Source organism: Coturnix japonica, unplaced genomic scaffold (genome assembly GCF_054131305.1).
Source record: "Coturnix japonica strain WE unplaced genomic scaffold, WE-NBRP24 Scf041, whole genome shotgun sequence".
Classification (NCBI taxonomy): domain Eukaryota; kingdom Metazoa; phylum Chordata; class Aves; order Galliformes; family Phasianidae; genus Coturnix; species Coturnix japonica.
Genome location: NW_028188944.1, coordinates 2,976,253 through 3,119,237, shown reverse-complemented (window position 1 = coordinate 3,119,237; position 142,985 = coordinate 2,976,253). Strand labels below are relative to the sequence as shown.

Sequence of the window (142,985 nt, the reverse complement as noted above, 5' to 3'; positions counted from 1 at the left end):
AGCACAGTCCCTATGGTCATCCCATCCCTCTGGGTAGTCTTTACTATCAGCTCGGACTCCTAATTTTCAGATTTCTTCGAATGAAGACAATGACAGATCTTTATCTGTGTGTCTTTTTGATATTGCTCCACTCTACACTGAAGATCAGCCAAATACAGCTCAATTATGAAGACCTCAAAATCAGGAAACCATAGAAAATTCAGAGCAGAAAACCATTTTTTGACTCTACCCAATGGCAATGATATAGCCCTTAATATGGTGAATAAATACTTGGCCTATATTGCATTTTGTAGCTCGGTTTTTTGCATAAAGAATGGTTTTCTACTCTCAGCAACCCCTGATTCTTCAGAGAACTGGCTGAGGTAATCTCCTCTTAATACCTAACACATATAGAAGAAAGTGTTTAAAGCCCACCTTACCATTTGTGTCAACAAATAGAGTTAGCATCAGAAAGATATCAAGTGTAATTAGTTAAGCATACACACTTCAGTTAAGGTGATTCAGTTAATCACCTTGCTAAGTCGGATCGATTAATGGCTTCATCTGAAGAAAAAAAGAGAAAGTGGTTTACATCCTGACTCAGGCTTATTCAGCACAGCATGAAGATACAGTTAGAACTGATTGTAACGTCTCTGCTCATTACATTTGGGTGATCGAGTTTCACCTCTGGAGGTACTCACATACAAACGTGTGCTTGATTCTCCTGTGTAAGGAAAGAGGAAGTTCTATGCAGACAGTTCTTATTTCTTTTAATCAATTCTGTATTCTGCACATGTTCTTATGAAGCTAAAATGAAGGCAGCTAAGTACCGTGTTTGCAAGACATGAACAAACCTATTCAACACCTTGTCTCTAAGCTAACAAGCAGCGTTTGATGAGCACATCAGTATTTCATGCCCTTCATTCCATCCAGACAGAACCTGCCTGAGGAGCAAGCTGATGGCTGTCAGCTACAGGCAGACCTAGCTTAGTACTGCATTTCTTAGAGCAACTACTGTTGCTTTCAGTCGCTGAATATACCAAGGCCAATTGCTATGCCAGGCACATTTATGGCATCAGTGAACAAATAATGCGTTAAAAATTGTAATAGACAGGAGACATCTATTCTTTTAAAACTAGGTGACCAAAGAAGAACAGTCCCTCTAGAGTCAAGCTGTTAAGAACTAATAGCATCAATCAATATCACATAGATAGATTACTTCCCAGACCTAAGACCATCTTGTGACCATTTGGTGCTCCTAATTAAGCCCTCTTGATGGCTTTTTTGTCTGAGCCATGTGACATTTTCTGATAGGAGTTACTGCTAGTGTTCCCTTAACCCTACACCAAAGTAGGAGGTATCCATTCTCAGGGAATCATGCAGGCTTCCTCTGTATTTGATGCTCACAGACAGCCCCAGAACTTTTTAAATCTTAGCTTAGCTCTCATCCAATAATGTTCATCAAACAGTGCAACTTGTCCTTTGGGGATGCCTTTGTTCTGCATCAACCAGTTCCAACGAAGTCTTCTTGGCTTGTTTTAGATCAGGTTTTCAACAGATAAAGCCAGGGTCTTTGAATTACAAAGTGAAATTGCAGAATGCATGATTCTCAACCAAACAGAACAGGAGGTGGGATACAGGGTGAATACCTGAGCCAACACCACCTGCAAGCAATCCTTCAATATCTTAGGATTCTCTAGCCATCCCAAATCCAGTGTTGTGCTTGATCTATCATCTCTGCTGAGTTTTTAGCTAGCTGATGGTGAGCATCACGGTGGTGATGGGTGAGCAGTCGGACTAGAGGGTCTTAATCAACCTTAAGGATCCTGTGATCAGAGGAACGTGAATGTGCTGTTAAAGATCACAAGCGCTGTACTGCAGCATGAGCATACACAGCGAAAGGCTTTCAGTAGAGCTTCAGTTCATAAATGAGGACTGGGTTATGGAAAAGAGGCTCAAGATACAAACCAGAAAACAGATCTTAACGCCAGGTTCTGTGAATGCAACCAGCTGAATTTCACAGATATTGAATTTCAATGACAATTTCTTGTGTTATTTTACCCTCCAGCTCCACCCTGAACAGGAACATGTCAGTGACAAGCATTACTCCTCCAGGCTTGACCTGACAGTGCTTGACTTGTACTATGAGCTAATGCCAGGAAGAGCAGGAAAAGAGTTTCATCCACGTGCCTTCTCCTTCCTTAGTAAAACCAGTGTGAAACTGCAGCCACGTCAGGCTGAAGGAGACGTCTCAGATGTCCTGCCTGGATGCAGGAGGTCACGTGTCAGAGGATGTCTGGCACGTCAAGTCTCATGGCAGTGCAGTGCATGACAAACTGCAACAACACTTTCCTGTGGGCTCCTTTGGGCACGAGGCCCAGCGGGTGACACACCTCTGGCTGCAGCTCTTCAGAGCCTCCCAGCAGCCACGTGATGCCCATGGGAGAGACACAGCTGACCCGCATAGCAGATGATTTACCAGCTAGCTCTGGTTTACAGGAAGAGAAGATACAATTGGCGATGCTGAATGGTGAAATACTGCGAGTGTGTGGCATGGGTATAAGATTGGTGAGCCTGAGGATGTTCAAAGTCAGGCTGGACAGGGCTCAGAGCACCTGATGGAGCTGCGGTGCCCCTGTTCATTGCGGGGGAGTCCAACTAGCTGACCATTAAGGGTCTCTTCCCTATCTATGAGATACACGAAAGCTGATTCTGCAGTAACCAAGCTACCAACAGCAGTTATTTGTCTTACAGCTTGCCAACACAGGTTTTAAAATAACAGCATTGATTACTCTTTTGATAGTCACATTACAGTGCAAAGCACATGGAAAAGTCCATCAGCTAATTCAATTAATTCTGGGGGCAGACCTGCCAGTATGAAATATTATGCTAACATGACTGAGAGAAGAAAAGCAAAATTAAGACTAGCTGACAAGCCTTGGCAGGAAGTTCTGCTCTCCATCAATTTAGTCCCATTATTCAATTCTGTTGGGAGCTGTCTCCATGTCTCTCTGGAGTTTGTTCTTTGAGAAGAAGCAATTAAGTAAGCTCTCCAATGCCAAAGTGCATACACTACTCTAGGGCTTTGTTGTTTCTCCATGGATGAACAAGGGTAACAAGCCAACAGAATATGATGAAGAGCCTCATGCATACTCAGTGTAAAAAAGAAAAAGGCAATTGTTGCTGGGAAGAAGGTTCATTTGCATTTGTGTCATCTGCAGAGGGTACTGCAGAAATGGAAAGTCTTCCACTGGAGCAAACAAAGGGCTCTCATTTATTGCAATCAAGGCCCAGCGTGTGGATCTCAGAGATCAGACCTACACCCTGCAGCAAAACAGAGACCTGCGTGGGAAAGTTCAGTTTCTCTCTACATCTGCGCAAGAAAAAGTCCACCATGGAATGACAGCTAAGTAAACATCCCTGTGACTCTTCACAGGTCTCTTCTACATTTGGGATCACTGCTACAAAAAGAGCTGTTTACATCATCTCTCGTGGCCACCCTGAGAGAAGAGCAGGAAGGCTGGGATGCTCTTTTTCCTATCTTTCCCTTGATTTCCTCTATATCTTAGGGACGAATCACAGGACAGAACACAGAAATCAAATGGCTCTACAAAGCAGATTGGCCAGTTCAAGTCAAAACAGCCACTGAAAACACCCCAGATGCTGCCTGACAACTGCTGGACTGTGGGGGAGTCAGGTGAATGCAGTCTGCTGGCCCTGGGCAGGAAGAGGACAGCCCAGACTATCACATACCTTTCAGTGAAAGCTGATAGAGCATTTTATCCCCCTCACAGATGCACTGACAACTTGCAGCATCATCCATTGAGACGCTGTGAATTTTCAGGTTGTGTTTCTTCCCCACAATGTGCAGTTCCTATTTTTCACTGGCCTTGAGCTCCTTCCCATCCTTCATCCACTCCACAGTAGTGCCTGTGTCTGAAAGCTCAGCCTGCAGTTTGGCTTCCTCACGCAGCCGAGCACAGATCTTTTCTACATCTTTGCTCTTCTTGGTAAATCTCACTGCAGCACCTGTCAGGAGCAAAGGCCTCCTTATTTCAATTGATATCAGGCTAACATGGTCAATGTTTGCTGCAAGATCTCTCAAAAAGTATCACCTACTGATTAAGAATGCTCTAAACATGCTTCTGCAGAGGTTTCCACCCAGTGACAAACAGGTCCTCCCATAATGAATCTTTATTTGTTCTATTTTGTCATGCAAAGCTGACTGATAGAGATATTATTGGAATGATTGCTCCCCTACTTCTAAACTATTCCAGTGCAATCAGAAAGGCTGTCTGAACCAGGAGCTGAAAGTACTGCTCTATGGTGATGCAGTGGTAAACCTGCTGACTGAATGCACTGGCCAAGAGCTGTGAACTGCAGACATTCATCAGCGGGCATGAAGCAATCTGGTTCAGATACCAAGCAGCTGGGTAGATTGGCTTACCCTACACTCAGTGCTATCATGTTTAGGTCATTACCAGGACTCACGTCAGTCCATGGGATGCAATTTCAGGTATTTGGTACAGTCAGTGTATGCCTGCAGCCCCAGTTCTAATCATCAGATCACAGCAACTATGCCTTGACGGTAAGAGGAAAGGAGAAGGATCAAAGCAAATACCTCTCACTCTCATCTTGCTGCTGACATCAACATTTTTGGCAACAAATTTCACTTCTGCTCCATCATCCTTCTTGGCGACCTTCTTTATGATTAGGCTGTGAGTAGTTTGGGTTCTCTTGATGATGCAGGTCTCTCTTTCCTGTAAGACTTTACTACTGAGGTACCAAGTGCCGCAACACATTGTTGTAAGGTCAATAGTAAACATGGCATCCCCTCCTGGTACAGCTTCACCAGTTGTTAGGGGGGATTTCACAGCCAGGACTGGGTCTGAGGAAGAACATGAATGTCTTAATCCTCTTTAGATGCAAGTCTGGTATCTCATTTAGAGATGGAAGATTAAATCATAAGTACATTTCTACTTCTCCCTTTGCATGAGTGCTGGAAGAAGCACTTCTGTGCTTAAGATCTGTTACAGAAAGTTCTGCCTCTTGCACATGTGAGATGTCAAAAGATAAGGATATTCATGTCTCTGTCACAGAAACATAACTCATATCACTTTAGTGGTAGCTGGAGGTTGACAGGAGATAGGAGAACTAGGAATAAAGGAAAGCCTTTGGTGTGTTAATGCACTGCTATCCTTAAAGTCAAAGGAAACATCTTGAGGGAACCAACACAGCTGCTCAGCACACACTGACCCATTTCCATTGGGGTTTTTGTGCTTACCAAGGTGCACGCTCCCTGGGAATTCCAGAGACGGGCTCTGTCCATGCGCATTGACTGCAGACACTCGGAACTGATCATCAGCCTCTTCAGACAGATTGCTCACCGTGAACTCTGGGACGGGGACATGAGACTCGTGGCACCTCACCCAGGTGAAGCCAGTTAGTTTCTTGCATTCCATGACGTAGCCATTGATTGGAATGGGGTGGTTCATCTTCGGAGGGGACCATGCCAGCGTCACTGAGGTTTCTGTTTTATTTTTCACCACGGGGTCAGTTGGAGCTGGGTGGGAGGTTTTCTGGGAGCTGAATAGAAAGAAATTTCAGAAATATTAGCAGAAGGTCATGTAGGCTGGAAAAGACCTTAAACATCAGCAGACTCAACTTTCAGCATGACCTACTGAGTCCCACCATTAACTACTATGGTACCTGAGGACATACATGACAAGCTTATTCTTGCAGGTATTTGCATAGTGAATATATTCACCCTCTGGTTGCTTTGGAACATTTTAGAGGTTAAAATCCCATCAGACTTTTTCACTATGTGCAGCCACTAATACAGGCAGGAGGCTGGGAATTACCTGATAAGCTCTAGTTACAGACTACTGAAACAGTCAAGGATTGATTTCATTTAATTTTGGCCATCAGAAAGTTTGGTGTCTGGTTTCAGTCACCCATCTAGACTCCAATTATAATCATATGGAGAACAGCGCATTTAGGAGAACTCATCTCAATAAACCTGAATGAAATCACAGAATCATAAGATCACGGGAGGGCTTGGGTTGGAAGAAACCTTCAAGATCATTCAGTTCTAAGCACCCTGCCATGGGCTGGCTGCCCACTAACCAGCTCAGGCTGCCCATCACCCATCCAACCTCGCCTTCAACACCAAGGACAGGCACCCACAGCTTCTCTGGGCAGCCTGAAATGGAAGCAATGAGCCACATGTTGAAGATACTCAAATATTCATGACTGTACAGAGAGCCAAATACTCCATACATATTGCCTGCCTGGTCAATGGTATTAAAATGCCAACAACAGACTCATCCAGCTGATTGAAAATGGTGTGAACATGGCGTACAGGATTCTTCCAGCAGCTAGTTAGATCTGCAAAGAGTAAAAATAGGAAATCTCAATGCGATACAATTTTCCCTCATAACATAAAGAGACACATAACTGCTTTGGGGTGCACTATTACCAGCCTGTCAGTTGCTGTTGGTCAATGCTAGATGCCAAAGGTCCCGCTAACACAGCATGAAGCCGAAAGCTAGACGCTGGAATCAGATCTCCTGACCTTACCATCAGAAACTGAGATGTCATATTTTGCTCAGAGGTGCCTGCTTGTAGGAGGGACAGCTTCCGAGCTTTTTCTGCTCCAGGAACTAGCTCGAGCTTCAGGATTTAAACAGCAGTCAGAAATTAAACTGAGCTTTGTCACCTCCATCAAATAGAAGGAGTGGTTGGGTGGTACAGCTTTCCAAATCACTTAGAAACTGTCACAACAAGCAGATGCCTACCTTTTCTTTTTTAACTTGTTAATACATAGAGCTTAATAGCATCAGAATGCCCCAAGCACTTCAGATAACACGACAGCTGTAAACCCTTCTTTAAGGATTCCTTTGTTTAACCACTGAGTAACTGTAATTCAGTGGTGCTGGTGGGAGAAGGGAAGTCCTAATCTTCCCAGATGGTGAATAGAGTTGATGTTCACATGCAGACTGGTGCTGAAGCAGAGCCAGAAACCACTCATTTGGGAAACACAGCACCAAGAAAATAACAGGAATAGCTTCATAAAATCAGGCAGCTTCACCCAAATTTGATGTCAGGTCCATTATTCTTCCTATTTTCAGGAAGAAATGTTTTCCCTTATTCTTGTAGTTTTATTTTCTTTTCCTTTCCAGCAAGCAGCTTTGTAGCTTACAAATTGTTTTCTAATCACCTCCTGGTGTGGACAAATCACACGGGTTTGACTCCATGTTTTACATAGTTAGCATTTTATATTTGTTCCAGTATGGAACTGTACAGTCATAGAATGGCCTGGGTTGAAAAGGATCTCAAAGATCACAGAATCACACAGAATCACAGAATCCTTCTGCAAAAGAAAACACAAAAGCTACAGGGACTTGGAACTACTTTGTATATCGAGATCAGAAGGAACTGAGAAGAAGGCAGCCCGGAGGACATGGCAGACATCGATGATCGGCTGGCATGGATCAGCGAGGATGAGTTTGGGCACAGCAGAGCTGGCAAGGGATGCTGGGGTGGCTGCAGCAAGACAAGAGCTCCTCCAGCCTGAAGATATCCATCACCAGAAGAAAAAGGACAGGGTGAAAGTAAGGAAGATGTGCAGACGAGAAGAGCAGAAAGGGAGATGAGGAGGAAACTTGGTGGGGTGGCAATTCTGGGGGAGAAATTGTACTCTTATAATGTTACACTCTGAAATTCAGTGTTGCAATTTGGAGGAAGGAATTATTGGGGTGGGAATCTGGGGGGCCGTTGTAATACCAGAAGAATTTTACAGAGCAGCAGCCATGCATCAAGAGAAGGGCTTCACAGAGCAGCATCTGTGGAGGGAGAAACAGCATGAGAACCAAGGACACCTCTAGGAAAAGAATGAGTAGCTCGCGGTTTTCAAGGGGGGTCTTTGACCAGGGGTTGTTATTGCGGTAACTTTCCTCCAATTGGTGTCTGTGGTTTTTAAACGCCCTCATCTGTCTGCTATAAAAGCATGGCTTTTCGGGCAGTCGATGGACGCAGCCATATTTAACCATATTGCTGTCTGGCTGTTTGTCCTAGCACGCTGACCTTTTGTCTTCAGGTTCTCCAACTACTGTCTCAGGAACCAGTGTTATTAGGCATTATCCAGGTTATCGTGTGCTTCTACTATGTTAATAGATTGGATGTGAATCCAATGGGGTCTGATGTTACAAATGGCGCTGGAATCTGCGGCAATAATCATTGAATGTATTAGTAATGCTCGGTTATGATGCTATTACCTCTCTTATATCCAACTAATTTGGACTTTTCAAATATGACCACGCATCACTTGAGAGGAAGGTGCATGCTCATAGAACTGAATGGGAGAGTTGATTTCATTTTCCAAGCAGGTGTTCCACTTGTGCTCTATATCACGCACTGGCCACGCGTATATGGAGTACAACTGGAAGAAATCCCTCAGACCCTGAATGCAGGAGAGAATGTGTGGTGGGTGAGAGAGGAAAGGTGCACTTTGAAGCAGGGGACGCCCTGCTGGCACTGCCTGTCGCATCCACCACCAACACGGTTTGCTCTTTATCCTGCTCCACAGCTGCTGCTCTGTCAAGTCCTTCTCTTGATCCATGGCTGCTGCCATTCTTCTTGGATTACAACAGGGGGCTGGGAGGTTTTTGGCAGAGGGAGGGAAGTCGACTGGGGGTGGGAGTTTTAGGGGGTGGGATCAGAACGGATTGTTAGGGTGGGAAATGGTTGGGAATACTGTCATTTCTTGACTGTTTGCTATGTTCAATTATTAAATGTCTTTGCCATATTTCTGCCTGCCTGCGGCTGTTCCTTCAGTTACAAAGCCCAGCTCCCCAGGCCCCCGGGCCCACCTTCAGGGCAATGTGAAAGGGCAGCAGAAAGGGCAGTGTCCCAGATCTGCCACCACCATTGGACCCATCCCTCCCCTCCTCAGTCAGTTCTGAGTGGGAATGGAGGGATGAGAAAGGGGGATGGACGGGAATTCTGGGAGAGCTGAGTGGCTCAGCCTGGAGTGGAGGAGGCTCACTGCCATCCCAGACACAGCCATCAGTCCCCAGGTGCAGAGAGGACTGAGCCAGGCTGCACCCTGCAGCACCCAGCAGCAGGATCCGAGTCTGAGGCCTGCCTAGGTCGTGTGGCTGCGCTGCAGGCTGAGCTATGGAGAAAGCCCCACTTGAAAATTTCTTCGCTCCCTGAATGTTCCCCCCTTTCTCCATCTTGCTCTGCTCCATCCCCAGCCGCAGCCCGGCGTCCCCGACATGTTGCTGTGCTTGCCGAGCTGGACTTGGCCCTTGACCTGTACAGGCCCCTGTCCCCACCTGTCGGATATCCACCTTGCCTTCTCACCCCTCTCTCTAGATCCAGTTCATGCCCCATCTATCTCACCTCCATGTCCCACCTACGTCCTCTCTACGTCTTTTGGTCTCCCCCAAACCACCCTCACGGTGCCTTACCTCCTGGCAGGCTCAGGGAAGGAGCACCCGGTGCCCTGAGCCCACAGGCCCAGCCCTGCACAGCACTGCACACAGCACTGTCATGGCGGCGCCCGGTGCTGCCGCACAGCATCCTGGGAGTGGTAGTTCCTGCGGGGCCTGCAGCTCCCAGCAGGCCCTGCAGCTCCCAGCAGGCCCGGGCGAGGGCAGAGGGGAGCAGTGCTGTCAGCCGGGAGCTCGCCCAGAGAGCCCGATGTTCGGAGCACTTCACACCAGGAACTTTGGACTCGGCTGCTTCTGTCCACAACGTCCCTGAGCTGCTCAGGAAGCACAACTGTCTCACCCTCTGAGAGCTGGGCTGTGCAAAGGAGGCTGCAGTTGCAGGCTCAGCTCTGCCCTGTTCCAGAAATGCACTTCCTTACAACTGGAGCACTGTCACGCTTGCTTCTTGCTTCAACGGAGCAATCGCCCACCGCTTTGCACACCTCTGTGCTCGTGCAAATGGCCACCACCCCATCCCTGCACACACACACACACACACACACACACACGTACCACCCCATCCCTGCACACACACACACACACACACACACACACACACACACACACACGTGCCACCCCATCCCTGCACACACACATACACACACACACACACATACCACCTCGTCCTTGCACACCCTCCCACATGCATGCACAAATCTCTGCAGTGCATGGACACACCCGTGCACACCCACGTGTGCAACCCCAGCACTGTCCACAGCTCCGTGCACGCTCATTTGTGCATGAAGACGTGCACAGCGTTGGTCACAGCCATGTGCATACACACAAGTGTGCAAGAAACACAGCACACCTGCAAACACCTTTTTGCACACCTTTATACGACCTGAGCATTACAAAACATCCCCATTTACAGGAGGGTTTTAAATAGCACAATTCAGGAACTACAACTGCACAAATTCCTGCATGCCCTGCAATAACTTTGGGAATGGACAAGGTTCTACCACCTGTGCAATGCCATAGAAATAACAACCATCCACCTGTAAACCTCCATCCTCTCCCCTGCTGCACAAAGGGAAGCTCAACAGCAGTGCACAAATGTCCCAGCAATGTCTGAGCACTGCTCTGTGCATCCCAACCTGCTCATCCCATCCACTCCTGGCTGGGCAGCAGGATTGGGGTGGCACATTGCAATGGGCACAGAGGAACATGGAAGCCCCACACATGTGAGGAAGGGGCTGGCTGTGCTCCACACTCACGTTATCAGACGTGATTTGCCCTTCTGTGGGGAGCCTCTGCTCTTTCCCAGCTCATCCTCCAGCGTCTGGGACTCCAGGATCTCATTCAGGCTGTTGTTGGCTGCGGGGCAGCTCCATGAAGAGCCGCCCCTCCACCAACCGGCACACAACAGCCGCTCCCGCACACTGCGGCTCAGCCAATCGGAGCCGGCGGAGCTGCCGCTGCCCGATGGGACCCCCCCCCTACATATTGACCCCCCAGACGAGGAAGAGGAGGAGGAGAGCGACGAGGAGCTGCCGCAGGAGCTGACGTTGGGGCGGGGGGGCAACGCGGGGGGGGGGGGGGGCAGTGGGGGGTGGGGAAGGGGGTGGGGCAGCATTACCCCCGGACCCCGTGGACCCCCCCCCCAGCCAAAGTGCTGCTCTCCGACCCCCGCGGGCTCTTTGTGCAGCCGCTGCCCTCCAGGTAAAGACCACGCCCCAATTTGTGACCCCCCCCCCCCTATATTGCGCTTTGCCCACCCCCTCCCCCAACCCCGCAACGCCCCCCTCCCCACATCGCCCCCCTCCCCCCCACGGGTGGGGTTATGTGGGGGGGGGGGGGGTTGTCGACGATGTGCCGTAAGCCGCGCCGGGGTCGTGTGCCAAACCCCCCCCCCCTTCCATCAAGATGAATGGGGCGCTGAGGGGGGGGGGGGCTCAGCCGTGAGGATAAAGGGGGGGGTTAATGGGGGGGGGGGCGGCGCTTTAGGGAACGCAACTGATCTAAGCCCCCCCCCACATTAACACCCCATTGTGTGTGGGGGGGGTGGGGGTGGGGCACCCAATAACCCCCCCCCCCATTGCCAAACAGCCCCAACCCCCCCCCTCAAAGCCGCTGCCTTACGCTGTGCCCCCCCCGCATGAAGGGCCCCCCCCATCGATACAGCCCCCCCAATCCCATCTATAGTTGAGAGCTGTGCTTTTTATAACCCCCCCCTTATAAAGCCCCCCCCCCCCCAAAGTTGTGCACGTTGTGCTGCCCCCCATGAGCCCCTGACCCCCCCCCTTAAAAGATGGGGTTGGGGGGGGGTGGTCTCGGACTCCCCCTCCTTTAAACGATAGGGTTGGGGGGGGGGGATTGTCAGTGCCCCACCACACCAAAATGGACACCCCCCTTTTAAAGGATGAGGTGGGGATGTGGGGGGTGGGGGTGAAGGTGGTCTCGGCCCCCCCCCCCATTAAAACGGACCCCCCACCCCTTTAAAGGATGGGTGGGGGTCGGTTACAGGCCCCCGCCCGGCACTGTGTGTGTATGTGCCCCTCCCCCTTCATCCCCCACCCCGTGGCACAGTGTGCTGGGAAAGGATCTCTGTGTGGAGATTGCTTCTACTAAAGGTAGTTCTATAAGACTGTTATATAGAGCTGTGCAGGGCCTGTAAAGGGAGTTGAGGGGGACTCTAGGGGGCATATGGGGCTGTGGTGGGCCATAGGAGGACTAGGGGCTCTAGGGGGCTCAGAGGGTGTGTAGGGGTTGTGGATCAGGTTGGATCTTAGGAAGATGTTTTTCCCCCAGAGGGTGGTGACGCACTGGAACAGGTTGCCCAAGGAGGCTGTGGATGCCCCATCCCTGCAGGCATTCAAGGCCAGGCTGGATGTGGCTCTGGGCATCCTGGTCTGGTGGTTGGCGTCCCTGCACATAGCAGGGGGTTAGAACTGGATGATCTATGGGATCCTTTTCAACCCAGGCCATTCTATGACTGTACAGTTCCATAGTGGAACAAATATAATATGCTAACTATGTAAAACATGGAGTCAGACCTGTGTGATTTGTCCACACCAGGAGGTGATTAGAAAACAATTTGTAAGCTACAAAGCTGCTTGCTGGAAAGGAAAAGAAAATAAAACTACAAGAAAAAGGGAAATCAATTCTTCCTGAAAATAGGAAGAATAATGGACCTGACATGAAATTTGAGTGAAGCTCCTGATTTTATGAAGCTATTCCCATTGTTTTCTTGGTGCTGTGTTTCCCAAATGAGTGGTTTCTGGCTGTGCTGCAGCACCAGTCTGCATGTGAACGTCAACTCTATTCTCCATCTGGGAAGATTAGGACTTCCCTTCTCCCACCAGCACCACCGAATTACAGTTACTCAGTGGTTAAACAAAGGAATCCTTGAAGAAGGGTTTACAGCTGTCCTGTTATCTGAAGTGCTTGGGGCATTCTGATGCTATTAAGCTCTATGTATTAACAAGTTAAAAAAGAAAAGGTAGGCATCTGCTTGTTGTGACAGTTTCTAAGTGATTTGGAAAGCTGTACCACCCAACCACTCCTTCTATTTGATGGAGGTGACAAAGCTCAGTTTAATTTCTGACTGCTGTTTAAATCCTGAAGCTCGAGCTGGTTCCTGGAGCAGAAGAAGCTCGGAAGCTGTCCCTCCTACAAGCAGGCACCTCTGAGCAAAATATGACATCTCAATTTCTGATGGTAAGGTCAGGAGATCTGATTCCAGCGTCTAGCTTTCAGCTTCATGCTGTGTTAGTGGGACCTTTGGCATCTAGCATTGACCAACAGCAACTGACAGGCTGGTAACAGTGCACCCCAAAGCAGTTATGTGTCTCTTTATGTTATGAGGGAAAATTGTATCGCATTGAGATTTCCTATTTTTACTCTTTGCAGATCTAACTAGCTGCTGGAAGAATCCTGTACGCCATGTTCACACCATTTTCTATGAGCTGGATGAGTCTGTTGTTGGCATTTTAATACCATTGACCAGGCAGGCAATATGTATGGAGTATTTGGCTCTCTGTACAGTCATGAATATTTGAGTATCTTCAACATGTGGCTCATTGCTTCCATTTCAGGCTGCCCAGAGAAGCTGTGGGTGCCTGTCCTTGGTGTTGAAGGCGAGGTTGGATGGGTGATGGGCAGCCTGAGCTGGTTAGTGGGCAGCCAGCCCATGGCAGGGTGCTTAGAACTGAATGATCTTGAAGGTTTCTTCCAACCCAAGCCCTCCCATGATCCTATGATTCTGTGATTTCATTCAGGTTTATTAAGATGAGATGAGTTCTCCTGAATGTGCTGTTCTCCATATGATTATAATTGGAGTCTAGATGGGTGACTGAAACCAGACACCAAACTTTCTGATGGCCAAAATTAAATGAAATCAATCCTTGACTGTGTCAGTAGTCTGTAACTAGAGCTTATCAGGTAATTTCCAGCCTCCTGCCTGTATTAGTGGCTGCACATAGTGAAAAAGTCCGATGGGATTTTAACCTCTAAAATGTTCCAAAGCAACCAGAGGGTGAATATATTCACTATGCAAATACCTGCAAGAATAAGCTTGTCATGTATGTCCTCAGGTACCACAGTAGTTAATGGTGGGACTCAGTAGGTCATGCTGAAAGTTGAGTCTGCTGATGTTTAAGGTCTTTTCCAGCCTACATGACCTTCTGCTAATATTTCTGTATTTCTTTCTGATCAGCTCCCAGAAAACCTCCCACCCAGCCCCCAACTGACCCCGTGGTGAAAAATAAAACAGAAACCTCAGTGACGCTGGCATGGTCCCCTCCGAAGATGCACCGCCCCATTCCAATTGATGGCTACATTGTGGAAGGCAATAAACCAACTGGCTTCACCTGGGTGAGGTGCCATGAGTCTCATGTCCCCATCCCAGAGTTCAAGGTGAGCAATCTGTCTGAAGAGGCTGATGATCAGTTCCGAGTGTCTGCAGTCAATGCGCATGGACAGAGCCCGTCTCTGGAATTCCCAGGGAGCGTGCACCTTGGTAAGCACAAAAACCCCAATGGAAATGGGTCAGTGTGTGCTGAGCAGCTGTGTTGGTTCCCTCAAGATGTTTCTTTTGACTTTAAGGATAGCAGTGCATTAACACACCAAAGGCTTTCCTTTATTCCTAGTTCTCCTATCTCCTGTCAACCTCCAGCTACCACTAAAGTGATATGAGTTATGTTTCTGTGACAGAGACATGAATATCCTTATCTTTTGACATCTCACACGTGCAAGAGGCAGAACTTTCTGTAACAGATCTTAAGCACAGAAGTGCTTCTTCCAGCACTCATGCAAAGGGAAAAGTAGAAATGTCCCTATGATTTAATCTTCCATCTCTAAATGAGATACCAGACTTGCATCTAAAGAGGATTAAGACATTCATGTTCTTCCTCAGACCCAGTCCTGGCTGTGAAATCCCCCCTAACAACTGGTGAAGCTGTACCAGGAGGGGATGCCATGTTTACTATTGACCTTACAACAACGTGTTGCGGCACTTGGTACCTCAATAGTAAAATCTTACAGGAAAGCGAGACCTGGATCATCAAGAGAACCCAAACTACTCACAGCCTAATCATAAAGAACGTCACCAAGAACGATGATGGAGCATGTGCTTTTACATCCAGGAATGAATTACTGCAACAAACAATAGGCAAGGAGTAACTTGTGCAGCTCTTGTAGTCATCTGGTGTCGGCAGGGTTACAGTGCAAGAGCACACCAGGCATGCAAGGAGTGAGAAAAGGGGAGGTGTTTGAAGAGATCTGGTTACAAAATTTGAATGACACAATTAGGTGGAAAATGCCACTAATCAGACTCATAAATGGCCTGGGTTACAAAGGCCCACAGTGCTCATCCAGTTCCAACCCCCTTCTTCCTATGTGCAGGGTTGCCAAGCAGCAGCCCAGGCTGCCCAGAACCACATCCAGCCTGGCCTTGAATGCCTGCAGGGATGGAGCATCCACAGTCTCCTTGGGCAACCTGTTCTAGAGGGCCGTTCCCTTCCGATTTACTGGAAATGTAGAGAGACATGAGAAGAAAAAAAGATAAGGGAGGAGGTTCAGCAGTGCATGCAGGTGTTCTAAATCTCATGTCCAAATCTGCTATCAGACTGCAAAATGTTTAGCTTTGTGATATGATGTGATATGATATGATATGATGTGAAATGATATGCTTATCATTTCCCAAGGCAAAATAGAGGGGAAAGTATTTTCCTGTCTTAATGAGGCATCACGATGCTCCCTGTGAAGGGCAAGTATAGTGAAAACGGGGAAGTGGAGATAGCTCTGCAGCAGACTACAGCAAAACGGTGTGACTGATGTGATGTCCCTGCAGAGAAAGAAGACCTGTTTACAAACAAGGGCAAGGTACAAAAGGAGGTGAAGGCTGTACTGACTCAAAATGCCACGCTGAGCTGCGAGGTGGCCCAGGAGAAGACGGAGGTGAAGTGGTGCAAGGAGGGGAAACTGATCACCTTGAGCAAGAAGTTCAAGGCTGAGTCAGAGGGCAAACAGCGTCGGCTGGTGGTGAGCCAGGTGGAGAAGAATGATGCAGGGGAGTACAGCTGCGAGGCTGCTGGCCAGAAACTCACCTTCAAGATTCATGTAACTGGTAGGAAACACATTTTGGTTGATATTCTTTGATTATTCCATAGTCTGGCTGTGGAAACGTCTGTGTGAACATGTCCTCTTGATTCTGCCATGAAACTGTTTTGGAGAGGATGAAAAGAAATGCTTAGAAACGTGCAGCTAAAATGAATATTTGTTTTTAACAGTGTTTCATCCAGCTCTTCCCCTACGACTACTTTTATAATGAGCTGTCCATAGATGTCCAACTGTGATTTGTACAATGTGCAACACTGCTCTACCAGTTGATATTTCAACAGTAGTAGTTACAGATCTCTACTGTGGCTGCACTGAGAAGGTTTGGTTGTCGGTGTCCTAAGAACTTTTAGTCAGAGGCATTGCACTTGCCTTTGGTTTGTTGAATCCCATGTTGACGACCATTCGTTCCATGTTCTGTAAATGTAATGATCAGTCATGAATCCATTGATACCTTTCTAATTGTACGTTTCTCATTAGTCTGAGGGTTTAGAACAGAGGCAGATCTCTCACTCCAGCTGCAGTAGAGATTGCTCTGGTGTCAGTATATTTTGCACATAATCCAGTAAATTTTAACTTAGACTCCAGATAGCCATGGGCACATCAGCTGCATTCTGAGTGACCATTAGTGAGCTGGCTGATGACGAGGGTTTGTCTTCTGTTTTATTTGTAGCTGCACTCTGCTGGTTTTTGCTCGTAAGTCAGCTTGTTCTCTGTTAACTTTACAGTTCTTGTCTTGTATTCTGAGCTGATCAGGACAGGGAATCTGTTTTCTCCTCTTCTTTCTTATGGCAGTGAACACATTGGAGCTTAATCCTGGTCAAGGTTTGGCATTTGATCAGTTATGTGGAGGAGCAACTGTACTGGGAGTCTACTGCCTTTCTGCTCACACAGACCTGGTGTCCTTGCAGGGCATAGCTTGCGTTTTGTTCCCTTGTAAAGGTTGCAGTCTTTGCTCTCTCCATCTTGGGGCATTCTGCTCCTTCAGTTCCTGGTGTGCAATATATCTCTGCTCCTGTAGTAGACAGTTTTGCTGCTGCCTGCGGTGTAGACTCTAAACTATCAGCTTTTACTGTTCCCACACCACATGGATGTGATTCTGGGGCCTTTGGATCTGTTCCGTGAGTTGTTTAGCTCATGCTTTTGGCTCAGGAAACTGGCAGTTTCAGCAAAGAGTGGATTACAGAAAGGGTAGATTTGGGAGGTATCTGTCAGAGAAAATGAAATATGAACGATAACAGAAAGACTATGGCAACAGCTGGAATCAACCAAGTTAATCCTCAGCAGCCAAAGCCAGTCCACGTCTTATTGCAGAGGTGTAGGGAGAAAACACAGCAATGTAGTGCTTTTACACTGGAATTTTGCTAGCTGAGGGCTATTATTAGCTGTTTGCCTCAGAAACCAAAGGTTTTCTGTTCTCTTTCAGACCGGATGAGCTCATGGCTGCACAGGGTAATGTAATACCTCCTCCTCTGCCATACGTGGTGAGTGCTTGCCTAGCTACCGTTGCTGTATTTCTCATGTATTTCTCACTGTAACATGACATGCAAGTCCAGCCCTCACTGCAGAATGATGTGGTGTGAAAGTCAGGAGGGATTATGAGTACTCTTGGAGTGGTTGGCTCTTTCACCACAGAAATCCTCATCTTACTAGCTTCTCCCAAAGTGCAATGGCTTTCTGAGTCTTAATTTCTCCTCTTACCATTGCACTCAGAAAGCTTTTCAGGGTTCCTCTACCCCTAGGTTCCACTGGTAGCACAGAACAATCCCATTTTAAGGACCTCTTGAATGTTCGGCACTCAGTGTTGAGCATTACGGGATGCAGATTAGACCTTCTCGCTTAAAAGAAACAAGTGCTGCACACCTTGGAAACCTATAGAAAACTAGAGTAAAAAGGGCTGATTCTGCCATCTCATTATCTCAGTATTTGTGGTGCACACTGAAATCCTTATTTGAAGTGGGCCAAAGCTCCATTGCATTTGTGAGAAGTTTTGCATCACCTGGTTGGTCTAGGCCATGTTTGTTGTCTTGCTAATAAGCAACCCTTCTGATCTTCATCAAATCATTGCGTTTGGAAAAGACCACAAAGATCCCCACATCCAGCCTCACCCCATCCCACCATGCACACTGCCCACGTCCCTCAGTGCCACATCTCCATGGTTATTGAACACTCCCAGGGATGGTGACCCCACCACCTCCCTGCAAAGCTGTGCCACCAAATCACCATTCCTCTTCAGAAGAAGTTTTTCTTAACATCCAACTTGAACCTCCCCTGAAAATCATCAGTCAAAACAGGGGCTGTTTAAAGATGGGCGGAGAGAATGATGCTTTTGCAGTCAACACAAGCAGGGAGATCAAATGTAGAGTGTATCAACTGCATTCTTGCATTGGCTTGCTGCCCTGCTCCCTCACCTTCAGTGGACTGCAGTGCTGGTGGTAGAGCTGTGGTGTGAATCCTGGGATTGCACGTACTGCAACGGTCAGCAGCACAGGAACTTGAGCTGAACTTACCCTCCTGGGCAGCTGCTGCCACTCAGAATTCAGACAGCATGCAGAGGAGAAAGTCATGAAGGAAGGGAAAGGGATGGCAGCAGAAGGCTTCACAGAGTGACAGCGGGGAGGAAGGAGATAGGGGACAGGTCCTGGAAGGGTTTGCCATGACTGCCGGGGAGCAGGAGCCTTCCCGGTCACCTGAGCTGGGTATGCCTGAAGATGCTTGCATGAATGATCTGAATGAGTGGTCTTCCATGTCTGCACTGCAAATAAAAGGCAATGTAAATCCCCCTCACACCTGCTAGTCCTGCATTCATGCTTGGAGCCTCTGTCTTGGTATCACCATAAGGACCCTGGGATCTTTCCTGGGATCCAAACAAGCATAGGAAGCTTATTCAAAATTGCTCTGCTGTTAGAAGCTGGCTAGCACTAGAGAAGTCCATGATGTAAGTGCGTAGGAAATATTCTGCACTTCTACAGCCTTTTGTAGGGCAAACCATGGAATAGAAATGGAAGCCCATTTATTTAGGGTTTATCTGTTCTCCCACGCCTCAAATAGGAACTAGCATGAACGCTCTCAGCAACCAGTTGTTGGTAAAAGGAGAATCAGATAAAACAGTCACTAAAGTAATCAATAAAAGATTCAACTTATCAATCGATCCCACTTAGCAAAGTGATTAACTGAATCACCTTAACTGAAGTGTGTATGCCTAACTAATTACACTTGATATCTTTCTGATGCTAACTCAATTTGTTGACACAAAGGGTAAGGTGGGCTTTAAACACTTTCTTCTATATGTGTTAGGTATTAAGAGGAGATTACCTCAGCCAGTTCTCTGAAGAATCAGGGGTTGCTGAGAGTACAAAACGATGCTTTATGCATAAAACCGAGCTACAAAATCTAATGTAGGCCAAGTATTCACAATATTAAGGGCTATATCATTACCATAGGGTAGAGTCAAAAGATGGTTTTCTGCTCTTAAATTTCTATGGTTTCCTGATTTTGAGGTCTTCAGTTCATAATTGAGCTGTTTTTGGCTGATCTCTGGTGTAGAGTGGAGCAATATCAAAAAGACACACAGATGAAGATCTGTCATGGTCTTCATTAGAAGAAATCTGAAAATTAGGAGTCCGAGCTGATAGTAAAGACTACCCAGAGGGATGGGATGACCATTGGGACTGTGCTGAGGATGCATTATAATGTGTGATAAACACTGTAAAGCAGTGTTGCTCCAGGAAATTGTCCAATACAACATAGAAGCAACTTTTAATGTCTTCCAGTCACAAGTTGTTCATATCTAATGTATATTTTACCCAATGTTTTCCAGTTCCAGAAGCAGAGGATGCCTTTATCAACAAGCAGAAGGTGCAGAAGGAGGTGAAGGCTGCACCAACAGAAAATGCCACGCTGAGCTGCGAGGTGGCCCAGGAGAAGACGGAGGTGAAGTGGTACGAGGAGGGGAAACTGATCACCTCGAGCAAGAAGTTCAAGGCTGAGTCAGAGGGCAAACAGCGTCGGCTGGTGGTGAGCCAGGTGGAGAAGAAAGATGCAGGGGAGTACAGCTGCGAGGCTGCTGGCCTGAAACTCACCTTCAAGATTCATGTCACAGGTGAGACAGGTGTTGTCTGAAATACAGCAGAGAACAGTAGAGTAAAATCTAGTTTCTATTATACAGTGATCCAGTTGCAGTAGTCTGTGCTGAAGTCTTTTCGCTATACTTGATTGTCTGGGTTTGTAGAAAGTATTTGGTTTTAGTATGACACAAAGACCTGCTTCAGTCTGTCTGTAGAATAATAATTACTGATATATGTACAATGGAAGCAATATTCAAGATATTATTCAAATCTCTCCTGTGCCTGAGATCCCAAACTGTAATTCTTGTTCACCGAAATATTTGACTAAGAGAAGTATGTGCAGTGAGGCTGGAGTGCATGTTCTACGTGCAGCCTTTCATGGCAGGAGAAGCAGGAACTTCTCCTAGTAGTACACTGCCTTTTTACTATGCCTTTATGTTGGAGGCTGCATCTGGATAGGTGAGTCTGCTACTCACAGTAAGAGACCTGGTAGAGCTGACTATTCCCAGAGCTCAAGGTAAGATAGATATCTGCAAATCACACACAAAGAACAAAGGACTGCGTTGGTGAGCATATTTCCTTTGTGCCTTTGACAGTCACATTGTGGCAATGGTAGAGGCCATGAGGAGTCTGTTCAGGAAGCCAGGAGTACTGTTCTGGGTCATGAAAAGGCAGCCAGTGGTTTGACTATCACATGTTTATGTGTTTTGATGTTTCAAAGTGGGTCTTAAGTAAAAGGAACTCAGGTTTTGGTTGCCTGCAGGACAGATGTTCTTTTGGGTTCAATATGTTTGCATAGTGACTTGCAACCATGGGATGGTGTTCAAGGACCCTCTTGGTTCCTTCAGTTCCTAGGTTCTTTCTTGCCTAGATTTGACACTTTGTTTCAACAGAAGAGCTGATATTCTCTAGTGAAGGCTATTAGTTTGGGCACAAGTGGTAACCTAAACCTGTTCCAAGCTGTACATACAAACCTGCAAGTTGGTCTCATTTCAGTCCCTCAGTCAATACTTTTTCTTTTCTTCCCTCAGAGCCAAAACCTGTGTTTATAAACCAGGAGCAGGTGCAGAAAGAGGTGAGTGCTGCCCTGGCAGCAAGTGCCTCCCTCAGCTATGAAGTAGCACAGGATCCAACTGGAGTAAAATGGTACAAGGATGGAAGACTGCTTCCCTCCTCCTGAAAGTTCAAACTGGAATGTGTAAGCAAAATACGGCGTCTGGTTGTGGAGCAGCTGGAGAAGAAAGATGCTGGAGAATACATCTGCGAGGCTGCTGGCCAGAAGATGACCTTCAAGTTGGAAACAACTGGTGAGCATTCGCTTTGGGAGCACTAAGCAGCTGTTTATGTGGCTGAGAGGAAGACTGGCTGTCTTCTACCCTCTGGGCATGGAACAGCCACAATTCCCCCTGAGGGAATATTTGAATATATGAATTCCTTTGGCTATGTTAGAGCTCATAATGAGGTAAGCTGATGTTCTTTAAATGCTCGGAGGCTAGCAATGTGGGGAAGTGGACTGCTATTTGCTGTTGACCTTTAGGCTAAGAAGCCTGATTTTAGAGGACCGTGGACTTCCCCTTTCCCTTCCCCTCTCATCCCCTTCTCCCTGGACTGATCCCGCATGGTTTGAGAATGATTTCAGAGCAAGGTAAATGAGGAATCGCCGTGTGAAAACCTGTTGTTTACTGCTCTATAAAAGACACTTAGTCAAAAGACAAGTGTGTGTTCCAAGCTTGAGATTGCAGGAGATCCTAGAAACAACTCAGCTGCTCAAACCTGTAGTCTGGCTGAATATTTTATTGTCAGTTTTGGTCAGGAGGAGATGCTTGAGTAAGACAAATAAAAGGTCATGGGTAAGTTGGTCCTTCTTGTGATATACTTCTAGGCTTTCATCAGGGAAAAGCTTAATTAGTCCAAATAATTATTGCAGAAACCACACCAAGAACATGAGAGTGAAATTTCAAATTTCTTGATGTGATGGTAAACTTTACCTGGTTCTGCCATTCCCCAAATGTTTGTTTCATTATAACAAGAAGAACTTTGCAAAAGTAATTTTTTTTTTCAGTCTTGTGTGCAACACAAAAAGAGGTAAATTCTAGGAGGCCACCTGAAATGTTTTTTCCATCTGGAAAGATCCATTTAGGAGCACACACGGACCTGGTTATGAACAAGTTTTCTTCTTTGCAAAGGCTGTTGCTTAATTAGCAGATACTGTACCTGGGAGAGGAAGAGGGAAGTAACTTGTTTTGGAAGTCCTGATGCTATTCAAGCATTCAAGGCCAGGCTGGATGGGGCTTTGTGCAATCTGGTTAGAGGGAAGCATCCCTGCCTACAGCAGAGGGGGGTTGGATCTGGATGATCTCAAAGGTCCCTTCCAACCTAAACCTTTCTCTGATTCCTTTTGTGATTCTATTTCTCAGCTGCTGGTGTGAGATCTCCAACCTGTCCCCGTTGTCTTTCAGTGTGGCAGATGAAGCTGGTGAAAGATCTGCAGCCCCTGGAATTCCCTGAGAAGGGAACTGTCACCTTTTCGGTGGAGGTGTCCCATGAGGATGTGGAAGGGACTTGGCAGAAGGACGGCGTGCGGCTGAAGCCTGCACCAAATATCACGATGGGTGCCCAGGGGAAGAAACATTCCTTGACACTTTCTTCTGTGACCCTTGAAGATGCAGGACTCATTTCCTTTAAAGCAGAAGGCATCAATTCATCGGGGAGGCTCACTGTGACAGGTATTGGTTGGTGCAAGGTGTCATTATCTGCTCCTGTCCCAGATTAATGGAACAGCAGAACCAGCTTTCCTTCCAGATGCAAAGAATGTTTTGCACTGGGCCATTGCCACCAGAGTATCCCTCAGATATCAAGAGGATTGTTGGAACGTTATTGTCCCAAACAAGTAATGATAATTTGCTCAAAACAATAGGTTTTTTTGTTGTTAATGACAAGTTCTAGTAAGCATGGAGAGTAGGCCCTGCCTTTCATTATTCCTTATGCCAGATGCTCCTAGAGACCTCGTTCCCAACTAAATCCACATCCTTCTTTCTCCTTCTCAGAACTGCCTGTGAAATTCAGCAAACCATTGGCAGACATTAGCGTCACTCAGAAGGACAAGGTCACATTTGAGTGTGAGCTGTGCAGGCCCAAGGTGGACGTCAAGTGGTTCAAGGTATGGCATGTAATGGTATTTTCCTTTCTGACTTCTCTGGAAATGAATGAGAGCCTTTAATTTCACTTCCAAGGGATGCGAGTCTGAGCTTTTGCTTGATAGCTTTTGCACTGCTCTCTTTTCTTTATGCTCTTTTACTTGCCCAGATCAGCACTCTTTGTTATTATGTCCTGAGTTCATTTATCAAGTTGAAATGGAAGTTTGTTTTTGGTTTCTTGTGAACTCCTGAGGTCTTACTTCACAAAATATTGTTGGTTGGAGTACAGTCTTGAGCTTCAACTCTAACACAGAAATTCTCAGCCAGGATTTTGTAGCCTTGTTATGAACTGGGTTTTAGGGTGAAATCTGAGTTTTCTTTGCACCTGACAGTGTGAGAATTTGCTCTGGCACCTCCCCGGTGCTCAGCTGTTCCTTCCCTTACTTGGGGATAATGTCATTCATTCAAGGTGATGTCCAAAACGGCTTGTTAACAGTCCTCTGCAGTGCTTTAAGCTGTCATAGGTCAGCCAGAATTTATGCAAGTTCTATAGCCATTCCTACATGTTGAAAACACTGCACTGTGCTTAAGCTTCAGCATATGTTCCAGTAAGCACAGTTCCATTAATTCTAGGGAAGTGGGTGAATTAAGCATAGATCTGAAGGCTCCCTTTGCTCAGTGCAGAGATGGAAGGACTCATGGAGATCTGACTTGATATTTTCCCTTCTAGGATGGGAAGGAGCTCCATCAAAGTAAAAGAAGTGGGCATTACTCCCCAGGGAAATAAGAGAAGTCTCATTATTCACAGGCGGTGAACTCTCATTTTCTCTCTCAGTCTGCAACCAGGTTGGGTTGCTGTTTCAGTACTGGCTGTTTTATGCAGGAACTCTGCTCCTGTGGTTAATCCAAAGTGTATCCAGGCCTTTCAGAAGGAAAGGGAAATAGCAGCACAGAAATATGGTCTGATTCTGACACAAATAAGTGCAGACCTGGAGAGTTAAAAGGGATTGTGTGATGTTCAAGGGATTTTGAAGCAAAGATGTCCCCTAGGTAAGATTTGTGGCTGACATTCCCCGTACACTGTGGGCACACAAGCTAAGGAGAGACTAGTGATGAGCATGCAGAGAAGCCAATGATTCAGACAGGTTTGTGGTGACACGACATTGTAGAGTTCTGTCTATTTCTCCTTGGCATAGTTTGGAAAATGAAGATGAGGATATTGGTGGTAACCAATATGGTTTCCTCAAGGTCAAGCCATGCCTGACAAACTTGGTGGCCTTTCATGATGGAGTAACAGCATCAGTGGATAATGGGAGAGCAACTGACATCATCTACTTGGACCTGTGCAGAGCATTTGATCCCGTCCTGCATGACATCCTGGTCACCAAACTGGAGAAAAATGGTTTTGATGGATGGACCAGTTGCAGGATAGGGAACTGTCTGGATGGTCACACTCAGAGAGCTGCAGTCAATAGCTCAGTGTCCAGGTGGAGGGTGGTGTTGGGACCAGTGTTATTTAACATTTTTGTAGGCAACATGGACAGTGGAATCAAATGCACCCTCAGCAAGTTTGCAGATGACACCAAGCTGAGCGGTGCTGTTGATGTGCTAGAGGGAAGGGATGCTACCCAGAGGGACCTGGACAGGCTGGAGAGGTGGGCCCTTGGCAGCCTCATGAACTTGAGTGTGGCCAAGTACAAGGCCCTGCACCTGGGTCAGGGCAATCCCAAGCACAGGCACGGGCTTAGAGGAGAATGGTTTGAGAGAAGCCTTGACCCTGAGGAGAAGAGTTGGTGTGGAGGGAGGTGTCCCTGCCTATAGCAGGGGGACTGGAACTAAATGACCTTAAAGATTCAGTCAGTTCTATTGTTTTTCTACCCTTACTTTTGCTTGAAAGGTTTTAGAATAAATGAGATTCTGGTGCATTGACTGTGTTAAAAAGAGAAATGACTCAGGAATGGATGATGGTTTAGAATAAAACATAATCCTACTTATTTTCTATGCAAATATGTGTAAGGAAAAGATGCTGCACTCAGTTCTGGAAATACCCTGACAAATATATCTCTACTGTTTCACAGCTGGAGATATCAAGATTGTTAAACCACTGGAAGATGTGGAAGTGAATGAATATGGGAGTGCATCTTTTGTCTGAGATTTCACACGATGAGGTTCAGACCCAGTGGTACAAAGATGACAACAAGCTGAAGGCTGATGACAACATCAGATTGCGGCAAGATGGTAGGGTGTAAGAGGGGGATCTTTCTCCTGAGTTGGGGGTGGGTTGGAGATTAAGCATATAAGACATCTGAAATGAAGTGAAGAGGGTTCAGAAGGGAGTTCCCCTTTTGTTTTGGGACCGAGGTTAGGGTGGAACAAGTGACATGGTGGGATGCTTAGTGTGGGAAGTGTGATGCTATCCCACCATCCCACACTGCTGGGAGCAGGTAGGAAATCAGTGCAGTTATTTCCAAAGTGGGGGTGAACAGGGCAGTCAGTTCACCTCTCCAAAGAGGTTTTGTCTGACAGTGAGTGTGATCCTTCTGTATCAGGTACTTTGAAGGTGACGACGGCCACATTTGGTCAGTCCTTGTAGAAGCCATGTTTAGATTACACTTTGGTGGGGATGTGGACGTGGGGGAACGGGTGGTTTCATTGACATGAGAGAACAGGCAGTGATGCTGTGAAACCAGATGGATGATGCTCAGCCTGGCCATGTGCCTCAGAGCTCTTTGCTCAAGGAAGCCAAGTGAAGGTGTGGGTTTGCTCTCAAGAGCACAGTTTGGTAGGGATGAGCTGGCGGTTGGACTAGATGACCTTAGTGGTCTTTTCCAGCCTTAGTGACTCTGTGGTTCTCTGCTTCAGGAAAGAGCTACTCGCTGACTTACACACGTGTCCAAGTCAAGGATGCAGCAGAAATAAAATCTGTAGCAGAAAAGGCAGAAGCTCGTGAATCTTGTGCCCATCTTACAGTTAAAGGTAATTATGCTTCTGATGACGATTTTGATTAAATTATCTTATGTTATAAACGAGCTAACATCCTTTGCTTTAATGTCAAGGAAGTTAAACACCACCAGGACCTTTCACAGAAATAAAAACTCCTACCTACCTACCTTTCTGCCCACAAAATATCCAGCTTCTCTTTTGGAATTTACTTTTGCTAAGTAAGACAGATTATTTTCTTAGGAGGTTGATTTTCTACGTTTAGACTTCAGATTTGTGTTTGAACGTTGAGGGATAAAAAACATAGCTTGACTTTTTCTTCATTTTCTCTTGCTGTTTGAAAAGAACACAGGGTTTTTGTTTTTTTTTTTAATATATACAATGTTAGGGTATATATATGATGTTAAGTGTGATAAAGAAAAGGGAGACATTTGAGTTAGCACACTACTCAAGAGTTCAGTCCCCAGCTTTGCCACTGTTACCATTATAAGGGCAAGAACTTCCTGGAAAATGAATTTCTCCTAAGTAGAGTCATTACATTTGAGCTACAGAGACCTTTACTAGGTGAAAACTTGTTGTTCAGAGCTAAGTTGCTGTATTTAACCAAAGTTATTGTCAATGTCCGTGTTTCATTGAACCTCTTTTCCATTTCGTAATGCGAGGAGTTTGATATCGGGATGGGAAGGTCATGCTTTGATTTGGATGTTGGACTGGGAATCAGAAGATCTGGGCTCTCTACAGGTTGTCAGTCTTATTGTCTGACTTCTTAACAACATTCCTTTCTTTATATTATTTTTTAATGAGTTTTTAAGGCATTTTGAGCTGATAGGTGTAGTGTTCATGTGACTTAACAATATTCCTTTCTTTCTATTATTTTAAATAATGTTTTAAGGCATTTTTGAGCTGATAGGTGTAGTGTTTATGTGCAGTAATGCTGATGTGAGTAAGTAGGGTGATAATGTAAGGGTTTTTTACATTCCTTCTACATCTCTGCTTTCTCTTGTTCCATCCTTCTTAAAGAGCAATCCATTAATCTAGTGAAGGAGCTGTGTGATGAGGATGTGACTGAGCCTGAAAAAGCCAAGTTTGAATGCGAGATATCCATTCCATCTGTGAAACCTCCCAAGTGGTATCTACGTGGGGAAGTCTTACAGGCTGGCAGAAACTTGATTATGCAGCAAGAACGCACCATCCACCAGCTTGCCATAGCGAAAACCACCACTGATATGACAAGCATCATTCAGTTCTCACTTGGCAAATCAAAATCCACAGCCAATCTGCTTGTCAGAGGTAACATATCCAGGCTTGGTTTACATCATGAAGATGAAGAATTAATTAACGTACAGTCTTCCTTCACTGGGGTCTTTGAAATATTTTGTGTGTGTCTGGAGGGTCTGCTCCATTTCCAGTTCAAAGTCGTTGGACACTAAATGAGACAGCTGCATCTCCGTAAAAGATCTGTTTGAATAGCTGTGATGTGCTTACTATTCAGATCTACAGAGCTGAGGTTTTGTCCTTGGCTATACCAAAGATGTCAAATCAGGTGAAATTAATTCTGTTTCTGAACTAGACAAGTTTAAGTTTGGTAGCACCTAAATTTGATGCAGTTTGTCATTGATTTCACCTGAAAGAAACTTGCAGGCTTTTCATCTGCTGTTGTCCCCAGCGTAAGAGTCTCCATTCACATCCTGAAGTATTTGTAATATTTTCAACTCACTCTTATTTGAATAAAAGCCTCAACAAATGGGAGCAATTTAATTAGCACAGAACAAGAGCTGGACCTTGCATTTGGTAGATAATATACAGTATTACTTTGTTGAAATGTAGTCAATGGCATTCCCTATAGACAATCGTTTGTTTTATCTTTGGAGTGGTTCAAAAAACCATTGTGAACATGACATTAATTGGAATTGAATACATGCAAGAGACTTTCCTCTTCTTCCAATTGTCCTCATCCTTTCTTCTCTTCCACCCCTGCTTTGCAGATTACCATCTACAAATCACCAGGAAGTTGGAGGACAAGACAGCTTTGGAACATCATTCTGTCATCCTGTCCTGTGACTTCAGGCCTTCTCCAAAGGTTGTGAAATGGTTCAAGGGCCACACACCCATCGAGCCCTCTGAGAAGTACAAGATCAAGAGGGATAAGCATTCAGCAGAGCTCAAGATTCTGAAGCTGAAGCCCGATGATGCTGATGTGTACAAGTGCAAGGCAGGAATTGCAGAGACTGAGGCCACGCTGACAGCTGAAGGTATGAGCAGGGAGGGTGGCCTCTTCCATGTCCTATTTCACCTCAGATTTCTCTTCTTGAGGTTGACTTCTGCCGTTCTCTCCTGCTAACGTTATAAATGTATAATCTTCACTGAGAAGATTACACAAAGATCATCTAGTCCAACCATTCCAACACATCCCAGTATGATTTATAGTAACAGTGGTAACAGTTCACCTTGTTTCCCCACAGCTCGCAATGTAGAAGTAACGAAGCACCTGCAGGATGTGGAAATTGAAGAAGAGAGCTCTGCTGTCTTCTCCTGCGAGCTGTCCCATAATGACGAGGACGTGGAATGGTTCCTGAATAGCAACCTCCTTTACACCAACACTTACAATAACATCAAGAACATTGGCAATTGCTGCACACTGACAATGAAGCAGGTTAAGCCTGAGGATGCTGGCACAGTGACAGTGAAGTCAGACAAGGTGTCAGAAAGCGCACCTGAAGGTGATAGGTGGGTCTGATCACACCCCTCCTGGATGTAAGAGATGCTAAGGAGCTCCAGTTCATTCCATTGTGCAGCAATCCTGCTTCTAAAGCTGACCTCTCTGGGGTAACAAGTCATCAGAGGCTTTCTTCCAGTGGAAGGTTCCATTGCAGCAGATATCAACGAAGGAGGATGGTTTTGGTGTCCTGCCAAAGCATTCCATTGCTTTTTATCATCATTTTATTTAGCACAAGGAGAGTTACAAGAGCAGTTTCTTTTACTTCTTCAGTAACATGCAGTGTCAATGCTGTTGTCTCCAAGGATTTATGACTGCCGGGAGAGATCATTCAGTGTGTGTTTTGCCTCTGGGATGACTAATGACCAGGCTGTGAGCAACCTGATCTAGCTGTGAATGCCCCTTTTTATTGCAGGGGAGCTGGGCTAGATGGCCTTTAAGGGTCTCTTCCAATTCTAAGGGTACTGTGATTCTAATCTGCTCTCCCCAGCAATTAAGCTCTTTTACTCTATGCGCTCGGAGTTTGAAGGATTTCCTCTTTCTCCTTTCTTTTGCATTTGGTGGAAGTTTTTTCCCCAGTATAAACATCTGATGTGTGAAATAGAAAATAGATAAAAGGAGTCAATAAAACAGGAAAATCAAAAGTGTTCAGCAGCTTATCCTCTTAATCCTGTGGCCTGCTGTATGAGCTCTGCTCCATGTGAGGGCAATGCCAGCTCTCCAGCTTTAGAAGAGCTGCATCCCAATTACTTCATATGATATCAGTCCCACCCACCGGCAATGCAGGCTGTCCCTCCTGTTCCCTGTATTCTCCTATTGATTAGTTCAGAATTCCATAAAGTGCATTCAGTCAACACACATGAAACCGCTTTAGGTTCTATATTGGTGTCGTCAGTGCTGGTAAAGATTTATTGATCCCTCTTTAAAAATCTGAAAGCAACTGGAAATGTCTCAACTTCTGTATCACATTGTTCTGTTTTGCCCTTTTAATTGCAGAGAAGCCTGCTGTCTTCATGAAGTCCTTGGATGATGTTTTTGGTGAGGAGCGGGGTGTGATTAAATTGGAATGCGAAGTCTCTAAAGAGAAGGTCAAACCAGTGTGGAAGAAGGACGGTGTTCTGCTCACTTCTGGCAACAAGTATGAGCTGGTACAGTCTGGGAAGACCCTATGTCCCCTTATCCATGACCTCGAGAAGTCAGATGCAGGTTTCTATACCTGTGATATTGGCACTGATGTTGCCAAATCAAAGGTCGGCATTCAGGGTAAGTACTGTGGAAAGTAAAGGAGTGCTGAAAGCACATTCAGTGTGGTCACTATGTCTTCCCCCACGAGCCTTAATAGTTTCTACAATAGAAGTGTATTACTGCAATTTAGCACAGTGATGTCTGGAAAATTCCCATTGCTTTTGATGTAAATGTATCTCATTTTGCCATGAAAATCACCAAACACATCAAGAATGTCCTGGAAATATTTCCTTTCTAAACATCCCTAAAATGGAGAAATGGTTTGAACACCAGTAGCGGTAGGATGGTAACAAATGAGCTAATAGAAACATTTAATTTCTTGTCATAGGCAAAACCCTTTTTCTCATGCAGCATCCTAGAGTTGTCCTCTCAGTTAGGTTGTTCCCTCTGTAGCTCATTGAATCTTCATTGTGCTCCATGGACTGAGCTGCTCTAATTGTAGTTCTTCCAGAGCAAAGACAAGAGATTCACGTCTCTTTTTTTTTATAGCTTTCTGGTAATTCTGAGTGGAGAATGTCTTAGAGAATACATCAGTAAGGAATGCAGCCATGTTCTGCAAATCCTGAGTTAAAACACCAGTACTGCTACTCACGTCAGTCACAAATGCCTTTTCTCCATATAAACCTCATACTAACCTATCTCTTACCTTCCAGAGCTGAATAGTGGCATTACCAAACGGCTGAAAAACACTGAAATCCAGGAGGGAGAAGATTGTACTTTTGAATGCATTCCGTCCCATGAAAGCATTGATGAGTTCAACTGGACACTGACTGGAAGCAGAATGGAAAGTGGTGGGCGATTTAAAGCTTCTAACGTGAATAGGAAATATACTCTCATTATCAAAAGTGTGACTCCTACTGACGCTGGGGAAGTCGTTTTTTACTGCCTGTGGTCTAACCTCCAAAGCCTCTCTGTCTGTGAAAGGTAATGAGATGGGAGAGATTCTGGGGTCTGATTCCTTCAACTGTCTTCTGATAAGATTGTCGTGAGAGCTAACTCATAATATGGTTAAAGTGAATAGCAACCTTCTACTTGAACCTCGAAGCACTGAGAATTTCTCTTAAAAATAAGTAAAAGGAGGAAACATTTTACACAAATGTGAGAACTACCCAAAGCACTGGGGTAGTGCTGGAAATGGGCATCTCACTACAGCTTGTTCCATTAACAGTAAATCAGGAATGATCTGTTGAGGGAACTGTGGGAGGAAATATCCTCTAAGTATAAGCTGAAGGGATGGCCTTCACATAATCTAGCTGTACAACAAATTCCTATCTAGAACATGTGCATCTGAGAGCATCATCCGAGGCTCCCAGTGTGATGAGTGGAGAGAAGAAAGAGGCAGTTTTCAGACATGGTTCATCATCCTCAATTGGGTAGATTTAAGAGAGAATAAATGCTGCCTGGAATTCTATTGTCTGTACTTTGCAGATTACTGCTGGCTGTAGGATGGCGTTTGTTGCAAGTGCCTCTCTAACTTATCTCCAGCATGTAGATGCGTGTATTTTGAGAGAGGCATCCTACCCTAAGTGTATGTTACTCCAAAAGCAATGTTTTCTTCCAGGAAAACCTACTGAGGTTTCAAAACAGCTGGAGGATAAGACAGCAGCAGCAGGGCAGGACATCAGCCTGAGCTGTGAGCTGTCAAAACCGGATTTGAACATCAGGTGGTACAAGGATGGCAAAGCAATCAGAAAAAGCCAGAAGTACGACTTGCAGCAGGAGGGAACTGGGGCCATTCTGATCATCCATGACTCTACCGCCAAGGACAGTGGGGAGTACCCCTGTGAGACAGAGGACTCCATAACAAAAGCCAGGGTCACTGTGCAAGGTGAGTTGAAAAGCACACTGGGGATGGCATGTAGAGAAGTCGAGGTAAATATCTGCAGCCTGTGGGTGATGTTTTTCTCTTCTGTTTCCTTGAGCAGGATCAATTATTAGTTTTCAGAAAATATGATGGATTAAAATCTTTTCCTTAAAATAATCTGGAAACTGAATGATTCTCCAGTGTGATGTGGATCTGGGCAGCCTGGTCTGGTGGTTGGTGACCCCTTGGAGGGGGTTTGAACTAGATGATCTTTGAGGTCCTTTCCTACTCAGGCCACTCTATGATTCTGTGATCATTCTATGATTCTATGATCTTGGGTGTTAGTGAGCCAAGAAAAGATGGCAATCTGAATTAGTCTCTATTGAATATGTGTAATCAAAACTATATGCAGTTTATCAGATGAGATCCTACCAGCGCATGTATAATGGTATTGAACTTTCCAGATATCTACTGGAATTATCAAACCTATGTAAATGGGTGGAGTCTGTGGTCTTCTTAGACTCTTTGCATCTCTATGTGATATTCTGAAATGAGGGCAAAGGAGATTCAGGACACCTCTGTATGCTTGGGACTTGTTGGAGTAACAAATCCCTTTGTCCTACACCCTCATCCTTTTTTTTTTCCTTCCAGAAAAACCTAATTACTTTATCAAGGAACTTTCAGATGTGAAAATCGAAGAAAGTGGAAGTGCACTTTTTACATGTCAGAGCGAGAAAGCCGCATCCTTCGTCATATGGAGGAAAGGCATTGCTGAGCTCAGGCCTGGCAGGAAATACAAGAGGGCACAGAAAGGACGAGACCTGCAGCTGTGCATAAAAAATCTGGAGAAAAGTGACAGTGACGTGTACACCTGTGACATTGGTGATGCCCAGTCCAGAGCCAAGCTGGTTGTACAAGGTATGTGTGAGAGCCATATGACTGCGCATCCTGTTTCTCCACTACCAAGACATTATCCTGGTAGAATTTGTACATTTATGGCAGGTCTTTGGGGCTGCAGCTGTCTGGCCTGAATAGCGGTTCACAAGCCATGCACAGAACGAGCTGCACGGAAAGGGAAAGAACTACCGACTAGAGCAGTGCCATTGAGAACTTTATGTATCATTTAAAAACCAAAAATGCTGATGTACGGTGAGGCTGGTGACCCAGAAATCAGTGTGAACTTTCTATCTCTGACCTTTCTGAGTTAAAAATAGTCCTCCAGAGTTCTAGGCAAAAATTCCCTTATGCTGCATTCTGGGTAGTTGTCACGGTTTAAACAAAAATCTACCTGTGTCCGTGACAGGGGGGCCACAGGCAAGCGAGGTGCTAGAAGGAGCTGAACCTCTGTCCCAACTACTTCAGAAGCAGCCCAAACCCTTTCGTACATGGCTAAGATCTCCTTCTCAGTTGGAGTGTAGCACTCCTCAGACCCTTTATATGCTCGACTCCAAAGTCCCAGGGGTTGGCCTTGGGTTTCTCCTAAAGCTCTTTGCCACAAACTCCAAGTGGGACCTTTCTCTCCAGCAGCAGTGTAGAGGATGTTCTTCACATCCTGTCCCGTCCGTACTGGCCCCAAGGCCACGGCACGGGCCATCTCTTGTTTTCTTTGCTCAAAAACCTGCTGCTGCTCAGGACCCCATGAGAAATTATTCTTCTTCCATGTTACCTGATAGAGGGGGTTCACTACGTGGCTGTAGTTTGGGACATGCATTCTCCAAAAGCCCACTACTCCCAGAAAAGATTGGGTCTCTGTCTTGTTGATGGGAGGAGACATAGCAGTGATTTTTTCAATCACATCTGCTGGGATGTGTCGATGCCCATCTTGCCATTTTACACCTAAGAACTGGATTTCCTGGGCAGACCCCTTCACCTTGCTGCGCTTAATGGCAAAACCAGCTTGCAAAAGAATTAGGATTATCTGTTTTCTTTTCTTGAAAATCTCTGCTGCTGTATGGCCCCACACGACAATATCAACAATATACTGCAAGTGTTCGGGAGCAGTAAAATTATTCATGCTTTATATGATGTTATGATGTGGAATACTGATAGCAAATTAAAAAATTATTAAACCATGACACCCTGGTATTTTTCTTTTTTTTTTTCTTAAATATTTTCCTTTTTTTTTTCTTAAATATTTTCCTTTTTACTATTTAAATGTTATGGGCACACCTTATAGAAACACAAGGCTGTTTACAAAGAAGTGCATGCTGTGTTGCTGTATGATGAGCAAGATACATCTATTCTTCATCTAGCAGGAGTAGTTGCTGAGCCTTAAGAACAGTTTCAGAAAGCTTTGGGAATCTGGGCGTTTTCCTTGTTTCTGCAACCCAAAATGAAAATTTGAGCTGTATACAGAGAAAAGGGGAGTCCGAACTTGTACGTTAAATTTGAAGGAGATAAATCTGGGGTAATATTTTAAAAAAAAAAAAAAAAAAAAAAAGGGAGTGTGGTCATCAAATACTATAAAATATATTAGCTGTTACTAGAATGCCACTTATCTTCCCCCCATACGAATCACTGTCATGTTGTATGTGAATTTGTGAGGTGGGTTTTGAAGCTGAAATTAAAAACTTCTTGTATGGCTGTCTTCATAGTGGCTATCCAGACTATTTGTAGAAATAACAGCTATTATGTAGTCAGCTATTCACCAGTTTTAACTGATTATAAATTACGTTTCAGCGTGGAGAACATAGCATAGTGCCTGACACCTGTGTTGATCCTGAGGGCATTCTTGATTCTGTGCATTATGATGTCATGGATATTAAAGAGCAAGCTGAGGCAGCACATAGTTCCATTGTATCCCTGGAGGACCTGAAGGAAGATATTGGCTGGTTTGAAAAGCAGCTGGAGAAAACTAACTTTGAACTGATGGAGACCAAAGAAGAGCTAACAGAGAAAAACACCAAACTACTTAAAACTGAAGAAGAGCTGATGCAGAAGAACAAAGGTGAGTTATGCGATGTGAAAGGTAGAAGACAGAAATAGTTCATTAATCTAAAAGAGAAATAACCAGTTTGAGTAGGAATTAGAGGAGATGTTCTACCTTTGGAACCATAGCCTGTAGATAAGTGATAGTTTGTTCCTTGTGTATATTCAGGTTCAGCAATTCCACGGTTTTTGGTTATTTCTTTTCTTTTTTTCCCCCTCTCCTTTAAACTGCAACTAGCAGCTTTACGCTTTCGTAAGTATGGGGTTAAATGTCTATATCTTGATTTTTACTTTTATATTGTAATCTCTACTCTTCTTTATGTCTTGTTGATGCAATGTTTTCGTTCCAAGAAATATAGAAAACTTTTGAATCAATCCCAATAAGTGAAGACCACATGCAAATTAATTAATCTGTTCAAAAGCTACCTAAACATTAGAATATCTGGAAAAATTGATTACTTAATAAACTATCTATTGGCTACTTATGTAACACAACCTTTTCTGTGTGTTACAGACTTTGAAATGCAGGTGATTAAATTGGATGAGTCTGTCGAGCAACTTAAAGAAGCAACTGAGGTAACTTTATCAAGAAGATGTTGTGTAAAATTGTTTTAATACCAACTTGTGGTAGCTTAAAATGCTATTCCAGTAGGCTCCATTAATAGATTTCTTACCGAGCTTAGCTTAACTGAATTTGCCTTTAATGCATTGTGTAATTCAGCTACTTAACACTACATTAGAAACTGATGACAGAATTTTTTTTATTTTTTATTTCCAAGAAAATGAATGCACAAAATGAAAGGATTCGAGAGCTAATGGACATCGTGGTGCAGAAAGATGACATTATTACAGAGCTACAAGACTTAAAATCTCATTTAGAAGAAAAAGTAAAAGATTATGTGAGTTTTACACATCTCCGTATCCTTATACAAAAAAAGAAAAACACTAATTCTATGCTTGTAATCAACACATTTTTGGAAAACTGATTTTCTGTATGTAGCTGGTACTCGCTTGAAATTGTAAACAATTCAAATTTATCTGAAGGTAGTTGTTGTTAACACAAACAACAAAAATATCGGTGTGTTCCACTAACTCCTGCCTCACACTCCTACATCAGAGGAAGAGCAACAGTAAAAGTATGTTGAGTAGAGTTGGAAGTACGAGTAGGAATGGTCAGGATATCTCCACGTTCTATGCAGTCCATAAAACTTTATCCTGACTAATGTACCGCGAGCTACTGAATATGTGAAGACTAGCTTGATTAAGTATGTGTGCATACCACTTCTGGTGGTTTTTGTTCATTTTTTGATGTTTGGTAACCTGAAGTAGCTCTGAAAACATTTATAGTTAATTCTGTCACTCAGATCTCTAACATTGTAAGCTTAGCAACTTGACCCTTCTTAGTCTTTGACTGTCTGCATCACTGCAACTTAGTATTTCCATGGTATTAAAGCTGACTGTGATGAGTAGTCATGTCCTCACCTATTACTTCTTCCAAGAACAAGGCTCCAACTCTATCTGTGAGATTGTGTGGCCTGAACACTTCTGAGGCTTTTCTTTTCATAAGTTACTAAAGATGAATAATCAGTCCTTGGCAGTGCCAGCATGGCTTTACAATCATCATCTTGTAAGTAAAAAAGCTTAACTTGTGGTCAAGGACACAATCTAAAATATGCGTGACAGAGCTGACTAAGCTTTAAGGTTGGATTATATCTGTCACGATGAAAGTGATTTTAGCAGCTTAGCAGAAGTGTGATGTGATGAACTTGTATGAGAGCTGACCATTTGCTCTTTGACCATGTAAACTCCTGGTAAACTCTTGATTGTGTGCAAGTCTTTTACTTTGTAACCTGCTAGGCTCTTGCTTTCCCTTGTATACTCTACCGAGTATTGCACTTGTCATTATCTGAAGGTGTACTTGTTCTGTCTGCTATTGAGATTTGTAACTGATGTCTATAGAGTCACTGGGTAAATATTTTAGCTGTATGGTTTTGTGTAAATATTTGCCCACAGAAGATTACTGAGACTTAAGTGCTCCTTTTGTTAAGCTTCAATGTAACTGATCTTATATCAATACAGGAAAAGACTACCTACCATTTAACTACCATTAAAGCAGAACCGGCAGAAGAGAACACTAATAAAGGAACTGAAAGCAGCCAATTTTCAGTGCTTTCAGTTAAAGCACTGAAACAAGAGAAAACTGAGTTGGAAGTGGGAAGAAAGCGCAGTACTGACGAGGATAAGCCTACTGTGGAAGAGCCACCTCCAAAGAAAGGTACAGTTTCTTCCATCGTTGAACAGGATGTCTTCCAAAACAATAAATTGCTTCCTATTCCGGATAGGAAGCAGAAGGCTGTGAAGCACGTACCTTATGGTATAAGGAGAAAAGCCACTGTGTTAAACTGTAAATAGAAGTAACTGTTATGTAAATATCCCTTTTTCAGAAGGTCCTATGCTGTTCGTTTTTGAATGCTTAGGAATAAAAGTTTTTTGCACTATTTTTTTCCTCTTTGCTGCTTTTTCCTCATCTGTTGATGCACTTGCAGATTTGGTAATAGTTTTAAAGCAGTTTCTTTAGGATTGTTTCAACTGCTGTTGCTGATCTTCTGAGTAGCGTCAGCTGTTCAAGTGCTTTTTTTCTTTGTTTGTTTTGGTTTCCCTGAAGCAACTATCAAAATTGTTGACAACCTGCTAATTGCTCGCTCATGGGCAATATTTGAGCAAAATGGTTTGGATAAGCTCTGATGCATTTAACTTCACTTCTGGGCACAGCTGAGCATCAGTGTTCCTAGAATTACGGAAGGAATATACAATGTAGAAGGGAAAATCTAAAACTTAGCTGTAGTCCCTTCCTTTCTTGTATTCCTCTTGCATAATATGTGCAAGGGAGAAAGTCAAGGCCTTCTTTGGATGAGATGCTGTTCTTGGATGATTTGTCCCTGCTGCCTTTATTTGGCATAAATATTGAATCCTAATGTGACCACTGAATGGCATCACATATAAGCATCTTACCAGAGACTGAGGGAGGGATGTGGACTCCTCCATACTCCAAATAGTAGTGGGTTTGTTCTAATCATATGACCAAAGCTCTCATTTAATAATTAATGACAGCAATGCTCCACATAGGAATTAAAATGGGTAGCTGATAGTCACAATGTCAGCATGAAGTTTTCTGTTAAGAAGTACTGAGTATTCAATCATGTTAAAATTTTCTTCTATTTGTGAGTATTAATAGCGTCCAATTTCAAAAACCGCTTAATATATATTCTTTAGCTATTTTAAATATACACAGTAGAACAATGAGCACAGGTATGTTGTGCTGGTTCTTTTGTAGAATTAGTTATATATGTAGCACGAGCAAAAGTGTTTTAGGAGATGCTAGGTTATCTCAGCTTCAAGTTCAGGGTATTTACACCATTCTCTGAGCTTTTAGGTCTTGTTTCCTATGCTCTGTAATAATGCTTTTTCCCTACTTCCTGTGTAAGGAGCTTCTAGACTGAACATTACACATCTTCTCCCTAGTCTTATTTATCTTGCTTTAGTGCTTGCTTGTTGTTTTCAGCATAAAGTGTTTAGATTACTTATAAATCATATTCCCCTCACTAGTGTTGCTGGGAGCAGCAGTCAAAACCCAAAACCTGGTTTGGAGTGGAATATGCCACTGCTGTTTCTTCAGTATGACTTTTAAATCAGTTGAGGGCTGTATATAAAACTCCTTAGATGAGTTAAGAGGCTGTTTCCATGCAGTACATGTGAATCTGTATGTAATGCAGGCTGCACGTGGGCGCTATAAAATTCTGCATTTCTGTAGTTGTAGTAATAAAAGGACTGTACAAGAATCACCATGGAATATATTGTTGTGGTGACCCAATCCCTAGTAAGTCTTGACTTATATTTATTTCTTTTAATACTTAACGTATGCATATTATGGAATGGATGTAACCGGATTCTTAAGCAGTGATGAAATACAACAGAAGTCGCTTTTGATAGAAAGAAAATGCATGTGATTTTAGCTAATTGCTCACCAGTTAAAGAAAAAAACAGCCCCAAGCTAATGGAATATTTATGGAAACTTGAATCTGCAAATTTGTACAACTTTATGAGTGAACTTTATATGCAAAAGAGTAAGTGTGGACAGAAGTAGGAATCCTCATATTTTGTTTAGAGATCAACTGAATAAGAGAGACAGATATCAACACTTAAGTGATCAACTTGTCCAGGGTTTTATCTTTCTTTTGAAAGTAAGAGGACTGTGAGTTGGAATGAAATTTCTTAGAGAACTGTTTATCTACCATTTAGATGTAGATGGAGTGATTCCTGGCTGCCTTATAGGGATTGCTGAAGCACGGAAGATAGAAAGAATATAGCTGTGAATTATCTATCTCGTTCCCATGTTTCTTAAATCTAATAAGATTTTCTACTGGTGTGGAGTGGAAGGTTTGAGTAGTGCCATGGTAAAAGTGTTCTTCCAGACTGAAAACCTTTTGCTGTTAATTCTGTATAGAAATCTGAGGCACCTGATTACGTGTCCAGAGGACTTTAATTCCTTCACTAGTATCAAATACTATGTGATGTGAGGGTATGGCTTATTACGACAGTTTTTCACTTAGAAGTTGCTACTTGGTGTTGTGAACTGCTATGTAATAATGATTTTAATCAATCTGAGCTACATTCCTTTTCCCTTTTTTTTTTTTTGTTTGTTTGTTTGTTTGTTTTACAGTAGTTGTAAATGAGAGAAAGAAAAAGAACACTGTAGAGCAAAAGACAATTGAACACATGAAACAAAAGTGCTCCACGTACCGAAAGAAAGTACTAGCACTGAGGGAAAGAACTGAAATCTTGGAACGTCATTTAGCTGTGCTTGAAGAACAATGCAGAAGAGAAAAATATAAAAAAGAAGATTTCAGTAAGCAGGTAACAAGCCTGCGTATTGAGCTTTCTTTTTCTGAAGAAACAGCTGATGTCCTCCGTGAACAAATTCTGCAGGGTCAAGCTGACTATCGGGAAATTGCTTCTGAACTGGATGAACAGAAATCTATAAATATGACACTAGAAGACAAAAATGCCCAACTAACTAACAACATAGAAGTTGCCAAAGAATATATAATTGATAAAGTGTCACAAGTAAAAGAAATGCGGACCAAATTAAATGAATTATACAAATGTCACTTAGAGTTTCACGCCATCGGTACAGACTTTGTCAGTGTAAAGGATTCCTCAGACTCTGAAAAAGATGAGCCAGGGACATCTCAAATTAGTTCTGCATGCATTCAGTCACAGACTTCTTCCATCTCAGATCTTGTGCAGGACTTCTCCTTTTCCTATAGTTTTGAAAGGATTTGGGAAGTATGCAGAAGTATTGTTGATGTTTCCTCACAAAAAAGTCAGCACATCAAAGCACTGCTTCAAGACAATGAAAACCTAAAGGCGCGACTGAATAATGCTGAAAATCATAATCGTCAACTTGTAATGAAGCTATGTGAGATTACAACTCACACTAGTCAGGAAGATGATCTTGTGAATCAGTTACATGAGCAAATAGAAAAGAAAACTCAGGACTTTGAAGAAAAGACTGCAGAAGATCAGAGAGTGATTGCACAATTTCAGGAGGAAGTTGCCAACTGTGAGGTAAAAATAAAAGAGCTTGAGTATCTCCTGGAGGCTTTCAAGACAATGGAAGACAATGTGTCAAAACTCAATGAATTACTTAAAGAAAAAGAATCTATTATTGTTAATCTAGAGACACTTACAGCAACTCTGCAGGAGAAGTCTGCAAATGCAGACAAAAAAATTGATGAGTTAAGTAGCAAAGAAGCAAATCTGATTCAAGAAGTTCTGCAGCTGAAAAACAGCTTGGAGCAGATGAAACATTCTCTTCGGGAAAAGGAAAAGAGTGAAATGGAGAAAGTGCAACGTATAGAATCGTAAGTAACCACTGAGTTAACTTAGAGCCCTTCGAGAATGAACTAGAGTTAAAAATAGTTAATGGGAACATCCCTTCGACTTAATGCATCTGCATGCTTATCAATGGCCAAACTACTACTTTAGGGTGCTTTGGTATGCTACTTGAGTTCCAAGGGAAAACAGGAGTGTGCAAGGAAATAAAGAATAATATTGGGATTTCTGGTGGTTTTGTTGTACATCCCTCAGAATAGCATCTGAATAATTTATTGCTTCAGCATCTGATTATGAGAAGCAAGCTGAAATTCAAAAGTAATTGTTTAAATCTTGTCACTGGTCTAGATAGATTTAAGAGTCTATTTACAAATAGAAACCAACAGGCAGGGCATGGATTAAGCTGTAATTGCTGTTTCCATGAGATGTGTAACAGTAATGTTCTTTGTGTCTTTATTTTTAACATAAGGCTAGAAAATATTCTTTCTGAGAGTTCTGCCCTTGTACTGAATTTGAAAAAAGTTTTGCAGAGGAAAGAAGAAGAGTATGCAGATCTAAAAGACAAACATTCTGATGCCGAGAAACAAATTCAGCAAGTACAAAGTGAGGTTTGTAGTCAACTGAGATATTTTTTTCTGTAAGATTATGCTTGGCTTTCTGCTGTTAAAACTTCTCAAACTTTAACTATGAAGCTGGAAATTTCACACTAGTGTGGCTAGCAGCAAATCTTAGGTAAAGTTGCCATTGAAGCTCTAGAGGGGACCAGAAGTTAAAACATGCTTTCACATAGATAATGAACAGAGGAAAGTAAAGTTGGTTGGTAGTCTGGAATAAGGTTTGTGAAGAGAATAGCTAATCTGCCTCTGGAGGGGACTTGTTATTATCTCTACGTTACTGGTGACTTGCCATTGGTATCCGTGGTAACTCCAAAGCCTAAAACCTAAGTCTTGTGAAAAAACGCTGATAACTGGGAAGAAGAATGCTATTTACTTGAAGAGAAATAGACTAATTTCCAGAGGCTCTTTAATATAAGCATGTATATTTTTTTTCTTCAATTTCAGCTTCAGTGATGTTAATAGTTAAAATTTAATTATTAAACAAGAAGATATCTTAAAACCCATTTTGCAGGATCTTAGTCTGAAAGTTTATTGGGTGTGCTTGGGGTGGAAAATTGAAGCTTAAAAATGAGTTCATGTCTTCCTTGGTAACCTTGCACTTGCTGTCGTTTTCCTACTCAGCACTTGTTTGTGAATTCCTCTTTATTTAACAAAGAAGTATTTGGCCAGGTTGGATTACAGAAGTCTTTTAATGAACTGTGAGCTGTGCTTACATTACAGGTGTCCACGATGCGTTCTGTGGAGGAATCCCTCAGGAACAGGATGGATGAACTTGAAAGGATTAATAACCAGTTTAAGGATGAGCTGGATTATAAAGACTATACTATCCAACAACTTAAACGGGTATTTTACTTGCTCTTAATTTTTATTAAATTAATGATGCAGGTTTTCCAAGCAACAGGAAAAAGGTGAAAAAAAAAAATTGGAGCAAAATGAAAGTGGCCAACTGAAATTAGTGGTAGACCATGAAAGATATTCAAATAATTAGTCACTACAGAGCACTGGCAGATTGTTTTCAATACAATAGTCTGCATAGTAAATACATATGTAATACATGCATATAACCTGATCTTGTTGAGTGACATCACGATATGTTAATTGAAATGTCTTACCATAAACTCTTTTTATCAGCTTGAGTCTTTATTTATGCTATATGAAAAACTTATTAATTCTAGGCTGTCTTAAAGATTCTGCTTGTTTCTACTGTGTATGCTTTTCTTTCAACATGAAATATAGGAGCTGGAGGAAAAGGACCATAATATTCAGAAGTGGCGTGAGGAGAGAGATCAGTTAGTAGAAGCTTTGAAAGAACAGCTCAAAACTTTGGCTTCTAATGCCATACAAAAAGAGACAGAAATAGCAGAACTGAGTCAATCTGCCTTAAAGGATTCAAGCAAGGTCAGCTCTCCTTTCCTCCTACCTGATTAGCTACCCATAAATTCTGTAAGACTCCTGTACCTGCTCTTTGTATTCTGGGTGTGCTTCTGTTCTTGAACACTGTCGTATTGACATCATGTGCAACTAACCAAAAAAAGCACCAGCTTTTATTTTTGTTCTTCAGAAACAGAATTTCTGTTAATTACTAAAATTTCAATTTTTTCAGTAGTTCAGATAAGCAGATGTCAGTTTGATGCTTATGATCCTACAGTCAGACTGGACATCTGTAGCTTTTTCTGATAATTCACAGCATTTCCGGATCCCAAGCTAGGCTCAATACTCAGACAGTAGTTCTGTCTCAGGTTTCTTACTTTCTTTGCTTTCTCTGAGGTAGTATCTACAATGGCATGAAAAAACAGAAGGGGACGTGGAGAGAGATTAAGGGAAGCATCAAAAAGCAGAGGGGGGATGATCTCTGGAAGTTGCATTTCTTATTTCAACATCCAGCTTTTAATCAGGATAGCCAATCTAACCCGTAGCATAGAATTTCAGAAGCTAAACAGAAGACTAAATGAGTTGTGCTCTTTTGAGAATGTTTGGATTCACTTTCTCTGAGAAGAAAGATGTTCTCATAGCAAAACTTCCCCTACAACTGCCGACTTTCTCACAGTACCGAGGATTTGGGAACAAATAAAAGCTCGGGTTATTATATCTTAAGAGAGATGAAGGCTGAAGCACATAAGTAAAATAGAAGAATCAAAATATATTGTATTACAACTTCCCAGGCAATTCTGTGACTACTGCACTTGTAACAGTGACCGTACAAATCCGTGAAATGTTACTGTTCTTGAATAGTTAAGTGTTCTAGCCTGCAATTCTAAAACTGATGCTACTAAGTAATTGCAATACTGCTTGTGTGTGTTAATTCCTTTTGCCAATCCCACAACTCAGCAGTTTTTACTGTTTATTAGGATAATGCAACTGTGATAGAAGAGTTAAGAAAAGAACTGGCTGACAAAGATGACTTTATAAAGGAATTAAAACAACGCATTAACCACAGTAGCCCTCAGTGTTTGCCAGAAATACCTTTACTTGAAGAAAGACAAAGTAGAAGGAATGACTCTGTCAATGAAAAGGTATGATTATATTTGTAGAAAGTCAGTACTTAACATCTTGTTAACCCCTTTTTGTTATTGTTTTCCTAGGAGATACTGGAGCTAGAATCATTTTTCTTAGCATATAGTCCTTTAACTACATATTCAGTGATGAGTACTTGTTGGTTCTTTTTGTCTTCCACTCAAACATGAGCTCTCATCTTCTCAAAAATATTTTATTTACTAGAACACCATCTCTCTGTGTACATTATGGAACTTTTCCATGCAGTTTTCCATGTATTCGTATGTGGATGCTGAAGATTAGGCAGAGGTTTAGCCTTTGGTGTTCTAACATAGCAGCTGTGAGCGTGCAGAGTATGGGGGGAATGGATGACAAAACGACCAGCGTTACAGATTTTGTCCCTAAATAATGTCTCGCTTTCTCTCTTTTGGAGGCAGAATACTGCCTGAGACTGTTAGTGAGACCCAGTAGGGTGTATCTGAAGATCACACAATGAATAGATGTTACTACCTTCCCACACTTGTGCTGTGTTTCAGCTTACGTGTTCATGTGGCGTCTGAGCTTGAGGTTTTACACTGTAACTTTAGAAAACTCGAGATATTTTGGAGGTCTAATGCATAGCCTAATCTGTACTCCTTTTAAATATTTACAGCCTAGGAAACAACAAAGCAAAACTCAAACTGGAGAAAGTATTCCATTAAGATGCAAAGCTGAAGACAATTATTTGTCACGTCGATGTACTAGGAGCCTCACTTCATTAAATGAATCTGAGGTTAGTATGAAACTTCAGATCTGAAAATGTTGTGATTGTATTGCTTTTGATAAGGAATGAGTAGGAAAAGATCTCATGTTCTCTAAACGATTCCCAAGTTTTAATTTATTTATCCCTTTCAAGGTGATCAGATCACCTGTTTTTATAGCCTTTGATAGGAATAAAAGCTGTTGAAACAATCGTGTGATGAATTTTTGTCAGGTGCTGTTGAAAACTCTCCTCATGTTAATGCTTATGAAGTGGCTCATGATTAGATAAGTTACTTGGAAAAAATTCATGGAGCCACTGAAACGGGCACAGCAAATTGAACTTATTTTCTTCCTCTGCAGGATTTCTGGATATTGTTTTGTTAGCAGATGATGTTAATCATTCCTATATAAGTTTTTAATTGCTAACTTTCATAAAATAGCAGTTACATATATTTTAAAAACAAAGTATTTATTAACCAACTTAATTCTTAGAAATACAGTGGGTGGTGATACTCCATTCAGATTCTTAGCAGAGCCTGATAAAGTGGCTCTGACTACTTTTTGTCTTTCTACAATCTTTGGTAAGTTTTTGAGAGGAAGAAGACTCCCCTCAGGGGGTTGGAACAGTGTAAGTAGTAAAAGCTGCTAGTCTGTGTTTGGGACACTGGAGTTTGCTAGTTACTAGCAGCAGTAGAAGCAGCCATCTACCATTTTCTGATGTCCCCAGCAGCCTGTCTTCCATGTGTTCAACCAGCATCTGAACTCATTTTTTACATGCTAGCTGAATTCCTGCCATAGAGAAGGAGGAGTCCAGGTGATCTCAGTTCTGACTTTGTTGTTCCTGTTGAGAAAAACAGGATTGGGTGGATTGTGGACAGTAAGTGCTGCTGGGGAAATGCATACTGACATTTCCCTGTCACTTAGCTGTGCATTTGCTGCCATTTGACCATGAGCAGGTACATGATAGCCTTCAGCTTAAGTACGGTGTCATTGCTTGAATGTCTGTATTCTCTCCAGGGAAAAGATAGCAATGGAGTTCTTTAATGACTTGTACTGGGCTTGCACCTTGCCAGCTGGACCTTACTTATGTAAATAACATCTCTAGTGTAGAAGAGGAAGGGCAAATTCCCTAAGATTAAGCTGGAAGTTAATCGAACACTTGAATCAAATGCTTCTGTTCCTGCCCAGTTCTGACGCAGCAGAGTTGAGATGAAGAAAATCGTGTCAGTTCTACCACCATTCTCTATTAAAAAAAAGTGTAGTTGTCTGTGCCCTTGAGAAAAAATGACTTGTAAAGTATCAGGCTCAGTTTAACATGGAGAACTTTTTTTGTGATCATAGATTGGAAATAATTTTAAATGTAACAAGTTCTAGGAAAGAAGGGTAAAACTCTGCTGTAACTGAAATAGACTCCTTCTGTTACAAGTGTTCTTACAGCAGGAAAATCGAATGCTTACATATCCTTTTCCAGATGCTTTATAGCTTTTTAATCTCATGGCTACCTTAACACTTGCACTTAAAATTCTTCTGTGCTATCAGGAGCATTTGGAAACTGTCCTCGACTCTTCTGGAGTGTCCGCAGAAAATGGCAAAACTAGTCGGTTCCCAAAACCGGAGCTGGAAATCCCACTGACACCTCTGCAACCTGATAAGATGGAGATAAAGCAGCACGGCAGCATGATACCTTTAGGAGTGAAAATGCCTAAGGCAAAAAAGAAAAGAAGTGATGACATGGATGAGGTATGACCTAGACCCAACAGAAAACAAAATATCTGATGCCTTTTTACCATTCTCATTTAAGCATTAAAAAAATGCTATTTCTACCTCAGTAAAATAGTTGAAGAATTTAATCAATGAACTGCTTTAATGAACAAAACTAACAGCCAAGCTCAGTGATAATGGTTTAAGAGAAGGGAATTTCTCTTAACTCCATTGTGTATTTTCTTTGAAACCTGTAGACATAAATCAGCTTTTTAGACATCATGAGATGTCTAATACTGATATCTTAATGTCCTGTTTTTATAATTGAATGCTTATTTATTATTTGACTTACAGTGGAATAGTTACCACTAGCAGATACTTCCCTACTATTAGCAAAAGTGTTTAAAGTGTTCACTTTTGTGACATCAGTTGTTCTTTCCAAAAGAATCATGGCTGAAACTTGTCTTATTTTCCCAGGATTTTGTGAAAAGTGAGAACACGAAAAATACAAAATCTGTCATGGCTTTTAATTCACCCTCTGCAAGTGACGAGAAAATGGTTGGTTTTTGTTCTAGTTTTGAAGCTAGCTTGGGACGTCCTGTAATTGTGTGGTCACACGAAAGAAGCAGTGTCTTATCCTTATGTGTATACCTGAATGGGAATCTTACATGCTTATGAGCTCTTCCTATTAAATTCCATAAGCTAACCAAAGGGCAAGTCAGTCTGTCCCCAGAGCGTGTAATGGCTGTACTGTGTAATGATTTGGAGGGAAGGATATTGCACAATGAATAGTTGGGAAGAGAAGCTTTAGTGGATTATCGTGTGCTTTTGTAAGTGAAGCCCTTGTATTAAACTAAGGTTCATATCATTAATATGCATGGCAGTTATTAAAAACAGATGTTCACGTGTGATAGCAGTATCCTTGGCATGGTCAGAGTATGAGTAGTAGATTTTTCCCATCTGTTGTCTTCTGTTTTGTATGTTTGTTTATTTTATGTAATTAGAACAGCTTATGTAAGAAACAACTCCACAGCTTGGGAGCTACTTTTAAAGAAACTACTGCCTTATTAAGAAACTTTAAGAAACGTATGCCTTGAAATAGCTGAGATTTTGACAACTCCCTAAAGGGTGTAAAATTGTCTACATTACTTGCCGTTGTGGTATCATCAGCATAATGAACAGAGGTGTCAGTAGTAAAGCTCAAAATGTCAACTTAAAATAACGTTGAACTAAAATGAAGTTTAAACAATGCTCTTGTTTCACATGTTCACATCTCTGTTGAACAGAAATCCGGAAAAGACTACTTCCTGAGAAAGTGAGTACATGCTTCAAGACTGACTAAAAAGAAGGATGAAACACTGCAAAAAGTTGGAGATTTTATTCAAAGCTCTCCTTCTATTATACACTCTAAAGGTTGGTGTAGAATAAGTTTTATTCCATGTTTTCTAGACATTGTAGAATGGCTTGTTTCTGCTGTAGGCTATTAATGTATGTGTTCTTAGAGAACTTGTCTGCCATGTTAAGTTGTCTTGTCCTTTGATTTATGAAGTAAATGCATTTATTCATCTCTTCAGAGATTCATTATTACATTTGTGAAAACCTACAAGTATACAGAGAAAATTGGTTCTGTCTTGTGCTTCTGTCAGCACGAAAGTTAGGCCTGTTGTTTAACTCCTGCTGAAGTTTCTGACTTCCAGCGACTTCTGAGCCATGATTGTCTTTCATACTCCATTTTAATGCGTGCTTTAAGTTGCCGTAACTGAAGCTATAAACAGTTTCAGCTATAGAAGCAATAAAGAACCTCGATGAACAAATACAATTTCTGAGTATTTTCACTTAAATTTTACGTGTCATTTATAAACCAAGTTTGTTACGAAGCTTTTTTTGCATTCAGTGATTTAAAGACTCACAAAACCAGTAAGTTGATTGGTTTATGTATCAAAACAAATTTCTTCTAGCCAAGAAGCTGATGTCAGCAGTAAGTTCTCCTAAATCAAACGAACCTGAAAGTCTCGAAGAAGGAGAGACCAAGCCAAAACGATCCACAAGGGAGCTGTATTCCACTGTCGTTTCTGGCCCTCTAGATATACCTGCTTCTTCGGTAAGCGATTATACTGTAGTCTTGGCTTAAAAGAAACTACTAAGGAGTCCAAACAGACTGGAGGTTTCATCTATTTGCAGGAGGAAGTTGAAAGTACTGAGGTATTTCTTTATTCTACCAAGTCATTCTTGTTGGTCTTCCTGCTGTTCTGTTTTATTTTGTCCTCAAAGATCTCTGTGTTTGGCTGGCTTACAGTTTACTAAGTAGGTGATGTAGCAATCACAGAGATGTCTTCTAATTTGGAATCATAGATAATTTCAGTGTGTTGGAGTGGGATTATTCTACTACACGCTTTTTTAGAGCACAACTTAGACAGCTTTTTAGGTATGCTTAAACTATGATCTCCTGTCTAAGCCAACTTGCAAAGGATCTGATGTGCCAGTTTCATGACTCTGTCGGCAGCTATTGTGCTAAGAACATTCTTGCTCTGTTGGAACTGCATCTTTTAATTATATTAGAGTCCTTTTTCTGTTCAGCATAGTGATCATTTGCCCATACTGTAATATCCCTCAGAATTTTTTGATGATTTGACGAATGATAGGGGCAGAAACCAAAATGTTATTTTTTTTGTTAGAGGATGAAGAAGATGAGACAATTTCTTTTCTCACTGTAGTTCTGAGAACATGGAACTGAACCAAGAACTGAAATTCTGGGCAAGTCATAGCTACAGGGATTGAGGCTAAAAATGTTTTCTGAAAGCTTCATGTTTCACAAAACAAGTATTATAATACTCTCTTGAAAGCAAGTATTTCAAAATGAAAGCTGCCTTCAGGCTTTCCTCAGATGTGTGTGCTTTTTTAAGATAAACAGGATTTTGTACATTCTCCATATTTGTTCCTTGTGATTAAGCTGCATTAAAATGATCTCGGTATCCCATAGTTTTCTGAATAAAATATAATAAGCAAATGCCATTCTGAAATCCATTTAGGGGAAGAAATATGTTTGCGTGGGTCAAGAAGAGCTTGTCAGTCTTGTGTGAAAAGATGAGTAACTTTTGAAATGTTTTCTTCAGGAATCTGAGGAACAAAAGAAGGAAAGTGATCATCTGATCATCAAGCGACGGCTGAGATCCAGAACAGCTAAAAAACCTTGAAGAAGCATGTTTGTTCCCCTTTCTCAGGACATACTTTTATCGTATTATTAAAACTGGTTGTTAATAAACAGTAACAGTTACTCCGTTGTGTTCTTAAATTTGTATATAGGTGTTTGTTGCAGAACGGCGGGAGAAAAGCAGACGACCACACCTGTCATTGACATATGATCAGCAAATCTCATTTATTCCTTGGCTGCGTGTACCTTTATAATACGGATAATTAGCTCATACATATTGCAACGTATCTCTGTTTCGTTCGATTTGTTGGCCTCAATTATATTATATTGTGTTATCTTGTATTTCGATATCATATTTAGTAAAGTAAATTTTTCCTCCTTAGATTGCCGCTGTTTTATCCCATTCCCCTTTTCCCCCTCCTTTCCGGGCCCCGGGGTGGGGGGGGCCCAGGTGGTGGCTTCTCCTGTCATGGGCATAGGTAAATCTAAGTAACCCGTGACACCATCCAAAGCCAATCTTCCCTCTTTCTGCCTGAAACTGTTTCCCCTCCTCCTATCCCAAGTGACCCTGCTAACAGCTTTAGAAAGCCTTCATGCAGCATGAAAACATGTCTGTGAGCAAACAAGCAGAGAGAGCAGCAAGGATTGCTGTTGCACTGTGTCACGCCGCTCACTGCCCTCTCCTCCCTTACAGGTTTCAAATGGAATTGGTCCCCAAACTGCCGCCCCTGATACACCGCAAGTCCTCCGGGAGCTTCTCTGGGGCACGGAAGCCAAAAAAAGATGAGACTTTGCCACCTCTTTCCAAGGGCAGGAAAGGTAAAGTGGCTTCCAGCTCCTTTCCACGGCACAGGCAACCAACTGGAGGTGGGCAGTCTCTTGCTGACCATCATCCCAGGGCTCTCACTTGTTTCAAACCTTCCTGCCGGCTCAGCATGGCTTCTTCCCCTTAGATAATGTTTGGCCTGTCCAAAAGGGAAGTGCTGGGTGTGACGTACCCCCATCCCTGGCTATGGCAGGAGGATGTGGGGATCTCAGGCCCTGCCCTCCCCCAGTGGAAGGGCAGGGACCCCAAAAGTCATTCTGCTGCCTTCTTGTCACCAGCCAGGTCCTCTTTCCCATAGCCAATGTCCCTCCTGCAGCCCCAAAACAGAGCTGAGCTGCAGAAAGGAGGAGTGGGGACAGAGATGGTTTCAGGGCTGGCTCTGGGAACAGGCCTGAGTGCTGCTAGTGAGCGAGCCAAAGGCTTGATGGCGAATCTCCTCTTCCTTCCCAACTGCAGTGAGATTTGACATGACTCCAACCTACACCAGAAGCCTGAGCACTGCAAGTGTTGACAGCGGGCAGTTGTGAAGGAGACGGAGCTCTCTGCAGAGGGAGAGCATTGCCTACAGATGAGGCTGGAGGCTGTGGGCTGGGATGTGCATGGGGGTGACCCAACGAGAGCCCATTCCCTAACGCCAAAGGGTCGCTGCTTGTTTGTGGCTGCCCGAGAGAGGGATGGGGAGGCCAGGAGCCCCCCAGTTCACAGGGCTGGTCCCTCTCCATGTCTCCAGAGAGCCATGGGACAGCCCATCAGCTGTCTGTGGGGAAGGCTGCATTACAGCCCAGGCTCCTGGCTCAGTCTGGCGGGATGCGGCCCCAAAGCCATCAGCCACTCAGGCAGACCCCTCCCGCTCTGTCCTTTCAGTCTTCTGCCACGCATCGGGGCTGTGCTTGAAGCCCCACGCCCCTTCCCCTTCAACCCAATTTGGTTCCAAAGAGAACCCCCCGCCCCCCCCCATTAAACTGGGGTCTTAGAGTGCCCCCACTGACTCCAAATACCTCCCCCAACCCACCCTATAGACCCCAAACCCACCCCACTGCACCCTAATCCCACCCCACAGCCCCCAAACACCCCCCCAAGCCCACCTTAAAACCCCCAAAGGCCACCCCATAACCCCCAGATACCCCCCAAACCCACCCTATGGACCCCAAATCCACCCCTCAGCCCCCAAATACACCCAAAACCCACCCTATGGACGCCAAATCCACCCCTTAGCCCCAAAATACCCCCTTAAACCATGCTGGGGCCTTGGGGGCGGCTGTTGGCGGCCCTCAGCCCACAAACCTCTTCCGCTCCCTCTGCCGTTCCCCCCCCTCCGCCCCACGCCACCAGGTCAGGCCTCTCCGGTCTCCACTCCCCCTTCCCCCCATTATCCCCAATGGGTCCGTGCCGTAACCCGCTCCCCCAGAGGGAACGCGTGCTCTGCGGAAATGAGTCAGACAGAGCCAGAGGAAGGCGATCCCGGGAAGGGGGGGGGGGGTTTTCCTCAGAGGGGTGGGGACGTGTCAGCTGTGTCTCCACGGAGGGCTGTGAGTCCCCCCCCTACAGGTGGAGCTGCTGCTGCTGCTGCTCGTGTACCCCCGTGGGCGCCCCCCCCCCCCCACCCAAAACGAAGGGGGGCTGCGGGGATACCTGAGAGTATTGGCTCGGGCGCCCGGCCCCCCCCGGCCCAAAGCGTGCAGCCGCTACCTGCGGCGTTTGGCCGCCCAGAGCCTGGGGGGGTTACGGGAGGGCTTTGGCACGATGGGGAGCCCCGGAGGGGGGTTACGGCTTTGCATCCGTTTGGAGCCCGACGACGCGACCCCCCCTCATCGCCTCCACATCCTGCCGGTGCTGCTGCAGGTGGGGGGGGGGGCTCAGGGCTGATCGGTGCGGTTGGAGTCGGGGGGAGCAGAATTAAGGCTCACCCTGCGCCCCTCCCGCTTTTCCCCCCCCACACTCCTCCTGGTCAATGCCCTATTCAGCTCCTAAGGCCCCGGGCGATGGGGGGTGTCTCCAACTCCTCTTTGCCCCCCCTTCCTTTACCCGTAGCGGCTCAATTGCGACCCTCCCCCCCCCCTGGGACGCCTCCAGGTGACACCGCATGTTCGACACCATGTGGGAAACGCTGGGGGTGGGACCCGAAAGCCAGTTGGTGTGAGAAGGGGCTCGGCCCCCCGCCGTCATCACCCCCTTTGTGTTGGATGAAGGGGACGGAGATGGGGGGTGGGTGGCGGCCGCCTCGTTGCCCCCCCCCGCGGTCTGGCCATAGGAAATAATTCATCTCGATGGTTTTCTTATGGATTCATTTGCTTCCTCGAGGTTGTCCTGACATTCGGCAATTTCCTTCAGTAGCGTTTCGAGCCTTTTCACTTCTGCATCCTTCTGCTGTAGAAATATCACATTCCAAACAGGACAAACCAGATCATTTTAGAAACAATTACAAGCCAAGTTGCATTTTGGTGTTAAAAACAGCCATAGACTCATAGAATAGCCTTGGTTGAAAAGGACCACAGTGTGCAGGGTCTCCAACCAGCAGACAAGGCTGCCCAGAGCCACATCCAGCCTGGCCTGAAATGCCTCCAGGGATGGAGCATCCACAACCTCCCTGGGCAACCTGTTCCAGTGTGTCACCACCCTCTGTGTGAAAAACATCAACCTAATATCCAACCTAAACATCCCCGTATCACTTTAAAACCATTCCCCTTGTCCTATCACTATCCACCCTTGTAAACAGCCATTCCACTGCCTGTTTATATGCTCCTTTCAAATACTAGAAGGCCACAGTGAGGTTTCCCTGGAGCCTTCTCTTTTCCAAGCACAACAAGCCCAGTTCCCTCAACCTGTCCTCACAGGAAAGGTGCTCCAGCCCTCTGATCATCTTAGTGGCCCCCCTTAGCATTATTTGCATTTCTCTTTTGCCTTCCTGCAAGCACACCTGCTTCAGGGCACATTTCATCCCACTGTTAGGCCTTGTAAGAAGCACTATGGCAAGTCCATATGCAGAAAACATTGGCATTCCATTCACTAACAGAGAAACTATTCTGCCCTTGCTCCTGACTCTTGTCCCTGCCTCCTCCTGCACTGGGCAGTGTTTGTGGGCAATGAAAGAAATACCCACATTCTGGAAAATACAGACAAAAAAGAAACAGGCAGAAAAGCGGCACTAATACTTTGTCACTGGTGGGAATCTCCACAGAAAGTGCTGTGCTAAAGGTGTGAGGTTAAGGGATCATCACTATCAAGATAAAAGTCATAGCATGGAAGATTTAGCGATGGCATGCTGACTAGAAGGAAAAAACAACACTTACCTTGGAGCTTGTTCATTTTCCCTCCTATCATCGGATATCTTCTCATCATCTACGTAGCTCTGAGGTTGGCCAAAGCCTGTTGCCATGAGCTTTGCTAAACGCAACAGTGCTGTGGCTCAGAGATTTATACCAGCACATAGCATAGGAGAACTCCATAACCCAAGTGTCATGGGAAGAAGAAAGGGGAACTGTTACAATTAATTACGTTCACTAAATTGGTAATTGTAGGCTTCTTGTCACACACTACTGCCTACAGCAAAACAGTACAGATGTTGACAACTGTGATTTTTGCATACGAGCAACCACTCAAGGCTGAGCACACTCTCCTGTCTCTTTGCCATGCCTAGAAAGACCCAGAAGAGCTCAGTGTTCTCTTGCTGTTAGTTTACATCCTCCAAGCACTTCCAAAGGCACGCTGCTCTGTAGAAAAAGCTGAGCTGCCCAGAAAGTTTGTGCAGGAAGAAGGCAGCAGTGTCAGTGCACGTCATCCTGGGGGATCTGAAAGCATTTGTGAAGAGAACAGGGAAAGAAGAGGGAAGAGAGCAAAACCAACAGGCGCTAGCACTGCTGCCCACAGGGGGCGGGGCTTGAGGCAGGGCCTGTGCCAGAGGGGGGCCTGGCACAGTTAGGGCCAGCTCAGGGCCCAGAGCAGAGGGGGAGCAGGCAGAGGCAGGGCCTTGGGGCCCAGGATGGAGGAGGACCAGGCACAGCTGGGGCCAGCTCAGGGCCCAGAGCAGAGGGGGACCAGGCACAGCTGAGGCCACTGCAGGGCCCAGGTGAGAGGGGAACCCAGCACAGTCGGGGCTGCTTTGGGGCCTGGGCCGGAAGGGGGCCCGGCACAGCCAGGGCCTATCCCCCTTTTTTGCACATATGAAATGCTCCCAGCTGTGCTGCACAGCAGAACATCTTTCAATGGAGATGAAAGCCTGTGAAATGAAAGAATCCTTTCTTATTTCTTTCACATTTGTGTTTGTTGACTGCAGTTCCAACCAGGTGGACTCGCAGTGTCTTGCAAGTGACACCTGGAAGCAGGTACAGACTGGAGACACAGCATCCTCAATGTCCAGGTGAGTAACAGCAGCCAAGGAGGCCTTTGGGCTCTGCAGGGTCCAAGTGTGGAGCATTACACACAGGAACAGCTGAGTATAAAGACAGTGGCAGAGCTGCAGAGCTTGCCATAGTAGGGAGGCACAGTGGCTCAGCTCATTTCCCACAGTAACACAGGAAATAAGAGCCATGAGGGAAATGCAGATGCCTTCTGCCCCCATCAGAGGGGAAAAATGAGCTGCACTTCCACAGAGACATTCCTCTCACAGCCACTCACACCTCAGGTGTGGAGGGACGAGCTGGGGCTGCTGGTGGCAGCTGTGGAACACTGCCATCTGTGGTGCTCCATCCTACCTTGGAGGTGGGCATGTAGAGCTGAGGACCTTTGTCACTGCACAAATGACTGCAAGCAGAGATGTAGCAGAGGGAACATAAAGCATTTAATAACTTATCATACAAAGCAATGAGTAATATAAATGACAGTATTTCCAACCAAATATCCGCCATCCTCACAGTCATGCCTGATCTCTACAGTCCCACCCAAACAATTTCCCAGCCCCCTCCAATTCCTCCTCACTATCCCACCCCTGAATTTCCCTCCCCCAATTCCCACACAGTAATTGCCCACACTAATTACCAGCATGCAGGGCATAGAGAACACCTGTTCCTTGTGTGCAGACACGTGAAATAAAGAAGTGGCAGGGAACTGGGGGTCTGTAGCAGGCTGTGGAGGCTCTGCGTAGAACGTAACCCCAGACCACAACCCCATCAGCTGCTGGGGCAGCAGCATCCCTGTCATTGGGGGATGTTGCCAGTGGTGGACAGGGACACAGGGAGAAGCCACACCTTGGTGTAGCTCTGATCTGCTCATGTCCAGTCCAATCCTCTATAGCACTTTCCATCTTCTGTCCTTTGTTCTTAACTGTATCCTTCCTTCTCTTCTGCTCTTTTTCTTTCTTTTAGGTGTCTTACCTGTATCTGCTTTTCCCCTCTTCTGTTCTTTTACTGCTCTGGTCAGCATCCAGTGTCTACACCACAACTCTAGGTTTTGGGATGGAGAAAGGTACACAGGGCATAGATTTGTACAAGAAAAGCTCTCTTGCTATGCCCAACAGGTGACAAAAAGGAACCCTCAGGACCACAAAGGCAGCTTGTTTCTCCAAAAAAAAATAAACTTAATTCTTTTCTTTATAAGAAGAATTAGAATCTTACAGAGGAGATGAAAATCATCTTCACTATGCTTTTAGACTGTGCATAGACTAGACCAAGATGTGTGGTGTTGCTTTGATACCTTATGGGGAGCACCGGTATCAGTGGATGAAGCTAACATTGTCTCAGAAGCACAATAATGGAGTACTTTTGTTTATAGTTGGCCTGAATGCAGTACAGGAGTGTGTTGCAGTAGTACTTGTTCTGAAATTCTAGGCTCTGACAAAGAAGTTTAGCAGGGTCCAAAGCACTTGTGAAAACAGTAAAATATTATTACTTCCTGTGTTAACAAATGAGTCTGTTACAATAGGATGATGAAAATAATGCTGCCTTAATGTGCTAATCATCAAACAGAGGATCTAGTCAGATTTCTAACTTCCAGCTCTTTAATTTTAGAGGTCTAGTTTGGAGCCTAGGGGACGCATACAAGTTTGCCTGCGTATTAAACCCTTTACGGCACGGGAGAGAGCAAATGGATCGCAGGTAAGGCATTTATTTAATCATAAACAAAAAAACAACCCTTAAAGTATATATGTTTTCTTTCCTGTAAGATGACCTTTTAAAACTTTTTTCATGCCTGCATTACTTGTGCTTCCTTGTAATAGGGATGTGTTTCACTTGAGGATTCAACAAGCATTATACTGAAGTCCCCTAAGAGCTCATTGGGAAGAATGAGCGATAAAACTTTAGGACAGACAACACAGAAGTTCACCTTTTCACAGGTAAATTAATTGTCTTTAAATGATTTTAAGTTATTTGTGGAAAAAGTTGCTTGTCTTCTGTTACTTCATATAAAGTAAACAAGTTTTTCTTAACTGTCTTTAGAATTATCAACGTGTATCTGACTCCTTACAGTACCTAAATATTGCTTAAACAAAATAAAGAGATTAACCAGCTTCTTGGTAACATTCAGGTGTTTGGACCTGAAGCAACTCAAGAAGAATTCTTTGAAGGTACTGTGAAGCAACCAGTGAAAGAGTTCTTAGAAGGATGTAATCGCCTTGTTTTTACGTATGGCGTTACAAATGCTGGGAAAACTTACACATTCCAAGGTATGAGCAGAAATGCTTTTTCCTTGAATTAATTTCTTAAAGTGAGAACTAGTTCTAGAAGAGAGAGATGTTATGCCTTCTTACCTAGTTACTCAACAGGCCTTGTACGTTGCCTTCTTTTGAATATTAGTAGCCTTGAAAAGTCGTCTTCTTCCATAACAAATATTACTAAATTTACAAGTGTGTAAGACAGTCTACACTACAATAACTTTGGTTTTTGTTCCTACTATAAATGCGTGCATCTTAAATGCTGTTCTTTATTTGAAGGCAAAGTATGTCTGAGTTTGTTTGATTTATTGTAGGCAGAAATTAAACATTCTGAAACATTTGATCAAGGTATTTCAATCTTTTTTCAAATTTCTGATTTTAGTAATAACAGCAGCATAGAAGATTGTGTTCCCTGAGCTTTAGTAGTACAGAAATAATACATCAATGTCCTTTCTGGCTGGGAGCAGTTGTTTTTTATGTTTAATATTGTCATAACAAATGAAACGATTGGGTTCACAGGAAACAAATTCCCCTTATTTCTGTTATTTAGTGTTCTGTTACTATGTATTTCCAATAGTTTTATATGCGTGGAGCTGAAGACTTTCCCACAGTAATACCTTTTTAGGACTTAAATGTTAAGAATCAACAGGGTAGTATGTTCAAAAATTATCTTTCTATGCACCTTCCATACAGCACTATAGAAATTCTTCTGCGTATTGTCCTCTCTTGTGTTCATGACTGACTTTAAAACACTGAAGCTTGCTTGGTATTTAGTGACAGTGGAAAAACTAAGGCGTGAAGTAGGCAAGATGTGGAGGTAGTTGTGTGCTCCAAGAAAAGGCAATGGGAAAGGAGCTGAGTTACTTTAACAGTTTTATGAGACTTGTAGATATTTCTAAATAGGGTTTGTGGGACGAACGGAATGTTGTAGCAGAGACATCACTCTGGTTGTTATTTCAGTGCTGTTTCAGAGCGGGAAGTGAGCCTGGTAAACAGATGAAAATCTGCACGTCTGTTAAATGTGGGAGTTTGCTGTGGGTTATTTTTTCTTCTTAAGGCTAAGCTTATGCAGAATATTCTGGCTGTTTTAAAGTGATGCCCTGAATTGTCTAAGGAATGGGATGTGAGCTGTTGCTTAAAGCCAGTATTTTTCAGGGAACAGTCTAGTAACACTGCAAACATTGCTTCAGACTGTAACTGGCCTCTAAATTCTTTGTGTATACTTTGAGATTAGAATCAGTTATCTTTGTCTTCATTTATGTTTATATGTTGCTTACAATAGTAACCTGGCCCTTCTTTTGTGTATTGCTTACAGGGACAGAAGATGATGTTGGTATTTTGCCAAGGACGATGGATATGTTGTTTAAAACTGTTGGAGGAAGGCTATACACAAAAATGGATCTGAAACCTATTTGGTGGAGAGATTACATAAAACTGACTAATGACAAAGTGAGAGAAGAAATTGCTCTTAAAAATTCATTGCTTCGTCTGACAAAAGAGGTAGGAAGCTACTTTATAAAGAAATGATGAGTACATGCATCTTGTGATAGTTCAGTGTTATCCTTTCCATTCTGTAATGAAAGAGGGTTCTGTATTTACACACAGTTTTCTATTTGTCTTTCTGTTCCTGCTGAAAAAGAATGAAGCATCTTATTAGTGGTGTGCTACACCGCACTGGGGTATTTTAGTTGTGGAGTACGTTAACTTGATCTTACTGATGAGTTGGTTAAGTGTGCACTTCACAGTGTGAAAGGCAGGTGGCAGTAAAATTCCTTCTGAATTATTTCAAGAGCACAGCTGAGTATGAAGTCTGGCTCCAATGATCTTTAAGTATTTCGGGGAAAAATGACACGTGTCTTCTACATGAACCAAAGATGTGTAAAACTGTTCTAGGTTTAGTGAGTATGTGGAAAGAAAATGCAGTGGACAGCTATATGCTGATCTCATCCTACTCCATTAGAGAGTGAAGATGCGATCGTGCGATATAGGTGCCTCCTCTAGTTTCAAGAACCGTGTTCCTAGGTAAAATACTTGACCTTATAAGCTAAGTAGGTACAAGCTTTGCTGACTATACAAAGCCAGATCTGGGTGAGTGTCATGTAGATGAAAACTTCTATGTTAAAAGTTTTACTTCTAAGCATACTGTATCTGGTAGGTGAGATTACTCCTCTTCAGTAGATGAGAATTTCTTTCTACTTTTGTGCTCTATAAAAAAGCAACACAACCTGAAGCCTGGGAACTGAGTATACATCTATGAACATCATGAGATCTACATGTTGGGAGCTATTCTGTATTTTCTATGACCAAACTACTTAAAAATATTATATTTACAAAATTTAGTCTTAACTTCATTTGTGTAACACTTTGATAGCCTGAGTTAAGAAATAATAAGCTGCTTATCTACATTAAGTGATCGAGTATTCTACCTTAACTTCCTTTTCTGAGAGTTGACCTAATAAGCCATAGGATATGGAAGTCCTGAATTAAGAAAATCCCAATAAGAAAAATATTTCAGGAGTCCAAGATTCATGAAGGGTAAAATGCAGATTATAAATGGGCTATTGAAAATCATCTTATTAAATAACTCCTTTTCCTGTTGGGGATTCTCTCCCTATTTGGTCTTTTTCTTTCTGAATCAGGAAGCTGAAGTGCATCAGATCTTATAGTAAAGGAATTGTCAGAAATGAGTAGTAAGGTGAAACCAGTCAAAACGTGTAGCCAGGATTTTTGTGTTGGCACCTTGGAACTATACTGTATTGTTTTGTGGTAGAGCAATACAGCTGCTTTTAAAAAAAAAAATAAAAAAAAAATAAAAGCAACCAGTGGTGTATTGGTGCTGTACATCAATAATAAATCCTAAAGTCTCTGTTTTCTTTCGTAGGTAGACCATCACAACAGCACTAATGACAAATCCCCAGCTGATTCTAAGGGTATGTTTTATATTAAACAGTAGCAATTAGAAAAGCTTCTGTAAGGTCAACGACTGGCTTTTTTTGGCTAATGCTGATAATAAAAGGATTATTTAGCTTTTATTTGTAACAGAACGGAATAATGGGCAGGACATCTGGGCAGAAAACAGAAGGAATAAAATGGCTGGAGACTACTGGGACATCTATCATAACCTGGTTTTATGAGGTGAAAGTAAAACAAAGAAAAAGAGTATGATTTGTGATAAGATCCCTAGTGGTTTTCCGACAGGCCTTTAGGGCACTTAAGAACTCACTAAATAATTTTTTCCCTAAAAAGTCAGAACGAAGTGTCCTTACTAGTTCAGTTCTCTATATTGTAGAGACTGAAGAGTTCTGAATATTTCTAACCCAACTATAGATGTTAGATTGGGTTTTGGAAGTGAAAAAGCAAGCTTTATAGCAGGCGTGTCTTTGCAAATGTGTAGGACAATCGTCTTGACTTCCAGATACTTGGTGTTTGTATGAGAGGTGGGGATTCTCTGTGTTTATGTTCTGGGAAAAGTTTTAAGCTGTAAGCTTAACTATTACTTATTTTTAAATGCAGCTAGTTTTACTGTCTCTACATTGACTTGTAATATTTTCTACTTTGCAGGTGCAGAAAATCTCTCAGAAGGATCAGACCAACTTAGCAGATTATCTATAGATGATTTTGTGAAGTTCTCTGGGTTTCATTTTTTGAGATTTACAATGAATGTTTTTATGATTTACTGGCTCCTTTATCAAATGACAGAAAAAAAAGGACACTTTGCCTTGCTCAAGACATCAAGGGATATTCTTACGTGAAAGGTAACTAGAATACTTTGCAAACTGCCAAGCTTGTCATGGAATAGTGTAACAATGTTTCTTCTGAGATAGAAAACTCTTAAATGTGTTCAGTGTAGCTCTAGAAGTGTCTGCTTGAAGGCAACAAGCTACATGTATGTATCTGCATCTTCAACAGTATTCTCCTTATTCCTGTACTTTGCCCATAAAGCCTGTGTGAACTCCACTGCCTTCATCATCCTTGAAAATGAGAGCCATACAGTCATTATAATGCAGACAAAATCCAGATAACCCATCCCCAATAAAAACTACAAGCTAAAACAAAAAACTTCTCAGATTGACTTCTGCACCAGTGAATACAAACTTTGGGCTTCTGTAGTTTAAGAACTTAGCTTTTGTACTTTCAGTACTAAGGCGGCTTGCTTAATTTGGATGGAGCATTCTTTAGTATACTGGTAGGATAAACTGTTGTGCTATACTATACCTTGCCCTTTTCTGTGGGAGGAAGAATCTTAGTCTTATCTGCCATCAGCTTGTCGTATGTTTGAGGCAGAGTTAATGAAGTATTTTATTGTCTTAACTAAATGTTCTTAGTTTGTATACCTTATTTCTTGTTCACTTTCTCTTTTGCTAACGAAGCTTGCAAAAATCACTTTTCCTTCTTTTGGAAGGTTTGCAGTGGGTTCAGATTTCTGATTCTAAAGAAGCTTTCAGACTTTTTAAACTGGGACGGAAACACCAGAGTTTTGCAAGCACAAAGCTAAATACTTGCTCCAGCTGAAGGTGGGAACTTTCACTAACATTGGGTGTAACATAGTGTGGGGAAGAGGGATGAATGAAAATATTGTTTATGGCTTTTTTTCGGGGAAGAGGCTTTAAAAAGGCTTGATATCTAGTGTTCCATGTGATATTTTGTGACAGTTTGTGATTCTAGTGCTTTAAACTAGAAGGATTAGTCCTTCAAGCAGATAAGTGCATACAAAAGCTAAGTGTTTTATCAAAAACTCTCAACAAAACAACTAAGCCTTCTTCCATGTAAGTAATGGTGGTTCATGAGGGGGAAGAAAAGCAAAATAAACTAAGAAAGAATGTGTCTTTAAAAGGTTTAATGCATCTAGTAGAATTATTGTTAATTGAATTGTTCTGGAATAAATCCAGCAGTGTTTTGAACAGATGTTATAGATTTTAGAAAATGTGTGTATTTCTGGCTATTGACCTTGCTTCATTTCTCCTTTTAGCCACAGTATATTTACAATTAAGGTACTAAGAATCGGAGACCTTGAAATGCCACGAGTGACACGAGTCAATGAGTAAGTTCAGAGCAGAGTTCCCTTCTTCTTTTAGGATGAAATTGTCAGTTACTTTCAGTATTGATGTATTGATATTAGGCTACGGACACTAGGTTCCCTGATACAGCCTCCTGTATGAGTGGTGGTTCCCCATTTCCTGTCATTATGCAGTACTAAACCATCAAGTTGTAATGCTGTTCTATATCTTGTGCCCACTGTTCCACACAGTGTTCCTTTATCCTTCTCACTCAACTTCTGAACTAATGTAAATCCTCAGAAGGAAGAATATGGCAGAAAAATGGAAGCTGTGTTGGAAAAGAGTTTGGCAGGAAGTAGTGTGCAACTTCACTAGGAAAGCAACATTAAAAAGCATGAAAGGGTTCAAGAAATTGTTCCTCTAGGAGGAGTGGTTGTGTTGGAAATGATAAATAATCAATGTACATTCAAAGGCAAGAAAACTTAATTTTCCTTATCTGCCTTCAGATTATCACTGTGTGATCTTGCTGGTTCAGAAAGGAATACCAAGACGTGCAATGAAGGTGACAGACTGAAAGAGAGTGGAAATATCAATGCATCTCTCCTAACTCTAAGCAAGTGCATTAGTGCACTCAAGATCAGTCAGCAGTCAAAGTAAGTCCTTGTACAAACTGTAAACTAGTTGTAGATTTCAGATATCATGTACAATGTTTAAACTATTGTTTAAAATGCAGAGTACGAAACTATGTTATGAGTGAAAACTATCTGTAGGCTTCTGCAGATGTGTGAAGACTTAATGATCTAAGAAAGTGATCTATAAACTTGCCTTCTTTTTGTTGTTGTTTTTTGTTTGTTTGTTTGTTTGTTTTTTCAAATAAAACCATTCCAGTTCTAAATTTCTGAATGTGTTTTCATAGACTTAAGCAAATTAGCGTTGTGGTTTTTTTTTTTTTTTTTCTGGCCTTGCCTTCTCAAACAAGTCCTGGGGCAGATTATAAAATTTGTTTTCACTATTTTCACTTTAAATGTGTGAAATGTTAGACCTTTTCCTCCTTTGTTAGTTAGTTGCATTTATCATTTAGTTCTGCTGTAACAGTTTTCCTCAGGGATGTTGCTGTGCTTCATCCTAGCCAAGAGACATGGTCAGAATATATATATATATATATATATATATAATTTGGGAAAAAAAAAAAATTATATATAGATATATATAATTACATCTATACATATATATATATATAATTACATATATACATATATATATATAGTTTTCCAAACCTTGATGCAACTTCATCATTCTTTCTGATCTAGCTAACCAAATTCAGAGAGAAGAAAGCCTGCTTGCTACTTCTGTCTGAGGTTGTGCTCTAAATGAGTGCAGACAGAGCTTTCTGTATTTTAAACAATGTAGTATTTATTTACAGTCACAGCTGGATATAATTGCAGAATTCTCTGCTGATTCTCATTTGAAGGTGTCTTTCTGTCCCAAAGATTAGGTGAGCTCTGTGTTCATGAAATGCCACACTGTACCTGGTAGCCTATTCAAATTCTGTTATGCTTAAAAGTAGATGAAAATAGGCCTTGCTACTGGATTAGTCTCTTATCTGTCTGTCCTTTCTAGGGAAGAAGGATTCCTTAAAATTAGCTGCTGCTTAAAGTGCTTTGATTTATTCAGAACTGTTTTATTTGTTGGTCCTGATCACTTGAAATTTTAACAATATGGGGGAAATGTAGTGATGACTTTGATAGTAATTTTCTTTAAAATAAGAACTCATTTACCACTCCTGCACTAAAGCTACTTATGGGTCACGTGTGTTGTGACAGGAGCGTAGCTATGTGAAGCTTTTAGCTCTGTTTGCAGAATTCAGTAGCTGTAAAGAGTCCAGCAGGTAACCTCACTAGAGAACAGTGTGTTTAGTCACGCTTTAGGAGTTCTCTCCTAATTTTCTGTACATCACCAGCTGTTTGATTCAGTGGCTTAACCTTGGTTTAGGAAACACCAGAGATGTTGTGATAAGTATATGCTTCTTTATTTCCAAAGTATTTACTATCGTCCTTTCCTAGAGACAATATACTGAGAGAGTGGTTATCTCTGATTCTGTTGGGTACTGTTTTCTTAGAAGTAGATAGGTCAGTTTGCCAGATGTGGTAAGGGAAAGAGAAAGGTGAGAGAGAATTTAAGCTAACGTGAGGCTGTATGACCTATCTTAGGCTGGATGTTGAATGTACTTTTTGTTTTAAATGTTCTCGTGGGTTGTCTAAGAAGATAATGGCTGCATAGTAGCTGGAACAATCATACAACCTGTCTGCAAACTAGCAAAAAGATTAAATTCAAAACAACCCACAACTCAAAATGATTTAAAGACTAGTGCAGTTATTTATGTGTTGTCTTCCACTTGGATAGCTCTCACATTGAAATGAAGCTGTTAACTTCTGCTAATAGGATTTGTTGTGGTTTTTGCCTTCAAAGGGTGCAGCAGCACATACCGTTTCGTGAAAGTAAGTTAACACACTTTCTTCAGGGATTCTTCAGTGGAAAAGGGAAGATACACATGTTAGCAAACATCAGCCAGTGTGCTTCAACCTATGAAGAAACACTCAATGTGCTAAGATTCTCAGCTATTGCACTAAAAGTGAGTATGTTGTAGTTTATTTTGTTGATCAGTACTTATGATTTGTATTTAAAGAAAAAATTCTGTTCTTCTAAGAATATGAATCTATTTGTGTAGTATCTGTAGTGAATCTGGGTGTTTGTCTCCATACAGCAGTCAGGTTTTTTAATTTAGTGTTTTAGTTGAGCTTAATTTTCCTACAGAGTTTTCTAAAAATCTCTACTGGGGTCTTTGTGTTTCTTTGGGGTGTGAGGGCAGAAGCATCTTCTGAGAATCTCATTCCTAAAAAGTATTCAACCTAACAAGAAGCAACTTGTTACATCTGGAGGAGATTTTATGCTATTTACTTAATTTTTCTCTCTTCTCAAAATATGATCCCATGTAGGAAAGCAAATCCAGCTACCCCATATGTTGCTGCTGTTGTAATTTTGAATATTGTCCAGTTCAAGTGTTGACAAAAGAAGTGGAGCAGTAAAGAGTTTGAAAAGCTGTGTTATGGCCATCAGATGCTTCAGTGGGAAAGTGGGGGTTAAGCGGAATGGGTAGGAGTGAGTGCTATGATATAACACTGAAGAAGTTAAGCTGTCATATCAGTGCTACAGTCTTGATGGAAAACTTTGAAGTGCTGAGAGTTTGTGTTTGAAGCACAATTGATGGATGTGTGCCCTTGGATTGTGGCCTTACCTGAAAGAGGTTAAGTGTGAAAGTAGAGGGAGCAGCCTATGAGGGTGATGTGGCGCTGCAAGACAAAGAACTGAAAAGATGATGATCAGTTGCATTGAATGCAACTGGAAACGCAAAACATAAAAAAAGCAGAAATCTATGGCTGCATGAAGTGGCAGTTCTTGTACATTGTTTGCCTAGTGAAACTCTTGAGGTTAAAAGCAGGATTGGAGTCTGCAATAACTCCTTTGTACTTTCTTGAAAACTGGTTTAAGTAGTGACCAAACATCAAATACTATAAAATATATTAGCTGTTACTAGAATGCCACTTATCTTCCCCCCATATGAATCACTGTCATGTTGTATGTGAATTTGTGAGGTGGGTTTTGAAGCTGAAATTAAAAACTTCTTGTATGGCTGTCTTCATAGTGGCTATCCAGACTATCTGTAGAAATAACAGCTATTATGTAGTCAGCTATTCACCAGTTTTAACTGATTATAAATTACGTTTCAGCATGGAGAACATAGCATAGTGCCTGACACCTGTGTTGATCCTGAGGGCATTCTTGATTCTGTGCATTATGATGTCATGGATATTAAAGAGCAAGCTGAGGCAGCACATAGTTCCATTGTATCCCTGGAGGACCCGAAGGAAGATACTGGCTGGTTTGAAAAGCAGCTGGAGAAAACTAACTTTGAACTGATGGAGACCAAAGAAGAGCTAACAGAGAAAAACACCAAACTACTTAAAACTGAAGAAGAGCTGATGCAGAAGAACAAAGGTGAGTTATGCGATGTGAAAGGCAGAAGACAGAAATAGTTCATTAATCTAAAAGAGAAATAACCAGTTTGAGTAGGAATTAGAGGAGATGTTCTACCTTTGGAACCATAGCCTGTAGATAAGTGATAGTTTGTTCCTTGTGTATATTCAGGTTCAGCAATTCCACGGTTTTTGGTTATTTCTTTTCTTTCCCCCCCCCCCCCCCTCTCCTTTAAACTGCAACTAGCAGCTTTACGCTTTCGTAAGTATGGGGTTAAATGTCTATATCTTGATTTTTACTTTTATATTGTAATCTCCACTCTTCTTTATGTCTTGTTGATGCAATGTTTTCGTTCCAAGAAATATAGAAAACTTTTGAATCACTCCCAATAAGTGAAGACCACATGCAAATTAATTAATCTGTTCAAAAGCTACCTAAACGTTAGAATATCTGGAAAAATTGATTACTTAATAAACTATCTATTGGCTACTTATGTAATACAACCTTTTCTGTGTGTTACAGACTTTGAAATGCAGATGATTAAATTGGATGAGTCTGTTGAGCAACTTAAAGAAGCAACTGAGGTAACTTTATCAAGAAGATGTTGTGTAAAATTGTTTTAATACCAACTTGTGGTAGCTTAAAATGCTATTCCAGTAGGCTCCATTAATAGATTTCTTACCGAGCTTAGCTTAACTGAATTTGCCTTTAATGCATTGTGTAATTCAGCTACTTAACACTACATTATAAACTGATGACTGATTTTTTTTTATTTTTTATTTCCAAGAAAATGAATGCACAAAATGAAAGGATTCGAGAGCTAATGGACATTGTGGTGCAGAAAGATGACATTATTACAGAGCTACAAGACTTAAAATCTCATTCAGAAGAAAAAGTAAAAGATTATGTGAGTTTTACACATCTCCGTATCCTTATACAACAAAAGAAAAACACTAATTCTATGCTTGTAATCAACACATTTTTGGAAAACTGATTTTCTGTATGTAGCTGGTACTCGCTTGAAATTGTAAACAATTCAAATTTATCTGAAGGTAGTTGTTGTTAACACAAACAACAAAAATACCAGTGTGTTCCACTAACTCCTGCCTCACACTCCTACATCAGAGGAAGAGCAACAGTAAAAGTATGTTGAGTAGAGTTTGAAGTACGAGTAGGAATGGTCAGGATATCTCCACGTTCTATGCAGTCCATAAAACTTTATCCTGACTAATGTACTGCGAGCTACTGAATATGTGAAGACTAGCTTGATTAAGTATGTGTGCATACCACTTCTGGTGGTTTTTGTTCATTTTTTGATGTTTGGTAGCCTGAAGTAGCTCTGAAAACATTTATAGTTAATTCTGTCACTCAGATCTCTAACCTTGTAAGCTTAGCAACTTGACCCTTCTTAGTCTTTGACTGTCTGCATCACTGCAACTTAGTATTTCCATGGTATTAAAGCTGACTGTGATGAGTAGTCATGTCCTCACCTATTACTTCTTCCAAGAACAAGGCTCCAACTCTATCTGTGAGATTGTGTGGCCTGAACACTTCTGAGGCTTTTCTTTTCATAAGTTACTAAAGATGAATAATCAGTCCTTGGCAGTGCCAGCATGGCTTAACAATTGTCATCTTGTAAGTAAGGAAGCTTCACTTGTGGTCAAGGACACTGTCACGGTTTGAACTAAAAATCCACCTGCGTCCGTGACAGGGGGCCGTAGGCCCCGGAGGGGCCCTAGGCCGGAAGGAAAAAGTTAATTAGGAAAAGAAAACAGCGGCAACGATCTAAGGAGGCACACTTATTTACTAAATACTATATCGAAATACAGGATAACACAATATAATACAATATAATTGAAAATTGAGCTAACGAATCAAGCGAAATAGGAGAGAGAATGAGTCCCGTAACCGAGAGGCCTACTGTAAATCTAGGCGAACGGCTGAAGGCTCCCACACACTCCCCTGAACGCCAGAACTCGAAAGACGTCAGTCTGTTCTGCGACAGAGTTAATATAGAGTCCAGGTCCCGTGACCCATCGTGTTGTTCCCTGGGAGATGTAGTCTTCTTCTGTAAGTTGCAGATTCAGTAAAATTATTCATGCTTTAAATGATGTTATGATGTGGAATACTGATAGCAAAAATCACAAAATTATTAAACCATGACATTCCACCCCTTATTCTACATCATTACATTATGTTTATACATACATACACACTCATATGTATAATTGTGAATAATCAGCAACCTTATTTTTCTCAACAATTTATATTTATTCCTTACAAATCCCTAAGTTGAGAACAAAACTCTATAACCTAACCTACTATTTATTAATTTTGAGAAAATGGCAAAACTGCCAGAAAAAGGAAAACATGTCAGCGGTAGAGGGGAAAGGCAGCGCTAGTAGGGCGTCCCCCACATCAAGGTGCACTCATCCTTTCCCAGCCACCACAGCAGATTCCCTGTTGACTTATACTTCTTTCCATGTGTGCTCTACACATGCATGGCCAGTGCAGGATATAGAGTCCAGATGGAAAACTTGCTTACAGAATGCCTAATTAAGGTATATAGAGAAAAAGTGTTTCCTTAACATTAATCCACTCTATCTTAAGTCCTATACCTAATTGAACTATTCTGTATCTAATTGAAATATTTTTCTGAGACTCTACCTATATATTTACAGGAAAATCATTGGCTGCACTCCCCCAACATCAAATTCCCTTGTGGTACACATTGAACATTCCCATTTTTGTCCATCACCCACCACGTGCACCCAGGTCCCATCTGGGTCGCCATTTTTTTTTTTTTTTTTTTTTTTTTTTTTTTTTTTTTTTTCACCTACAGAAGAGGTATCACGTGCTAAAGAGGCACCACCATACAATGAGCTACCAGAAAACGAAAAGAAATTTGCCCTATTCACAGACGGATCATGTCGTATTGTAGGGAAGCATCGCAGATGGAAAGCTGCTGTATGGAGCCCCACACGACAAGTTGCAGAGGCCACTGAAGGTAAAGGAGAATCAAGTCAATTCGCAGAGGTAAAGGCTGTTCAGCTAGCTTTAGATGTGGCTGAACGGGAGAGGTGGCCAATGCTTCATCTTTATACTGATTCATGGATAGTGGCAAATGCCTTATGGGGGTGGTTGCAACAGTGGGAGGATGATAATTGGCAACGAAAGGGTAAACCTGTTTGGGCTGCTGAACTGTGGAAAGACATTGCTGCCCGAATAAGGAACATTGTTGTAAAGGTGCGCCATGTAGATGCTCATGTGCCTAAAAGTAAGGCTACTGAAGAACATAAAAATAACCATCAGGTTGATCGAGCTGCCAAAATTGAGGTGGCTCAAATAGACTTGGACTGGCAGAACAAGGGTGAATTATTCCTAGCTCGGTGGGCCCATGAGACTTCAGGTCATCAAGGAAGGGATGCAACATATAAGTGGGCCAGAGACCGAGGGGTGGACTTAACTATGGACGCTATTGCTCAGGTTATTCATGATTGTGAAACATGCGCCATAATTAAACAAGCCAAGAGGATGAAACCTCTTTGGGGGGAAGGGCGATGGCAAAAGTATAAATATGGAGAGGCATGGCAGGTTGATTATATCACCTTGCCACGATCTCGCAATGGTAAGCGTTATGTACTCACCATGGTGGAGGCAACCACTGGGTGGCTCGAAACATACGCAGTACCCCATGCTACCGCCCGAAACACCATATTAGGGTTGGAAAAGCAAATCCTGTGGCGGCATGGCACTCCAGAAAGAATTGAATCAGATAATGGGACCCATTTTAAAAATTCCCTTGTAACCACTTGGGCCAAAAATCATGGCATCGAGTGGATTTACCATATTCCCTATCATGCACCAGCTTCTGGTAAGATTGAACGATTCAATGGGTTGTTGAAAACTATGTTGAAAGCAATGGGTGGCGGAACGTATAAAATTGGGAGAACCATTTAGCAGAAGCCACCTGGTTGGTCAACACTCGAGGATCTAGTAATCGCAATGGTCCTAACCAATCCAGCTCCCTACGTACCGTGGAGGGAGATAAGGTTCCTGTAGTACACATAAAGAGCGTGTTGGGAAAGACGGTTTGGGTCCTTCCAGCGTCTGGAAAGGGCAAACCTCTCCGGGGTACTGTCTTTGAGAAATTCTCGTAAAGAAAAAGGAGCTTTTGGCTCCTCTTCTGACTCTGACCCTGACCCTGATGCTTGTGTTATTTCCTCCAGGTAACCCTCCTTCTTTTTCCTCTCTCCTAACTTTCTCTGCTCCTCTAACTTCTTCTGCTCCTCTATCATCTTCTGCTCCTCTATCATCTTCTGCTCCTCTATCATCTTCTTATACCCCTCTAACATCCTCTGCTCCTCCAACTTCTTCTGGTCTTCTGACTCCCCCTGCTCCCCTGAGTCTCCTGAGTCCTGCTCTCCTAACTCCCTCTGCTCTTCTAACTCCTTCTGCATTTTCTCTAACTGAGTTGAAACTTGTTTTGTCTTTCGCCCTCTTACAGGGGCAACCAACATTGTATCTGGTGTCCCAGATGGTTGGTCCAATTGGACTACCTGTGCCCCCGGTGGCTGGTCAGATTGGACTACATGTGCCCCCAATGGCTGGCCAAATTGGACTACATGTGCCCCTGGTAGTTGGTTAAATACATTCAACTCACCCTGGAGGGCACATAGCTGGTCTCGGAGAGTGTTCCGCTCAAACTGGACAGCACCAAGCTCAGTCTGGAGGCTGTTGTAGTTGGACTGGAGAGTGTTGTACCCGAGCCGGAGGACGTTATGCTCAGCCTGGAGGGCAGTGTGCTCAGTCTGAAGAGTGTTGAGCTTGGTCTGGAGGGCATTGTGCTCGGTCTGAAGAGCGTTATGCTCGGACTGGAGGGCATTATGCTCGGACTGAAGAGTGTTGTGCTCGGTCCGGAGGGCATTGTGCTCAGTCTGAAGAGCGTTATGCTCGGACAGGAGGGCATTATGCACAGACTGAAGAGTGTTGTGCTCGGACTGGAGGGTGTCGCAGTTGGATTGGAAGGCATCATGCTTGGCCTGGAGGGTGCCGCACTCAGACTGGACGGCGTCATACTTGGACTGGAGAGTGTTGTGCTCGGTCTGGAGGGCATTGTGCTCGGTCCGGAGGGCATCGCGCTCAATCTGGAGAGTGTTATACTCAGACCGGAGGGCGCTGTGCTCGGACTGGAGAGTGTCGTGCTCGGACCGGAGGGCGCTGTGCTCGGACTGGAGAGTGTCGTGCTCGGACCGGAGGGCGCTGTGCTCGGACTGGAGAGTGTCGTGCTCGGACCGGAGGGCATCGCGCTCAGTCTGGAGAGTGTCATGCTCGGACCGGAGGGCGCCGTGCTCGGACTGGAGAGTGTCGTGCTCGGACCGGAGGGCGCTGTGCTCAGACTGGAGAGTGTCGTGCTCGGACCGGAGGGCGCCGTGCTCGGACTGGAGAGTGTTGAGTTGGGATTGCAGGGAGCTTTTCTCATCCCAAAGTTTTTCTGCGTCAGCTCTAAGATTCTCTTTCTCGTACCAGATTGAGTCTCGTTGGTACAGGAGATCTTTTCTCTCAGCTTCAAAAACTTTTTCTCTCTCTACCTTCTCATCCCAAAGTTTTTCTGCGTCAGCTCTAAGACTCTCTTTCTCGTACCAGATTGAGTCTCGTTGGTACAGGAGATCTTTTCTCTCAGCTTCAAAAGCTTTTTCTCTCTCTACCTTCTCAGTCCAAAGTTTTTCTGCCTCAGCTCTAAGACTCTCCTTCTCGGCCCTGAGACTCTCTCTCTCAGCTTCAAAAACTTCCCTCTCAGGAATGGTATTGACTAAGGCCCGATAAGCATTAGCTAGGCCCAAAATCATTTGTGCCTCCTGAGATCTGCCTGAGCCACAACATTCCTGCCTCAAATATGCAATCAAACTCTCAGGATTCTTCAAGTGTTCAGGAGTGAAGCTCCATAACACTGAAGATGTCTGTCCTTTGAGAATCTCTTCAATTCCCTGCCACTCAGTATTCTCTGGTTCTAGGGAAGACTTCCTCCGGATGTTATAAATCCAGATACTGAGTGAGATTATTACAATAATCAACAGTAAGATCAGGGAGATTAAGAGTGTGGCCCACTGATCATTCAAAAACTGCATAAAGGATTCATAGAAAGAAAGAGGAGCACGCTTAAAAATCACCATTTCTGTATAATTAGTTGCATTAGTTGCTCCCTCTGGAGCTGTATACAGATACGAAGTGAGCATTGCTAACCATGCTTTCAATCCATTATACAATTGTATAGCTCCATAAGAAAAAGTGGCTAGCTTAAACATGGCCCAATATGTTCGGAGCGTCTCAAAAAAGGAACCAATGGCACACAGTCCCTGGTAAAACAAATTTAGTAGAGAAAACATTTTTTTTTCCTCCAATAGAGAGAAAAAAGTAAAAGAAAACAAAGCTCAGCAGTGTTTATAAAATATACCGGAGTATTGGCAGTCCGCCTGGACTTTCAAGGTCAAGCTTGCAGGTGCAGAATCGCAAACACGAGATAGCTCCTTAACTGGGAAAAAAACTCGTAGCTCTGTTGAAAGCTAAAAGAGCAACAGGAGAAAACACAGAAAAACAGCAACTCAATTTGCCCGCATTCTCCACCAAAATCTGTCACGGTTTGAACTAAAAATCCACCTGCGTCCGTGACAGGGGGCCGTAGGCCCCGGAGGGGCCCTAGGCCGGAAGGAAAAAGTTAATTAGGAAAAGAAAACAGCGGCAACGATCTAAGGAGGCACACTTATTTACTAAATACTATATCGAAATACAGGATAACACAATATAATACAATATAATTGAAAATTGAGCTAACGAATCAAGCGAAATAGGAGAGAGAATGAGTCCCGTAACCGAGAGGCCTACTGTAAATCTAGGCGAACGGCTGAAGGCTCCCACACACTCCCCTGAACGCCAGAACTCGAAAGACGTCAGTCTGTTCTGCGACAGAGTTAATATAGAGTCCAGGTCCCGTGACCCATCGTGTTGTTCCCTGGGAGATGTAGTCTTCTTCTGTAAGTTGCAGATTCAGTAAAATTATTCATGCTTTAAATGATGTTATGATGTGGAATACTGATAGCAAAAATTACAAAATTATTAAACCATGACAGACACAATCTAAAATATGCGTGACAGAGCTGACTAAGCTTTAAGGTTGGATTATATCTGTCACGATGAAAGTGATTTTAGCAGCTTAGCAGAAGTGTGATGTGATGAACTTGTATGAGAGCTGACCATTTGCTCTTTGACCATGTTTGTAATTTTGTTGACTTCTTGGAAACAGGAAATTCTTTGATAAACTGGTAAACTCTTGATTGTGTGCAAGTCTTTTACTTTGTAACCTGCTAGGCTCTTGCTTTCCCTTGTATACTCTACCGAGTATTGCACTTGTCATTATCTGAAGGTGTACTTGTTCTGTCTGCTATTGAGATTTGTAACTGATGTCTATAGAGTCACTGGGTAAATATTTTAGCTGTATGGTTTTGTGTAAATATTTGCCCACAGAAGATTACTGAGACTTAAGTGCTCCTTTTGTTAAGCTTCAATGTAACTGATCTTATATCAATACAGGAAAAGACTACCTACCATTTAACTACCATTAAAGCAGAACCGGCAGAAGAGAACACTAATAAAGGAACTGAAAGCAGCCAATTTTCAGTGCTTTCAGTTAAAGCACTGAAACAAGAGAAAACTGAGTTGGAAGTGGGAAGAAAGCGCAGTACTGATGAAGATAAGCCTACTGTGGAAGAGCCACCTCCAAAGAAAGGTACAGTTTCTTCCATCGTTGAACAGGGTGTCTTCCAAAACAATAAATTGCTTCCTATTCCAGATAGGAAGCAAAAGGCTGTGAAGCACGTACCTTATGGTATAAGGAGAAAAGCCACTGTGTTAAACTGTAAATAGAAGTAACTGTTATGTAAATATCCCTTTTTCAGAAGGTCCTATGCTGTTCATTTTTGAATGCTTAAGAATAAAAGTTTTTTACACTATTTTTTTTCCTTTTTGCTGCTTTTTCCTCATCTGTTGATGCACTTGCAGATTTAGTAATAGTTTTAAAGCAGTTTCTTTAGGATTGTTTCAACTGCTGTTGCTGATCTTCTGAGTAGCATCAGCTGCTCAAGTGGTTTTTTTTCTTTGTTTGTTTTGCTTTCCCTGAAGCAACTATCAAAATTGTTGACGACCTGCTAATTGCTCGCTCATGGGCAATATTTGAGCAAAATGGTTTGGATAAGCTCTGATGCATTTAACTTCACTTCTGGGCACAGCTGAGCATCAGTGTTCCTAGAATTACGGAAGGCATATACAATGTAGAAGGGAAAATCTTAAACTTAGCTGTAGTCCCTTCCTTTCTTGTATTCCTCTTGCAAAATATGTGCAAGGGAGAAAATCAAGGCCTTCTTTGGATGAGATGCTGTTCTTGGATGATTTGTCCCTGCTGCCTTTATTTGGCATAAATATTGAATCCTAATGTGACCACTGCATGGCATCACATATAAGCATTTTACCAGAGACTGAGGGAGGGATGTGGACTCCTCCATACTCCAAATAGTAGTGGGTTTGTTATAATCATATGACCAAAGCTCTCATTTAAAAATTAATGACAGCAATGCTCCACATAGGAATTAAAATGGGTAGCTGATAGTCACAATGTCAGCATGAAGTTTTCTGTTAAGAAGTACTGAGTATTCAATCATGTTAAAATTTTCTTCTATTTGTGAGTATTAATAGCGTCCAATTTCAAAAACCGCTTAATATATATTCTTTAGCTATGTTAAATATACACAGTAGAACAATGAGCACAGGTATGTTGTGCTGGTTCTTTTGTAGAATTAGTTATATAAGTAGCACGAGCAAAAGTGTTTTAGGAGATGCTAGGTTATCTCAGCTTAAAGTTCAGGGTATTTACACCATTCTTTCAGCTTTTAGGTCTTGTTTCCTATGCTCTGTAATAATGCTTTTTCCCTACTTCCTGTGTAAGGAGCTTCTAGACTGAACATTACACATCTTCTCCCTAGTCTTATTTATCTTGCTTTAGTGCTTGCTTGTTGTTTTCAGCATAAAGTGTTTAGATTACTTATAAATCATATTCCCCTCACTAGTGTTGCTGGGAGCAGCAGTCAAAACCCAAAACCTGGTTTGGGGTGGAATATGCCACTGCTGTTTCTTCAGTAGGACTTTTAAATCAGTTGAGGGCTGTATATAAAACTCCTTAGATGAGTTAAGAGGCTGTTTCCATGCAGTACATGTGAATCTGTATGTAATGCAGGCTGCACGTGGGCGCTATAAAATTCTGCATTTCTGTAGTTGTAGTAATAAAAGGACTGTACAAGAATCACCATGGAATATATTGTTGTGGTGACCCAATCCCTAGTAAGTCTTGACTTATATTTATTTTTCTAATACTTAAAGTATGCATATTATGGAATGGACATAACTGGATTCTAAAGCAATGATGAAATACAACAGAAGTCGCTTTTGATAGAAAGAAAATGCATGTGATTTTAGCTAATTGCTCACCAGTTAAAGAAAAAAATAGCCCCAAGCTAATGGAATATTTATGGAAACTTGAATCTGCAAATTTGTACAACTTTATGAGTGAACTTTATATGCAAAAGAGTAAGTGTGGACAGAAGTAGGAATCCTCATATTTTGTTTAGAGATCAACTGAATAAGAGAGACAGATATCAACACTTAAGTGATCAACTTGTCCAGGGTTTTATCTTTCTTTTGAAAGTAAGAGGACTGTGAGTTGGAATGAAATTTCTTAGAGAACTGTTTATCTACCATTTAGATGTAGATGGAGTGATTCCTGGCTGCCTTATAGGGATTGCTGAAGCACGGAAGATAGAAAGAATATAGCTGTGAATTATCTATCTCGTTCCCATGTTTCTTAAATCTAATAAGATTTTCTACTGGTGTGGAGTGGAAGGTTTGAGTAGTGCCATGGTAAAAGTGTTCTTCCAGACTGAAAACCTTTTGCTGTTAATTCTGTATAGAAATCTGAGGCACCTGATTACGTGTCCAGAGGACTTTAATTCCTTCACTAGTATCAAATACTATGTGATGTGAGGGTATGGCTTGCATATTACGACAGTTTTTCACTTAGAAGTTGCTACTTGGTGTTGTGAACTGCTATGTAATAATGATTTTAATCAATCTGAGCTACATTCCTTTTCCCTTTTTTTTTTTTTTGTTTGTTTGTTTGTTTGTTTTACAGTAGTTGTAAATGAGAGAAAGAAAAAGAACACTGTAGAGCAAAAGACAATTGAACACATGAAACAAAAGTGCTCCACGTACCGAAAGGAAGTACTAGCACTGAGGGAAAGAACTGAAATCTTGGAACGTCATTTAGCTGTGCTTGAAGAACAATGCAGAAGAGAAAAAAATAAAAAAGAAGATTTCAGTAAGCAGGTAACAAGCCTGCGTATTGAGCTTTCTTTTTCTGAAGAAACAGCTGATGTCCTCCGTGAACAAATTCTGCAGGGTCAAGCTGACTATCGGGAAATTGCTTCTGAACTGGATGAACAGAAATCTATAAATATGACACTAGAAGACAAAAATGCCCAACTAACTAACAACATAGAAGTTGCCAAAGAATATATAATTGATAAAGTGTCACAAGTAAAAGAAATGCGGACCAAATTAGATGAATTATACAAATGTCACTTAGAGTTTCATGCCATCGGTACTGACTTTGTCAGTGTAAAGGATTCCTCAGACTCTGAAAAAAATGAGCCAGGGACATCTCAAATTAGTTCTGCATGCAATCAGTCACAGACTTCTTCCATCTCAGATCTTGTGCAGGACTTCTCCTTTTCCTATAGTTTTGAAAGGATTCGGGAAGTATGCAGAAGTATTGTTGATGTTTCCTCACAAAAAAGTCAGCACATCAAAGCACTGCTTCAAGACAATGAAAACCTAAAGGCGGGACTGAATAATGCTGACAATCATAATCTTCAACTTGTAATGAAGCTATGTGAGATTACAACTCACACAAGTCAGGAAGATTATCTTGTGAATCAGTTACATGAGCAAATAGAAAAGAAAACTAAGGACTTTGAAGAAAAGACTGCAGAAGATCAGAGAGTGATTGCACAATTTCAGGAGGAAGTTGCCAACTGTGAGATAAAAATGAGAGAGCTTGAATATCTCCTGGAGGCTTCCAAGACAATGGAAGACAATGTGTCAAAACTCAATGAATTACTTAAAGAAAAAGAATCTATTATTGCTAATCTAGAGACAGTTACAGCAACTCTGCAGGAGAAGTCTGCTAATGCAGACAAAAAAACTGATGAGTTAAGTAGCAAAGAAGCAAATCTGATTCAAGAAGTTATGCAGCTGAAAAACAGCTTGGAGCAGATGAAACATTCTCTTCGGGAAAAGGAAAAGAGTGAAATGGAGAAAGTGCAACGTATAGAATCGTAAGTAACCACTGAGTTAACTTAGAGCCCTTTGAGAATGAACTAGAGTTAAAAATAGTTAATGGGAACATCCCTTCGACTTAATGCATTTGCATGCTTATCAATGGCCAAACTACTAATTTAGGATGCTTTGGTATGCTACTTGAGTTCCAAGGGAAAACAGGAGTGTGCAAGGAAATAAAGAATAATATGGGGATTGCTGGTGGTTTTGTTGTACATCCCTCAGAATAGCATCTGAATAATTTATTGCTTCAGCATCTGATTATGAGAAGCAAGCTGAAATTCAAAAGTAATTGTTTAAATCACTGGTCTAGATAGATTTAAGAGTCTATTTACAAATAGAAACCAACAGGCAGGGCACGGATTAAGCTGTAATTGCTGTTTCCATGAGATGTGTAACAGTAACAGTAATGTTCTTTGTGTCTTTATTTTTAACATAAGGCTAGAAAATATTCTTTCTGAGAGTTCTGCCCTTGTACTGAATTTGAAAAAAGATTTGCAGAGGAAAGAAGAAGAGTATGCAGATCTAAAAGACAAACATTCTGATGCCGAGAAACAAATTCAGCAAGTACAAAGCGAGGTTTGTAGTCAACTGAGATATTTTTTTCTGTAAGATTATGCTTGGCTTTCTGCTGTTAAAACTTCTCAAACTTTAACTATGAAGCTGGAAATTTCACACTAGTGTGGCTAGCAGCAAATCTTAGGTAAAGTTGCCATTGAAGCTCTAGAGGGGACCAGAAGTTAAAACATGGTTTCACATAGATAATGAACAGGGGAAAGTAAAGTTGGTTGGTAGTCTGGAATAAGGTTTGTGAAGAGAATAGCTAATCTGCCTCTGGAGGGGACTTGTTATTATCTCTACGTTACTGGTGACTTGCCATTGGTATCCGTGGTAACTCCAAAGCTTAAAACCTAAGTCTTGTGAAAAAACGCTGATAACTGGGAAGAAGAATGCTATTTACTTGAAGAGAAATAGACTAATTTCCAGAGGCTCTTTAATACAAGCATGTATTTTTTTTTCTTCAATTTCAGCTTCAGTGATGCTCATAGTTAAAATTTAATTATTAAACAAGAAGATATCTTAAAACCCATTTTGCAGTATCTTAGTCTGAAAGTTTATTGGGTGTGCTTGGGGTGGAAAATTGAAGCTTAAAAATGAGTTCATGTCTTCCTTGGTAACCTTGCACTTGCTGTCGTTTTCCTACTCAGCACTTGTTTGTGAATTCCTCTTTATTTAACAAAGAAGTATCTGGCCAGGTTGGATTACAGAAGTCTTTTAATTAACCATGAGCTGTGCTTACATTACAGGTGTCCACGATGCGTTCTGTGGAGGAATCCCTCAGGAACAGGATGGATGAACTTGAAAGGATTAATAACCAGTTTAAGGATGAGCTGGATTTTAAAGACTATACTATCCAACAACTTAAACGGGTATTTTACTTGCTCTTAATTTTTATTAAATTAATGATGCAGGTTTTCCAAGCAACAGGAAAAAGGTGAAAAAAAAAAAAAAAAAATTGGAGCAAAATGAAAGTTGCAACTGAAATTAGTGGTAGACCATGAAAGATATTCAAATAATTAGTCACTACAGAGCACTGGCAGATTGCTTTAAATACAATAATCTGCATAGTAAATACTTATATAATACATGCATATAACCTGATCTTGTTGAGTGACATCACGATATGTTAATTGAATTGTCTTACCATAAACTCTTTTTATCAGCTTGAGTCCTTATTTATGCTATATGAAAAACTTATTAATTCTAGGCTGTCTTAAAGATTCTGCTTGTTTCTACTGTGTATGCTTTTCTTTCAATATGAAATATAGGAGCTGGTGGAAACTGAGAGGATGGAAGATATCTCCAAAGACTATGATCAACTATGTGATGGTCAGCCATTATTTCTGTGTGTGTGTGTGTGTGTGTGTGTGTGGAATATCCGTGTAAATGTTGTCACATTGCTAATGACTTTGAGTCTTCTGTGTTTCGATTTTAAAACATGTCTGCATATATTTGTATGTAAATATTTCAATGGAGATGTTCTATTTCTTTTAAAAGTGCTTTTGGTCATGGGAGAATCTTGATTTGAGAATAATGGGAGCTAGTAGGGAGTTCATCTGTAAATTTTCAAACCTTCAGATCTGTGTGCAAGGGATAGAATAATTGAAGGTATGCGGATAACATTAGAAGAAGAAGAGGAAATGCATCTTGAACAAGATGAAATGCTTGAAGCTCTGTTAGAAGAGAACGAAAAATTAGCTTCAGGTAATCTTTCCAGGGAAAGGGAGCAGGGATGCAAAAGGGGTTTAGACGTACTGTGATAGCCACTTCCATTTTCATGTGACTGTTACTTAGGCATTAACGTTCCATAGTAAACAACAAATCTCTTGTAGTTAAAGGCTTCTGTTATTTCTTTATGTCTGTAGCAGATAAAACCAAAGCTGCTTTAGTAAAAAGTCATTGGTGTGGTATTTCAAATATATATTTGAAATGATATGCTATCTAACCTCATTTTGTGTATTGAGTAGAACTGATTGCATGGAAACAGAAATACAGTGAACTGGAATACCAGAGCAATAGTGACTGGCAGCAAAAGAACAACGAAAGTGATGAGGCAAATTTGAATGAAAACTGTACAGAATTAATAAAGCTGCAAAAAGAGCTGGAGGTAACTTAACTTCAAAGTTGTAACTTGATAAAGTAAACTGTTATATTGATTACAGAAACTTCCTGTAAAAGCTGCAGTGCAACATGCAATAGGGACCAGGTACAGCTTTTTTGTGGTACGTTAAGAATGGCATCACTGATGCCCCCATAGTATAGGAAGTGTAGCCTTCCCTACATTATGCTGCCATGAGCAGTGCTTCTTTTGCTGGCCTCTGAACAGTTAGTTGTCTTATCCCATCTGATGTTATTTTTTGTTGTGTTGTTTGTTTGTTTTTTTAAATAAAAGTAATGGGCTGGCAGTGGGAGTTTTCTAAGTGAGTATACAATAGGTTACATCCACTCTGTTAGTGGAATGGTTCTGAACTTCTTTCCTCCTTCACCTTGAGTAAGCTTATTCATGATATTTTTTTTTAATGCGCAGAGCCAATTCACTTTTTCAAGAAGAGGGGAAAGTTCAACATTCATTGCTTCATTCTATACCACGTCAATGTGCTATAAGCAGAGTATACTTATACAATTGTTGTTTGCAAGAAAGGAATACTAACTCAAAGCAAATTGTAACTTACGGTCTATTTGTCAAAACTGTTTTCTGTTAGTTGCTTGGGCAACTAATATAAGCTATCAAAATCATCATCTAACTTTATCACTAGAAAGCCTTTTTTGTTGGGCTGCGGGTCTACTAATTTTCCTTGGTTAAAAGACTTTTATTTTTTCCAAGCAGTTTCTCAGGTGCTCTGTCCTATATATGAGAATGTCTGCCAGTAGGTTTGATAGGAAAGGAGACTACTCCTACAGTGTAAACTATGTTGCTTTTCTTTGTCTTTCAACCCTGAAGGAGCTGCAAGTTTTCCTACAACTGCTGCAAGGCAGCGTAAAGTGTTAGAAGTTTTTAAGTTAAAAGAGTTTATCTTATACTGACTTTTGGTGTAAGTTCTGTAAAGCTTGTGTGAACATTTATAAAGAAAAAGAGATGTTTTATGGAGGCTCTCCAGTCTGAATAAGAAATACTGGAAATGATTATTTTTTAATGGAAAAGAACTAATGATTATCCAATACCTGCCTTTGGGAATATTCTGTAGTAAAAACTGCTAATGTTTCTGTTATCTTGCAGAAACTAGTCTATTTAATGATGACCTGGCTTTGAAGTCATTCCTTAATGACTCACTATTTCATTTTTGGTTTCTTTGAAATAGGAAAGTGAGACTAAGTATCAAACTGATAGAAAAAAGTGGCTGGAGGAGAAAGAAGAGCTCCTAAATCAGAAAAAAGAAGCAGAGAATCTTCGCAACAAAGAAATGAAACAATTTGCTGAGGACCGACAACATTATGGAAAGCAACAAGCAGAAATCGTAAGTGATGAGGTCCTGGCAGAGTTGTCTGGTGCCTGTAGTTTGGAAACAACTACATACCAAGTATTAACAGTAAGGGTGCATAAGAGCAGCTTGTCCAAGTCCCCTTGCTTTCTTATGTGGCAAAGCCCATATGAGAACTGCTTGATTTGGAAAAGGAAGGAATGGGGGGGCCACAAAAAGAAAGATCTTTCATAAGTGCATAATGAAATGTCACGTATGTGGGACATCAATAAGAAAATTACAGTTGAAAAATAGATCACTATTTAATGAGGCTAAGAAAGTATTTTGTACAATAGCTTTTGTTTGTTCTCTTTTCTGCAAAGCAGAAGGCCTTTAAGCCTTTATAAGGAAGAAAAGGCAATTGAGTTTCTAAAGAAACCCCACAAACTTCTCTCCAGATACTGAATAAAAATACTTGGTCAAACGGCCATAGTTTTGCTCCTTTATCACTTTCCAAATAGTGACTGATAACAAAGTCACTTGAGTTACTTGAGCTGTTTGCTGGGCTCTTGTCATGTAACTTCTTAAACATGTGAATCTGTACATTCTGCAAAGCTTTTTTTACATCTGGAAGTAGTTAGTCCCGACTTTCTGGACCTGCAAGCAGCATAGAAGGATGTGAGGAGCTTAGTATTATTATCACTTTGTGACTTTATTTTCCTAACGCTCATTAGTAATCATTAAATGAGCAAATTGATGTGGAGGTGAAAAAATACTAATTTTTTTTCTCAAGGAGAGTAATGTAGGTTGTCTAATAGAAGCATGGTTTTGCTTCTGTAGGTTTGTAGTGCAACTAGTTCTAGAGCTCCTGTGGATCTTGAAGAGATCATACATTTACTAAGACTGTAAAACGGTGCTAACTACCGAAGTGTTAGAACAGTTCAGTGTGTAGTAGGTGATGTTCACTGTTCATCTGTTATTCTTTTAGGAAAGACTTGTTGCCCAGCTGGAGGTAAAGGACCGTAATCTTCAAAAGTGGCGTGAGGAGAGAGATCAGTTAGTAGAAGCTTTGGAAGAACAGCTCAAAAGTTTGGCTTTAAATGAAAGCTTGGAGCAGATGAAACACTCTCTTCGGGAAAAGGAAAAGAGTGAAATGGAGAAAGTGCAACGTATAGAATCGTAAGTAACCACTGAGTTAACTTAGAGCCCTTTGAGAATGAACTAGAGTTAAAAATAGTTAATGGGAACATCCCTTTGACTTAATGCATCTGCATGCTTATCAATGGCCAAACTACTACTTTAGGATGCTTTGGTATGCTACTTGAGTTCCAAGGGAAAACAGGAGTGTGCAAGGAAATAAAGAATAATATGGGGATTGCTGGTGGTTTTGTTGTACATCCCTCAGAATAGCATCTGAATAATTTATTGCTTCAGCATCTGATTATGAGAAGCAAGCTGAAATTCAAAAGTAATTGTTTAAATCTTGTCACTGGTCTAGACAGATTTAAGAGTCTATTTACAAATAGAAACCAACAGGCAGGGCATGGATTAAGCTGTAATTGCTGTTTCCATGAGATGTGTAACAGTAATGTTCTTTGTGTCTTTATTTTTAACATAAGGCTAGAAAATATTCTTTCTGAGAGTTCTGCCCTTGTACTGAATTTGAAAAAAGATTTGCAGAGGAAAGAAGAAGAGTATGCAGATCTAAAAGACAAACATTCTGATGCCGAGAAACAAATTCAGCAAGTACAAAGCGAGGTTTGTAGTCAACTGAGATATTTTCTTTCTGTAAGATTATGCTTGGCTTTCTGCTGTTAAAACTTCTCAAACTTTAACTATGAAGCTGGAAATTTCACACTAGTGTGGCTAGCAGCAAATCTTAGGTAAAGTTGCCATTGAAGCTCTAGAGGGGACCAGAAGTTAAAACATGGTTTCACATAGATAATGAACAGGGGAAAGTAAAGTTGGTTGGTAGTCTGGAATAAGGTTTGTGAAGAGAATAGCTAATCTGCCTCTGGAGGGGACTTGTTATTATCTCTACGTTACTGGTGACTTGCCATTGGTATCCGTGGTAACTCCAAAGCCTAAAACCTAAGTCTTGTGAAAAAACGCTGATAACTGGGAAGAAGAATGCTATTTTCTTGAAGAGAAATAGACTAATTTCCAGAGGCTCTTTAATATAAGCATGTATTTTTTTTTTCTTCAATTTCAGCTTCAGTGATGCTCATAGTTAAAATTTAATTATTAAACAAGAAGATATCTTAAAACCCGTTTTCCAGGATCTTAGTCTGAAAGTTTATTGGGTGTGCTTGGGGTGGAAAATTGAAGCTTAAAAATGAATTCATGTCTTCCTTGGTAACCTTGCACTTGCTGTCGTTTTCCTACTCAGCACTTGTTTGTGAATTCCTCTTTATTTAACATAGAAGTATTTGGCCAGGTTGGATTACAGAAGTCTTTTAATTAACCGTGAGCTGTGCTTACATTACAGGTGTCCATGATGAGTTCTGTGGAGGAATCCATCAGGAACAGGATGGATGAACTTGAAAGGATTAATAACCAGTTTAAGGATGAGCTGGATTTTAAAGACTATACTATCCAACAACTTAAACAGGTATTTTACTTGCTCTTAATTTTTATTAAATGAATTATGCAGGTTTACCAAGCAACAGGGAAAAGTTAAAAAAAAAAAAAAATTGGAGCAACATGAAAGTGGCCATCTGAGATTAGTGGTAGACCATGTAAGATATTCAAATAATTAGTCACTACAGATCACTGGCGGATTGCTTTAAATACAATAATCTGCATAGTAAATACATATATAATACATGCATATAACCTGATCTTGTTGAGTGACATCACAATATGTCAATTGAAATGTCTTACCATAAACTCTTTCTATCAGCTTGAGTCCTTATTTATGCTATATGAAAAACTTATTAATTCTAGGCTGTCTTAAAGATTCTGCTTGTTTCTACTGTGTATGCTTTTCTTTCAACATGAAATATAGGAGCTGGAGGAAAAGGACCATAATATTCAAAAGTGGCATGAGGAGAAAGATCAGTTAGTAGAAGCTTTGGAAGAACAGCTCAAAACTTTGGTTTCTAATGCCATACAAAAAGAGACAGAAATAGCAGAACTGAGACAATCTGCCTTAAAGGATTAAAGCAAGGTCATCTCTCCCTTCCTCCTACCTGATTAGCTACCCATAAATTCTGTAAAACTCCTGTACCTGCTCTTTGTATTATGGGTGTGCTTCTGTTCTTGAACACTGTCGTATTGACATCATGTGCGACTAACCAAAAAAAGCACCAGCTTTTATTTTTGTTCTTCAGAAACAGAATTTCTGTTAATTACTAAAATTTCAATTTTTTCAGTAGTTCAGATAAGCAGATGTCAGTTTGATGCTTATGATCCTACAGTCAGACTGGACATCTGTAGCTTTTTCTGATAATTCACAGCATTTCCGGATCCCAAGCTAGGCTCAATACTCAGACAGTAGTTCTGTCTCAGGTTTCTTACTTTCTTTGCTTTCTCCGAGGTAGTATCTACAATGGCATGAAAAGACAGAAGGGGACGTGGAAGAGATTAAGGGAAGCATGAAAAAGCAGAGGGGGGATGATCTCTGGAAGTTGCATTTCTTATTTCAACATCCAGCTTTTAATCAGGATAGCCAATCTAAGCCGTAGCATAGAATTTCAGAAGCTAAACAGAAGACTAAATGAGTTGTGCTCCTTTGAGAATGTTTGGATTCACTTTCTCTGAGAAGAAAGATGTTCTCATAGCAAAACTTCCCCTACAGCTGCCGACTTTCTCACAGTACCGAGGATTTGGGAACAAATAAAAGCTCGGGTTATTATATCTTAAGAGAGATGAAGGCTGAAGCACATAAGTAAAATAGAAGAATCAAAATATATTGTATTACAACTTCCCAGGCAATTGTGTGACTACTGCACTTGTAACAGTGACCGTACAAATCCGTGAAATGTTACTGTTCTTGAATAGTTAAGTGTTCTAGCCTGCAATTCTAAACCTGATGCTACTAAGTAATTGCAATACTGCTTGTGTGTGTTAATTCCTTTTGCCAATCCCACAACTCAGCAGTTTTTACTGTTTATTAGGATAATGCAACTGTGATAGAAGAGTTAAGAAAAGAACTGGCTGACAAAGATGACTTTATAAAGGAATTAAAACAACACATTAACCACAGTAGCCCTCAGTGTTTGCCAGAAATACCTTTACTTGAAGAAAGACAAAGTAGAAGGAATGACTCTATAAATGAAAAGGTATGATTATATTTATAGAAAGTCAGTACTTAACGTCTTGTTAACCCCTTTTTGTTCTTCTGTTTTCCTAGGAGATACTGGAGCTGGAATCATTTTTCTTAGCATATAGTCCTTTAACTACATATTCAGTGATGAGTACTTGTTGGTTCTTTTTGTCTTCCACTCAAACATGAGCTCTCATCTTCTCAAAAATATTTTATTTACTAGAACACCATCTCTCTGTGTACATTATGGAACTTTTCCATGCAGATTTCCATGTATTCGTATGTGGATGCTGAAGATTAGGCAGAGGTTTAGCCTTTGGTGTTCTAACATAGCAGCTGTGAGCGTGCAGAGTATGGGGGGAATGGATGACAAAACGACCAGCGTTACAGATTTTGTCCCTAAATAATGTCTCGCTTTCTCTCTTTTGGAGGCAGAATACTGCCTGAGACTGTTAGTGAGACCCAGTAGGGTGTATCTGAAGATCACACAATGAATAGATGTTACTACCTTCCCACACTTGTGCTGTGTTTCAGCTTACATGTTCATGTGGCGTCTGAGCTTGAGGTTTTACACTGTAACTTTAGAAAACTCGAGATATTTTGGAGGTCTAATGCATAGCCTAATCTGTACTCCTTTTAAATATTTACAGCCTAGGAAACAACAAAGCAAAACTCAAACTGGAGAAAGTATTCCATTAAGATGCAAAGCTGAAGACAATTATTTGTCACGTCGATGTACTAGGAGCCTCACTTCATTAAATGAATCTGAGGTTAGTATGAAACTTCAGATCTGAAAATGTTGTGATTGTATTGCTTTTGATAAGGAATGAGTAGGAAAAAATCTCATGTTCTCTAAACAATTCCCAAGTTTTAATTTATTTATCCCTTTCAAGGTGATCAGATCACCTGTTTTTATAGCCTTTGATAGGAATAAAAGCTGTTGAAACAATTGTGTGATGAATTTTTGTCAGGTGCTGTTGAAAACTCTCCTCATGTTAATGCTTATGAAGTGGCTCATGATTAGATAAGTTACTTGGAAAAAATTCATGGAGCCACTGAAACGGGCACAGCAAATTGAACTTATTTTCTTCCTCTGCAGGATTTCTGGACATTGTTTTGTTAGCAGATGATGTTAATCATTCCTATATAAGTTTTTAATTGCTAACTTTCATAAAATAGCAGTTACATATATTTTAAAAACAAAGTATTTATTAACCAACTTAATTCTTGGAACTACAGTGGGTGGTGATACTCCATTCAGATTCTTAGCAGAGCCTGATAAAGTGGCTCTGACTACTTTTTGTCTTTCTACAATCTTTGGTAAGTTTTTGAGAGGAAGAAGACTCCCCTCAGGGGGTCGGAACAGTGTAAGTAGTAAAAGCTGCTAGTCTGTGTTTGGGACACTGGAGTTTGCTAGTTACTAGCAGCAGTAGAAGCAGCCATCTACCATTTTCTGATGTCCCCAGCAGCCTGTCTTCCATGTGTTCAACCAGCATCTGAACTCATTTTTGATATGCTAGCTGAATTCCTGCCATAGAGAAGGAGGAGTCCAGGTGATCTCAGTTCTGACTTTGTTGTTCCTGTTGAGAAAAACAGGATTGGGTGGATTGTGGACAGTAAGTGCTGCTGGGGAAATGCATACTGACATTTCCCTGTCACTTAGCTGTGCATTTGCTGCCATTTGACCATGAGCAGGTACATGATAGCCTTCAGCTTAAGTACGGTGTCATTGCTTGAATGTCTGTATTCTCTCCAGGGAAAAGATAGCAATGGAGTTCTTTAATGTCTTGTACTGGGCTTGCACCTTGCCAGCTGGACCTTACTTATGTAAATAACATCTCTAGTGTAGAAGAGGAAGGGCAAATTCCCTAAGATTAAGCTGGAAGTTAATCGAACACTTGAATCAAATGCTCCTTTTCCTGCCCAGTTCTGATGCAGCAGAGTTGAGATGAAGAAAATCGTGTCAGTTCTACCACCATTCTCTATTAAAAAAAAGTGTAGTTGTCTGTGCCCTTGAGAAGAAATGACTTGTAAAGTATCAGGCTCAGTTTAAAATGGAGAACTTTTTTTGTGATCATAGATTGGAAATAATTTTAAATGTAACAAGTTCTAGGAAAGAAGGGTAAAACTCTGCTGTAACTGAAATAGACTCCTTCTGTTACAAGTGTTCTTACAGCAGGAAAATCGAATGCTTACATATCCTTTTCCAGATGCTTTATAGCTTTTTAATCTCATGGCTACCTTAACACTTGCACTTAAAATTCTTCTGTGCTATCAGGAGCATTTGGAAACTGTCCTCGACTCTTCTGGAGTGTCCGCAGAAAATGGCAAAACTAGTCGGTTCCCAAAACCGGAGCTGGAAATCCCACTGACACCTCTGCAACCTGATAAGATGGAGATAAAGCAGCACGGCAGCATGATACCTTTAGGAGTGAAAATGCCTAAGGCAAAAAAGAAAAGAAGTGATGACATGGATGAGGTATGACCTAGACCCAACAGAAAACAAAATATCTGATGCCTTTTTACCATTCTCATTTAAGCATTAAAAAAATGCTATTTCTACCTCAGTAAAATAGTTGAAGAATTTAATCAATGAACTGCTTTAATGAACAAAACTAACAGCCAAGCTCAGTGATAATGGTTTAAGAGAAGGGAATTTCTCTTAACTCCATTGTGTATTTTCTTTGAAACCTGTAGACATAAATCAGCTTTTTAGACATCATGAGATGTCTAATACTGATATCTTAATGTCCTGTTTTTATAATTGAATGCTTATTTATTATTTGACTTACAGTGGAATAGTTACCACTAGCAGATACTTCCCTACTATTAGCAAAAGTGTTTAAAGTGTTCACTTTTGTGACATCAGTTGTTCTTTCCAAAAGAATCATGGCTGAAACTTGTCTTATTTTCCCAGGATTTTGTGAAAAGTGAGAACACGAAAAATACAAAATCTGTCATGGCTTTTAATTCACCCTCTGCAAGTGACGAGAAAATGGTTGGTTTTTGTTCTAGTTTTGAAGCTAGCTTGGGACGTCCTGTAATTGTGTGGTCACACGAAAGAAGCAGTGTCTTATCCTTATGTGTATACCTGAATGGGAATCTTACATGCTTATGAGCTCTTCCTATTAAATTCCATAAGCTAACCAAAGGGCAAGTCAGTCTGTCCCCAGAGCGTGTAATGGCTGTACTGTGTAATGATTTGGAGGGAAGGATATTGCACAATGAATAGTTGGGAAGAGAAGCTTTAGTGGATTATCGTGTGCTTTTGTAAGTGAAGCCCTTGTATTAAACTAAGGTTCATATCATTAATATGCATGGCAGTTATTAAAAACAGATGTTCACGTGTGATAGCAGTATCCTTGGCATGGTCAGAGTATGAGTAGTAGATTTTTCCCATCTGTTGTCTTCTGTTTTGTATGTTTGTTTATTTTATGTAATTAGAACAGCTTATGTAAGAAACAACTCCACAGCTTGGGAGCTACTTTTAAAGAAACTACTGCCTTATTAAGAAACTTTAAGAAACGTATGCCTTGAAATAGCTGAGATTTTGACAACTCCCTAAAGGGTGTAAAATTGTCTACATTACTTGCCGTTGTGGTATCATCAGCATAATGAACAGAGGTGTCAGTAGTAAAGCTCAAAATGTCAACTTAAAATAACGTTGAACTAAAATGAAGTTTAAACAATGCTCTTGTTTCACATGTTCACATCTCTGTTGAACAGAAATCCGGAAAAGACTACTTCCTGAGAAAGTGAGTACATGCTTCAAGACTGACTAAAAAGAAGGATGAAACACTGCAAAAAGTTGGAGATTTTATTCAAAGCTCTCCTTCTATTATACACTCTAAAGGTTGGTGTAGAATAAGTTTTATTCCATGTTTTCTAGACATTGTAGAATGGCTTGTTTCTGCTGTAGGCTATTAATGTATGTGTTCTTAGAGAACTTGTCTGCCATGTTAAGTTGTCTTGTCCTTTGATTTATGAAGTAAATGCATTTATTCGTCTCTTCAGAGATTCATTATTACATTTGTGAAAACCTACAAGTATACAGAGAAAATTGGTTCTGTCTTGTGCTTCTGTCAGCATGAAAGTTAGGCCTGTTGTTTAACTCCTGCTGAAGTTTCTGACTTCCAGCGACTTCTGAGCCATGATTGTCTTTCATACTCCATTTTAATGCGTGCTTTAAGCTGCCGTACCTGAAGCTATAAACAGTTTCAGCTATAGAAGCAATAAAGAACCTCGATGAACAAATACAATTTCTGAGTATTTTCACTTAAATTTTACGTGTCATTTATAAACCAAGTTTGTTACGAAGCTTTTTTTGCATTCAGTGATTTAAAGACTCACAAAACCAGTAAGTTGATTGGTTTATGTATCAAAACAAATTTCTTCTAGCCAAGAAGCTGATGTCAGCAGTAAGTTCTCCTAAATCAAACGAACCTGAAAGTCTCGAAGAAGGAGAGACCAAGCCAAAACAATCCAAAAGGAAGCTGTATTCCACTGTCGTTTCTGGCCCTCTAGATATACCTGCTTCTTCGGTAAGCGATTATACTGTAGTCTTGGCTTAAAATAAACTACTAAGGAGTCCAAACAGACTGGAGGTTTCATCTATTTGCAGGAGGAAGTTGAAAGTACTGAGGTATTTCTTTATTCTACCAAGTTATTCTTGTTGGTCTTCCTGCTGTTCTGTTTTATTTTGTCCTCAAAGATCTCTGTGTTTGGCTGGCTTACAGTTTACTAAGTAGGTGATGTAGCAATCACGGAGATGTCTTCTAATTTGGAATCATAGATAATTTCAGTGTGTCGGAGTGGGATTATTCTACTACACGCTTTTTTAGAGCACAACTTAGACAGCTTTTTAGGTATGCTTAAACTATGATCTCCTGTCTAAGCCAACTTGCAAAGGATCTGATGTGCCAGTTTCATGACTCTGTCGGCAGCTATTGTGCTAAGAACATTCTTGCTCTGTTGGAACTGCATCTTTTAATTATATTAGAGTCCTTTTTCTGTTCAGCAAAGTGATCATTTGCCCATACTGTAATATCCCTCTGAATTTTTTGATGATTTGACGAATGATAGGGGCAGAAACCAAAATGTTTTTTTTTTTTGTTAGATGATGAAGAAGATGAGAATTTCTTTTCTCACTGTAGTTCTGAGAACATGGAACTGAACCGAGAACTGAAATTCTGGGCAAGTCATAGCTACAGGGATTGAGGCTAAAAATGTTTTCTGAACGCTTCATGTTTCACAAAACAAGTATTATAATACTCTTTTGAAAACAAGTATTTCAAAATGAAAGCTGCCTTCAGGCTTTCCTCAGATGTGTGTGCTTTTTTATGATAAACAGGATTTTGTACATTCTCCATATTTGTTCCTTGTGATTAAGCTGCATTAAAATGATCTCGGTATCCCATAGTTTTCTGAATAAAATATAATAAGCAAATGCCATTCTGAAATCCATTTAGGGGAAGAAATATGTTTGCGTGGGTCAAGAAGAGCTTGTCAGTCTTGTGTGAAAAGATGAGTAACTTTTGACATGTTTTCTTCAGGAATCTGAGGAACAAAAGAAGGAAAGTGATCATCTGATCATCAAGCAATGGCTGAGATCCAGAACAGCTAAAAAACCTTGAAGAAGCATGTTTGTTCCCCTTTCTCAGGACATACTTTTATCGTATTATTAAAACTGGTTGTTAATAAACAGTAACAGTTACTCCGTTGTGTTCTTAAATTTGTATATAGGTGTACAGTGTCTCTCTGACAGTTTCAAACTGACTCCATTGAGGCTGAAATAAATACAAGCTTTCTTAAACTGGGTTTGGATTTTATTGTGGTTAAGGGTTTATTTATTTTTGTCTTGCCTCTCCTGTATAGGAACAGTATCTCTAGGACTGATTGCTATTTACCCATTGTGCAGTAATAACTGTACTTGTTCAGGATGGCCTGGCTTGCTTTTTTCACGTGACTGGTGTACTTAGCAGAACTCTGGCAGAGAGAAGAGCATGAATACACATTAATATTTATGTATACTTAATTTTTGGGCCTTTTAAAAGAATTTTCTTTGGAGAGAAGATGGTGCCAATTCCTCAGTGTGGAAGAAACGTGCTTTCCCTCACTTGTGCAAATTCAGCTTTAAATTAATAAACTTAGAAAAATAAACCCAATACATTTGGGGGGAATTCTAATATCCCAAATACTGTTCTCCCCCTCAGTGACCTTCGAACCTTTAGATGCTGTTGGATGAATTAGCTGAAAGTTTCTCAGCTGGCAGTATGTCCTTGTGTTGTCTCCAAGTCCAATAGTTCCTATAGATTCAATTGCTCAGGAGGTAAAAACATGGATGAAAGCCGACTTGGGTGAATATTTGAGAGTTTGATGGGAGTGAATTGCCTTAAAAGCAGCTGGTGATAGAACAATATACTGATTGTATTTAAAAAAACCCACAATCGTACTATTTGTTGCTGTGCCGATAAGCTTTCTCCTTGCTTGTAGGCTTGTGAGATCCAGGTTTGCAGAAAACAATCTGTGAAAAATCATGGGAATCATGTGGTTTTATGCTCAGCAATCTCATTAAAAACTTGAACTGACTTTTAGAAGCTTTTCTCCATGGTGTTAGCTGGACAAATCTGCATGTGGATGTCAACTTGGAGGCTTTTATTGACCTGGAGTAGAAAACAGCATTCGTACCTACCAGGTGAGATGGGCAGCTACTGCACAGGTACACAGAAGAAACTGATGGAAGCATAAGTACTTGAAATCACCCTCCCTCCTATTTATTGACCTATGTATGTAAATGTTGTGCATGAATGCCTCATAGCCAGATGTCAAAATGGAACAATGCTGCCTGAAGTGGTTGGTGACAATATGGAAGAAGGTTCTGATTAGCTGCAGTTTGCAAATTACTTGCAAATATTTCATATCCAGAAGACTGCAATTTATCAGCCATGCGATATTGGAGGCAAAGTCATTGCAGGGGATGGGAGTGATCTACTTGTTCCAGAAGCTGTTAATAGAGCTCTCGTTGCTACTGGGTAAATCATGATATACACTTAATTACACTACTTTTCAAATGGTATTTTTATTATGAGAACAGCCTCATTGCTGCCTGCTGCTGCATGGGAAAAGTAGTTGCACACTTGGTATAATTATATGTGGTTCTCTGCTGCAAAACTGACCTTTTACAAAACGTCACATGTGGTGTTTGGTGAGTCTCAGGCTTGCCTAATTTCTGTGCATTTTCGTAAGGCACAGCAAGTGCAGAAAACAGGTTGCTTTGTTTAGGGAAAAGAAAAACCAACCACAAATGTTTAGCTGACTTGCGGAATCAAACTCTATAATCCAGAGATGGGTTGTAAAGCAGGTATGTTTATTCCAGTGTTGCGCAGCGCCGGGTGCAAGGGGGATAGCTCCTCCAAGCTTGCACACCGACTTGTAAAGCCATGATACAGAAAGCAGGCAGAAGAAACATCCTTCAAATCCAGAAGGTAAACTCCACCTATTCATTCCTTAACTGGGTTAATAAAGTGCATGGATTTGCCACTACTGAGTGTATGCATTCAACAATTCTATTACTTGGTTCAAGTGTTGTACCAAACTACAGCACTTGCTATCAAAAATTTTTGCAAAATTGGAGTCCAAACTCCAGAAAGTCTTCTATCCTTCTACAGTTATGTATCCTTATAGGGTACCACTTTACCCTGACTGGGCAATCTCTTGCTTTTAACTTCTATTCAGGGCTTCATGTTTGGCCCTGATGCCCACACCCCTAAGTGCATCATGTTTGATATTGCTGTGACTCCTGGGGTACAACACTCTTTTCCCCCATTTGTGCTAATTTCAGACTTACAGTTTTTAAACAGTCAATATTGTTGGACCCTTAGCTCCAGTTTTATTAAATTTATTGCCAGAGCAACCTGGCAGGTACAAGAATTTCTGTATTCCTACTTAGTTTATATTTAATTAATCCAAAAAAAAAAACGTAAACCTTTTCTTGTTGGGCAGTAGCTTCTATTACTGTTACAAAACCATCTATGAGTAGTAAGAAGCACCCATATCCACCAGAAAATAAATCTCTTTATCCTGCTTCCCTAGATGCAATTTCCCGTTGCAGTTTGCACACTGCTTTCCTTTCAGTGGGGCGGAGCCCTCCCTGGGCACTTCAAGCCCCCACTCCCCCCACCTCTCCCTGAGGGGATCTCTGGGTCCTACGGCCCTATTCTGGCACCACAACAGTAACAGCTGTTATTATCACCAATTCCCTTACTATCTGTGTGTCAATCAGTTTTGTTTTGTTTTCATATCGTTCACCTCTTTTCAGTCCTGACATCCCTGTTATACCTTGCCAGTCCTTCCTCCTCCAGCCTGTGTCTGTCCCAAACTTTCTCACTTTCCAAACTCTCATCATTACAAAAACTACTAACATCCTATTTCAGTTTCACCTCCTTCTCTCCAGGTGTCCAGTGCTAACACTGGGATTTCAGGTTTCCTACATCTCTGCACATGAAGGCTATTCTCACTTCCATTGCCCCCTCCTCCCCACCTCCCCCCTTTGCTGCTTACAGCAACAGTCTCCGTACCCGGCTCTCTCTCACTCCAAGAGTTCTTGCAAGGGGGGGGAAACAATACAGGGGGTTGCTCTCATACCAGCACACATAAACTCACTTTCTCTTTAACTCTTTTTCCTTTGTACACGATTTCACTATTTGTACCTTCAGTTACACTTCCACACACCCTCAATTATACTTCTGTATACCAATAGCAATTACACTTTCTTATACCATCAAAGCAGTTTGTCCCATTCCCTTCAAAACCCACATATCAAACAGTACAATTTTTCAGTTTCCACAAACTAAAATTCCACAATCTTCCACAAACTAAACAATTACCCTTCAGGTATTGAAAGGCTGCAATGAGGTCACCCCACAACCTTCTCTTCTCCAGGCTGAACAAACCCAACTCCTTCAGCCTGTCCTCACAGGGGAGGTGCTCCAGCCCCCTGATCATCTTCGTGGCCCTCCTCTGGACCCTTTCCAAAATCTCCATGTCTTTCTTGTACTGAGGGCTCCACACCTGGACACAGTACAACAGATGGGGCCTCACAAGAGCAGAGTAGAGAGGGACAATCACCTCCCTATCCCTGCTGACCACCCCTCTCCTGATGGAGCCCAGGATCCCATTTGCTTTCCGGGCTGCCAGAGCGCCCTGCTGGCTCATGTTGAGTCTCTCGTCCATCAGGACCCCCAGGTCTTTCTCTGCCGAGCTGCTCTCAAGGACCACTCCTCCCAGCCTGTACAGGTGCCTGGGGTTCTTCCGGCCCAAGTGCAAAACCTTGCACTTTGCCGTGTTGAACCTCATTAGGTTCACCCGAGCCCAGCTTTCCAGCCTGTCGAGGTCCCTCTGAATGGCATCTGTTCCCTCCACCGTATCGACTGCACCACTCAGCTTGGTGTCATCAGCAAACTTGCTGAGGATGCACTCAATTCCCTCATCAATGTAATTAATAAAGATGCTAAAGAGCACCAGACCCACGACAGACCCTTGAGGGACACCACTCGTTACGGGCCTCCACCTGGACATAGAGCCATTGACCACCACCTTCTGTCTGCGGCCTTTCAACCAATTCCTTATCCATCGAGTTGTCCACCCATCAAATCCACTTCCCTCCAATTTGGAGATGAGGATGTGGTGGGGGACCATGTTTTAGGAATTGGGGTTTGGCTTTATGTCTATGTTGGTTTGGGTTTGGGGTACAGTTGGTGTTAGGTTTGGGGTTTGGCTTTGTGTCTATGTCAGTTTGGGTTTGGGGTATGGTTGGTTTTAAGTTTGGTGTTTGGGATTGTGTCTCTGATGGGTTTAGATATGGCGTAGGACTGGTTTTAGGATTGGGGTTTGGGTTTTTGCACTTGAGTCAGTAGCCTGCAATATGAACGGTTGTGTCAGAGCTGGTCTCTTTGCTGGCACTGTCAAAATCTTCTGGAGCTATTGGAACTAGCTCTCGATCTCCAGGACAAAAAGAAGTGAGAGCGAGTCTGAGGGACTACTGGAAAGTGCCCTCCCTTATCTCCTCCGTAGCCAGACTCCCTGAGGAGTCAAAGTAAAGGGTGTAATTACTAACATTATCGACAGTGTTACTTCCAAAAATCAAAGGTGACCTCAGAGATGAATGTGTACAAAACTTCATTTTGACTGCTGCCAGTTTTATCATGATATAAAGCAAAGTCAAACAGCATAGCAAAATAAATATCCTAATCCAGCCCCCAGAGTTGGCAAACAGCAAAGCAGGGAAAACAAGCAGCAAGCAAGGAGTTGGGCAATGCCTGTGTAATGCCTGTGCAAGGCTGAAAGACCTCCACAAACAGGGGAACAATCAGCATCATAGCCAGCAATTCTCCAGCTCCCACAAAGCCCTGTGTTATCTCACTCTGGACAGATGTGCTGCTGTCTCAACCTTTGGAGTCTCACATCGGGCACCAAAAAGACGATGGTAAATAAAACAGCGAACAGAGCTTTGTGCACTGCCCCATTCCCAGTGGGATGGGGAAGGGAACTGGGGGAAAAAAAAGTACAACTCGTGAAATGATGCTATTTACTAAGAGAGAGGAAAGGAGAAGTGTAATATTTATCACTATATATCCAGATGTATGGGATAGTATATAACAGCTGATACACAAGCAGCTGCTCTGCATCATCAGGATGGTCTCAGGGCAGCAGAAGAGAGTGAGATGAACTCCCATCCCTTTCAGTACTCCTTCTACTTGCTGTCAGTTGGTAAGGAATGTCCCTTAGGCAACTTCCAGTCACCTGTCTGCAGTCTGTTTCCTCCCAGCTCCATGTGCCCTCCACTGACCATGGCCTTGGCTCTGTAGAACACTGCTTAGCAGCAGCTGTAAACACCAGAGTGTTATCAACATTGTTTTTCTCTTAGAACCAAAACACTGCACCATAGCAGACAGTCTGAAGAAAACAATTCCATCCCAGCTGTAACTCAGATACCTGCCTGTCCCCCTCCCCTTGTTCTTCCTGATCAGGAAGCAAGGAACAGAATCTGCCACTCTCCTCTTAGAGACCTTTCCATCAGTTCTCAGCTGGCTCCGGTGCCATCCCCAGGCAGAGCTCAGTGCCCTCTCACAGAGGGCAGCAGCCTTTCCTCATCTTCCTTGGCCATCCATTATAAAGAGTCCGTACACCATTTGCTACAGTCCAGTGGTGGGAACCATCCCACCATGTCTCTGTGAGAGAAACAAGACCGAAGGCCTGCAAATGCACAGTGATTTCGAGCTCACTGAGTGAATGTTTGTGGTCTTCTCATTAGTGTAAAGACTCTTCAGAAAGCATCCCATTCCAGAAGCATGATTAGATTTAGCTTGGCTTGGCCTCACATCTACACCATGTTACTGGTGTTCAGAAGGTGGCACACAGATATGAGACCCATTGTGGGGCTCACAGGTGTCCAGCAAGCACTGACACTACCAGGACGTGGCTTTCTTGAAGGTCCTCAGCTGTATTTGCCAGCTGGCTGGGGCCGTGCTGGAGACCCCAGGGAACTGCCATTCTGTTATAATTCAAGAAGAAATTTACAGAGCAGCAGCCATGGATCAAGATAAGGACTTCTCAGAGCAGCAGCTGCGAAGCAGGATAAACAGCATGAGAACCAAGGACACCTCTAGGAAAAGAATGAATGGCTCGCAGCTTTGAAGGGTGGTTTAGGGTTGTTATTGCAGATGTTTTCCTCCAATTAGTGTGTGTGATTGCTGTACTCCCTTATCTGTGTGCTATAAAAGTATGGCTATTCGCGCAATAAACTGGCACAGCTATATTTAACTGTATTGGTGTGTGGTTGTTTGTCCTAGAACAGAAAGCTGACTTTTTCCCTTCAGGTTCACCAACACGTGGGGGCCCACAATGTCATGGGATTTCACTCTTGAACACCTGTGGGATCCCAAGAAACGAAGCCAGTATTTGAGTCAGGGATGGTGCAGCCTAGATAGGTCTAAGAGGGTACAACTTATCTGGGGCTTGGCTTGCGCTTACCGTGCTCTATATAACACTGTTCTGGAAAGAGAGTTTCCAAGGTGAGGTTCAAGCCAAAAAGGGAAATCCCCAAGTCAATTCTGATCAGTAACAATATAAGTTGCCCCTGTGGAAGGCAAGAAATGGAAATGGGTGTCCTCATGTCTAGGACGGAAAAAAGAAGCAGAGGAGGAGGCAGCAGAAGATCCAGGTGACAGGTCTGGATCAGCACCGAGAAAGGCAAAAGGAAGTTAAGAGGCATGAAGAAGAGAGTGATGAGGAGGAAATCTCTATTACTGTTTGTCGACCCCTGAAGATGACTGAAATCGAAGGCGTAAGAAAGGAGTTCACACGGCACCAGAATGAATCTCTTGTTACCGGGTTGCTTCGCTGTTGGGGCAGCGGGGCCGGTAGCTTGTTTCTAGATGGTAACAAAGCTCGTCAACTAGGAAGCATTTCCAGAGACCCAACTATTGACAGAGGGATGAACAGATGTATGGATGGTGCTGCCACCATCTGGGAGCGAATGTTAGTGGCTGTGAGGGCAAAGCTTCCCTTCAGAGACATTCTGAAGCTTCTGATGAAGAATTGGGATACAATTGAAAACGGCATCCAGTACTTGAGGGAAATAGCTGTGGTGGAAATGTTGTATAACCCTAATTTTGATCCCAGCTACTGTCGCCAAGAACATGATCCTGAGAGAGTGAAGACGACATATGGCAGAAACTCACCAAAACAGCACCAGAAAGGTATGCTATTACTTTAGCAGCAATGTTTCAAAGGTACGAGGAACAAGATAGATGATCCCTAGTTTTCTAATTGGTTCTTACACTGCAAAACATTGAACAGCAGTTACCTCCAACCCACGTCTCCTTTTCAGCAATCTAAGAAGTAACAAACAGACTGTACGAAGTGAAAGAGCAAGTGTCTCAGTTCATTAATCATGATGATCCCGTAGTAGTATCAGAAACAACTGATGAAGGTTAATCCCCGTACAGGTCACCAGTTCTAATGAAGGAGCTGATCAAAATATTCCAGTCCTACTCCTCCCATTTATCATAAAATCTCAGCTATTAGACACACGCGCTTTCCAGCTCAAGCAAGGAACGACAGTATGATTACACCATGTGTTTCCATGTGGCGCTACCTACGTGACTGTGGTGAAGACATGAGGAAGTGGCATGACGAGCCTACTCCTGTACTAAGAGTATGGGTAAGGGAACTACAAAACAGACCAACCACCAGTACAGCTGCTCCAGTTATCACAGGTAACCAATAGAGGGGCCCTGCCCTCAATCATGGGAGGAGAGGGATAATAGAGTTTATTGGACTGTGTGGATTCGATGGCCTGGTGCATCCAAACCACAGAAATATAAGGCACTGGTGGATACCGATGCACAGTGCACCCTAATGCCCTCCAGTCATGAAGGGACAGAATCAATCCATATTTCTGGAGTGACTGGGGGCTCTCAAGAATTGACTGTGTTGGAGGCTGAAATAAGCCTCACTGCTAAAGACTGGCAAAAGCATCCTATTGTGACTGGCCCAGGGGCTCCATGTATACTGGGTATTGATTACCTCAGAAGGGGGCATTTCAAGGATCCTAAGGGGTATCACTGGGCCTTTGGAATCGCTGCTGTAGACATGGACAACATTAAGCAGCTGTCAGTTTTACCTGGCCTGTCAGAGGACCCGTCTGTTGTGGGGCTGCTACGAATAAAAGAGCAGCAGGTACCGATTGCTACAAAGACAGTGCACAGACGGCAGTATCACACCAACAGGGATTCCTTGCTCCCCATTCATGATTTGATTCGCCAGTTGGAGAATCAGGGAGTGATCAGTAAAACTCACTCACCTTTTAACAGTCCCATATGGCCAGTGCGTAAAGCCAGTGGAGAATGGAGGCTGACAGTAGACTACCGTGGCCTGAATGAGGTCACACCCCCATTGAGCGCTGCTGTGCCGGACATGTTGGATCTCCAGTACGAGCTGGAGACAAAAGCAGCCAAATGGTATGACATCATTGACATTGCCAATGCCTTCTTCTCTATTCCTTTGGCCGCAGAATGTAAGCCGCAGTTTGCCTTCACCTGGAGGGGCATTCTGTATACTTGGAACCGTTTGCCCCAGGGGTGGAAACACAGCCCAACCATTTGTCATGGGTTGGTCCAAACTGCACTGGAACAGGGTGGTGCTCTTGAACACCTGCAGTACATTGATGACATTGTTGTGTGGGGCGATACAGCAGAAGTTGTTTTCATAAAAGGAGAGCAGATAATCCAAATTCTTCTACAAGCTGGCTTTGCTATTAAGCGAAGCAAAGTAAAAGGACCTGCCCAGGAAATTCAGTTCTTAGGTATAAAGTGGCAGGATGGACGTCGTCACATCCCAACAGATGTGATCGACAAAATCACTGCCATGTCTCCACCAACTAGCAAGAAAGAGACACAATCTTTCCTGGGTGCAGTGGGCTTTTGGAGGATGCACATTCCAAACTACAGCCTCATTGTAAGCCCCCTTTATCAGGTAACGAGGAAAAAGAATGCATAGGGCCCTGAGCAGCAGCAGGTGTTTGAACAAATTAAACAAGAGATACCCCGTGCCCTGGCTCTGGGGCCACTACAGATGGGACATGATGTAAAGAGCATCCTCTACAATGCTGCTGGAAAGAAAGGTCCCACTTGGAGTTTGTGGCAAAGAGCCCCAGGAGAGACGCAAGGCCAACCCCTGGGATTTTGGAGTTGAGCATACAAGGGGTCTGAAGAGTGCTACACTCCGACTGAGAAGGAGATCTTAGCCGCCTATGAGGGGTTTTGGGCTGCTTCTGAAGTAGTTGGTACTGAAAAATAGCTCCTTCTGGCACCTTGACTGCCAGTGCTGAACCGGATGTTCAAAGGGGAGGTTCTTTCCACCCATCATGCTATCGATGCCACTTGGAGCAAGTGGATTACCCTGATTACACATCAAGTGAGAATGGGGAATCTCAATCCCCATTGATCATCCATAAATCAATCGTCCATAAATTTTAGAGGTGATCATGGACTGTCCTGAAGATAAAAATTGTGGAACATCACCAGCAGAAGAAGTATCGTGTGAAAGAGGCCCCACCATACAACCAACTACCAGAAAATGAGAAGAAATATGCCCTGTTCACTGACGGATCATGTCTCATTGTAGGGAAGCATCGCAAATGGAAAGCTGCTGTGTGGAGCCCCACACAATGGGTTGCAGAGGCCACCAAAGGAAATGGAGAATCAAGTCAGTTTGCAGAGGTAAATGCTGTCCAGCTGTCCTTAGATGTTGCTGAACAGGAGAGGTGGCCAATGCTTTATCTTCATAAAGATTCATGGATGTTCACGAATGCGTTATGGGAGTGGTTACAGCAGTGGGAATGGAGGGGTAAACATATTTGATCTGCTGAACTGTGGAAGGACTTTGCTGCCCGAACAAAGATTATAGTATGATGACCTTGGGCCATCAAGGAAGAGATGAGACATATACATGAGCTAGAGACCGAGGGGTGGATTTAACTGTGGACGCTATTGCGCAGATTATTCATGACTGTGCCGTAATCCTGTGGTGGCATGGCACCCTAGAAAGAACTGAGTCTGATCATGGGACACATTTCAAAAATTCACTTGTGGATACCTCGGCCAGAGAACATGGCATCGAGTGGATTTATCATATCCCCTATCATGCACTAGCCTCTGGAAAGACTGAACGCTACAACGGGTTTGTAAAAACCATGTTGAAAGCAATGTGAGGCGGAACATTTAAGAACTGGGAGAAGCATTTGGCAGAAGTCACCTGGATAGTTAACACCAGAGGATCTGTCAGCCGTGATGGTCCTACCCAATCCAGCTCCATACATACTGTAGAGGAAGATAACTTCCCTGTAGTACACGTAAAGAGCATGTTGGGAAAAGCTGCTTGGGTCCTTCCAGCCTCTGGAAAGGGCAAACCACTCTGTGGAACTAGTTTTGCCCAGGGAGCTGGGTGCACTTGTTGGGTGATGCAGAAAGATGGGGATGTTCAATGTGTACCACAAGGGAATTTGATGTTGGGGGAGTGCAGTCAGTAATTCCCTGTATATATATGTATAAAGACATTTGTGTGTAATGCATTTTAATTACTGTTTATTTGCATTCAGATATGATTTCTAAACATGATATTGTGATGTAGAATAAAGGGTGGAATGCCTTGGTTTTGTAATTTTTCTTATTGGAATACTACATATCGTAGTTAGTAAAACAAGGTTCCTCCTTCGGTCGTTGCTGCTGCTCTGTTTGTTTCCTTGAGCCCAGCTCCCATCTCGCCCGTTCCCTTTTCCCTTCCCATTTGTTGGGGGTCTGGGGGCACACGGGCCTACTGCCCCCACTGTCATGGACACAGACTGACCTAGATAACTCCATGACAGTGCCAGCAAGGAGACAAGCCATGATACAGCCATTCATATTGCTGGCTACTGACTGCTGTCCAAAAGTGCTGCTGTAGAGACAACAGGACTGTTGTCAGACATGCAAAACCTTCAGGACTCCACAAATGTGAGGACTTGAGGGCACTGTGGCAGTGAAAATAGAACAGGACTGAAAAAGAGCACGTTGTGCTGCTGTCCATGGCTGTACATCCCCCAGACCGAAACAAGGAAGGAAGAAAGAAGAGCAAAGGAAAAGTTTATTTTAAAAGATTTTTATGAAGATTTTAAACAATTCAGGGAATCTGGTTTCATGTTTGCATGAGCATTTAGAGTGAGAAAACGGAAAGAGTATTGGAAAGAAAAAATGAAATAAATTGCAAAAATACAAACAATAATAAACTATAAAGAACCATCACTGGGAATCATGTGAGGAAGTTGTGCATTTTAATGAAGCTGGAATAGTGCGTATTGCAACAGTTTGCTGAGAGCCTGCTTGATCTCCCTGTTCCTCATGCTGTAGATAATAGGGTTCAGTGCTGGAGGAGCCACTGCATACAGAAGTGCCACTGTCAGATCCAGGAGTGGGGAGGAAATGGAGAAGGGCTTCAGGCAGGCAAAAGAAGCAGTGCTGAGAAACATGGAGACCACGGCCAGGTGAGGGAGGCACGTGGAGAAGGCTTTGTGCCGTCCCTGCTCAGAGGGCATTCTCAGCACAGCAAGGAAGATCTGCACATAGGACACCACTATAAAAACGAAGCATCCAAAGAATAAACTGGCACTAAAAATTATAAACACAACTTCCCTGAGACTTGATTCTGAGCAGGAGAGCTTGAGGATCTGGGGGATTTCACAGAAAAACTGGTTGACAACATTGCCTTGGCAGAGAGGCAGTGAAAACGTACTGGCAGTGTGCAGCAGGGAATGGAGAACCCCAGCGCCCCAGGCAGCTGCTGCCATGGTGGCACAAGCTCTGCAGTCCATCAAGGTCCCGTAGTGCAGGGGCTTGCAGATGGCAACGTAGCGGTCATAGGACATGATGGTGAGAAGGGAATACTCTGCTGACATGAAGAGGAGAAGGAAAAAGAGCTGTGCAACACATCCTGTGTAGGAGATGGCCCTGGTGTCCCAGAGGGCGTTGGCCATGGCTTTGGGGAGAGTGGTGGAGATGCAGCCCAGGTCGAGGAGGGCCAGGTTGAGGAGGAAGAAGTACATGGGGGTGTGCAGGCGGCGGTCGCAGGCTACGGCTGCGCTGATGAGGCCGTTGCCCAGGAGGGCAGCCAGGTAGATGCCCAGGAAGAGCCAGAAGTGCAGGAGCTGCAGCTGCCGCGTGTCTGCCAATGGCAGCAGGAGGAACTCGCTGATGGAGCTGCTGTTGGGCATCTGCTGTTCCTGGGCTTGGAGTCCTGCTCAGAGTGCAGAAGATAATGACAAGTCCAGACAATTCTCAGAGACTCTCCTCCTACAATAATATAAAATATTTTCATTCTCCTACAACAGTGTACATTTAGCACCATTACTTGCATTTAATTTCATGTATTTCAGCATTCCTTAAGCAGAAGCAGCATATGGAGCTCTAACCTTCCTCTTCTTTTCTTATCCCGCCTCCCTGGATATTTTCATGTGTTTCATGTCTCATATCTTTACCCCAACTGCTCTTAGTGCCCCAAAAACAGCCTCTGTGCCATTCAGTGTGAAATCTAAAAAACTGCCTGTTTGCAGGTTAAGTGAATTATTCATTTCTACTGAAAATGAGGATATTTTCAATTGGTTCCGTCCTTCAGGAAATGGGAGACTGAGAGCACATCATGTGTGACTGTTCTCAAAACAAGCAATTGAGTGAAGAAAAATTCTCAGAGCTGTGACAGCCCCTTTTACATTTCTGCTTCCAATCCTTTCTGCGTTCCCCCAGAACAGGAAATTGAAACCCCCTGCCTTGGCTCTCCTCTGACAAAGCAACTTCATAAACCTCCTGTTGTGCAGTGGAGCTGTGATCCCCCTGCCCCAGGCAGCAGCTGTGGCAGCACAAGCCCTGCCGGGAGGCTCCTTCCCCCCACACGTCTCCCCGCAGCGCCCTGGGCAGCTCCCCGGGCAGGCTGAGTGCTGAGCCTGGCAGGCGGCAGAGTCCCATACCTGGCACACAGCCCCTGGGGCACAGCAGGGACCCTGCTCTGCAGGACAACCCTGGGCACCCGCCTGCAGCCCCAGCAACACAGCCTGCAGCCGTGCTAGGACAGGCAGCCCTCAGGGCTGTGCTCTCAGCTGGAGCCGAAGTCTTTTTCCACAGTAAAGAAACATGCACTGCTTGCAGCCATGTCTTCTATGGGATGTCCCAGATTTAGTTAACCCTCTATGAATAGCAGCTGCATTACCTACTGCAAGGGTCTTACTGTGTCATGGTCTGTGAGCAATATTCCTGCAGTGATCTCACAGCCCACTCACACCGCACACATGCTGTAAGCTCTCTCCATATTCTCTCTTCTGTTTCTGTCAGCTGCAGGCTGTGCTGTGCACAAGAGCTGCTCCTGGGCATAGCTGTCTCTCTACAGCACCATCTTCTTTTATGAGCTCCCTGTGTCCCAGGAGCGTGGCCCAGCTGAGCAGCAGATGATGTCATTTTTATCCTTCCCCTCATCTCCCCTTAGATGTCCCTGTGTCATCATGGCCATCAGCTCCTGAAAGGCAGCAGTATCATAACTGTTCTTTGAAACCTGCTCCATTATCCACCAGTAAATTTTTAACATGAGATGAATCCTACTAGAGAGTGTTTGATGAATCAAAAATTGCACCCAGACAAGGATAAGGAAGGTTGGACTTCTCCTGTGCAGGGCAGTGATCCAGAGGAGACAGTGCAAGTAACTCATCCCCAGTTAGAAATCCTGGGGCTGAAATGGGATGCAGCTCCCCACAGAAACAAAGGAGCTGGGATTCCTCTGGTTCAGCTCAGATGTTCACAAGTAGTTTTACAGTGCTGCATTCATACCTTATTTAAACAAAACTATAAACAAATAAACAGTAAATGTCTGCTGGATTCTTTCACTTTAAGCTCTCTCCAGATATCTCTCCATTTTGCTGAATAAGTTCTGATAACCTGAAATAGATAACAGGAAGGCACAAGGCACAAGATGCTCTTTAGGTTATAATGGTCCCAGGGCACATTTGCTGCTGAGTCCATCAACCTCCAGTGCAGAGAGAAGTTTGTACAAAATGCTTAACAAGACAAAGTCAGAAGTAATGGTTAAGTTTCTTGGAGTACTAATGGGTCCACTGAGGGCCATTACCAAGCAAGCTTCCCAAAGCACAGTTAGAGCAGATAATTGTAAGCCATGACTACAGGCAGGCAAAGGCACTGGCATGCTAAGAAACCTCTCCTTTGCCTTATGAAGCAGACAGGTCAAGCCCTGATTGCAAGACCAGAAGTAGGGAGATCCTGTCTCTCATGTTGGCTCAGGGCCCTTCCTGGGGCAGTGAGTTGGAAGTCTATATGATGTTAAATGAATGACATGGGAATGGAAGATCCCAGGCTCTGCATTTTGTGCAAGGATACTGTCAAGTTTATGTCCCACATGTGCCCTATGTCTCATTGCAGGATGTAGGATTTGAGAAGGGCCCCGTCTGAACAAGCAGTCAGTCCCAGTGAAACTCTGAACTTCAGATCTCTCAGTTCCACCGCCCTCCTGTGCACACTCTCCCATAGTTTTAGGTTCTGCGGTGACCAGAAGTGCACCCAGTGCTCCAGGTGGGGCTGTAGCAATGCAGAGCAAAGAGGGTCAACCTTTTCCCTCACCCAGCTGGCAATAAATTGCTTTATGCACTCCAGGGGACCATTGGCCTTCCTGGCTGCCTGGGCACACTTCTGACTCACGTTCAATTTGATGTTGTGCAGGACCCCCAATCCTTTTCAGTCAGACCTCTCTTATGTGTCCCATATCCAGTCCAGTGTGTATGTCGAGTGTTGCCCATACCCAGGTGCACAATCAGGCACTTGTTCTTGTTATACTTTATGCACTTGGTGCTTAGTACCAACTGGTACCCACTTCTCTGACTTGTCCACATCTCTCTGCAAGTCCTCTCCACCCTCAGTGGAGGCAACAGTACCTCCTCATCTGGTCTCATCAGCAAACTTGCTAAGAACTACTTCTAGTCCTGCATTCAAGTCATCTGCATAAACATGAAAGGAAACTGGCCCTAAAGTGGAGCCCTGGGGAACTCTGACAGTGACCATCTACCAGCCCGATGGAACCCACTGACTATAAGCCTTTGGGGCAGACCTACTGGCCAACTGATCACCCACCACTGCTGGTGAACCTGAAAGGCAAAATGTCAGAGTGCTGGGACAAACAGACAAACACCAATATGGTTAAATATAGCTGCATCAATTTATTGCCCTAAAAGACATACTTTTATAGGAGACAGACAAGGGTGTCCAAAAATCACACACACTAATTGGAGGAAAGCTACTGCAATAACAACCTGTCATGGTTTTGTAATTTTGTAATTTTGCTATCAGTATTCCACATCATAACATCATGTAAAGTATGGATACTTCTATTGAATGTGAAGTCCACAGAAGACGATTACATATCCCAGAGAACAACAGGGTTAATGATAAGTCACGGGACCAGGACTCTATATAATCTCGTTCCCAGGCTGGAGTGCCCTCCTTCTTCTCTCGAACTTCTCGGAGAGTGGGAAGCGTTTCAGTCGTGTCGCCTAAAGTTCACAGTAGGCCTCTCGGTTTTCGGGGACTCTCTCTCTCTGTTTCGTTCGATTTGTTAGCCTCAATTATATTATATTGTGTTATCTTGTATTTCGATATCATATTTAGTAAAATAAGTTTTTCCTCCTTAGATTGTCGCAGTTTTATCCCACTCCCCTTTTCCCCTCCTTTCCGGGCCCCGGGGTGGGGGGCCCACGGGGTGGCTTCCCCTGTCACGCGCATAGGTAAATCTAAGTAACCCGTGACACACCATTTGTGTTAACAGCAGCTATCCCAAAGGCCCATCGATACCCCTTGGGATCCTTAAAATATCCCATCCTAAGGTAATCGATTCCCAGTATACATGGAGCCTCTGGACCAGTCACAATAGGGTGTCTCTGCCAGTTTTTACCAGTGAGGCTTATTTCGGCCACCAACATAGTCAATTCTTGGGAACCCCCAGTCACTCCATGGATATATATTGGTTGTGTCCCTTGGTGACTTGAGGGCATTAGGGTGCATTGTGCACCAGTGTCCACCAAGGCTTTATATTTCTGTGGTCAAGATGTGCCAGGCCACTTAATCCACACAGTCCAGTATACTCTATTGTCCCTTTCCCCCCACTGGCTGGGGGCAGGGCCCCTCTATTGTTTACCTCGGTGGCTTGCAGCGACTGGAACTTTCCCCTTCTTGGAAGAGTTCACCTTGGTGGTTGTTTCACATTGTAATTTTTTCACTCGTGCCTGAAGTGCAGAAGTGGATGAATTACACCACTTCTTCATGTCCTCCCCATGACTACAGAGGAAATACAACAAGGCAAGACGTGTAGTCTCATCGTTGATTCGAGGTGACTTATCATTGTCATTTGCTTGAATACGAGGATGTCTCTTTTTAATGGTTGAGATTTTCGATGATACAGGTCGAGAGGAACTCATGTTGTTTAGCTTTCTCAATAGGCGATCGTGGAAATCCTGGTTTCCATCATCTTGTACCACCGTGGATTCATCTACATCAGGCACATTAGCCAATTTGTCAATAATATCACTTTGTGTTCCTTCCATTTTGTTTAATCTTTCCACTATTTTGACAATGGCTGAAGTATACAGATTAACTTCTGTAGTGCTTATAAATAATTCACGTTCCTGAAGTCTGCTAATTAGTTCATTCACAAGGGGTTTACTTTCCCCTTTGCCATATACTAATGCAAGTGCACTGGCATGCTTTTCTGGAGCTGCCTTTGTAAAGTCACGCCACATTTGTCGTGGAACGCGGACTGCTTCAGGATCATGTAATTGGTCTGGATCATTACGATTGAACTCGCGGCTGTATAGCATTTCCACCAGAGCACTTTCTCTCAAAAATTGAATACCTTTCTCTATATCAGTCCATTTCTTTCTCTCAGGCTCCAAGTCCCGTTTAAAGGGGAATCTATCTCTTACCGCTATCAACATCCACTTCCAGAGTGTTTAGGACTGATTTTGGCATGTGCCAATACCTCTGTCCACACGTGAGTCCCTTGAAATGCTACCCAGTTGGCGAGCTTCACTGCCATCGAGCCATGAACTGTTGGCACCATTGTCCCAGCAGCGAAGAAACCAAGTGACCATATATTCTTTTGGCTGACGTGTGAAATCCTTTCTTAGATCTCGAATTTCACTCAGTTTAAAAGATCGATCAATAATGGTTGTAATGCTTTGCTCGCCTTTGGCTCTATCAAGAGTCCCAGGTGTTGATGGTGGCAACTGTGTTGATGAGGCTGCCCCATCTAGAAGTTTGGACTCGAGAAATTCTCGTAATGAAAATCTAACTTTTGGCTCCTCTTCTTCTTCTGACTCTGACTCTTGTATTATTTCCTCCAGGTAACCCTCCTTCTTTTTTCTCTCTCCTAACTTCCTCTGCTCCTCAAACTTCTTCTGCTCCTCTATCATCTTCTTATACCCCTCTAACATCCTCTGCTCCTCCAACTTCTTTTGGTCTTCTGACTCCCCCTGCTCTCCTGAGTCCCCTGCTCTCCTGAGTCCTGCTCTCCTAACTCCCTCCGCTCTTCTAACTCCTTCTGCATTTTCTCTGACTGAGTTGAAAATTGTTTTATTTTTCGCCCTCTTACAGGTGCAACCAACATTGTATCTGGTGCCCCCGGTGGTTGGTCAAGTTGTGGTACATACGGTTCAGACTTGTGGGTGTTCCCCTTGGACTGGAAGGTGCATAGCTTGGATCGGAGGTGATCGCGCTCAAACTCAAGGGTGTCGAACTCAGCCCTGAGGGCGTTGTACTTGAACTGAATTGTGTCGAACCCGGACTGGAGCGCATCGTGTTTGGACTGGAGAGTGTCGCGCTCAGATTGGACGGCATCGTACATGGTCTGGAGGGTGTTACGATCGAACTTGATGGCATCGAACTGAACCTTGACAGTCGCCCTTCTTTGTCTCCTCACCCATCCATTCTAAAGACTCAGTATCCCCCTTGTGCTACAGTGCAGTTGTGGAAAGCATTAAACTGTGTCCCCATGGTCCAAACAGGAGCTCAGGCCTGCAGCTCTACCAAGATTTCAAGCTTCTTGAATGTTGGTGTTTTCATTAGTGCAAAACCACAGAAGTAAACATCCTAATTGAAAAGTATCACTGGACATAGCTGGACTGGATAGCTCATCTATGGTATCAGTGTGCAGAAGGTGGCACACAGACATTAGAGCGATCGTGGGTCTTGGAGGTGACGTAGCAGCACGGACACACCATGGGCATGGCTTTGCTGAAGGCCCTGTGCTGCTCTTGCAGCTGCATGTGAATTCACCAGACAGCCGGTGCTATCCCCCCTCTGGCCCTCGGCTGATGCCCAGGAAGGAGCTGTCTCTCTCAGAGACTTCCCACACGGTTTACAAGCACTGGCACACATCAGGAGCAGCCAAGGCATGGTAGGCATCACCCAGTGTCTGTGTGTAAGCAGCTGTGTCCCTGCTGAAGGGCCGAGGACTAAGAGCAGGAGCTCACATGCAGGCAACTCCTTGTGCACTTCTGAACTGAACCAGAGGAATCCCAGCTCCTGTGGGTGTGTAGGGAGCTGAATCCCATTTCAGTTCCAGGATTTCTGTCAAGGGATGAGACTCCTGCACTGCCTCAGCTGGATCACTGCCCTGCACAGGGAAAGTCCAAACCTCCTTGTCCTCGTCTGGGTGCCCTTTGTGCTTCATCAAACAAACTCTATTAGTACTCGCTATATGTCTCCAATCAGTCACTGACCACTGGACATGTGGTGGTTAATTGAGCAGATTTCAAAGCACAGTCATGATGCTGTTGTCTTTCAGGAGCTGTTGGCCATGAGGACCCAGGGACTTGTCAGGGGAGATGAGTGGGAAGGATAAAAATGACATAATCTGTAGCTGAGCTGGGCTGGGCTTCTAGGACACAGGGAGCTCATACAAGTGGGCAGAGCTGCAGAGAGACAGCTGTGGCCAGGAGCAGCTCTTGTGCACAGCACAGCCTGCAGGTGACAGAAGAAGAGGAGAGAAACTGGAGAGAGCTTGCAGGATGTGTATGGTGTGAGCAGGCTGCATGCTCTCTGCAGGAGCATTGCTCACAGACCATGACAAGGTAAGTCTCACTGCAGACCATGAGCTGCTTTTCATAGAGGGTTAACTTAATTTGGGACATCCCATAGCAGATCTGGCTGCAGGCACCGCATGTTTCTTTACTATGTTAAAAGCCTTCTGCTCCATCTGAGAGCTTCCATACTGCAGTGTCAGAGCACAGCCCTGAGGGCTGCGTGTCCCAGCACGGCTGCAGGCTGTGCAGCTGGGGCTGCAGGCGGGTGCCCAGGGCTGTCCTGCAGAGCAGGGTCCCTGCTGTGCCCCAGGGGCTGTGTGCCGGGTATGGGACTCTGCCGCCTGCCAGGCTCAGCACTCAGCCTGCCCGGGGAGCTGCCCAGAGCGCTGCGGGGAGACGTGTGGGGGGAAGGAGCTCCCCGGCAGGGCTTGTGCTACCACAGCTGCTGCCTGGGGCAGGGGGATCACAGCTCCACTGCACAACTGAATGTTTGTGAGGGCACTTTGCAAGAGGAGAGCCAAGGAAGGGATTTTTCATATCTTGTTCTGAGGGAAGGCAGAAAGGACTGGAGGTGGAAATCTTATAGAGGCTGTAAAATTTAAAACACAGCTATGTTACTCCCAAATATTTCTTCAATCAATTGCTTGTTTTGTGAACAACCACACAGGTTGTGCTTTCAGCCTCTCGTTTCTAAAAGGAAAGAATCGGTTTAAGTTTTTGCTGTTTTCTGCAGACTCTAATATTGCACTTATACTGCAAACAGGAATATTTGACTAAAACATATTGAAGTGCAAAGAGGCTGGAGTTGGGGGCACTAAGAACAGTTGGAGTGAAGATAGGAGACATATAAACAGCTCCCAAGAGGAAAATATTCAGAAGCTCAGGATATGATTATGAAATGAGAAGAAAGTAAGAGCTCCTTAATCTTCTATTTCTTTAGGGATTGTGAAGCTCATTAATATAAAGGTAAATGAAAACATTTCAGAGTACAGCGGGAGGAGTGTCTCTGAGAATGGTCTGGACTTGTCATTATCTTCTGCACTCTGAGCAGGACTCCAAGCACAACAACAGCAGATGCCCAACAGCAGCTCCATCAGCGAGTTCCTCCTGCTGCCGTTGGCAGACACGCGGCAGCTGCAGCTCCTGCACTTCTGGCTCTTCCTGGGCATCTACCTGGCTGCCCTCCTGGGCAACGGCCTCATCAGCACAGCCGTAGCCTGCGACCGCCGCCTGCACACCCCCATGTACTTCTTCCTCCTCAACCTGGCCCTCCTTGACCTGGGCAGCATCTCCACCACTCTCCCCAAAGCCATGGCCAACGCCCTCTGGGACACCAGGTCCATGTCCTACACAGGATGTGCTGCACAGCTCTTTTTCTTTGTCTTCTTCATCTCAGCAGAGTTGTCCCTTCTCACCATCATGTCCTATGACCGCTACGTTGCCATCTGCAAGCCCCTGCACTACGGGACCTTGATGGACAGCAGAGCTTGTGCCACCATGGCACCAGCTGCCTGGGGCACTGGGGTTCTCAATTCCCTGCTGCACACTGCCAGTACGTTTTCACTGCCTCTCTGCCAAGGCAATGTTGTGAACCAGTTTTTCTGTGAAATCCCCCAGATCCTCAAGCTCTCCTGCTCAGAATCAAGTCTCAGGGAAGTTGTGTTTGTCATTTTTAGTGCCAGTTTAGCCTTTGGGTGTTTTGTTTTCATAGTGTTGTCCTATGTGCAGATCTTCATGGCTGTGCTGAGGATGCCCTCTGAGCAGGGACGGCATTCCAGCTACAATAAAGTGCACATCTTCATCGCAAGATTCCCAGTGATGTTTCTTTATGTTTTACGAATCTTTGATTTTTTAATTGTGTGTGATATAGCAACCTGCAAAAAAAAAAAAAAAAAAAAAAAAAAAAAAAAAAGAAAGAAAAGAAAAAGAAAAAAAAAAGTGATTGAATTTATAAATAAAAATGTATTTCACTTCTTTCCTACCGAATTTCCATTTTCTCACTCCAAGAGCTCATGCAAACATGGGACCAGATTCCCTGAATAGGTTAAGAGATAAATAAAGAGCTTTCAAAATAGAATTTTCCTTATCTCTTCTCTCTTCCTACTTTGAATGGGTCTGGGGGAGGTACAGCCACAGACAGCAGCACAACGTACTCTTTCCATTGCTGTTCGCTTTATATTGCCACAGTGCTCTCTAGTCCTCTCATTTGTGCTGGACTTAAGGTCTTGTGTGTCTCGCAACAGTCCTGGTGTCTCTACAGGAGCACTCCATTGCTGCAGTCAGTAGCCAGCAATATGAACGGCTGTGTCAGATCTGGTCTCCTTGCTGGCACTGCCATAACAAGAGGGCCACTTCAGAGCAGGACCAGAGAACTGGAGGCCTCTTCCAAAGCTGGTGTAAGGAATATATCTCAGGAGCTGCTCCCTGAGAATGCTTCGAGATGTTTTGTTGCTCTTTACTGCATGACTGTCAGATTGAAGTGTCCCAAGGAGATCTGGAAGGGAATCAGAGCACTGCTGTAGATTAGAATTTGCTCGGTTAAAGCTATTTACTAAGACAGAGAAAAAGAAAAGGATAATAATTATGACATATGACTTGTGGAATCAAACTCCATAACCACAAAGTAGTTCTAAAGCAGGTATGTTTAATGAGTGATTCGCATACACCCTGGTGCAAGGGGGATAGCTCCACCTTACTTGCACATCTCCAGGAGAAAGCGTGCAACCAATATAGGCTGAACTAATACATAATCAATAATATGCAAGTATTTGGATACATATTCATTACATTCCTGAGACCCCATTAGCATGCAGTCTCTCCCCCCTTGTGCATACGTAGTGATTTGTGGGGCTGGTCGTGGGATGAAGGCTTATCAACTTCCTCGTGAAGGCTCATCATCTTCCTCTCCATAAACTTTCGACCCTTCAGTAGGGGCACCCCCCAACCTGGTTCCAGCTTGCTCTGTGGACATCTAATCACCACACTGTTCTCGGTTCAACACTGTCATGATTTTTTAATTTTGTAATTTTGCTATCAGTATTCCACATCGTAACATCATGTAAAGCATGGATACTTCTATTGAATGTGCAGTCCACAGAAGAAGACTACATATCCCAGAGAAATACACGGTTAGTGATAAGTCATGGGACCAGGATGCTATATAATCTTGTTCCCAGGCTGGAGTGTTCTTCTTCTTCTCTCAAACTTCTCAGAGAGTGGGAAGCGTTCCAGCCGTGTCGCCTAGAGTTCACAGTAGGCCTCTCGGTTTTCGGGGACTCTCTCTCTCTGTTTCCTTCGATTTATTAGCCTCAATTTTATTATATTATGTTATCTTGTATTTCGATATCATATTTAGTAAAATAAGTTTTTCCTCCTTAGATTGCCGCTGTTTTTATCTCATTCCCCTTTTCCCTCTCCTTTCCGTGCCCTGGGTGGGGGGGGAGTGGGGGGGGGGCCTTACGGGGTGGCTTCCCCTGTCACGGGCATAGGTAAATCTAAGTAACCCATGACAGGTGAGCCAAAAGTGTTCCCCCGCTCAGCTTGTCCTGCAGCCAAACAGAGCTGGTCCCATCTGGGTCACCAAACTGACTTGTGGAATCAAACGCTATAACCCAGGGTTAGGTTATAAAGCAGGGATGTGTTTATTCAGAGCAGGGAGCAAAGGGAAATCACTCCTCCTGTCTTGCACACAAGCATGCAGAATAGTTACATATTTCAAAACCAAGCTCATACATATTCAACAAATCTACTGGAACTCATCTACATATTCATAGGCAGTAGATGCATGCTTTTGCTACATGTCCTGCAGCTGCTCCATGCTCTGGACAGATCCCGCTGTCACTCCACCCCTCATAATGAGCTCTGCAGTCACTCCTGCTACAGGTCCTGTAGCTGTTCCAAGTATTGTGATAAGGAAATGAAACAAATTCCTCCAAAGGGAGGTGAACTGTGCCAGGAGGTTCAGCCCTGTGGTCACTCCAACCCTACCAGTGAGCCCAGTGGCTGCTCCAACTTCAGTGACAGGTCCTGTGGTGATTCCAGCCCTGGTAATGAGCTCTGCACTTGTTCCAGCAGCATCCCAACAGCCCCTTCAGCTCCTACAGTGAACCCTGTGGCTGTTAATACTCCAGCAACAAGTCCTGGACTTGCAAACAGTTATGCATATGTATTATTATCTGTTCACATATGTTTGCTAATTCATATGTTGCATATTTGTGAAAATATTCTAAATACTAATGTATTTATACATATTTATACACACTTTAATGTATGTATAAATACATTTGTCATAATTATTATCATTTTCTTTTTCTCTTTATTTCAACCCATAAACTTTAAACCACAGCACTACCCAGAGTTTCCTTTACAGATCTCCTTGGGACTCTTCAATCTGACAGTCATGCAGTAAAGAGCAACAAAACATCTCGAAGCATTCTCAGGGAGCAGCTCCTGAGATATATTCCTTACACCAGCTTTGGAAGAGGCCTCCAGTTCTCTGGTCCTGCTCTGAAGTGGCCCTCTTGTTATGGCAGTGCCAGCAAGGAGACCAGATCTGACACAGCCATTCATATTGCTGGCTACTGACTGCAGCAATGGAGTGCTCCTGTAGAGACACCAGGACTGTTGCGAGACACACAAGACCTTAAGTCCAGCACAAATAAGAGGACTAGAGAGCACTGTGGCAATATAAAGCGAACAGCAATGAAAACAGTACATTGTGCTGCTGTCTGTGACTGTACCTCCCCCAGACCCATTCAAAGTAGGAAGAGAGAAGAGATAAGAAAATGTCTATCTTGAAAGCCTTTTAGAAATCTGCTAAACTATTCAGGGAATCTGGTCCCATGTTTACATGAGCTCTTGGAGTGAGAAAATGGAAATTCGGTAGGAAAGAAGTGAAATACATTTTTATTTATAAATTCAATCACTTTTTTTTTTTTGCAGGTTGCTATATCACACACAATTAAACAATCAAAGATTCGTAAAACATAAAGAAACATCACTGGGAATCTTGCGATGAAGATGTGCACTTTATTGTAGCTGGAATAGTGTGTACTGCAACACCTTCCTTAGAGCGTGCTTGATCTCCCTGTTCCTCATGCTGTAGATAATAGGGTTCAGTGTTGGAGGAACAACTGCGTACAGAACTGCCACTGTCAGATCCAGGAGTGGGGAGGAAATGGACGGGGGCTTCAGGTAGGCAAAAAAGGCAGTGCTGAGAAAGAGGGAGACCACAGCCAGGTGAGGGAGGCACGTGGAGAAGGCTTTGTGCCGTCCCTGCTCAGAGGGCATCCTCAGCACAGCCATGAAGATCTGCACATAGGACACCACTATGAAAACAAAACACCCAAAGGCTAAACTGGCACTAAAAATGACAAACACAACTTCCCTGAGACTTGATTCTGAGCAGGAGAGCTTGAGGATCTGGGGGATTTCACAGAAAAACTGGTTCACAACATTGCCTTGGCAGAGAGGCAGTGAAAACGTACTGGCAGTGTGCAGCAGGGAATTGAGAACCCCAGTGCCCCAGGCAGCTGGTGCCATGGTGGCACAAGCTCTGCTGTCCATCAAGGTCCCGTAGTGCAGGGGCTTGCAAATGGCAACGTAGCGGTCATAGGACATGATGGTGAGAAGGGACAACTCTGCTGAGATGAAGGAGAGAAAGAAAAAGATCTGTGCAGCACATCCTGTGTAGGACATGGACCTGGTGTCCCAGAGGGCGTTGGCCATGGCTTTGGGGAGAGTGGTGGAGATGCTGCCCAGGTCAAGGAGGGCCAGGTTGAGGAGGGAGAAGTACATGGGGGTGTGCAGGCGGCGGTCGCAGGCTACGGCTGTGCTGATGAGGCCGTTGCCCAGGAGGGCAGCCAGGTAGATGCCTAGGAAGAGCCAGAAGTGCAGGAGCTGCAGCTGCCGCGTGTCTGCCAACGGCAGCAGGAGGAACTCGCTGATGGAGCTGCTGTTGGACATCTGCTGTTGTTGGGCTTGGAGTCCTGTTCAGAGTGCGGAAGATAATGACAAGTCCAGACCATTCTCAGAGACACTCCTCCCGCTGTACTCTGAAATGTTTTCATTTACCTTTATATTAATGAGCTTCACAATCCCTAAAGAAATAGAAGATTAAGGAGCTCTTACTATCTTCTCATTTCATAATCATATCCTGAGCTTCTGAATATTTTCCTCTTAGGAGCTGTTTACATGTCTCATATCTTCACTCCAACTGTTCTTAGTGCCCCCAACTCCAGCCTCTTTGCACTTCAATATGTTTTAGTCAAATATTCCTGTTTGCAGTATAAGTGCAATATTAGAGTCTGCAGAAAACAGCAAAAACTTAAACCGATTCTTTCCTTTTAGAAACGAGAGGCTGAAAGCACAACCTGTGTGGTTGTTCACAAAACAAGCAATTGATTGAAGAAATATTTGGGAGTAACATAGCTGTGTTTTAAATTTTACAGCCTCTATAAGATTTCCACCTCCAGTCCTTTCTGCCTTCCCTCAGAACAAGATATGAAAAATCCCTTCCTTGGCTCTCCTCTTGCAAAGTGCCCTCACAAACATTCAGTTGTGCAGTGGAGCTGTGATTCCCCTGCCCCAGGCAGCAGCTGTGGCAGCACAAGACATGCTGGGGAGCTCCTTCCCCCCACACGTCTCCCCACAGTGCGTTGGGCAGCTCCCCGGGCAGGCTGAGTGCTGAGCCTGGCAGGCGGCAGAGTCCCATACCCGGCACACAGCCCCTGGGGCACAGCAGGGACCCTGCTCTGCAGGACAGCCCTGGGCACCCGCCTGCAGCCCCGGCTGCACAGCCTGCAGCCGTGCTGGGACACGCAGCCCTCAGGGCTGTGCTCTGACACTGCAGTATGGAAGCCCTAAGCTGGAGCAGAAGGCTTTTAACATAGTAAAGAAACATGCGGTGCCTACATCCAGATCTGCCATGGGATGTCCCTGATTTGGTTAAACCTCTATGAAAGGAAGCTGCATGGTCTTCAGTGAGACTTACCTTTTCATGGTCTGCGTGGAATGCTCTTGCTGTGTGCCCACAGCCTGCTCACACCGTACACATCCTGTAAGCTCTCTCCACTTTCTCTCCTCTCCTTCTGTCACCTGGAGGCTGTGCTGTGCACAAGAGCTGCTCCTGAGCACAGCTGTCTCTCTGCAGCTCTGCCCACCTTTATGAGCTCACTGTGTCCCAGGAGCCTAGCCCAGTTGAGCATCAGAGAATGTCATGTTTTATCCTTCTCACTCGTCTCCCCTGAGATGTCCCTGTGTCCTCTTGGCCAACGGATCCTGAAAAACAACAGCATCATGATTGTACATTGAAATCTGATGAATTAAACACCAAATGTACAGTGGTCAGTGACTGATTTCAGACCTGATACCTTAGATCCTGTGATGAAACAAAATGGGCATACAGGCAAGGACAGAGAGAGGTGGACTTCCCCTGTGCAGGGCAGTGATTTAGTTGAGGCAGTGCAGGAGTCTCATCCCTAATGGGAAACCCTGGAGCTGAAATGGGATTCAGCTCCCCATGGACACACAGTATCATTGGGATTACTCAGGTTCAGCTCCGATGTACACAAGGAGTTGCCTGCATGTGAGCTCCTGCTCTGAGTCCTCGGTCCTTCAGCAGGGAGGCAGCTGCTCACACACAGACACGGGGTGATGACCAAGGTGCCTGGGCTGCTCCTGATGTGTGCCAGTGCTTATAAACTGTGTGGGAAATCCCTGTGACAAACACCTCTTTCCTGAACATCAGCTACGGGGCAGAGAGGGAACATAGGTATTATCGACCATCCTGAATGACAACAGACCCCAGCGTTTAGGGCACTTCATGGTGCCTTTGTCTCCAACTCCACTGAGAATGCAGAGTTACACAGCTGACTAAATGGACGAGCTCACAAAAGAAGAGCCAGATCTTTTTCTGTTCTCCATCTGCGGCATATTCTGGAGCTTAAGGCAACACAAAGATAACATACATCTTTATTCTTCAACAGATATAACCTCAGTTTTCAGTAGGCTCTCAAGTGAATGGCTTCAGAAGCAGCCTAGTGTCTCTGGGCTCTCCCACACATTCACATGCAGCTGTAAATGCAGCACAGGGCCTTCAGGAAAGCCATGCCCATGGTGTGTCTGTGCTGCTGTGTCAACTTCAAGACCCACAATGGATCTAATGTCTGTGTGCCACCTTCTTCACAGTAATACCATAGATGAGCTATCCAGTCAGGCTCTGTCCAGTGATGCTTTCCAATGAGTATGTTTACTTCCGTATTATTGCACTAATGAGAACAACAAGACTTGAGGAGCTAGAAATCTTTGTAGAGTTACATGCCTGAGCTCTTGTTTGGACCACAGTGGCACAGTTGAATGGCTTCCACAACTGCACTGTAGCACAAGGGGGATACCGAGTCTTTAGGATGGATGGGCGAGGAGACAAGGAAGGGCGACTGCCCTCTGTGAGAGTGCACTGAGCTCTGCCTGGGGATGGAAGAGCAGCCATGTCAGAGCTAATGGAAATGGCCAACAGAGGAGGCCAACAGTGCCTGTTCCTGTCTTCCTGATCAGGGAGAGCAAGTGGAAGGTGCCCTCTACAAACAGATGGGAGTCTCATGTTTCAGGCCCTTGTCCCCTTTGGGGGCCTTTTTCACTCCAGTATCTGCTGCAGGGACAGCACAGCAGGGCATGTGGCATCCAGCAGATCCTTAGAGAGCACAGATGGCCGCTTCTTGACCAAGCCATGGACGAACCAAAGAGGAGAGGTGCTCTGCTGGATCTCATACTCTCTGGTATGGTAGGTCTGGTGGGAATTGTGAAGGTGAAAGGGGCATCAGGACATGTGCAAGATGCAAATGTGTCTCTTATTTATTTATTTATTTATTTGTTTGTTTATTTATTTATTTTTGAGGCTGTAAGCTTAAAAGATGAACATATATGGCAATAAAACTGAAACAAAGAATTGAAGACAAAGATAGAAATCAATGAAAATGTATTAACCCTTCTCTCAAGATGAGAAGTTCTCATGAGTCTTGTTCCTTTTTTAGTTGTAAATATGAGTCTTTGATGGGATTTTGTGTTTTTTATTTTTTATTTTTTTCCTTGCTATTCAGGTGTCTTCAGGTTCAGGGCCACAGACAGCGGTGCCATTGCCAATGCCATGTGACTAAAGTCCAGTGTCCGCCGCTGCTCTTCCCTGCTGCCTATTTGATGTCCCTCATCCACCAGGTGTTTTCAGCTCTCCTAAATAAATGGCCGTGGTTAAGGGCTTGTTTTCAGCAGGCCGTTTGGGCACACACTCCTGCCACTGCTTTCTTGATTTCCACATCCCTTGCTCTTTGTTCAGTCAGATACATCCCAGTTATCTGTCTGATTTCTGACTTACAGGGAGATTACTGGAATTTGCTCCATTCCTCAAAAGTCTGATGTACTTTGTTGTCAATCCTTCACCGTAATTCTATCTATCCCATCCTATCTGCGTCTAAATCATTTCTTGAACAAATATTCCATATGAAAGAAAAACCTCAGCAGATGCAGCTTGGACATGGCATGCAGTTGATCACTATGTTTTACTGTTAATTCATTTGCATCACCTTTCCTTCAGTTTGCTGGCCAAAAAAAAAAAAAAAAAGAAGAGTAATTTTTCCTTTTCCATATGCAGCTGGTTCTCTGTGGAAAGCCAGTGGGAGTTGGTGCAAAGGAGGTTTAACACTGAGCGGGTGACAGCAGAGGAGAAGAGTGATGTGAGGAAAAGTGATGTAAGTCCCATGGGGCCAATGTGAGTAGAAAGGGGGTGGGGATGTAGAGGAGCTTTGTCAACACAGTAACAGAATAGAACTCGTTGGGACATCCTGAATTGGTATCAGTTGCACAGTGCTGTTTTAATGTCTTGATTAAACCAAAATATAAATAAATAGACAATAAATGTCTGCTGGTTTCTTCCTCTTTAAGCTCTCTCCAGGTATCTCTCCAGTTTGCTGAACAAGTTCTAAAAACCTGAAGAAGATAACAGGAAAGCACAAGGCACAGGAGGCTCTTTAGGTTATAATGGGCCCCAGGGCACATTTGCTGCTGAGTCCATCAACCTCCAGTGCAGAGAGAAGTTTGCACAAAGTGCTCAACAAGACAAAGTCAGAAGTAACAGTTAAGTTTCTTGGAGTATTAATGGGCCTACTGAGGGCCATTAGCAAGCAAGCTTCCCAAGGGACTTGTTAGAGCAGATAATTGGAAGATATGACTACAGGCAATGAAAGGCACTGGCATGGTGGCTCTGATGCTGAGAAACCTCTCTTTGTCTTATGAAGCAGAAAGGCCAAGTCCTGATCCCAGACCCTTGGCAGGGAGGACCTCATGATGACTAAGGATCCTTACTGGGACAGTGAGTTGGAAGTCCGTATGATATTAAATGAAAGACATGGGGACAGAAGATCCCAGGCTCTGCATGGGGTGCAAGGACGCTCTGAGGTTCATGTCCCATAAGCGCCATGTGTTTCATCGCAGGATGTGGGATATGAGAAGGGCCCAGTCTGAACAAGCAGTCAATCCCAATGCAACTCAGAACTTCAGATCTCTCAGTTCCAGTGCCCTCCTGTGCACACTCACCCATAGTTTGATGTCGTTAATGTCCTTTATGTGCCCAGAAGTGCACCCAGTGCTCCAGGTGAGGCTGCAGCAGTGCAGAGAAGACAAGGACAATCCATTCCCTCATCCAGCTGGCAATAAATTGCTTGATGCATTCCAGGGGACCGTTGGCTTTCCTGGCTGTCTGGGTACACTGCTGACTCATGTTTTATTTGATGCTGGCAAGGACCCCTAATCTTTTTCAGTCAGACCGCTCTCCAGTGTCCTGTATGCAGTCAGTGTGTATGTCAAGGGTTGCCCCTACCCCGATGCACAATCAGTCTCTTTTGTTATACTTTATGCACTTGATGCTTAGTACCAACTGGTACCCACTTCTCTGACTTGTCCACATCTCTCTGCAAGTCCTGTCCATCCTCAGTGGGGGCAACAGCACCTCCTCATCTGGTATCACCAGCAAACTTGCTCAGAACATCTTCTAGTCCTGCATGCAAGTCATCCACTAAATCATGAAAGAGAAGTGGCCCTAAAATGGAGCCCTGGGGACCCCTGATAGTAACTACTTACTAGACTGATGGAGCCCAGTGACTATAGTCCTTTGGACTTGACCTATTGGCCAACTGTTCACCCACCACATTCTGGAGTGCACATGGCTGGGCTGCCACACAGCGTTGTTAGAGAGGGGAGGTACTTTGCTCCTTTTCTCCCCGGGTTTGTTCCCGCAGTCACGGAGTGAGATCTAGAGAGAACTCCGTGACAACATGCAACAACCACATCTCAGCTTCAACTATGACACTTATGATTCTTGGTTTGCAAGCAGCACGTATTGCGCGGCCATCACCTGCATCCTGATGAGGCCTTGGATGAGCCAGAGAATAGTTGGTGCAAAGCATAAGATCACAGAGCCAATTCCCAGCCACGTGAGCACAGTGCCATGAACACTGCCGAACCACAGCCAATTCCAGAAGTCAGATACCCAGCTTGCTGCCCTTCCAGTCGCGATTGATGTACCCTTTCTTATCTCAGGGCAGCTGCACTGCATCCTTCACTCGCTGCAGGGCAGTAGTAGTGTACTTTTCCCCAACGGAGTTTCTGTTCCTTTTGAACGTGTTAAGAACCTCAATCATTACCACTATCCCGGTAACCTTGGTTAGTGGCCAATGCAGAGTGCCGCTCCTCTGAAGCTCCTCCTCTTCCTCATCCTCTTCATCTGCCAGTACTCGAACCATACCTGGAATGTTGCACAACACGGCCATTGATTAGGTGCAGATGAGGGCTCACGCTCACCATGTGTCATGGCATGTCAGGTAGTCAGTGGTGTTTTGCGACGCACTTAAAGTCATAACTGAGATATTAAGTCTCTTGCTGTAGTTCCCTGGCTTGAAGAAATACCCAGGGAGGGGAAACCTTTGTGTGCCCCGGTGGCGCAAGTGGTAGGAATGCCGCCTTGCAATCCCCCCTGTGGTGCAAGTGGTACAAGTGCCGCTCTGCAGCACAGAGGCTCGAATCCCGGGAGTTGGACTCGATGATCTCTAAGGTCCCTTCCAACCCGCACGAGACTATTACTATTACTATTACTATTACTATTACTATTACTATTACTATTACTATTACTATTACTATTACTATTACTATTACTATTACTATTACTATTACTATAACCCAAAATGAGCAGAGTGAGAAAGGGTCCCCTACAGATGATAAGGCCAGGCATATCACACAATTCTCCTGGTGGGAAGTCAGAGTGGCCAACTCTTTCCAGAAATTAGATGCCACTTGGTTGAGCAGAAATGAAAGAAGCAAGGACAGGCACTGTAGAGGTCTTATCCTAGAGTTTCTGGAAGAGTGTATTTCAGGACATAACAAATCTAGTCTTGAAATGAAACATCTTTGTCTGGAGAATATGACTCCCCAGTTGTCCAATCTGACCTGATTCTGCAAACACAATGACAATGCAAAGCGCCAGCAAGTCACTGCTATCCTTGCTAAGCCTGTAACAGTGACAATAAATGAAAAGCAGATGTATCCTTCTATTCAGGCTAAAATATGGGGAAGTCTTGAAGAGATCACAGGTCTCCCTGACGTAATGCTGGACAGTTTCATCAAAACAGGTACCACAGGGGATTTAGGATCCATTAAGGCTGAGGTTACAGCAACCACCGCGGCCCTTCTTGAACCATTCTCGTTCGACTTCTTTGACTTCTCTCCTCCCACCCCTATTGATGGTTCCTGATCTAAAGTCGCTTCTGCATTGGTATCTTGTATTTCTCCAGCCGCAGGCTCCATCTGATTCCCCTTGTCTAGTGCCGCATCTGAGGGGGTGGCAAGGTTGTCAGACTCAGACTTGGGACAAACTTTATTAGACAAGCAGTCATGTGCTGCTTGCCATAGCTGTTGTGATTCCTTCACCCAGGAAAAAAGACGTAATGACCAAAAGGCTGGAAGCAGATTTTCTGCTTCCTTACTACCAGAGCAAGAATAGTTCTGGAATAGTTATCCTCTCGCCTTTTCTAAATTACATTTATTAATGCATTCCCCAGGGGTTGAGCCAAACCCCTTCTTCATCATCCAATGTATTAGTTGCTTCAATTCCTTTTCATGGACTGGATAGTCCACATTCTGCCCTGTCCCTTTTAGCATACTCACCACTCGCTTCAATTAAGCCATAACAACCAGCCTTCTCTCACCACGAGTGTGCACCCAGTTGTATCAAGTCAGGGTCACCAAATGTAGCCACGATGCTAAGGACCTACGTTGATTGAATGGCAAACCAGCTAGGCTAACCCCCTACGTTCTGGACATCCACAGCCCAGGGCACACAGAACAGACACACGCAATGAATAACCGTGACCCATATGTCCTGCACATGTGTCCGCCCCCTGGTACACGCAGGCAGAATGTAAATGAGTTCCAGGAAAATAATGAATATGAAGATGAGTTCCAGGAAATTTGTTGGATATGTTTCAGTTTGGTTTTCAAATATATAACACTTCTGCTTACAGGTATGCAAGATAAAAGTGATCCCCTTACACCAGGTGACTAATAAGAGACTAATAAGTAGACTTCCTAATTTAAAACCTAACTCTGGGTTATAGAGTTTGATTCCACAACTCAAAGCCATGCTTTTGGAATCAGTCTTTCCACTGGTGAATAACAGATCTGACATCCAAGTGCATTTAGCAGAGATGAGCCTGCTGTCTATCAGAAGGTTTCTGCTCTGTAGCCCCAGGGAAATCTCACTGGAAAGCAGTGAGGAAGAGAAACTCAAATCCTCAGATGTGCCGAGCTAGGCTGGGCTCCTGGGACACAGGGAGCTCATACAAGTGGGCAGTGCTGCAGAGAGACAGCTGTGCCCAGGAGCTGCTGTTGTGCACAGCACAGACTGCAAGTGACAGACAGAGAGAAGAGAAAGGGGAAAGAGCTTCCAGGATGTGTACGGTGTGAGCAGGCTGTGAGAGCACAGCAGGAGAGTTACTCACAGAACAAGAAATGGTAAGTCTCACTACAGACCATGCAGATGCTTTTCATAGAAGTTTCACTTAATCTGGGACATCCCATAGCAGATCTGGCTGCAGGCACTGCATATTCCTTTACTGTGTTAATAGCCTTCTGCTCCAGCTGAGGGCTTCTGTGCTGCAATATCAGACCACAGCCATGAGGGCTGCGTGTCCCAGCACGGCTGCAGGCTGTGCAGCCGGGGCTGCAGGCGGGTGCCCAGGGCTGTCCTGCAGAGCAGGGTCCCTGCTGTGCCCCAGGGGCTGTGTGCCGGGTATGGGACTCTGCCGCCTGCCAGGCTCAGCACTCAGCCTGCCCGGGGAGCTGCCCAGGGTGCTGCGGGGAGATGTGTGGAGGGAAGGAGCTCCCCGGCAGGGCTTGTGCTGCCACAGCTGCTGCCTGGGGCAGGGGGATCACAGCTCTGCTGCACAACACTATGTTTCCTAGGGTCCATTGCAAAAGGAGAGCCAAGGCAGGGGGTTTCCATTTCCTGTTCTGAAAGAAGGAAAGAGGATTGTGGCAGAAATCTAAAAAGGTATGTCTAACTTAAAAACAGCTCTTCAACTCACAATTATTTTTTATCAATCCATCTTTTTTGTTGTTTTTGTTGTTGTTTTTTTTTCTTTTGTTAACAGTCACACAGGTTGTACTTTCAGCCTCTTCTTTCGAAAAGGAATCAATCAGTTTAACTTATCGTTGTTTTCTGCAGACATTAATAGTTGATGTCTCCTGCAAACAGGCAGATTTCTTGATTGAAGTACACAGAGGCAGGGGCTGGGGTCCCAAAGAGCATCTGCTGTAAAGAGGAAAATATGCAGGAGGCTGTGACGTGATTAGGAAATGAGAAGAAAATAAGAGCTCCCTAATCTACTTCTTTTTAAGGGATGGTGAAGTTCACGATAATGATCATTTTCTGAAGGGAAAAGAAAAAATTATGGTATAGCAGAAGGAGTGTCTCTGAGAATGGTCTGGACTTGTCATTATCTTCTGCACTCTGAACAGGACTCCAAGGCAAGGAACAGCAGATGTCCAACAGCAGCTCCATCAGCGAGTTCCTCCTGCTGCCGTTGGCAGACACGCGGCAGCTGCAGCTCCTGCACTTCTGGCTCTTCCTGGGCATCTACCTGGCTGCCCTCCTGGGCAACGGCCTCATCAGCACAGCCGTAGCCTGCGACCGCCGCCTGCACACCCCCATGTACTTCTTCCTCCTCAACCTGGCCCTCCTCGACCTGGGCAGCATCTCCACCACTCTCCCCAAAGCCATGGCCAACGCGCTCTGGGACAACAGGGCCATCTCCTACACAGGATGTGCTGCACAGATCTTTTTCCTTCTCCTCTTCATGTCAGCAGAGTATTCCCTTCTCACCATCATGTCCTATGACCGCTACATTGCCATCTGCAAGCCCCTGCACTACAGGACCTTGATGGACAGCAGAGCTTGTGCCACCATGGCAGCAGCTGCCTGGGGCACTGGGGTTCTCAATTCCCTGCTGCACACTGCCAGTACGTTTTCACTGCCTCTCTGCCAAGGCAATGTTGTGAACCAGTTTTTCTGTGAAATCCCCCAGATCCTCAAGCTCTCCTGCTCAGAATCATATCTCAGGGAAGATGTGTTTCTCATTTTTAGTGCCAGTTTAGCCTTTGGGTGCTTTGTTTTCATAGTGGTGTCCTATGTGCAGATCTTCATGGCAGTGCTGAGGATGCCCTCTGAGCAGGGACGGCACAAAGCCTTCTCCACGTGCCTCCCTCACCTGGCCGTGGTCTCCCTATTTCTTAGCGCTGCTTCTTTTGCCTACCTGAAACGCCCCTCCATTTCCTCCCCACTCTTGGATCTGACAGTGGCACTTCTGTATGCAGTGGTTCCTCCAACACTGATCCCTGTTATCTACAGCATGAGGAACAGGGAGATCAAGCATGCTCTCAGAAAGATGTTGCAATACGCACTACTCCAGCTTCTATAAAATGCACAACTTCCTCATAGGATTCCCAGTGATGGTTCTTTATGTTTTATGCATCTTTGATTGTTTGCTTATGTGAGATATAGCAATGTGCAAAAAAAAAATGTTATTGAACTTATAAATAAAAATTTATTTCACTTCTTTCCTACTTAATTTGCATTTTTTTCACTCCAAGAGCTCATGTAACCATATAACCAGATTCCCCGAATACGTTATATGATACCTAAAAAGCTTTCAAAATTGACGTTTACTTAGCTTTTCTTTCTTCCTACTTTGTCTGGATTTGGGGAGGTACAGCCGCAGACAGCAGCTCAGCGTGCTCTTTTCATTTCTGATCTCTTTACAGTGCCATAGTGCTCTCAGGCCCTCTCATTTGTGCAGTCCTGAAGGTCTTCTGTGTCTCACGACAGTCCTGTTGCCTCTACAGCAGCAATCCAGGGCTGCAGTCAGTATCCGGCAATACGAACAGCTGTGTCAGAGCTGGTCTCCTTGCTGGCACTGCCATAACAACAGTGCTCCTTCAGAGCAGGCCCAGAGAACTGGAGGCTTCTTTCAAAGCTGGTGTAAGGAATATACCTCAGGAGCTGCTCCCTGAGAAGACCTCGGGATCTTCTGGTGCTCTTCAGTGTGTGACCGGATCAGATTGAATAGTCCCAAGGAGATCAGTAAGAGACTCGGGGCTGTGCTGTGGTTAAAGGTTTATGGGTTGAGATAAAGAGAAAAGTGGAAAAAAAAAAAAAAAGAGAGAGAGAGAAGAAAAAGAAGTAAAAGAAGAAGAAAAAAGAGAAAAAGAAAAGGATAATAGTTTTGACAAATGTATTTATACATATATAATATATTTAGTATATTTTCACACATATACAATATATGCATTTGCCAACATATATGAACTAATTCTTATGTTTTTCTGTTTGCAAGTTCAGAACTAGTTGCAGGGGTTTTAACAGCCGTAGTATTCACTGTAGGAACTGAAGTGACTGTTGGGCTGTTGCAGGAGTTGGAGCAACTGCAGAGCTCATTGCCAGAGCTGGAATCACCGCAGGACCAGAGATTGAAGTTGGAGCAGCCACTGGGCTCATTGGAGGGGTTGGAGTGACCACAGGGCTGTACCTCCTGGCACAGTGCACCTCCCTTGGGAGGAATTTGTTTCATTTTCTTATAGCAATACTTGGAACAGCTACAGGACCTGTGACTGCAGAGCTCATTATGAGGGGATGAGTGACAGCGGGATCTGTCCAGAGCATGGAGCAAATGCAGGACATGTGGCAAAACCTTGGAGCTGCTGCAGGGTCTGTGCCAAGAGTTGCAGAGGCTGCAGCACTGTCAGCAGATCCAGCTCTCTGGATCTGGAACACTGCAGTCATGTGTGTTTCTTGGGGGTTACCAGTGCCACAGCAGACCTGCCCCCAATATTCTACCAGTTTCTCAGGATCCTGCAGTTGCTCAGAGATGAAGTTCCAAAGCCCTGGGGGTGCCCACCACTCCAGGCAGCTGCCCAGACTGTCCCACACCCCCTGCCATGCAGAGCCTTCTCACCTTGGGGCAGATCTCTCACTGATATTTCTGAATAACTGTTTAATCTGAAACATAAGCTGAAACACATTAATGACACGTAACAGTGGGAGTGTGCTGGTGTGAGCACCCCACGGATAGTGAAAATTTTCAAGAGCTATTGGAACTAGCTGTCAATCTCCAGGACAAAAAGAAATGAGAGTGAGTCTGAGGGACTATTCTCTCCTCCGTAGCAAGACTCCCTGAGGAGTCCAAGTCAAGGGTGTAATTACTAATCTTATCAACAGTATAACTTCCATAACTCAAAGATGACATCAGAGATGAATGCGCACAAAACTTCATTTTGTCAGCTGCCAATTTTATCATGATATAAACCAGAGTCAAACAGCATACCAAAATAAATACCCTAATCCAGCATCCAGAGTTGACAACTATTGCAGCAGGGAAAACAAGCAGCAAGCAAGGAGCTGTGCAATGCAGCTTCATGAGAAGACTCAACAAGCTCCACAAATGGGGAAACAATCAGCATCATGGCCAGCAGTTCTCCAGCTCCCACAAAGCCCTGTGTTAACTCACTCAGGACAGATGTGCTGTTATCTCAATAGTTGGAGTCTCACATCGGGCACCAAAATGACGGTGGTTGTTGAACTCAACATGTGGCTCAGCAGCACACAGTGCTTTGTGCACTACCCCATTCCCAGTGGGATGGGGAAGAGAATTGGGAAAAAAAGTACAACTTGTGGGTTGTAACAAAGCAATTTACTAAAAGAGACAAAAGGAGAGGAGTAATAGTTATCACTATATATCCGTTGATATGGAATAATACGTAATAACTGATGCACAAGCACTTGCTTGCCACAACCAGACTGATGCTCAGCTGGGCCCTGGGCAGTGAAGAGACTGAGATGGACTCCCACCCCTTTCAATACAATTTCTGCTTGCTGTCAGGTGGTACAAAATGTCCCTTTGGCCACTTTCAGTCAGCTGTCCTCACTCTGTTCCCTCCCAGCTCCATGTGCTCTCCACTGACCATGGCCTTGGCTCTGTACAACACTGCTTAGCAGCAGCTGTAAACATCAGAGTGTTATCAATGGTTTTCTCCTAGAACCAAAACACTGCACTGGAGCGGACAGTCTGAACAAAACAATTCCATCCGAGCTGTAACTCAGAGTCCTGCCTGTCCTCCTGCTCTTGTTCTTCCTGATCAGGAAGCAAGGAACAGAATCTGCTGCTCTTCTTTTTGAAATCTTTCCATCAGTATTCAGGTGGCTCCTCTGCCATCCCCAGGCAGAGCTCAGTGCACTCTCACAGATGGCAGCAGCCTTTCTTCATCTTCATTGCCTAATCGTAATGAAGAGTCTGTACCTACTTTGCTACTGTTCAGAGGTGGGAACCATCCCACCATGTCTCTGTGAGACAAACAAGACCCTAGGCCTGCAAAGGCACAGAGATTTGGAGTTCGCTGAGTGAATGTTTGTGGTCCTCTCATTAGTGTAAAGACTCTTCAGAAAGCATCCCCTTCCAGAAGCATGTTTTGATTTTGCCTGGCTGGGCCTTGCATCTACACTGTGGTACTGGTGTTCAGGGCCTTGCTCAGAAGCAGCAGCCTGCATGAAAGGAAAAGCTCTGTGGTTTTCTCTTGATTTGTCCCGTTTATTTCCCATGCTACCTGCACTGGTCTACAGGCACTTTAGGGCAGCAGCAGGTTGGGGTTACCCCCAGAGGGTACACAGTAAGATTTAGGATGGGGTATTGGCAACAAGACTTTCTCTGAGGAATCCTCCCACAGTCCTATCGAACAACTCAGAGGCTTTCCCTGCAATCTCCAACAGCAACATCATCCCTCAGCCCTTCTCTGTCAGATCCAGTCCCCTCCCTTCACCCTTTGGACCTGGTTTAAAGCCCTTTAATCAATCAGTGCAGGAGCATTTCAGATGGGGTCATGGAGGAGGCAGACTGCCATTCTTGGGGTGGCCATTTTCCCAGGAGGGCATGGTGGGAGGGCTTGTCCGGTCCAGTTCAACCAACACTTGTATCCACCCAGCAGAAGGCTGTGCCCTGTGTGTCCCATTTGACCTCTGCATGGAGCTTACAGTTGACAGGGGCATGGCTGAGAAGCTCTGGGCATGGACTAATGGACAAGGAAGTAAGGTAGCTTCTTAAATTCCTCCCTTCATACCTTAGCAACTTCCTTGTAATCTCCCCAAGTATCCTGTCCTTTCTTCTCAACGAAGGAGATTCTCTTTTTCTTCCTGAGTCTCAACAGTTTTTCCCAGTTCATCTACACTGGTCTTCTTCCCCTATCGCTCACCTGATGGCATTCAGGGACAGCCTGATCTTGTGCCTTTAAGATTTCCATCTTGAGGAGTGTCCAGGCTTCCTGGACCCCTTTACCCATAAGAGTGACTCCCAAGGGACCCGTGCTACAAGTGTCCTGAACAGGTCAAAGTCCGCCCTCTAGAAGTTCAGGATAGTAGTTTTGCTAGTCACCCTTCTGACATCTCCAAGAATAGAGAATTCTACCATTTCATGGCCACTCTGCCCAAGACAGTCCTCAGCCTTCTCAACTCCTACCAGTCCTTCACTGTTAGTGAAGAGCAGGTCTAGCAAGGAACCACTCCCCTGGTAGGACTTCATACCAACTGAGTAAAAAAGCTGTCTTCTATACAATCTAGAAACCTCTTGGACTGCTTCCTCTGCTCTTTATTATATTCCCAGCATATATCAGGGAGGTTGAAGTCTCCCAAGAGAATGAGTGCTGGCGATCATGCGACTTCAGTAAGCTGCTCATAGAATGCCTCACCCATCAATTCATCTTGATTAGGCGGTCTATAAGAGACCTTTAGCAAGATGTCACACTTACAGACCTTTCCCCTGATCCTTACAAATATGCACTCATCTCGATGGTTCTGAAGCCCAAGCTCTTCAACATCAAAACTCTCTTTAATATAAAGGGCCACACCACCACCCTTCCTTCCTCATCTATCCCTTCTGAAGAGCTTGTAACCATCCATCACAGCACTCCAGTCATGGCAGTGGTTCCACCATGGGTCGGTAATAGCAACTAGGTCATGGTTTGTCAGATGCACATTTGCTTCCAGCTCCTCCTGCTTGTTGACCAAGCTGTGTGTGTTGGTGTAGACGCACTTCAGCTGAGGCATCTGCCTCTCTCCCAGCTCAAGCAGCATTTCCCTAGGCTCATCTCTGGTGAGCCCTGTTTTGTCCCCTTCCCCATCGTAGCTACTTTAAAGCTCTTTCAATAAGCCCCGCTACCATCTGTGCTAGGATTCATTTCCCCCTTTGAGACAGTTGGGTTCCTTTCATGGATAACAGACCATGGGCCAAGTAAACTGCCCTGTGATCAAAGAACTCAAAGTTTCTGGCTCAGTACCAACCTCTGAGACAATTGTTCATTGCTTTGCTTTCCAAGCCTGCTCTGTGTCCCTCACTGCCCCTGAAGGTATAGAACAAAAAATCACTTGATCTCCAACTCTGTTAACTAAATGGCCTAAATTCCTGAAATCTCTATTCACAGTTTGTAGTCTTATCTAAGAAATTTCATCACTGCCCACCTAAACTATGAGTAGTGGAAAATAATCAGTGGACCTAACCAGCATGGGGAGTTTCCTCATTATGTCCCTGACCTGAAGCCAAGAAGGCAGCAGACTTACTGACAACTCGGGTCCAGTCTGCAAATGGGACCATCTATTCCTCTGAGAAGGGAGTCACTCACCACGGCCACCCTTCTTTCTTTCATGGCAGAGGAAGTCACAAGGCTTGGTAGTGACTGCCTTGCATTAGGTTCCCTCCTAGGCAGATCCTCCATTGCCTCCCTATTCTTATCTCCTTCAGATTTCAGAGTGTCAAACCTGTTGCTTAGATGGAGCAGGGGTAGAGGGCTAGGCAGGCATGGGGGGCCTCCTGTGACTAAGGAGGCACACTTATTTACTAAATACTATATCGAAATACAGGATAACACAATATAATACAATATAATTGAAAATTGAGCTAACGAATCAAGCAAAATAGGAGAGAGAATGAGTCCCGTAACCGAGAGGCCTACTGTGAATCTAGGCGAACGGCTGAAGGCTCCCACACACTCCCCTGAACGCCAGAACTCGAAAGACGTCAGTCTAGTCTGCGACAGAGTTAATATAGAGTCCAGGTCCCGTGACCTATCGTGTTGTTCCCTGGGAGATGTAGTCTTCTTCTGTAAGTCGCAGATTCAGTAAAATTATTCATGCTTTATATGATGTTATGATGTGGAATACTGATAGCAAAAATTACAAAATTATTAAACCATGACATTCCACCCCTTATTCTACATCATTACATTATGTTTATACATACATACACACTCATATGTATAATTGTGAATAATCAGCAACCTTATTTTTCTCAAAAATTTATATTTATTCCATACAAATCCCTAAGTTGAGAACAAAACTCTATAACCTAACCTACTATTTATTAATTTTGAGAAAATGGCAAAACTGCCAGAAAAAGGAAAACACGTCAGCGGTAGAGGGGAAAGGCAGCGCTAGTAGGGCGTCCCCCACATCAAGGTGCACTCATCCTTTCCCAGCCACCACAGCAGATTTCCTTTTGACTTATACTTCTTTCCATGTGTGCTCTACACATGCATGGCCAGTGCAGGATATAGAGTCCAGATGGAAAATTTGCTTACAGAATGCCTAATTAAGGTATATAGAGAAAAGTGTTTCCTTAACATTAATCCACTCTATCTTAAGTCCTATACCTAATTGAACTATTCTGTACCTAATTGAAATATTTTCTGAGACTCTACCTATATATCTACAGGAAAATCATTGGCTGCACTCCCCCAACATTAAATTCCCTTGTGGTACACATTGGACATTCCCATTTTTGTCCATCACCCACCACGTGCACCCAGGTCCCTGAGCAAAGACAGTACCCCGGAGAGGTTTGCCCTTTCCAGATGCTGGAAGGACCCAAACTGTCTTTCCCAACACGCTCTTTATGTGTACTACAGGAACCTTATCTCCCTCCACGGTACGTAGGGAGCTGGATTGGTTAGGACCACTACGATTACTAGATCCTCGAGTGTTGACCAACCAGGTGGCTTCTGCTAAATAGTTCTCCCAATTTTTATACGTTCCACCACCCATTGCTTTCAACATAGTTTTCAACAACCCATTGAATCGTTCAATCTTACCAGAAGCTGGTGCATGATAGGGAATATGGTAAATCCACTCAATACCATGATTTTTGGCCCAAGTGGTTACAAGGGAATTTTTAAAATGGGTCCCATTATCTGATTCAATTCTTTCTGGAGTGCCATGCCGCCACAGGATTTGCTTTTCCAACCCTAATATGGTGTTTCGGGCGGTAGCATGGGGTACTGTGTATGTTTCGAGCCACCCAGTGGTTGCCCCCACCATTGTGAGTACATAACGCTTACCATTGCGAGATCGTGGCAAGGTGATATAATCAACCTGCCATGCCTCTCCATATTTATACTTTTGCCATTGCCCTTCTCCCCAAAGAGGTTTCATCCTCTTGGCTTGTTTAATTATGGCGCATGTTTCACAATCATGAATAACTTGAGCAATAGCGTCCATAGTTAAGTCCACCCCTCGGTCTCTGGCCCACTTATATGTTGCATCCCTTCCTTGACGACCTGAAGTCTCATGGGCCCACCGAGCTAGGAATAATTCACCCTTGTTCTGCCAGTCCAAGTCTATTTGAGCCACCTCAATTTTGGCAGCTCGATCAACCTGATAGTTATTTTTATGTTCTTCAGTAGCCTTACTTTTAGGCACATGAGCATCTACATGGCGCACCTTTACAACAATGTTCCTTATTCGGGCAGCAATGTCTTTCCACAGTTCAGCAGCCCAAACAGGTTTACCCTTTCGTTGCCAATTATCATCCTCCCACTGTTGCAACCACCCCCATAAGGCATTTGCCACCATCCATGAATCAGTATAAAGATGAAGCATTGGCCACCTCTCCCGTTCAGCCACATCTAAAGCCAGCTGAACAGCCTTTACCTCTGCGAATTGACTTGATTCTCCTTTACCTTCAGTGGCCTCTGCAACTTGTCGTGTGGGGCTCCATACAGCAGCTTTCCATCTGCGATGCTTCCCTACAATACGACATGATCCGTCTGTGAATAGGGCAAATTTCTTTTCGTTTTCTGGTAGCTCATTGTATGGTGGGGCCTCTTTAGCACGTGATACCTCTTCTGTAGGTGGTGTTTCAATTTTTTTACTCTCAGGCCAGTCCATGATCACTTCTAGAATTCCAGGACGGCTGAGTTTTCCCATTCGAGCTCGTTGAGTAATTAATGAAATCCACTTACTCCAAGTGGCATCAGTAGCATGATGGGTGGAGGGAACCTGTCCTTTAAACATCCAGTTTATTACTGGCAAGCGAGGTGCTAGAAGAAGCTGAACCTCTGTCCCAACTACTTCAGAAGCAGCCCAAACCCCCTCATACAAGGCTAAGATCTCCTTCTCAGTCGGAGTGTAGCGCTCCTCAGACCCTTTATATGCTCGACTCCAAAATCCTAGGGGTCGGCCTCGGGTCTCTCCTGAGGCTCTTTGCCACAAACTCCAGGTGGGACTTTTCTCTCCAGCAGCAGTGTAGAGGATGTTCTTCACATCATGTCCCGTCCGTACCGGCCCCAAGGCCACGGCACGGGCTATTTCTTATTTTATCTGATCAAAAGCCTGCTGCTGCTCAGGACCCCATGAAAAATTATTCTTCTTCCGTGTTACCTGATAGAGAGGGCTCACTATGTGGCTGTAGTTTGGGACATGCATTCTCCAAAAGCCCACTACTCCCAGAAAAGATTGGGTCTCTGTTTTATTTGTGGGCGGAGACATAGCAGTGATTTTGTCAATCACATCTGCTGGGATGTGACGACGTCCATCTTGCCATTTTATACCTAAGAACTGGATTTCCTGGGCAGGCCCCTTCACCTTGCTGCGCTTAATGGCAAAACCAGCTTTCAAAAGAATTTGGATTATCTGTTTCCCTTTCTTGGAAACCTCTGCTGCTGTACGGCCTCACACTACAATGTCATCAATATACTGCAAGTGTTCAGGAGCATTACCCTGTTCCAAAACAGCTTGGATTAATCCATGGCAAATTGTTGGGCTGTGCTTCCACCCCTGGGGTAAACGGTTCCAGGTATACTGAATACCTCTCCAGGTAAAAGCAAACTGTGGCCTAAATTTTGCAGCCAATGGGATGGAAAAGAAGGCATTAGCAATATCAACGGTGGCATACCACCTAGCTTCTTTTGACTCCAGTTCATACTGGAGTTCTAGCATGTCTGGTACAGCAGCACTTAATGGAGGTGTAACTTCATTCAGGCCACGGTAATCTACCGTCAGCCTCCATTCCCCACTGGTTTTACGCACTGGCCATATGGGGCTGTTAAAAGGCGAGTGCGTTTTGCTAATCACTCCCTGATTTTCTAATTGGCGAATTAGCTTGTGAATGGGGAGCAATGAGTCCCTATTGGTGCGGTACTGCCGTCTGTGAACCACTTTGGTGGCAATTGGTACCTCTTGGTCTTTTACCTGGATCAACCCCACAGCAGAAGGATCATCTGACAGACCAGGTAAAGTTGACAGCTGCTTAACACCGTTTGTGTTTACAGCAGCTATCCCAAAGGCCCATCGATACCCCTTGGGATCCTTGAAATATCCCATCCTAAGGTAATCGATTCCCAGTATACATGGAGCCTCTGGACCAGTCACAATAGGGTGCCTTCGCCAGTTTTTACCAGTGAGGCTTATTTCGGCCTCCAACTTAGTCAATTCTTGGGAACCCCCAGTCACTCCATGGATATATATTGGTTGTGTCCCTTGGTGACTTGAGGGCATTAGGCTGCATTGTGCACCAGTGTCCACCAAGGCTTTATATTTCTGTGGTTGAGATGTGCCAGGCCACTTAATCCACACAGTCCAGTATACTCTGTTGTCCCTTTCCCCCCCCTGGCTGGGGGCAGGGCCCCTCTATTGTTTACCTCGTTGACTTGCAGCAACTGGAACTCTCCCCTTCTTGGAAGAGTTCACCTTGGTAGTTGTTTCACCTTGTAATTCTTTCACTCGTGCCTGAAGTGCAGAAGTGGATGAATTACACCACTTCTTCATGTCCTCCCCATGACTACAGAGGAAAAGCAACAAGGCAAGACGTGTAGTCTCATTGTTGATTCGAGGTGACTTATCATCATCATTTGCTTGAATACGAGGATGTCTGTTTTTAATGGTTGAGATTTTCGATGATACAGGTCGAGAGGAACTCATGTTGTTTAGCTTCCTCAATAGGCGATCGTGGAAATCCTGGTTTCCATCATCTTGTACCACCGTGGATTCATCTACATCAGGCACATTAGCCAATTTTTCAATAATATCATTTTGTGTTCCCTCCACTTCGTTTAACCTTTCCACAATTTTGACAATGGCTGAAGTATACAGATTAACTTCTGTAGCGCTTATAAATAATTCAAGTTCCTGAAGTCTGCCAATTAGTTCATTCACAAAGGGTTTCCTGTCCCCTTTGCCATATACTAATGCAAGTGCACTGGCATGCTTTTCTGGAGCTGCTTTTGTAAAGTCACGCCACATTTGTCGTGGAACACGGACTGCTTCAGGATCATTTAATTGGTCTGGATCATTACGATTGAACTCGGGGCTGTATAGCATTTCCACCAGAGCATTTTCTCTCAAAAACTGGATACCTTTCTCAATATCAGTCCATTTCTTTCTCTCAGGCTCCAAGTCCCGTTTAAAGGGGAATCTATCTCTTACCGCTATCAACATCCGCTTCCAGAGGGTGTAGGACCGATTTTGGCATGTGCCAATACCTCTGTCCACACGTGAGTCCCTGGAAATGCTACCCAGTTGGCGAGCTTCACTGCCATCGAGCCACGCACTGTTGGCATCATTGTCCCAGCAGCGAAGTAACCAAGTGACCATATTTTCTTTTGGCTGACGTGTGTAATCCTTTCTTAGATCTCGAATTTCACTCAGTTTAAAAGATCGATCAATAATGGTTGTAATACTTTGCTCACCTTTTGCTCTATCAAGAGTCCCAGGTGTTGATGGTGGCAACTGTGTTGATGAGGCTGCCCCATCTACAAGTTTGGACTTGAGAAATTCTCGTAAAGAAAAAGTAGCTTTTGGCTCCTCTTCTGACTCTGACCCTGACCCTGATGCTTGTGTTATTTCCTCCAGGTAACCCTCCTTCTTTTTCCTCTCTCCTAACTTTCTCTGCTCCTCTAACTTCTTCTGCTCCTCTAACTTCTTCTGCTCCTCTAACATCTTCTGCTCCTCTATCATCTTCTTATACCCCTCGAACATCCTCTGCTCCTCCAACTTCTTTTGGTCTTCTGACTCCCCCTGCTCTCCCGAGTCCCCTGAGTCTCCTGAGTCCTGCTCTCCTAACTCCCTCCGCTCTTCTAACTCCTTCTGCATTTTCTCTAACTGAGTTGAAACTTGTTTTGTCTTTCGCCCTCTTACAGGGGCAACCAACATTGTATCTGGTGTCCCCGATGGTTGGTCCAATTGGACCACATGTGCCCCCGGTGGCTGGTCAAATTGGACTACATGCGCCCCCAGTGGCTGGCCAAATTGGACTACATGTACCCCTGGTAGTTGGTTAAATACATACAACTCACCCTGGAGGGCACATAGCTGGTCTCGGAGAGCGTTCCGCTCAAACTGGACGGCACCAAGCTCAGTCTGGAGGCTGTTGTAGTTGGACTGGAGAGTGTTGTACCCGAACCGGAGGACGTTATGCTCGGCCTGGAGGGCAGTGTGCTCAGTCTGGAGAGTGTTGAACTTGGTCTGGAGGGCATTGTGCTCGGTCTGAAGAGCGTTATGCTCGGACTGGAGGGCATTATGCTCGGACTGAAGAGTGTTGTGCTCGGTCTGGAGGGTGTCACAATTGGGTTGAAGGGCATCGTGCTTAGGCTGGAGGGTGCTGCACTCAGACTGGAGGGCGTCATACTTGGACTGGAGAGTATTGTACCCGGACCGGAGAGCGTTGTGCTCAGTCTGGAGAGTATTGTGCTCCGTCCGGAGGGCATTGTATTCAGTTTGAAGAGCGTTATGCTCGGACCGGAGGTCGTTATGCACAGACTGATGACTGTTGTGCTCGGACTGGAGGGTGTCGCAGTTGGGTTGGAAGGCATCGTGCTTGGCCTGGAGGATGCCGCACTCAGACTGGACGGCGTCATACTTTGACTGGAGAGTGTTGTGCTCGGTCTGGAGGGCGCTGTGCTCGGACTGGAGAGTGTCGTGCTCGGACCGGAGGGCGCTGTGCTCGGACTGGAGAGTATTGAGTTGGGATTGCAGGGAGCTTTTCTCATCCCAAAGTTTTTCTGCGTCAGCTATAAGATTCTCTTTCTCGTACCAGATTGAGTCTCGTTGGTACAGGAGATCTTTTCTCTCAGCTTCAAAAGCTTTTTCTCTCTCTACCTTCTCAGTCCAAAGTTTTTCTGCCTCAGCTCTAAGACTCTCCTTCTCGGCCCTGAGACTCTCTCTCTCAGCTTCAAAAACTTCCCTCTCAGGAATGGTATTGAATAAGGCCCAATAAGCATTAGCTAGGCCCAAAATCATTTGTGCCTCCTGAGATCTGCCTGAGCCACAACATTCCTGCCTCAAATATGCAATCAAACTCTCAGGATTCTTCAAGTGTTCAGGAGTGAAGCTCCATAACACTGAAGATGTCTGTCCTTTGAGAATCTCTTCAAAGCCTCTCCACACTCCCTGCCACTCAGTATTCTCTGGTTCTAGGGAAGACTTCCTCCGGATGTTATAAATCCGAGATTATTACAATAATCAACAATAAGATCAGGGAGATTAAGAGTGTGGCCCACTGATCATTCAAAAACTGCATAAAGGATTCATAGAAAGAAAGAGGAGCACGCTTAAAAATCACCATTTCTGTATAATTAGTTGCATTAGTTGCTCCCTCTGGAGCTGTATGCAGATACGAAGTGAGCATTGCTAACCATGCTTTCAATCCATTATACAATTGTATAGCTCCATAGGAAAAAGTGGCTAGCTTAAACATGACCCAATATGTTCGGAGCGTCTCAAAAAAGGAACCAATGGCACACAGTCCCTGGTAAAACAAATTTAGTAGAGAAAACATTTTTTTTTTTTTTTTTCTCCAATAGAGAGAAAAAAGTAAAAGAAAACAAAGCTCAGCAGTGTTTATAAAATAAACCGGAGTATTGGCAGTCCGCCTGGACTTTCAAGGTCAAGCTCACAGGTGCAGAATCGCAAACCTAAGATAGCTCCTTAACAGGGAAAAAACTCGTAGCTCTGTTAAAAGCTAAAAGAGCAACAGAAGAAAACACAGAAAAACAGCAACTCAATTTGCCCGCATTCTCCACCAAAATCTGTCACGGTTTGAACTAAAAATCCACCTGCGTCCGTGACAGGGGGCCGTGGGCCCCGGAGGGGCCCTAGGCCGAAAGGAAAAAGTTAATTAGGAAAAGAAAACAGCGGCAACTATCTAAGGAGGCACACTTATTTACTAAATACTATATCGAAATACAGGATAACACAATATAATACAATATAATTGAAAATTGAGCTAACGAATCAAGCAAAATAGGAGAGAGAATGAGTCCCGTAACCGAGAGGCCTACTGTGAATCTAGGCGAACGGCTGAAGGCTCCCACACACTCCCCTGAACGCCAGAACTCGAAAGACGTCAGTCTAGTCTGCGACAGAGTTAATATAGAGTCCAGGTCCCGTGACCTATCGTGTTGTTCCCTGGGAGATGTAGTCTTCTTCTGTAAGTTGCAGATTCAGTAAAATTATTCATGCTTTATATGATGTTATGATGTGGAATACTGATAGCAAAAATTACAAAATTATTAAACCATGACAGAAACCCTGGGGCTGAATTGGGATCAGTTTTTCAAAGAACCACGGGGACTGCAAGTTCACCTAGCTGAGTTCAGATGCGCACAGTGAGGTGTCTGTGTGTGAGTCCCGCATCTGAATCCTTGGTTTTTATTCCACAGGGACTGCACTGCTCGTACACAGTCTCTCAGTGATGCCCAAGGTGCCTTGGGTGATCCTAGTTTTGTGCTAGTGCTTGTAAACTGTGACGGAAAATCTATGAGATAGACACCTCCTTCTGGAGCATCAGCTGAGGGCCAGAAGGGAGGTATTCTTGGCCATCCTAAATACCACCTCAGCCACGTGCTTAGGGCACCCAGTGTGTCTTTTGCACCTGACCCCATGGAGTACGTAGTGATATTCAGCTTATCAAAAGGATGAGCTCAGAACAGAAGAGGCAGATTTTCCTCTCTGCTCCATCTGTGGCATAGTCTGGATTTCAAGGCATTGCAAAGCTATGGCACATCTACGTTCTTGCACTGATGATACTTTAGCATGCTCTGGGCTCGCATTTCAATGGCATCTAATAAATCTAGGGTCATACCTGTTGACAGGAAGCTGGCAAATGTTGTCACATTGTAAGGAAGATCAAGAAAGATGACACGGGCAACTATGGACCTGTCAGTCTCACTGCAGTGCTTGGTAAAATTATGGAGAAAATGATGGTGGGAGTTATGGAAAAACAACTGAAGGACAGGTCACAGACAACACAAGATCCTGAGAGGAAGGTCCCATTTAATTTCAGGTCTTTTTATGACACCTTTATCCATTGAGCTGAACAAGGGAAGGCAGTTGATGTAATCCTTGAGGATTTCAGTAGAGCTTTTGATACTATTTCTTCAGCACCCTTCTGGACAGAAATTCCTGCATACAGCTAGACAGAAACAGAACGTGGTGTGTTGTAATACAAGAAGAATTTTACAGAGCAGCAGCCATGGATTGAGATAAGGAGTTCACAGAGCAGCAGCTGCGGAGAAGGATAAACAGCATGAGAACAAAGGACATCTCTAGGAAAAGAATGAATGGCTCGTGGCTTTGAAGGGGGGTTATAGGGTTGTTATTGCAGTAGCTTTCCTCCAATTAGCGTGTGTGATTTTTGGACACCCTTGTCTGTCTCCTTTAAAATCATGGCTTTTCGGGCAATAAATGGATGCAGCTATATGTAACTATATTGGTGTTTGTCTGTTTGTCCCAGCACGCTGACATTTTGCCTTTCAGGTTCACCAGCAGTGGTGGGTGAGCAGTTGGCCAGTAGTTCTGTCCCAAGGGATTATAGTCAGTGGGTTCCATCGGGCTGGTAGATGGTCAATTCCAGAGTTCCCCAGGGTTCCATTTTAGGGCCACTTTCCTTTCATGTTTATGCAGATGACTTGAATGCAGGACTAGAAGACGTTCTGAGCAAGTTTGCTGATAAGACCAGATGGGGAGGTGCTGTTGCCTTGACTGAGGGTGGAGAGGACTTGCAGAGAGATGTGGACAAGTCAGAGAAGTGGGTACCAATTGGTACTAAGCACCAAGTGCATAACACATAACAAGAACAAGTGCCTGATTGTGCACCTGGGTATGGGCAACCCTGGACATAAACACTGTCTGTATATCGGACACATGACAGACGTCTGACTGAAAAGGCTTGGGGGTTCTGCTCAACATAAAATTTTAAGTGAGTCAGCAGTGTGCCCAGCCAGCCAAGAAGGCCAACAGTCCCCTAAAGTTCATCAAGCAATTTATTGCCAGCTGGGTGAGGGAAAGGGTCGTCCCTGTCTGCTCTGCATTGCTATAGCCTCACCAGGAGCTCTGGGTGCACTTCTGGGCAATGCAGAAAATAAAGGACATAAAACTATGGGAGAGTGTGCACTGGAGGGCAGTGGAACTGAGAGATCTGAAGTTCAGAGTTTCACAGGGACTGACTGCTTGTTCAGACTGGGCCCTTCCCACATCCTACATCCTGCAATGAGACACAGGGCACATGTGGGACATGAACTTGACAGTATCCTTGCACAAAATGTAGAGCCTGGGATCTTGCATTCCCATGTCATTCATTTAACATCATATAGACTTCCAACTCACTGCCCCAGGAAGTGCCTTGAGCCAACATGAGAGACAGGATCTCCCTACCTCTGGTCTTGCAATCAGGGCTTGACCTGTCTGCTTCGTAAGGCAAAGGAGAGGTTTCTTAGCATGCCAGTGCCTTTGCCTGCCTGTAGTCATGGCTTACAATTATCTGCTCTAACTAGTGCTTTGGGAAGCTTACTTGGTAATGGCCCTCAGTGGGCCCATTAGTACTCCAAGAAACTTCACCATTACTTCTGACTTTGTCTTGTTAAGCACTTTGTACAAACTTCTCTCTGCACTGGAGGTTGATGGACTCAGCAGCAAATGTGCCCTGGGACCATTATAACCTGAAGAGCATCTTGTGCCTTGTGCCTTCCTGTTATCTATTTCAGGTTATCAGAACTTATTCAGCAAAATGGAGAGATATCTGGAGAGAGCTTAAAGTGAAAGAATCCAGCAGACATTTACTGTTTATTTGTTTATAGTTTTGTTTAAATAAGGTATGAATGCAGCACTGTAAAACTACTTGTGAACATCTGAGCTGAACCAGAGGAATCCCAGCTCCTTTGTTTCTGTGGGGAGCTGCATCCCATTTCAGCCCCAGGATTTCTAACTGGGGATGAGTTACCTGCACTGTCTTCTCTGGATCACTGCCCTGCACAGGGGAAGTCCAACCTTCCTTATCCTTGTCTGGCTGCAATTTTTGATTCATCAAACACTCTCTAGTAGGATTCATCTCATGTTAAAAATTTACTGGTGGATAATGGAGCAGGTTTCAAAGAACAGTTATGATACTGCTGCCTTTCAGGAGCTGATGACCATGATGACACAGGGACATCTAAGGGGAGATGAGTGGGAAGGATAAAAATGACATCATCTGCTGCTCAGCTGGGCCACGCTCCTGGGACACAGGGAGCTCATAAAAAAAGATGGTGCTGTAGAGAGACAGCTGTGCCCAGGAGCAGCTCTTGTGCACAGCACAGCCTGCAGGTGACAGAAACAGAAGAGAGAATATGGAGAGAGCTTACAGCATGTGTGCGGTGTGAGTGGGCTGTGAGATCACTGCAGGAATATTGCTCACAGACCATGACACAGTAAGACCCTTGCAGTAGGTAATGCAGCTGCTACTCATAGAGGGTTAACTAAACCTGGGACATCCCATAGAAGACATGGCTGCAAGCAGTGCATGTTTCTTTACTGTGGAAAAAGACTTCGGCTCCAGCTGAGAGCACAGCCCTGAGGGCTGCCTGTCCCAGC

General features: G+C 43.5%; 4 protein-coding genes, 3 long non-coding RNA genes and 1 pseudogene across 11 annotated transcripts; all 8 read left to right on the top strand.

Annotated features, from left to right (window-relative positions):
• Positions 1–29,830: 29,830 nt before the first annotated feature.
• On the top strand, positions 29,831–30,984 carry LOC146752798 (immunoglobulin superfamily member 22-like). The gene is made up of 3 exons (XM_085531283.1): positions 29,831–30,151; positions 30,787–30,924; positions 30,980–30,984. The coding sequence occupies exons 1-3, from the start codon at positions 29,902–29,904 to the stop codon at positions 30,982–30,984; spliced, it is 393 nt and encodes a 130-aa protein (XP_085387409.1). The 5' UTR covers positions 29,831–29,901.
• Positions 30,985–31,715: 731 nt separating this feature from the next.
• On the top strand, positions 31,716–36,949 carry LOC146752797 (uncharacterized). Its single transcript, XM_085531252.1, has 5 exons — positions 31,716–31,961; positions 32,589–32,855; positions 34,617–34,884; positions 35,380–35,441; positions 35,645–36,949. Exons 2-5 carry the CDS (start codon positions 32,823–32,825, stop codon positions 35,849–35,851), a joined length of 570 nt encoding a protein of 189 aa, XP_085387378.1. The 5' UTR covers positions 31,716–31,961; positions 32,589–32,822; the 3' UTR covers positions 35,852–36,949.
• On the top strand, positions 36,949–44,795 carry LOC146752796 (uncharacterized). Its single transcript, XM_085531251.1, has 7 exons — positions 36,949–37,140; positions 39,586–40,789; positions 41,230–41,368; positions 42,098–42,220; positions 42,614–42,775; positions 43,726–43,890; positions 44,523–44,795. The coding sequence occupies exons 2-7, from the start codon at positions 39,642–39,644 to the stop codon at positions 44,664–44,666; spliced, it is 1,881 nt and encodes a 626-aa protein (XP_085387377.1). The 5' UTR covers positions 36,949–37,140; positions 39,586–39,641; the 3' UTR covers positions 44,667–44,795.
• Positions 44,796–46,156: 1,361 nt separating this feature from the next.
• Positions 46,157–49,735, top strand: LOC146752795 (uncharacterized). 2 transcript variants are annotated; one of them, XR_014940386.1, is made up of 4 exons: positions 46,157–46,351; positions 47,599–47,725; positions 48,271–48,413; positions 49,426–49,735. It is a non-coding gene; the product is annotated as an uncharacterized LOC146752795 (long non-coding RNA). The 2 variants fall into 2 exon arrangements; XR_014940385.1 differs by lacking the exon at positions 46,157–46,351 and adding an exon at positions 46,395–46,870.
• A 1,290-nt stretch (positions 49,736–51,025) lies between these two features.
• Positions 51,026–83,123, top strand: LOC146752794 (uncharacterized; annotated as a pseudogene). Its single transcript, XR_014940368.1, has 19 exons — positions 51,026–51,091; positions 51,838–52,131; positions 52,321–52,402; positions 54,612–54,646; positions 56,232–56,318; positions 56,441–56,557; positions 56,749–56,887; positions 58,191–58,375; positions 59,757–59,805; positions 61,278–61,389; positions 61,845–61,916; positions 62,379–62,525; positions 64,342–64,504; positions 65,661–65,921; positions 79,473–79,611; positions 79,875–80,014; positions 81,207–81,362; positions 82,294–82,484; positions 82,925–83,123. The product of XR_014940368.1 is annotated as an uncharacterized LOC146752794 (transcript).
• Positions 83,124–83,812: 689 nt separating this feature from the next.
• LOC146752793 (uncharacterized) lies at positions 83,813–86,397 on the top strand. 2 transcript variants are annotated; one of them, XR_014940393.1, is made up of 3 exons: positions 83,813–83,916; positions 84,313–84,474; positions 86,223–86,397. It is a non-coding gene; the product is annotated as an uncharacterized LOC146752793 (long non-coding RNA). The 2 variants fall into 2 exon arrangements; XR_014940394.1 differs by lacking the exon at positions 86,223–86,397 and adding an exon at positions 85,424–85,574.
• Positions 86,398–87,910: 1,513 nt separating this feature from the next.
• LOC146752792 (uncharacterized) lies at positions 87,911–91,328 on the top strand. 2 transcript variants are annotated; one of them, XR_014940392.1, is made up of 4 exons: positions 87,911–88,051; positions 89,299–89,425; positions 89,971–90,113; positions 91,125–91,328. It is a non-coding gene; the product is annotated as an uncharacterized LOC146752792 (long non-coding RNA). The 2 variants fall into 2 exon arrangements; XR_014940391.1 differs by lacking the exon at positions 87,911–88,051 and adding an exon at positions 88,156–88,570.
• Positions 91,329–125,313: 33,985 nt separating this feature from the next.
• Positions 125,314–126,249, top strand: LOC146752791 (olfactory receptor 14J1-like). Its single transcript, XM_085531282.1, has one exon. It carries the CDS (start codon positions 125,314–125,316, stop codon positions 126,247–126,249), a length of 936 nt encoding a protein of 311 aa, XP_085387408.1.
• Positions 126,250–142,985: the final 16,736 nt, after the last annotated feature.

What these genes read in the sequence shown, in the direction of transcription:
- LOC146752796 (XM_085531251.1), top strand. Translation starts at nt 39,642, where the DNA reads ATGAAACAAAAGTGCTCCACGTACCGAAAGAAAGTACTAGCACTGAGG. An exon ending in CTATCCAACAACTTAAACGG is followed by an intron (nt 42,221 to 42,613) that starts GTATTTTACTTG and finishes CATGAAATATAG; the next exon opens with GAGCTGGAGGAAAAGGACCA. An exon ending in ATGACTCTGTCAATGAAAAG is followed by an intron (nt 43,891 to 44,522) that starts GTATGATTATAT and finishes AAATATTTACAG; the next exon opens with CCTAGGAAACAACAAAGCAA.
- LOC146752791 (XM_085531282.1), top strand. Translation starts at nt 125,314, where the DNA reads ATGTCCAACAGCAGCTCCATCAGCGAGTTCCTCCTGCTGCCGTTGGCA.
- LOC146752797 (XM_085531252.1), top strand. Translation starts at nt 32,823, where the DNA reads ATGCCCAGTCCAGAGCCAAGCTGGTTGTACAAG. An exon ending in AGCCAAGCTGGTTGTACAAG is followed by an intron (nt 32,856 to 34,616) that starts GTATGTGTGAGA and finishes ATTACGTTTCAG; the next exon opens with CGTGGAGAACATAGCATAGT. An exon ending in AACTTAAAGAAGCAACTGAG is followed by an intron (nt 35,442 to 35,644) that starts GTAACTTTATCA and finishes TTTATTTCCAAG; the next exon opens with AAAATGAATGCACAAAATGA.
- LOC146752798 (XM_085531283.1), top strand. Translation starts at nt 29,902, where the DNA reads ATGAAGTCCTTGGATGATGTTTTTGGTGAGGAGCGGGGTGTGATTAAA. An exon ending in ATCAAAGGTCGGCATTCAGG is followed by an intron (nt 30,152 to 30,786) that starts GTAAGTACTGTG and finishes CTTACCTTCCAG; the next exon opens with AGCTGAATAGTGGCATTACC.